General features: G+C 40.3%; 1 protein-coding gene and 1 pseudogene across 3 annotated transcripts; one reads left to right on the forward strand and one right to left on the reverse strand.

The window, feature by feature from the left end:
* Positions 1 to 29,609: 29,609 nt before the first annotated feature.
* LAMP2 (lysosomal associated membrane protein 2) lies at positions 29,610 to 89,599 on the reverse strand. Of its 3 annotated transcripts, XM_071213010.1 has the most exons (11): positions 89,364 to 89,471; positions 70,988 to 71,249; positions 56,381 to 56,499; positions 55,458 to 55,671; positions 51,302 to 51,460; positions 50,165 to 50,352; positions 49,262 to 49,384; positions 45,145 to 45,208; positions 44,570 to 44,734; positions 33,018 to 34,962; positions 29,610 to 32,191 (listed from the first exon to the last, which is right to left on the reverse strand). In XM_071213010.1, exons 2-10 carry the CDS (start codon positions 71,055 to 71,057, stop codon positions 34,823 to 34,825), a joined length of 1,242 nt encoding a protein of 413 aa, XP_071069111.1. In that variant the 5' UTR covers positions 71,058 to 71,249; positions 89,364 to 89,471; the 3' UTR covers positions 29,610 to 32,191; positions 33,018 to 34,822. The 3 variants fall into 3 exon arrangements, with proteins under 3 accessions (XP_071069111.1, XP_058147991.1, XP_058147992.1); XM_058292008.2 differs by lacking the exon at positions 33,018 to 34,962 and having other exon boundaries at positions 89,364 to 89,599; XM_058292009.2 differs by lacking the exons at positions 29,610 to 32,191; positions 33,018 to 34,962 and adding an exon at positions 39,741 to 42,203 and having other exon boundaries at positions 89,364 to 89,479.
* Positions 89,600 to 106,691: 17,092 nt separating this feature from the next.
* On the forward strand, positions 106,692 to 107,183 carry LOC101415272 (UPF0561 protein C2orf68 homolog; annotated as a pseudogene).
* The last annotated feature ends 32,905 nt before the right edge of the window (positions 107,184 to 140,088 follow it).

Here is a 140,088-nt window from a genome sequence, read left to right on the forward strand (position 1 = left end):
GAGAACGTTTGTGTTTTCAAATTAATCTGTTCTTGTGGGTGTGATACACTTTGATTGCATTAAATTCAGTTGGGGGCCTTTGAGTAGATTATTTATTAAGATCTCTTTAGGGGTTTGGGTTGGGCTATGCCAATAAAGCATGAGCAAGCTGGGTCTTCACCCACTGGCTAGGTCTGATATAAATGGAGACACAGAGAGAAACAGGAAATGGAAGCCACCATTTTTAATCCTGCCATGTGAGAGGTGACTAGAGAATCACTTAAGCACAAAGTCCCCAAGAGGCTGGGCCCAAAGAGCAGCTCAATTGGAGACAGCGAACCCAGAGGGGAAGGCTGAGACCTTGGCAGAGATCAGTGGCCATCTTGCTTTGCCACGTGCCTGGAGAACAGACTCAACAGTAGCTTGCTTTGGTGAGAAAGCACCTCTTACAGTGCCTCAGTTTGGACTTTTCATGGCCTTGGAAATTTTACCCCAAATAAATCCCCCTTGTAAAACCCAACCCATTTCTTGTACTTTGCATTAGCAGCCCTTTGGTAAACTAAAACACTAAGGTTTTGTTGACTTTGTTGATCTTCTCGAAGAACTAACTTTTGGTTTTGTTGATTCTCTCTATTGCTTTTTGTTCTCAGTTTCATTTATTTCTGGTCTGATCTTTATTATTTCTTTCCTTTGGCTTGATTTGGGATAAGTTTACTGTTCTTTTTCTGGATCCTTTTGGGTCCTGTTTTTATGATCTATTAGGTGAATCCAGAGCAGTATTCAGTCTTGGTTTGTTTTAGTTTCCTAAGCAGCTCAAGCAAATACCATGACATGGACTGTTAGACCAATGGGAATTTACTCACTCATAGTTGTGAGGCTAAAAGAAAGTCCAAATCAAGGTATCATCAAGGTGATGCTTTGGGAACTATTGCATGAAGAGCATTATAATTTATGGCATTTTGGTGAATGAACTATTTCCCTATTTCTATTTGTTGGTACTACTATATAGAAAGTCTATTTTCTATGTTTACCTCTATTCAGAAGCCTTGAATAATTCTTTCCTTAATTTAATTAGTGTTTATTAGTGTCTCTTGGATTTTCTGGGTATACACTCACACCAGAAATAGTTTTAACTTTTCCCCCAATATTTAATATGCTATATCATTTTCTTCCTTTACTGCATTCATTGGAATCTCTAAAAATATATTGAATATTAATTGTAATAGCATTCCTGTGTAATTCCTAATATCTTGGAAATGCTTTTAGTGTTTCACTCTTTAGAATGATATTTGCTGTTAGCTTTTGGTGAGTAGTCTTTAAGTAGGTGTTTTCTACTCCTCTTCTACCTTGTGCTTTTATTAGGAATAGTTGCTGGATATCATGAAAATCTTTTAACAGTATTATTAATATGAGCCCATCATATTCTCCTTTAATTCATTTTGTTATGAATTATGTTGATACATTTATTTACATTGAGCCTTCCTTGTATTCCCTGAATATGTCAGACATTGTAGTAGTTGATTATACTTTTGACATGGTATCAGTTCAAAATATTTTTGGCTGCAAGTAACAGGCAGTGTAGCTAAAAATATCCTCAACCATGAAGACATTGAATTATTCAGCATCACTAAAAGTCTGGATCAGGTGGTTCCAAGGTCATTTTAGGGTTGAAAAACATCATCAAGGACCAACGCTCTCTCTATTTCCCACACTGCCTTCAGAGGCATATTGAAATTAAGAGTCTGACTCCATTTTTCAGTGTTTGCTGACAACTTTTAAGCCTTACCTCTTCATTTTTCCCCTTGTGCCCCCACATCTGGGAAAGCTGGTAAGAAAGCCTGCATGCTCCTTCCTTTGGCGGTGGCCAGAGATTCAAAGCACACAGGCCATATCCCACGCACAGTAACCCTCAACCCAGCCCACTCATAACCACCAGAAAAACCCTAAGCCAGCCTCATTTCCTTGCTCCTTCAAGCCATATTCTGAGCAGGTTGGGAGGCCTGCCCTGCTCTCTCCAGAAAGTCTAATTATGTAATAATAAACCTTTTCACATGCTCTTGGTGTGAGTGTGGCATCCAAGCTAAATTTTGTGTTAGGGTCAATTCTGTTTCTGGAGGGTGTCAACATCAATTGGCACTGTGAGCAGAATGTTTAGGCATTGACCAACACTACCAGGGTCTTTCTTCTCTAACTTTTTTGTCTGTTGCTTGATGGCAAGCATGGACTTTGAGGTGCTGCCTGCTGGTTAGCTTGCACTTTCTGTGCTGCTTTGTGCTACATTTGCTGATTTCTACTGTTTCTCTCTTATAGATTTAACTGACCTAAGCTAGAACTTTTGAGAGTTAACTGGTATTTTTTTAAGGAGGTACTGGGGATTAACCCAGAACCTCGTACATGGGAAGCAGGAGCTCAGCCACTGAGCTACATCTGCTCCCCAATGAAAGTTGGTTTTTTCGTTTGTTTGGTTGGTTGTTTTGTTTGTTTTTAGGAGGTACCTGGGACCTCGTACACAGGAAGCAGGTGTTCAACCACTTGAACTGGCAGTTAACCGACATTTATGATCAAGAGTATGGGTTTTCAGATCCTCCTTAAAGTGGTCCTGGTTCATGTGTCTTGACCCAGACCTACTTGTATCTTAAAATGAATTATTGGTCTTGATTTCAGCATAAGCTGTGACCGGCCATAGGCTTGGGGGAAGACTCTTATCCTGAGACTGTTTGGTTGTGTCTCAAATAGGCATTGGCCTCTGTTCTATAGAGAGCTCATGGGAAACACTATTCCCTGTGCCATATACAGGCCCATTGAGTGGTCACTTGTGTGGAGGAAGAGCACTTGCTATTTGATGAGCAGTTACTATTTAAAGATTTTAATTATTGAATACACACTTCTAAAGGCAGATGGCTCACTAGGACCCTACAAAATACTTTTTTTAAATTATATTTTTTATTTATTTTTTAAAGATACATAGATCACACAAAATGTTACCTTAAAAATATGAGGTTCCCAAATACCCACCTCCCCACACCCCACTCCTCCCACATCAACAACTTCTTTCATTGGTGTGGCAAATTCATTGCATTTGATGAGTACATTTTGGCGTACTGGCACACGCATGGATTATAGTTTACATCCTACAATACTTTTGTTGCTGTTACTGATGCTATTGCTGCCTATGCCTCTGCCATAACAAATATCCTGAGCTTCAGGTTTATAGGGGATATTACCCATGGAATCCCTGAGGCACAGCAAAGGGGTAAATTCAAACCCAATTTAAGCCCTGGGTGCTTAAACCTTAAAAAAGCAACCATTGCCATGGTGGAGACCCTAATCTTGATGATACTGATTTGAGGCTTTATGTGTTACCGAAGATGGTGTCTAGGTTCTTGGCTTTGTTGCATAAAGGAATTTAAGGAGGACATGCCATAGATAGGCAAGGGATTAAAGAGTTTATTAAGAAACAAGATGGGGGGTATATGGGGACCTCATATTTTTTGAATGTAACATTAAAAAAATAAAGACAAAAAAAAAAAAAAGAAACAAGAAGAGAGATAGTACATGACCCGAGACATAGGTGCAGGCATGGTACAGGGTGAGATGCACAACTCCTCTCTAAGGGCTTCTGATGTTATTGGCTATCATTGAGGATTAGGGTTTATGCTGACTGGAGTATTTAGAACAAAGTGGGGGAACTTTATTGGGTAGTTTGATTTTTTAGGGGTTGGTGTCCAGTAGTGATTGGCTCCTGGCTATTGCTCTTGAGCCCTTCTGGAACTTGCTGCATGCGGGGCTTATGAAAATAAGTGGGTAGTGTGGGAACATGCTGTTTTTCTCCTTCTTTCTGCTAGGTGGTCATTGCAAGCTGCATTCCCATGACTTCTATGTGCAGTCAGCGGGCACACGCTGCCGGTATTGTTTCCACAGCTGATGGGTGAATGGTAAAAACTGCACTCCCATCATGTCAGCAGGCACAAGGTGCCTTCTCATAACTTATTTATGCACATTAGTAGGCACCAGCTACCTTCTGATAACCTGCCTACATGTGTCCAGCAGGATGCTGTTCCAGGTTTTTCTACTGCATGGTTTGTCTGGAAATTTATTAGGCTTTCTACCTCTCCTCCTTAGTTCCCTATTCTATCCTGCCCCATATGGAGGAAGAAATGTATAAATATGAGCAGAATAGAGAGGGCCTCCCCACAATATATCCAGTAACTACCACAAAAGAGAAAGGAAAGACAGATGAAGAAGGGAGGGAGGGAAGAAAGAGAAGCCTAAATACTGGGAAAGAAACAAAAATTTGAAATAGAGATCTACAATTTGACAAAATTAGAAATCTAAAGTTTATTGGAAGAATTTATACAACAAAAAGATAAAAGTGTGCTGATTAACTTTTGCGCCTCTACAACATAGGTTCTGAATTAACTTTAAAGTCAGCTGAAATGCACCAATTGGCGAATCTTCATGACCTTAATCAATACTGGAGCAAATTACAGTAATACCTGGGAATCCTATGGAATTTGAACAAGACACCTTTTATAATCTTAGGGGACCTACTGAACATAAAAATAGAGAACAAACATTTTTGTCTCACCTTAACCATGAAAACAATTGTCTTGCTTAAATTCCTCATGATGGTAACGCCTATTGCCCTAAAATATCCCACAGTGGACATGGAGACTCTGACCCATAATTTTAATAAATTAAAATTAAATTAAGTCTTGGCATTTACAAATTGGCTTAAAATTGGGACGGCATGGACCTTTTCCCCCAGATAAAATAGTTAATACGGCTCAATATAAATTAAAACAGGGCTCACAAGGGTTGAAACCCGCTATACAAGACCTTTTTGGAGAATAAGTGATTATTACCACGGCTTCTCCATTTAAAAGCCCAATGTGGTCTGTTCTTTGAATTGGAAAAAAAATATCACATCTCACAATGGATTACCGCAGCCTCAGAACTGTGGTTTTAACCATTAAGGCTCCCATACCCAATATTATTTGGAATTACTGGCCCCATCCAATCAGTAACTGTTAAAACATTTTGTTACTATAGATTTGGCTAACATAGTCTGTTTAGTGCCTATCTGAACAGCCTCTCAAACATTTTACCTTTACATCCTAAGGGAGATGACACAGTCTTTACAGGAAACATCATAACTATATCCAACTTTCTTCAGGAGCACAGATATGACATGACATTGATGATATCCCCCTCTAAACGTATTCATTTGACACATTCTTTGGGACATGAAAGCACAAAAGAGCTCACAAAAACAGGATGGGCCATATCCTCATACAAAGTGCAAGGCCCTGCCACCTCTGTTCAATTCCTGAAAATTATGTGATAAACGGAGGACCAATTCCTCACAATGTTGATAAACAACTTTTGACCCTCTAGGCACCTACGGGGTTAAAATAAGCCCAAAATCTTTTAGGTCTTTATTGGTCCTGGAGGCAGTATAGTCCTCATTTACAAATTTTACTTAAGCCTATTTATGCTGTTACCTGAAAATTGGTTCAGGAGCAACAAAAGGTGCTCGATTCTGTCCAAATTACAATACAACAGGCATCTGCCCTCCCCCAGAGACTCAACTGCTGGCAGAGGCTTCTGTAACCTCTTCTCATGCTTCCTGGAGTCTCTAGACTACCCATAATGGCCAAAAGTTGCCTATGGGCATTTGATACAAAAAATCTGCCATCCTCAGCCCCAGACTCTATGCCATTAGAGCAGCAATTGCTGGCTACATGTGGGGCTCTCCTGGAAATAGAGGCCCCCACAGGCCTTGAGCCCGAGGCCCTCTATACCCAGCAACTCATTATGCCTTGGGTCATGGAAGCAGTACCCCTACATGCTTGACACAGCTACTGAGGCTTCCTTGCTACAGGATAGAGCCAAACCTGGGTCCTCTGGTGTATCCCATCTATAGGAGGGGCTGGCTTCCCCTGTCCTCCATCTCTTTCTAGAGGCCATAGTTTTGAAGGAGGTCATCCCTCTCTCAGACCCCTTGACTATGTGGGGAGCCCCGTGGGATCAAATGAGTTGACATCTGTGAGTGTTCATATACTTTACAGATGAATCACCATCATCACATGTTATGGAGCTCACTGGAGAGCTACTACTTTTCATCCTTTAACCAGGATATATCCCTGATAAAGGACGGGACCCAATGGTAATGTCTGAAGTATGGCAAGGAGCTGTGTAAAATGACAGCTTCCTGCCAAACCGAGGGAGATACATCAGACCAAATAAAGACTCAGACAAGTCCAGCTCAGCGAGTAATGAGCATGTATTTAGGGGTCTTACAGGGGATCCTCATCCTCAGCAGCGGGAGGAGAGACAGCATTTTCCTAGCTCCATTGTCCATGCTAGCTGCAAAATGAGAGGGGTCTTTTACAATGCAGCAAGACTTCTAAGGAATGCATTGTTACCAGAGTTGCTGATCAGTTATCAGTTCACAACCAGTTTCCAAGGCTTGTCTTTTAACTATTTAAACGTTGCTGCAACTGGAAGGGGAATGAACTGGAAGGGCTGGGGGAGAAAGTGAAAAGTCATATATGCCACAGGTAAGCATAATTGGTCAAACTTCAGTTCGGCATCTTAGCACTCTTCTCCCTGGCCAACAGTTAGCCCCATCTGGACATTTTACAGAACCCTAGGCTCTTGCCAATGGCCTGGTTATCTGGTTGACCAATGGCAGCAACAATAATTCTTTGTCCAAAGTTGCCCCCTTAGAAATAAAGAACTCTGGTAATCTCTTACTTCATAAATATCCAGAATATTAATCAAGGTCACACATGCCTTTACATATATTAAAACCATAATATAGGGTCTCTGCAGGATACTCCTCACCCCCTTCAAAGTTTCAGACATTACTGATTGTGACCAAGGCACTCACTTTACTTCTCAGAATACACAATGCTGGTATCTTGAACAAGGTGTTCAATTGAACTGTCACCTTCCTTACAGGCTTCAGACTGCAGGCTTCATGGAGTGCATAATAGCTTATTTAAACTTGTTCAAATTTAATTAAATAAAACATGGTACAACTTTGTCATCAGTCAAACATCAAGGGTGAATTATAATGAAAAGTCTGACTCTGTTTTTTTGATATTTGACATTCGAGAGCTTTTCAGTCTCACTGCTCCCTGTCCCCTAGTGACCCATGTGGAGAAAAATGGCACTCACTGGGACATGGAGACTGATATGACTACAGGCAGAAAATTTATTGAGAAGCTCTCCCAATGGAGGGGATCTGAAGAATAGACTTAGGTCCACTTCTGGAAAGGGAGGATTTGCATTTATACAGTACATTCCTAGGCAGGGAAATGATAGAGTGGGAGGGGGTTGAGGGTCCGAGTGAGGTGCAGGGGCCAATAGGAAGCCCTAGAGGTGAAAATTTTCCCTTGTATGGCTACAGGGTAGTAGGTTATGGAGTTATGTTTTCTTGGAATGCTGGAGGAGCTGGAGTTCCTTTGACCTGCTGTGAGTGAAGGTCTCTATCTCCCTTTACTCCCGTTTCCACATGGTTTCTTTGTTCAACTTTTGGGGACACGTAGGCTTATGTGGGGGCTTGTCTTTCCTCAATGCATGTCAGGGGAAACTGAGTCACACCTTGTTAATTATTGCAAACCTAGAGAGAGGGAAGCTCTAACACCCCACATCTGGGCAAGCTGATAAGAAAGCCTAGGTGCTCTTCTTTTGGCAGCAGCAGGAGTTTCAAACCATACAAGCTCCTGCCCATGCACAGGAAACTTCACCCTGGACCAAACTTCTAACCACAATAAAAACGCAAGGCAGTCTCCTTTCCTTACTCTCTCAAGCCATTTTCAGACCAGCTTGGGATGTCTGCCATGCTCTCCCAGAAAGCCCTTTTATTTAAGTAATAAATGTTTTCATACTCTCTTGGTGTCATCAGTCTTGATATCTGAACCAAATTTTGGGTTGGAGTTCACTCTGTTTTTGCAGAATGATTAACATATGTCTTGTCTTTCCTTATGATCTCAAGGTAACTATTGCAGCTCCAAACAACACATCTTCGTTCCAGTGTATCAAACATAAAAGGCGGGGGCTAGAGGTGATAGGCTTTCTCTTCATTGGCCCTCTGTCTGATCATGGGGGAAAATCTTTCCATTAACCGCTAGCAGATTTCCTGATATGGCTCATTGACTAGCAGAGGATTACGTGCCCACCCCAAACCAATCATTGACAAAAGATTAGCTGAGACAAATCATGAGACACTTCCCAGGGCTTGACATATCACTATTTGAGCAATCTAGACATTCTGTTAGCAAGGAAAAGAATGTGCTTTGCTGGAGGATATTAACCAACAATATCTACCACAGGAATGTAGATACAGTCCCTTTTCAGGTAGTTATTGTAGAATGCTTGCAGATGGGTCAGTGTTGTTGCACTATGTTATTTATACAATATTTTTCTGGTTCAGAATTAAAATTTTGTTGGCTTTACAAGATGAACTTGAGAGCTGTCCATCTTTTTCAATGCTCTGGGAAGTGTATCTTTAACTTACATTATACATCTTTGACTTATAATATACCTTCAAAAGTTATTGTAATATTTCATGTATAATGGAAGACTCTTACAGCAAGAAATTGCTTTGGGGTAGTAATCAATTGTATCTAACAAAGAAATTTTGTTACAATCTATTTGTAGCTATATTCATAAATGAGATGGATCAATAGCATTATTTTTGGTAATGTATTTTTATCATTGGGTATTATATCATAGTGGCTTCAAAAAGTGATCTGGGAAGCTTTTCATGTTTTTCTATGGCTGAAACAGCATGCATCATGTCAATTATCTCGTTTTTTAAAAAGATTTATTTTATTTATCCCCCCCCCCTTGTTGTTTGCACTCACTCTCTGCTCTCTGTGTCCATTTGCTGTGTGCTCTCTGTCTCTGCTTGTCTTCTCCTTAGGAGACACCAGGAACTGAATCTGGGACCTCCCATGTGGGAGAAAGGTGCTCATTTGCTTGAGTCACCTCAGGTCCCTGCTTTGTTGTGTCTCTCATTTTCTTTCCTCTTGGTGTCTCCTTGTTACATCCTCTTGTTGCATCAGCTCACTGTGCCTGCCCATCGCACCAGTTCACTGTCTTGCTCGTCTTCTGCAGGAGGCACTAGGAACCAAAATGGGACCTCCCGTGTGGTAGGCAGGAGCTCAATTGCTTGAGCCACATCGGCTTCCCTAATTATCTGATTTTAATGGTTAAATAGAACTTAGCATGCAATGTCTTTGTGTCTTTAATGACTGACTATATTCTAACTCTGTTTCTAAATCCTGGAGTGCCCCAGGATTCAGTTTTCTACTTATCTCTATATAACCTTCTCTCCCTAGGAGATCTCATTCAGGACCATGGCTGTTAAATACCATCAATTTGCTGCTGATTTCCAAATTTATAGTTCCAGTCCAATTTATCCCCTGTGTGATAGACCTGTCTATCCCAGAAGGCCTAACTGATACCTCCACCTGGTCTCTAACAGATCACAAATCACATCTCCATAACAGTACTCTTGCTTTGTCCGTTATTTCCCCAGTCAGTCTTCTCTATCTCAAAAGTGGCACTGCCATCCACCCTTTTGCGCAAGCCTAAAAACTAGGGGTCATCCTTGTCTCCTTTCTTTCCTTCAATCTTTACTACCCCCACCATTCAAACCATAGGTAATGCCTGCCAATTTTACTTCCCAAATATATTCTCAATCTCTCTCCTTGCATCGATCTCCACTAACACCACTTAGACTAAGCCAAATAACACTCATTTCTTGCTAGATCAACTGCAGCAACTTCTGTGGTAGTTTGAGAGACATGTTCTTAAACCTGGTCCATTCCTGTGGATGTGAACGTATTGTGGGTGGGATCTTTTGATTAAGTCACTTCACTTAAGGGCATTTTGATTAGGTTACTTCAATTAAGGTGTGGCCCAGCATTGGTCTTAATACTCTTACTGCAGTCCTTTATAACCAGGATGAATACGGAGAGAGACAGAGAAAAAATCACGGAACCAAAAAGTTGAAAGCAACAAAACCCAGGAGAGGAGGGAAAGACCAGTGGACACCACCACGTACCTTGTCATGTGACAGAGGAGACCAGGATCGCCGGCAGCTGGTCTTCAGGCAGAAAGCATCACCTGAAGATGCTTTGATATGGACATTTTCATGGCCTCATAACTGTAAGCTTGTAAACTAATAAATTCCCACTGTAAAAGCCAGCTCATTTCTGGTATATTGCATTTCAGCAGCCCAGCAGACTAAAACAACTTTCAAACCTATTTATACTATTTACTCCCTATAATCTCTATTCTGTGCAACAACAGAGTAAAACTTTTCAGATCTGATGATACTACCAGGAGAAACTCTCCCTTTCATGGGTAGAATACAATTCAATCTTCTTAATATTGCTTTCAATGGTGTACAAGATGATAACTTTGCCTATGTCTCCAACTTCATCTCATTCCACACTCTCCATAACTCACATGCTCCAGTAACACTGGGATCTTGTCTGCTCCCCAAAGATTGTAAGCTTTTTCTACATCAAGACCTTTGCAACTGGAGTTCCAGGTTTCAGTTCAAATGTCACCCTCTCAAAGAAATCTTCCCTGACTTTCTTATGTAAAGGGATATTCTCAAACCTCTGTTGAGTCCCTGTCTCTCACATCAACTTGTATGTTAACTTGATAGCACACATACAAAATATAATTACCTTCCTTATCTATTTGCTTTTTACATTTATTATTCCCCCAATAGGATATAAGCTATATGATGGCCAAAAACTTTTTTATATTTTTCACCACTTTGTGTCAAGTGAACATACCAGGAGCTCAATAACTGTCTGTCAAAGGAAGAAAAAATATGGAGAAGATTAAGTTGGAAATGCAGTGTTGGGAGAGAGGCAGCATTTAAAACTAAGGGAGTACAACCAGAAAGATGGCAGCAGAGTAAGGAGCTCCTAGAGTCAGCTCGTGTTACAGGGCAGACAGTAATCACCTAGAGTTATGTTTGGGGGCACCTGTTTGGGGGCCAGAAGTGCATCCTGCAACATTCTTGGAAGAATGGAAGGAGACTGCCCATCTGCAGAAAAGATTCATAAATAGAGCTCTACACGCCACAGACGCCAGTGCACATCCACAACTGGCAGCACAAGCCGCCTCAGGAGCTATTCTGTGGCTGGAGTTAGAAGCTCCATTTCCCAAAAACAGGGGAGGAAGAGAGGGTTGGGCAACTTCAGCTACTGATTAGTAAATTTGGTGGACTAAAGTATAATCCTAAGAACAGCTAAAGTTTAAACCTGTCCAAGTCAGAAAGAGGCCGGTAGCCACCATTTTAACTCCTCCCCTGGCATGAGAGAAGGTGGACAGTCTGAAAATCACAGTGCTCATAGGGACAGGCTTCTTTCCACACAGATCAGGTTGCAGCTCTAGCCTAAGCCCCAGCCCCACCTCCAGCAGGGAGGGAACTGGCGGGACTTGCACCAGCCCCTCCAGGAAACTGCAGGCCACACCTTGGAGGCTGGTGATCATCCTACCCTGGAGCTACTTGGTGGCTGGAGTTGGAAGCGCCATTTCCCAAAGACAGGGGACGAAGAGATGGCTGGCCACTGACATCAGCTACTGATCAGTAAATTTGGCTGGCTAAAGTATAACCCTAAGAATAGCCATTTTCACTCCACCCTGGGCATGAGGGCAAGTGGGGCTGATTGAAAATCACAGTGATGGTAGGAACCAGCTTCTTTCACCCAGATCAGACAGCAGACTTAGCCAAGGTTTCAGCTCCACCTCTGAAACAGAGGAAGCTGGTGTGCCCTGCACCAGCCTCTCTGGGTAACTTCAGGTACATTTGGCTAGCACAGACTGAATAGTCAGAAGTCTACCAGAGTAACTGTGGTCATTTTGGACCCACACAGCATAGATTGCTGTCCACACCTACAGCTCCATCCCTGCCCCAGGCAGAGGAGGAAAGGCCTGAAGTTTCATCAGTCTTACTGGGCAACTACTGTTTAGGCCTGCACAACTTAGATTATTACACAGGGCTGTCACTCTGTTCCTACCCCTGGCAATGGAAAAAGATGGGAGAAGCTTCATTGGTCCTGGGGGCAAAGTGGGAAGCTTCACCTCAACAGCTTATAGCACCAACTACATCCTTGGCTCCTACTATACAACCATCAAGGGCAAGAAAGTCCTAAACTAAAGAGATACACTGCACCCAGAATAAATACATCTAGCAAGCTAGATGCCAAGACACCAACAAAAAATTACAATCCATACCAAGAAACAGAAAGATATCACCCAGTTAAAGGAACACAATAAGCCTCAGGATGATATAAGGAGTTGAGACAACATCATAGACGTTCAAAAAATCTCAATAAATTCAGTGAGATGGCTAAAGAGATTAAGATGAAGACATTGGATGAGTACAAAGAAGAATTTGAAAGCATACATAGAAAAATAGCAGATCTTATGGGAATGAAAGGCACAATAAAGGTAAAACTACACAGGAGTCATATATTGTTTTTGTTTTTTTTTCCTTTTAATTTTTTTCTTTTATTCTCTTTTTTTAAAAAGGATACATAGATCACACAAAACATTACATTAAAAAATATGAGGTTCCTACATATCCCACTCCCCACACCCCGCATTCCTCCCACATCGACAACTTCCTTCATTAGTGCGGTACATTCATTGCATTTGATGAGTACATTTTGGACCACTGCTACACAGCATGGATTATAGTTTATGTTGTAGTTTACAGTCTCTCCCAGTCCATTCAGTGGGTTATGGCAGGATAGAGTGTTCTGCATCCGTCCCTGTGATATCACTGAGGACATCTCCAAGTCCTGAAAGTGCCCCATTTTCAGGACTTGGAGCTGTCCTCGATGGTATCCCAGTTCACTGTTTCTAAAACTATGGTGCTGGCTTAACAATACTGTGCACAGGAGTCATATAACAGCAGATTTGAGCAGGCAGAAGAAAGACTTGGTGAGCTTGAAGAAATGGCCTTCAAAAGCTAACATACAAAAGAACAGATGAAGAATGGATAAACTTGATCAAGGTCTCAGGGAACTAAACGATAGCAAGAGATGTGCAAAGTTATGTGTCATGGGTGTCCCAGAAGGAGAAGAGAAGGGAAAAGGGGCAGAAGGAATATCTGAAGAAATAATGGTAGAAAATTTCCAAACTCTATTGAAGGACATAGATATCCATGTCTGAAAAGCACAAAGTACTCCCATCCAAACAAACCTGAATAGACCAACTCTGAGATACATACTAATCAAAATGTCAAATGCCAAAGACAAAGGGAGAATTCTGAGAGCAGCAAGAGAAAAGCAATGCCTAACATATAAGGGATACCCAATAAGATTAAGTGCCAATTTCTCATCAGAAACCATGGAGACAAGAAGAGAGTGGTATGATATATTTAAGATACTGCAAGAGAAAAAAATTCCACCCAAAAATCTTATATTTGGCAAGAGTCTTTCAAAAATGAGTGTGAGTTTAGAATGTTCTCAGATAAACAGAAACTGAGAGAGTTTATAACAAAGAGACCAGTCTTGTAGGGAATACTAAAGGGTGTGCTAGAGTCTGAAAAGAAAAGACAAGAGAGAGAGGCTTGGAAGAGAGTCTAGAAATGGGAGGGGTGGCGTGGGTGGGGTAGGGGTATATGGGGACCTTATATTTTTTTAATGTAACATTTAAAAGAAAATAAAGAAGAAAAAAATGGGTAAAAAAGTTTAAAAAGTAAAAAAAAAAGTATCTAAAAGTCTCAAAAGGGTGGTGAAAATAAAATATGACAGGTAAAACCTAAGGTCAAAGTGGGTGAAATAAGAACTGCCTTTAGAGGAATAACCTCAAATGTTAATGGATTAAACTCCCCAATCAAAAGGCAGACAACAGAAGCAGACAAAGAAGTTGCAGCAAATAGACACAGAGAACAGACAACCGAGGTGGGAGGGGAAAAGGGAAATAAATAAATAAATCTTTCTTTAAAAATTGGGGAACACCAACATGGGGATCTTGGACAGAAGAAAAAGAAGTTCAAAGAAACTGAGAAAGAGAAGTCAGAGGAATACAAAGAACATCAGTAGAATTTTATGTCAAGGAAACCAAAAAAGGAAGGAAGGTCAAGGAGGGAATGGTAAAGAGTTTCAAACCCTACTGAAAGAATACATAAAAATTAACAAAGCTTCCTCTAGCTTTTGTATGAGGTAGGATCTGTTGGTGACTTTGGAGAAATTCTAATATAATTTGGGGTCAAAAACCAAAGAGCATCAGATTGATTGGTGAGGGAGTAAAGTTGTTTTAGTTTGCTAAAGCAGCCAATTCAATATATGAGAAATGAGTTGGGGGAAACGGATTTGGCTCAACAGATAGAGCATCCGCCTACCACATGGAAGGTCCAGGGTTCAAACCCAGGGCCTCCTGAGCTGTGTGGTGAGTTGGCCCACATGCAGTGCTCATTTGCACAAGGGGTGCCCCACGCTCAAGGAGAGCCACCTGGAATGAAAAAAGCGCAGCCAGCCCAGGAGTCGCACCACACACGTGGAGAGCTGGCGCAGCAAGGTGATGCAACAAAAAGAGATGCAGATTCTGGGTGCCGCTGACAAGAATGCAAACAGACACAGAAGAACACACAGCAAATGGACACAGAGAGCAGACAATGGCGGAGGGAAGGGGAGAGAAATAAATAAAAAATAAATCTTAAAAAAAAAAAAGAAATGAGTTCGCTTTTATAAAGGGTATTTGTTTCGGGTAAAATTTTATGGTTCCAAGGCTCTGAAAATGTGTAAGTCATGGCACCATCAGAGATGCTGTCTCATGCACCATGTGGCAAGGCAAAATGGAAGCCAATCTCTACCCACCCTGACCCCCCAGATTAGAAATTCATCAACGGAGCTGAGTGTCTTCCCTTAGAAGTTCTTGAAAACACATAGACCTCTGTGGCTCACTGCAGTCCTGAGAGCAGCCACCCAGCCTGCATGCCCAGTAGGGGGTGCTTGCTAAGGAAGGTAACACCCAGGCGGAGCCCAGCATAGACACCTGTCACGCCCACGCTTAAGGTGGCGCTCTGCCGAGAGAGGTGGGTCCCAGCATGTCTTGCGCACCACCCAGAGCCCGCCTCTGTGACGCTCCGGGCAGTCGCCATGCTTACGTTGGTGTGGTGAGGGGCTCAGTTTCAGCCTTTGTGAGAACGAGAGGACTTAGTAGGAGGCCAGGACTGGGCGAGAACTGAGCTAGGACTGAGTGAAGAGCCAAGGGGCCTACTGGTTGGAGGCCACCACCTACAACTGCAGCGGAGGCAGCGTCTCTTGAGACGGTCGGGCGGCTAAGCCTCCGCAGCCATGGCCGTGAACTTCGGAGACCCCAGAAGCGGATTCCGTCACAGGGAGGTGGTGGTGTTCATCAATGAAGAGGTCCACAGTAACGGCGGCGGCCCGGACTTCTACTTGGCCTTCCGCTCTCGGCCCTGGCCCGAAGTGGAGGACCGGCTGCGGGCCATCGTGGCCGACCCGCAGGTGCCGCGCGCCATCAAGAGGGCCTGTGCCTGGAGCGCGCTGGCCCTCAGCGTGCGCGTGGCTGTGCGGCAGAGGGAGCAGCAGGGGCACCGGGTTCGGCGGCTGCAGGAGCAGTTGGAGGAGCGCGAGGCGGCCGCCTGGGCCTTGGCCTCGGAGCTGCAGCGACTGCGCAAGGAGCGCGAGGAGGTGGTCTCGCAGTTGCGCTGCGCACAAGACGACCTGCGGCAGGTGCTGAATGAGCGCGATGTGCTGCGTGGGCAACTGCTCCAGGTCGAGAGATCGTCCCAGGCAGACCCGCCGTCCCAGAAGGTCGATCCCGTGTCTCCAGCCGAGCAGCGTGGGTCTGCAGCCCCCCTGGACGGGGGCGAGTATGGCAAGGCGGTGGCCGCGGGGACACAGGGCAACCCGAATGTGGAGTACCAGAGGGAGGAACCCCAGGTAGCAGTCCCGGCGGGCGTGCTTTACATGCCTAGACCCCCAATTTCCTGGGCCCAGGTCTTTCCAGCCCCTCTGCCGGGGCCTCACTCACATCCATTTGCATTCCCTGTGCCACACCCAGTGCCATTCCAATACTCGGCACCTTTCCCCCCCACAGTAGTTACTGAAGCAGCAGCAGCAGTCCCACCCCAGATGCCCGCTGGGGTGTTCTACCCACCTGATCCGTGGGCTGTGGTGGGGTGCCCTGAGGTGGAGACTCCGCAGGGACCAGATGAAGAGGAAGGTCCTGTGACACCCCAGGGGACAGTTGCCCTGGTTGACAGCAGCAGCCAAGGCCAGGAGGAAGGTCCAGTGAGGGGAGAACCAAGGATGCAAGAGCCTGAAGAGGAACTGGCCAAGCACCCAAAAGGTGAGAAACCTACATCCAATATCTAGATACTCCCTTGGATTGACGGTTTCAATCCAAAATAAACTCCTCATTGAACTCAGGAAGCTAGGGAAAGAACTGAAACACATCCCAAAGAGAAAAATCAATTCCACAAGGACCCAATCTGATGAAAAATCTACCTCATATACTTATATCATCAAAAATTTGAAAATCTATCAAGGAAAAATGTATCATCCGTTATTCCAAAATCAAGCAATAACAATTCTTTTAAAAATTTATTTTAGTAAAATATATACAACCTAAAATTTCCCTTTAATTAACCACATTTACATAGATAATTCAGTAGTGTTAATGACAGTCATATTGTGGTGCTACCACCACCGCCATCCATGACCAAAACATTTCCATCACCCCAAACAAGTCCTGTACCAATGGAGCATTAACTCCCCCTTCCCTACAACCTCCCCAGCCACTGATAACCAGTATTCTAGCTTCTGAGTTTGCTTCTAATTGTTTCATTCAGTGAGATCATACACTATTTGTTGTTTTGTGTCAGGCTTATTTCACTCAACGTGATGTGTTCGAGGCCCAGAACTTCATTCCTTTTCATGACTGAATAATATTCCACGGTGTTACGTACACATTTTGCTTATACATTCGTCTGTTGATGGACACTTGGGTTGTTTCCTTCTTTGGCACTTGTGAATAATGCTGCTGTAGACATGGGTGTATGCAAATAATCTGTCTGAGCATCTGCTTTTCAATATACCAGAAGTGGAATTGCAGGGACATGTAAAAATTCCGTACTTAAATTTTTGAGGAACAGTGAAACTGTTTTCCACGGTGGCTGCATCATTTTACATTTCCAATAACAATGAGTGAGTATTCCTATTTCTCCACATTCTCTCCAACATGTTATTTTTCATTTTAAAAGTAACAGTAGGCATTCCAGTGAGTGGGTATTTCATTGTGGTTTAAGCAATAATTTTTACACACCTATATATATATATTTCCACATATAGATCAGTTTCCCCAGTTTCATACTGTACATGTATATGCGTGTATATAATCTTAATGTTTTAAAGAAAGCTGGTATTCTACTGAACATCCTAATTTTTTGATGGAAAATTCTCCAGTTGCATTTAAGCTCGCAAATGGCATGCTCTGGACAGATGCCATGCCAGGTTGAAAGCCCGGAGAGGCTGAAGTTCTGAAGCTTTGCTTTGTTCTTCAGTCTTCTCCTTAACCGTCTCTCTCTGTGTTTCCAGGTCTTTGGCTGGCAACAGCCACACTTTTAAAGGGCAGAAGATACATTATATTCTAGGAACACTGCTTTTCCTTCAGAATGCTATTATTAAACTGTAAACTGCGGCAGTGCTCACATTTTGATTCTTGATTTGTTTTTAAAACATAGGTGAAGGCTTGTTGTTTTTTTTCTCTAAGGTGCAGAAACTTTGTTTGATGCTGAAGAAGCTCTGGCTGCCAGTGTGTAAATCCTCACGAAAGACAGGCACACTACAATTCAGTGAGAGAGACCTCGACGGGCTGAAGCTGTGTGCTGGCACACATTTTGGAACTAGAGAACAGATTTTGTTAGAACTTTAATCCCTCCGCTGGGGAAAAGGGACTGACATAGCAGAGTTCCAAGGTGGGTGGGAAGGGTAGTGTTAAATTGTAGAGGTTATAGCGAGTTTGTTGGATTCATTCATTAATTCATTGAACAAGTAGTTGATGATTGCCTAGGGTGCGTTAGGAGCTGCAATTAAATGTTATGATCTGGTGCACATGTTATTACCTGATTTGGCAAGTTTGGTTAGATGGGAGGAAAGAACCTAATTTCCGGCAGAAAATAGATCAGGGGTGTCATCTTTTCCTTGCATGCAGCATGATTTTCAGATAAACCCAATTGAAATAACATCCAGATCCAGTTCTGTAGTTCTGGGGACAATGCCAAAGAGACTTTTGTGAAAGGACTGAATTGCTCCTCTCATTGGTCCCAGGTGAGACTAATGACCAGTGGCTAAGATCAGGAACGTGGCCTCACAGAAGTGCAGGCAGGACTTTTCTGATTCTCTTCTGAGTTCCTCCTTTGAGAAGGACAGCTTTTCACCTCAGTTGCCCACTGGCCTGGCTGTAAGACCACTGGGTTGCCTTGAGGGAGGAGAGTGGTTGGGGGGTGCTGGCTATGCACTCCAGCCCTCAGCCTTGGGCTGCCCAACCCCCCCTTTCCAGTCACCAGTGGATGAAGAATAAAATGGACCTTCCAATTCCAGCCACAGAATAGCTCCTGGGGCGGCTTGTGCCACCAGAGTTATGAGAGTCCTGTATGATGTTTCATGTTTGTTTTGTAAGTTCACAACTCTTACTATACACTTATTGTTTAGGTATGTTTATGTATACTTCAATATACTTCAATAAATTCATTTTTTAAAAAAAGAATAAAATGGATTCCAAGGGCAAAAAGCAAGGCCCCCTTGCTATGAGATGGTGCTAATAATCAATGATCAGATTACAAACAGAACAGGGTCGGGGTGAGCACTCGAGAATGCACCTGGACCCCTTCTCTTCCACTTGGTGCTTTCTCTGCTGGCTCTCTGATCCCCTCCCCCCCAGGCAGCTGCTGCAAGACAAAGAGGGAACTGGGGTCTGTCTCAGTCAGGACAAAAGGAGTCCTTGAGTTCCCCCATGAGATCCCCTTAGCTCACCAGGATGAACTTTTGTCAGGGGTTTGGGCCAAAGCCCTAATAATACAGAGTGTGCACTTACCTGCTGTGTCTTCTGTGTAGTGTGTATCTCAGGGCAGGTTTGCTCAGAGGTGACAGCTTATACCTATAGCTCCCGTTCGCCCCACTGATGTGAAAGTTCAATCTCATTCACTATTGGGGGCCCCTCCTCTACCCACTAGTTAGCCAAGAATCGGGGGGCGGGAGTCTTCTGTGGGGACTTGAGGCCATCATGTTTGCCACTCCTACCCTCACTGTCCAAGTGCGCATGGTCCCTGGAACGTGGGCATCTCTGCTGCTCTAGCGCCAGTGGAGCATGGGATTGGAGGTGGGTCTCTGTCCAGGCTGGGAGCCCTAATGCTTGTCTTCCAGCATCCCTACATACACTGAGAAGCCATTTGCCTGAGGCCCTCTCTCCGTGAGGTCTCCTGAGTTCCCATGATTAGAACTTTCCCTCCTTTCCTGCCCTCCAAGGCACTCACCCCTCTCTCCTATGCATAATCCCACGAAGGCACTCCGGATTCCGGAAATAGCCAGGCTGTAGACCTGTCAGCTGACAAAACCAATGTGTTGTGAGGCAAAGGGGGATGGAGGCTGGCTACCTGCTTGTTATAGCAATAGGGATGGGACAGAGAACAAAAGTGATCCTTTCCCACCAGCATTCTTTAGTGTATCAGTTATCGCGAGGACCTTGGTTACATGGTAGGAGAACTCCGGAGGGGAAGAGGACCGCCAGGGACATGAAATCCAAAGCTCAGTTTTCTGTCTTGGGAGAAAGTTCTGTGATACTCGTGGGTGCTGATAGACCCCTGGCATTTTGGAAAGATGGGGCACAGGTGAGACTTGGGACTGTTATATTGCATTTTAATCTGGTGGTTCTCAGTGTGCTTCCTGGGCCTGCAGCATCAGGATTGCCCGGGGAGCAACTTGTTAGCATGCAAATTCCCACATCCCATCTCAGACCTCCTCAATCACAAGTTCTGGGGCTGGGAGCCAGCAGGTGTTTCTGATGCTTGCTGAGGCTTGAGATCCTGTGGTAATGCATAACGTGACGTGAACAAAGCAACCCAGGTCCCACCACGGTTGGTTCAGTTAGTACTTCACATACACCCTCCTGTCCGTTGGAATGTCTGTATAGCTGCACAAATGTAGGCACACACCTGTGCGTAGCTTCTTTCTCACTGAGTGGGATTTCCCACCATTTCAGGGCTGACTTTTCACAGCAGTCTGCACGAATTCCTGAGGCCTGAATTACTGAGGTGGGCGGTCAATTCTCCCTTCGTTGTGGGCTGGGTACATGCAAGTAAAGGCAGTGAGCTGTTTGTGGGAAGAGCTTGGGCTTTGGAGACTGAGGGCCCTGGGTTCGAATGCCTGCTCTGCCATTCACAGGCTGTGTGACTTCCAACAAGTTATTGACTTTCTCTGGTTCCCAGCAAGTATTGGTTCCTTTCCCCCACTGTCAGGGTTAGCTCAGTGATGATGGGTGTAAGGGATTTTAATGATAAGAGCTGCTATTGAGTGCCTACTATGTGCTTTACACTTTAGGTCATTATGCCCTTTGATGTCTTTGGCAGTCTGATATTATTTATGAATTCCAAAAATACATATGGATTATGTTTGCAAACTGGTCTGTTCCTCTGGGCGTGAGACCCTTTGATTTCATTAGATTCAGCTGAGATGCCTTAGATCAAATTACGTTAAGATTAGGGATTTGGGGAGGCAGACTTGGCCCAGTGGTTAGGGTGTCCGTCTACCACATGGGAGGTCCGCGGTTCAAACCCCAGGCCTCCTTGACCCCACGCGCAAGGAGTGCACCCCGTAAGGAAAGCCGCCCAGTGCGAAAGAAGCGAAAGAAAGTGCAGCCTGCCTAGGAATGGCACTGCACACACGGAGAGCTGACACAAGATGATGCAACAAAAAGAAACACAGATTCCCGTGCCACTGACAAAAACAGAAGCAGACAAAGAAGAACACGCAGCAAATGGACAAAGAGAACAGACAACTGGGGCGAGGGGGGGAGAGAAATAAATCTTAAAAAAAAAAAAGATTCGGTTTTTCATTCGACTACATCATTAGGGCAACTCAGTTCAAGTTCCTGCCCCTTTTGTGGGCTATATAAACAGACAATCAAGACGACACATAAGCAGATATGCGAGAAAAGGGAGAAAGCTCCGCATATAGGGAAGAAGTCTTTGATCCTGCGGCCCAGGGAGGGAGGAGCCAGTCTCCTGACAGTTTGCAGCTGAAGAGACCAGGGTCCTGAGCAGCTGAGCAGGCTGGGGAAGAAACAAGCCCTCTAGCCTACAGCTGAGATCTGAAGAAGCTGGGCCCATGGAGCCTTTTTAAAAAAATTTTTTACATTTATGTTTAATTGTTTATAATAAAGGTAGTTAATACAAATACATAGTTTTCAGAATCAACGAATTGTAAAAGCCTTCTGAGGAAAAACAAATGATATTCATTTTTTCCTTAGAATACAGTTTATTTTTTGAGTGGATGTTTGAGACAAGAACTATACCAAGTACTTCATATCCTTAACAGGAAACTGGCTCAGAATTACCGAAGTGATCTTTTTTAAAAAATTATATTGTCTTTTTAATAAGGTACATAGATCACAAAAAACGTTACATTAAAAAATATAAGAGGTTCCCACATAGCCCACACCCCACCCCTCCCAATCCTCCCACATCAAGGAGCCTGAAGAGGAAAGCGGAAGGCTGGATCCTTGCAGATGTCACCTGCCATCTTGCCTCAACACGTGACAAAAGACTTGGGTAAGGAACTAACCTTGAATTGAGCTCTTTGGGGCCTTGTCATTGTAAGCTTTTACCCCAACAAATACCCTTTATAAAAGCCAACAGATTTGTGGTACTTTGCATTGGCACCTCCTTGGCTGACTCAGTGTCCATGCCAGCTCTGTAAGGTGTAGGTATAACAGATGCCCCTCTTAATCGTTATTCAAGGAGGGTCTTTTTACCCTCCCATTTTACAGATGCGGCAAATCAACAGCTTATCCAAAGTCATTCATTTAGAAGTTGAGGAAGCCTGGCCTCACTCCCCAGTCTGCCTAGTGCCAGACTTCAAGCCCTTTCTGCTGTATCACACTGCCTTTCCCTTTACCCTTGCCAATTAGAAGCAGTTCGCATGGACTGTCACGGAACTGGGTATAATGGAAGGACTTTGAGTTATAGAGACAGTCTGGTCGAGAGGGAAGAGGGTGGAGGTGGCACAAGAGGCAGGAGTGGTCGCTGTGGATAGTGCTGAGGCTGGAAAGGAAGGTGGTGGAAGGAGAGCAATGTGGACGGGGCTCCTAGGTGGAACCTGTGGAGACAGAGACGCTGGGTGCGGCGCAGCATGTGCTGGAGCCATACCCCCACCCCATTCCCACAGATCGCCTCGCCACCTGAACTCCCGCTCCTGCTTATCTTACTCCACTGCAGTAAAAGTGGCTCTACTGCAATTTTCTCAGGTGACAACCTCTGCAGGCAGCATATGGGAAAACATAGGGATCAGGAGCAGCCTTAGATGGCTGTGGAGAAGATACAGATACTGGGAGAGATTTGTGCACCTTATGGGAAAAATGGTATATATTGCTTTGCAACATTCATCTTTAGTTAACAGTGACATATGCATAGTCTCACACTGTTATTCTTTGAGAATGAATTTTAAATGGCTCTATAGCATTCCATCATGTCCATGTTTCACAATTTAAGTAGTCCTATTTTTATTGGGCAGTTAGCTTGTTTCCAATTTTCATGTTCACTCCCAGCATTCTTAGTATACTCAGTTCTCTGTACTGTGGTCAGAAGTGGTTACTATCATAAAATACAGTATAGCAGTTTGATATATGAATTCCAAAAATCAATATCGGATTATATTTTTAATTTGGTCTGTACCTTGGTGTGATTAAGTTATGATTAAGGCTTTAATTGGACCACATGATTAGGGCGTTGAGTCCCCACTCCTTGGTGGGTGGGGACTCAGAGATAAAAGACATGGCAAAGAAAAAAGTTGGAGGGTTTTTGATGTTTGAGTTTTGATGCTGGTGTTTGATGCTGAAGCCTTAAGCAGGAGCCCTGGGAAATATGCTCACAGTGGAAAGAGAAGCCAGCCCCAGGAAGAGAGGAAACCTGAGCCCAGGAAGAAGTAAACCCTGGGAAGAAAGGAAACTTGAACCCAGAGAGAAGCAAGAACCTGGAAGGGAGGAACCCAGGAAGCCTGAACCCTCATAGCCATCAGCAGCCATCTTGCTTCAACACGTGAAAACAGACTTTGGTGAGGGAAGTAACTTATGCTTCATGGCCTGGTAACTGTAAGCTCCTATCCCAAATAAATACCCTTTATAAAAACCAAAGAATTTCTGGTATTTTGCATCAGAACCCCTTTGGCTGACTAATATAGAAGCTGGTACCAAGGAGTGGGGAAGTGGTTTTGCAATTACTGAAATGCTGGCATGGTTTTATAAATGGGTAAGGAGTATTATTTGAAAGAATTGTGAGATGCTTGCTGGAAAAGGCCTAAATTGCTTTGAAGAGCCTGTTGATAGTAATATGGATGCTAAAGAGTCTTTTTATGATGCCTTAGAAGTAAATGATGAAACTATTATTGGAAACTGGAGGAAAGGTGATCCATGTTTTAAAGTTGCAGAGAACTTAGCAAGATTAACTCCTGGTGTTTCATGGAAGGCAGAATCTGAAAATGCAAAGTCTGGGTATTTAGCTGAAGAAATTTCCAAAGTAAACCTGGAGAATGTAGCTTGGCTTCTGCTTGCAGCTTATAACAAAATGCTAGATGAGATTGCTGAGGACTGAACTGTTGGGCACAAAGAAACCAAAAACTGATTCTGGAAATTCTAAACCTCTGAAAATCAAGCTCCCAGATGAATGTGCCCCACTGGAGGACTTAACTAAACCTGGAACTTGTAAATTAGGATTGAAGATGCAGCTATCTACGAAAGACTTGTGGGAAGTCTTACTGTCTCATGGCTTCGACCTCTGCTTCTTGCATGCTAAACCAACAAGGTTTCTGAGAGAGCTGTATGAACAAAACCACTGTCAGCTTGGAATAAAAGGGACGTGGAAAGGAGAAATTGAAGGGGAAACAACTTCAAGACGAAAACCATGGAAGCTGAGATCTGGAATTAGGACATCACCTTAGGCCAAGAGAGGAACCCCACCCATGTGTACAGCGAGGGTGAGTTTGCCCCAGCAGTTGAAGAGGGTGCATGTTCCTGTCTGATGTTCTGGGAGAGTTTTGCTGCCCCGGGGTACACAGAGGGTGGGGCACACTCCCCAAGGATTAGGGCAGTTAAGGTCAGCACCCCACAGGTCTGAGGTGGACCTGTCCCCCAAAGGTTACGGAAGGCCAGGTGGTGAACTCGTTGCTCTGAGAGGGTTGAGCCTGCATGCCAAAGGTTAGAGGGAATGTTTTCTTCACATCACTGTACTGGGGGGGGGGGGGTTTAAGACTCTAACTCAAAGATGAGGTAAAGTATGGCAACCTCTTCCTCTTGGGGGGAGAGGTCTGGAGCTTGGTCGACAACCCAAATGCTTGATGAGGGTGGAACCAAGAAAATGGCTATTAGGCAACCCTGTGGAAAAGGTGAGTTCCCATAAAGCACCAAGGAGAAGAAAGCATCATTTTAAGAATGACTCTGAGACTGAAATCAAATGGAGGATGCCCTACAGGTTTACTGAACTGTAGAGAACGTGTGACTCATGTTTCCCTCCCAATTTCTCCTTATTGTAATGAAAATGTTCATCCTTTGTCTATTTGTGTAGTGGAACAGATAAATTGTTTTGTAAGTTTCAGAGGTGTATAGCAGACAGGACTTTGCCCCAAGACAAACTGTATTTCTTTAAATTGATTGTGATATGATTTAGTACTTACATTGTTACTGATTTAAGGTTTTGGTTTTTTAAAAACTTTGTAATGTCTATTTGGAATTCAGAGGGTGGAGTACAGCAGTTTGATATGGTTATGAGTTCCAAAAATAGATATTGGATTATGTTTGTAATCTGGTCTGTACTTCAGTGTGATTATGATTAGGGGTTTGATTGGGCTAGTCATTAGAGTGTTGAGTCCCCACCCCTTGGTGGGTAGGGACTCCCAGATAAAAGGCATGGCAAAGGACAGGGTTGGGGGTTTGTGATGCTGGAGTTCTACGCTGGTATCTTAAGCTGGAGCCCACGGAAGTAAGCTCACAGAGGAAAGCGAAGCCAGCCCCGGTAAGGGAAGAACCCAGGAAACCTGAACCCTTACAGCCATCGGCAGCCATCGGCAGCCATCTTGCTCCAACACGTGAAAATTGACTTTGCTGAGGGAAGTAACTAATGCCTTATGGCCTGGTATCTGTAAGCTCCTACCCCAAATAAATACCCTTTATAAAAACCAACCAATTTCTGGTATTTTGCATCAGCACCCCTTTGGCTGACTAATACACAGACCTTAGACAGTTTGAAAGGTATCTTGCTCTAATTTGTATTTGTTTACTAGAAAGATGGAACATTTTTTTCAAATTCTTTTGTATTTGTCATGACTTAGGTATTCATGTCCTTATCCAGCTTACTCATAGAATGTTCATCTTATGCTGTTTTTGTGAGCATTTATTTGATTGTAGATAGCAGCCTAACTCTTTGTCACATAGGTTATGACAGTCTGCAGTCTGTCATACAGATTGCAGTTTAAATTTTTTTTGTAGTGGCATTTTGTCAGAAACAGTATTTTTATATATTGGAATCTTTTATTTTCCATTATAATTTCCTTTATTCTTAGGAAAGCCTTCTTTATTTTGAGATAAGATATAGTCATGTATAGTTAAATCTAGATCTTCTATAGTTTTTTTTCATTTAACTCCTTAATCTACCTTGAATTTATATTGGTATTTGTTGTAAGGTAGTGTCTAAGTATATTTTTCCCAAAAATAATTGACCTAAGTATATCTCCATTCTAGTCTTTCCCCCTCTGATTTGAAAGCATCTTTATCCAATACGAAATATGTGTGTATATGTGTCCCTTTCTGGACTGTATGTATCTTGTTCCACTGAGCTACTGGTCTATTCTTATACTCATATAACATTTTGATTGTAGCTTTATAACACATTTTAATAAATACAGTGCAAATTATCACTCATTCACCTTTTCCCAAACTTTCTTGGTAGTTTACGCATTTATTCTTACAGTTGAAGCTTTATAATATTAATACTCTATTCCTTTAAGTCCCAGATATACTTCCTTCAACTGGATTCTGTGAGACTTACACTGTAACTTCAAAATTCATTTGTTTTAAGAGCTTGCTGGAGTGTTTTGCTCCTTTAGGTTTTATCTCAGCCCTATTCTCTCTCTTTACTTCCTCCTTCCCTAATCTTATCTAAACCTCTGATATCTAACACCTTTAGGAAGATGTTAAAGATCAATATCATAAAACATTTATTGTTTATTACACATTTGGTGGCATTATATTATTTCTCTATAATACCCTACAGGATAAGTAGTAGTATCATCTCCATTTTACAGGTGAGAAAACCTAGGCTTAGAGAGGTGAAATGCATGGTAGAGCCAGGATTCAAGTTCTGGCCTGACATACCTGCCATGCTATACTATATATATAGCATTTAGAAGAAAGAAAAATGAACAGTGAATATCAAACTGCTTTAAAATGTAAAAGTAGAGAAAACATGAATATTAGTTCTGTTTTTGGAATTGAATGTAATGGCTATGATGGTGCTTAAAGTGCTTAAAGGCATTGGCTCATACTGCTTGGGTTTGAAAACTGGCTTACTGGCTGTGGAACCTGGTTTAGACTATTATATGACATAGATGATATATTGACTTATATAATAACTGGTCATTAAATTTTTAGGCAGTACCAGAGATTGAACCCAGGACCTCATAAACGGGAAGCAGGCCCTCAACCAAGCTATATCTGCTCCCCAATGAGAGTTGGATTTTTCATTTGTCTGTCTTTAGGAGGTACCGGGTTAGAACCATGGACCTCATATATGGGAAGCAGGCACTCAACCACTTGAGCTACATCCACTCCCCAACTATTATTAGATGACAATCACATACAGCACTCTCCACAGTACCTGGCACATACCTAAGATGTGTATTTTTTCTTATTTTTTCATCTCTGAAACGAGGTCTCATAACCACAGTGTAATTGGCAGTATTTATCTTTCAATTAATGGCATCTTAGATGTGATGAAATATGGTATTAAGTACTTAATATGTTTAACTATTAGGCAAGATGACCACTTGTTCATTTAGCAAACATTTATTTAATATGAACTATGTGCCAGGCACTGTTCTAGGTATGGGGGACACAGCAGTAAACAAATCCCTGTTCTCATGGAGTTTACCTAATGGGATACATAAAACACAGATAAACAAGTAAAATCTATGGTACCATGATCAGTAATATGTGAAAGAGAAAGGGGAATGGAAATGGCAGGGGGTGAGTGCTATTTTAAATAGGATGGTAAAGAAAGGCTTCATTCACAAGGTGACATTTTCCCAGAGAACTGAATGGGGTGAGAGGATGAGCCTTGAGGATATCTGGGGGAAGATCTTTCCAGGTTGAAGCCAGAACAAAACAAATGCAAAGGCCCTGAGGAGAGAACACCCTTAAGGTCTTTAAAGAACAGCAGAGGGCAAATATGGCTGGAGGACAATGGAGTACAGGAGAGGTGCTTTAAATATGTGAGTAAGGACTTCCTGAAATCCTTTCAAAAAGCTCGAGATCTCGGAGTAGGAAATGCATATCTGGCTCAGAATCACTTAGCAATGGCTGCTGAGTGTCACGGCCACAGTGCACTTAAAGCTGGAGGAGGGCTGGGGGGAAGAATGGCATTAATTTAGGGAAAGTGAGGAGAGCAACCGTTCTATTTAGTCTCTTAAACACACTAATGCACAGTCAAAATGATTCATGGTGCAGAACAGTTTGAGGGAAGAATGATAATGATATGTGATCAGAATAACTAGATGAGGCTACTCTGAAAATGATATTCAAGGCTTAACATTACTGATGAGGTATGGCTCAAACTGGTCTTGGTTGGAATCTTTCAAGAGGATGCTGCCACAACATCCTTCATCAAGTGGGCTGGACATACCTCGAGTTTAAAAATATTAAAGAACATTTATAAGGTAACTGTCTACATACAAGATAGAAGAGTACAGAAGCCAACTTTTGGTAACCATTTAATATATGGCCTAAGTTTTGTGTTTTTTCCCCCAAAATCAATTGTTTTGTAGAGGGACTGGATGTGTAGGGTTTAAGAGTATGGTCTTTGTGGGCAGACAGAGCTATGTTCAAATGTCAGCTTTGCCATTTACTTTGGGTAAGTAACTCAAGCTCAGTTATCTGATCTGTAACTTGGGAATGATGACACTCAACATCAAGAGTTGTTGCAACTATGGGAAACGGACTTTGGCCAGTGGTTAGGGCGTCCGTCTACCACATGGGAGGTCCACGGTTCAAGCCTCGGGCCTCCTTGACCCGTGTGGAGCTGGCCCATGCGCAGTGCTGATGCGCGCAAGGAGTGCCCTGCTACACAGGGGTGTCCCCCGCGTAGGGGAGCCCCACGCGCAAGGAGTGCACCCATAAGGAGAGCCGCCCAGCGCAAAGGAGGGAGCAGCCTGCCCAGGAATGGCGCCGCCCACGCTTCCCCTGCCGCTGACAACAGAAGCGGACAAAGAAACAAGACGCAGCAAAAAGACACAGAAAACAGACAACCGAGGGAGGGAAGGGGAATTAAATAAATAAAAATAAATCTTTAAAAAAAAAAAAAGTTGTTGCAACTAAATGAAATAAGGTGACATGCACAGCACTTAAGTGTTCATTAAAACTCTAGCTGCTTTTTCCTACCAAAAGTGCACTGCACACCAAGATTTCTCCTGTTCATTATGCAGACCTCTGAAGCAAAGGGACCCAAATTTACACTTCTGTATAAACAGAGACAGGCAGACACAGGAGAGACAGGAGAGACAGAAAGAAGAAAACATTTCCATAGGGTTTTGAAAGCAGCCTTGAACAAAAAAGGTGAACTCCCGAGTTGACGTTTTAGCTACACACTCAGGCTCACAGCAATTTAGAACCACTCTTCTTGCAAACAGTAGCCATGGAATGCTGCTTTCTGAGGTCCTATGTGGTGCAGAATAGTGAATGAAGTGTATTCCGTGAAGGAGGTGACACAAAAAAGACAGGTTCTGTTGAAACTCACCTCCAATCCCAGCCACCAATGTAAAGTGAGGCCATTAAAAGCCATTAAATATCTGACAATCAGAAAACGGAAGCACTATTATTCAGGAACTATAGACAGATCCAATGTTTAATTCCTTCTCCCACCAAAAATACCTCTTACATAAAAAGGATGCTTTATGTAGGTATTATTTAATCCAATCATATAACATTTGAACATCAGAATGGCTTTTGAGGGATATAAAGGAATTTTCAAAAATTGATAGCTCTTCCCATGGCCCTGCTGTATCCCCAAAGTGTATCTTGATCAGAATGGAATGAACTTCAACAATGAGGACAGTTCATCAATGAAGAGAGGCATATATGTTGAAAGTACATTTATTAAGAAGCTCCTACAGCTGTTATATTTTCATATTTTGTTTTTCATGTGTTCTTGGTATTTTCACAACACAGACCCCCACATTTGAAGTGCCTGTACTTACAAGTCCTAACACCTTCCTAAAAATGGCATTTTGTTATATGGTTCCAGCAGACAATTCAAGAGACCAGAATTTAGGAAACTTAGATTATATAAATCAATCTAAGCGACATGGAATGTATGATCTTTATTATTTTTAATCCACTGATCTAAAATCACACATATCAGATCAAGCAAGAGTACCATAGTATGCTTTTATTTTGTAGGTATTAATTAGTCCTCTACATTGATATATCCAAAACTTTAGGTAGCAGCAAGCATCAGGTTTTCCAGAGATGCTTAGGTAAAAGACAATTCTTTACATTCATGAGTTCAAAGTTCTACTGTCTGATCCATTGTTGTACTGGCATAAAAACGAACCCAGTGAAGAAAGTTGTTTGAACCATTTGGTTCATAGATTTTGGGTTTCCTGTTCCTTATTAGAGTTGCAGATTTTGTTTTAATTCTCCGCTAACACTAACATTTTGTATTTTAATAATAATCCTCTAAGAAGAATTAAACATACGTTTGGATTATCTAAGGTAAAGCCATGATACCTAATGAAGAATTTGTGGTATTAGTCTCCTACCCAAAAAGGTAGAAAACTTTTAAATGAACCCCACAATTTTGAATGCATCAGAATTTCCAATTCATATACTTAGCAAAGTCACAAGCTGATTTAATTAATCTGGCTTCTAGACAATCACTTCAGAAATATTAACTGAAATAAAGCCACTGTTCTGCATAGTGCCATCATTTTGCTTTTTACCAAATGATAAATAGGCATTTTTCTCAAAGAACATTTTAAAAGATCTAGAGTTCTAGAGGAGATGTAATTATGCAATCTGACTTTCTAACCCAGTCTGGAATATATGCTTTTGAGATGTACAGATAGGTAAGGTAGTAAAGAAAGATGCTGATGAATTTTCTTTCTTTTCAACAATTTTTTTGTAATTCCAGTTTTTGGCAAAAGGGTAATAGCAGAATACAATGGTAAGCAACTGCATTGTGCTGAGAGGTAGATTGGGACTTAATCCTTGGATTTGGTAACAAACTAACTTTATATAAAGTTTAGGTTTTTGATTCAAGGGAAATTTCAGAAGTGGAGGCAGATCTTTGGGTACTTTTGTTTTTAGTTAGATAAAGATAAAATAGCTTGATAAAGTAAACATCTGCTTTATGCTAATGACAGGTATGCAAAGCAGCCATCTGGGCTCTAGAGAACACTGCTTCCAAATAAACCGGCAATTCAACAGCCTAATCAATCAAGCAGACACTGGGATGAGTGGTCTCTAGTATGTTACTCCAGAAGCCAAAATCATCAGGAGTCGCTTCAGGGATATAAGTCTATGTTAAGATAGACAAATTTACAGAATAATTCCAGTCCAACTTTGGCTGAGCAGCCATCTGACTGATGACAGATACTTCAGGACCCACTAGCCTCTAGAGTTAGGACTTGCCGTTTTGAGTGGAAAAAGTCAGTATATTAAACATATTCATTAGACTTTATTCATACAGGGAATGGGAGAGTGCAGGAGACATACCAAGTATAGAAGTTTTTTTTTAGGGGAGGATGAATTAACTCTGATTGAGCTAAGGCTCTGAAAAAAAGGCATAGCCCATTCTAAACCAATACCTTTAAAAAAGAAACAACTGTTGGTCATACTTCATCTTTCAGCATAAATGTCAAGTCTGAGATAATCAATTACAAATTCCAGAAAGCAAAAAAGACATTCTTGTTAAATATACTAACCACTAGCAGAAAGAAAGAAAACAGCTAGGCTTTTGCTGTTAAACAAAATTATTGTGGAACTATTTTCTTTTTTTTTCAATTAATGGGAAAAAAATACTGATCTAAATAATTGATTGGGAGGTGGGGGGAAAAGTCTTACTCTGAAATAAATTTTATGTTTTCACCAGTGAAAATGAATTCATTATGTTCTTGAATTTATTTCCTAAAGGTAAATTCACTAGCAGCTTTGATTTTGCAAATAATGTTAAAGTGGCAAAATACAAATAACTGCAACATATAAAATTATACTTCAGTAGAAATACTTTCATAATTGGATTCAGAGATGTAAAATCATGACTTACTAAGAAAAATCATATTCTAAGCCACAATTTTTCATTCAATAATATTTTAACACAAAGGGAAAGTAGGAAAAAAAGAGAAATTTGTTCTAATATGTTTTTTCTTAAGTGCTACTCATGCCCAAGTTGGCTAGCAACTCATTGAGGTTAGTCTGTATTATCTTAAACAATCTATTGCACAGCAAATCCTGGCTTTCAGCCAATGGAAAAAACTTCTGATTGCAAAAAAACACAAAACACTGGCTTGAATTGATTATACAGATTGATAGCCAGTACGACTTTTCCTTCTTCCAATCATGTAAGAGATAAAAACAACAATTATAAGGAAGCCCAAGGCCACACCCACAGCGACAGGAATAAGAAAGTTGAGGTCAGAGTCAGCAGAACATTCTTCAGCTATTAGAAAAGAACAGACAGAAAGCAGGAAAGGAAATTAGTAAAGAATGCAATGAAGTAGAAACAAGCAAATAAGAAAAACAAGCATTTTGAAAGTATACATAGTCTTTCATAACCTTATTCCTATTTTCTTATTTCCGCTATATCCACTCAAATATTTCTAAGCAACTGATCATCCTGCATCTCTCATTACCACCTCAGGTAACATCACACTGAATTCCTCAGTACCAAAGCAGATGTAAAGGGAAGAGGAAGGGGCCCAAAATACAGAATTGTACTTGCCTAACATGGGAAGATATTAGGTTTGTCTAATGGCACTGAGGAAAAGAGCTATCCTCTGTGCTTAAAACCGCTGCCTATATATTATATAGTTTCCCACCCCCTTTCTCCCTTGCCACAACTACCATTAAAATATAAAGAAGAACTCTATATAAGGGATGAAATTTAAGTTAAAAAGGAGTTAGGGTCAAGAAAATTCAGCAAAAAATTTTTTTTGCACAGGAATTAGATGGTTATCAAGTCATATATAGTTATTTTTAGCTGAGTAATGCCTGGAGGAATGATTGCAGAATCCAATATTGCAGTCCATTCTAGTGGACCACCAGCAAGACAGTGTGTACAATGCATGTTTGAGCTCTGGATTCAGACAGAACTGAGTTTGAATTGTTTTTCAATACTAGCTGAAGGTATTTTTCATAATGTAATTTTTAAAAAAATAATAAATAATTAAAAATAATTACTAGCTGAAGGACCTTGGTCGAGTTATTTAAACTAGGCTATCTTGTATGGTATTTGAGGATTAAATATAATTATATTTCTAAAGTACCTGACACATATAAGGTGGTCAACAAGTGTTCATTCCTTTCTCTATTCCTCCCAAGCTTGTGATCTCATCCAAGGAAGTTTAGGTTTTGAAGTAGCAAACAGATATCAAAAAAGGTGTGTTTCAATACATTATTGAATAAGGGCAATATTCAGTGCTTAAAAAAGTACTAAAGCAAACAAAGTCAGTATTGTTTATTAGTTATTGAAAGTAATACAGGAGCTCCAAGTGTCCAATTCTGATCTCAGCAGTTGTTTTACTACTGAGTGACTAGATTTCTTACCAAAATGCTAATAATGGTTTTGGTGACCACTAGATATGCAATCTCAGTAAAGTGATTCCCCTTGCTGTAAAATTATGGGGTCAGAGTAGATAATCTTGAAAGTCCTTTCTAGTGTAAGTCTAGTGCAATTAACACAATGTGATATTTGATGTGACCTACGATTGAGCAGTATCTTACGTTTTTCCTCTAACTTTTCCTCCTCTTACACTTTTGGCATTCATAAAAAAGAGTAGTTGTTAAGGTTTTGAGTATATAACATGAATTTTAAGTAATCATGTTTGCCTTTGTTGAAAGGATTTACTATATTTTACTGAAAGCCCACAAACAGAAACCAGCAGCTGAGTAGAAGCCAATATATACATAATACGAATTAATAATCACTTCAGTGTGAAAGTCTTCTCAAGTCTATTGATTAAGCCTCCTTCATATTTGTCTATGCAGTCAATACCTGTGCTGCACTTACAACATGGAATGTGTTTCAAGAGGGGCTGATTATCTAGCTCATTTTAATGCCAACAGCTTCTCTCTACACCCCCAGGAACGCTCGGCCTCACAGGGGCCGTCTTGAAAGCAGCAAGCGCCTGTTTGTTATGTTTCACTGCCTCCCTTCTGAGATTGCTGTTAGCTTACATTTCATAAGTACCAGTCTGATGACAACACTAAATAGATTTTAATGCTCTAGAGATCAACAAGATGAGGTAGAGAAACACAACACAATCTGTCCTAATTAGTTCATAGAATATTTCTATCTTTCAATGCTAATCAGGCATCCAAGCAAGAGTAAAAAAACACAATGAAAAAGGGCAAGTGGTTAAATATGCTTCAGTCTATATCACTGAAAAAGAAAAAAAGAAAACAAAAAACAAAAAAAATCTCTAATTCTGAAGCCAGTTTAAGGTCTGTTGTAGCCTCTTGGGTCTGTTATTTACCTAGGAGAAAACCACAAGCCCGAAACTGACTTCATCCTTAACACCAACTCAAAGAAATCAGCAAAAGTCACACAATCTAAAAACTGCTGATGGTCCTGAGAACATTCTCAATTCATTCCACTGAAAACAAGGTTTCAACATATCTGATGGGCATTTATGCCACATCAGTTATTATTTGATGAACTCCATGCAAAGGCATAGTGATGAGTTTTAATCAGGGTAGTTTTTATACACTGAAACAGAATGCCAGCAGTGAAACATTATTTATTAATTCCATGAAAGATAACTACATATTTTATTCTTATAAAGGTCATGTTAATAAGTTTAAGGCATCTTAGGTTAGGATCAAAATTTGACCAAGGCTTAAGAACTTAAAACATTTCATACTGATGTTCTTTTTAACAAGTGTGTCTCCAGCATCAGTAAATATACTTTTTATTTTAAGCTGATCAAAGATAGCCTTTTTTTGCTGGGACTTGCTTAAGAATAGAAGTTTTAACGTGTTAATTTTAAGGTGCAAAGTGTTTCTTTCAAAACTGAGAGGCAAGGAAACCTTACGTGTATATATTTTTATATAATCAATCAGATTACAAGTTCTAAAACTGCTCATATCCAGTTTGATGGCGCTTGAGACCAATAAAATAAGCCAGTAACACTAGAATAAGAACTCCTGCCAAGGCTGCTCCCACCGCTATGGGCACAAGGAAGTTGTCATCATCTGCACTGCAGTCTTGAGCTAGATGTGAAGAGAGGACAATTGAGAACGGACACAATGACAAACATTTCAATTCCATAAATTATTTTAAGTTAAAATGACACCACTTCCCAGCAAACATACTTGTTTTTTTTACAAGGTAACAATCATTGGCATTCATCAGCAGCAAAGGAGATGCTCCATAGAAGAAATTTCCCAAATAACCAAATCATACACTTTTCAGCACCAGAAAAATTACAGTCAATTTGAGTAAAAGATATAAAATGATCCCATACTTCCCAGATTTCTTCACCAAAAAAATAATGGATAAATATAATTAGCCTTTCTTTGATGGTCAGGCTGTGAGCTTTCAGAGGCAAATTTATGATGTTGAAGAAGCACAGCGCCTGGAATACTGCAGACTATGAATATCAACTGACCAAATAAACAACTATACAAAGCAGATGTGAGAACTCAATGCTGAACAATCTGGGGTCATTTAGCAGTGGGGCAAATGGATATAAACTGGTGCCAATGGCATAACTGCTTACCCCTCAAGATGTTTAGTCTAGCGTGGGAGTCAGACAAGAAAATTATTAGTTATAATTTCACACTGTGCTGTGGTAGGAGTAACCACATGAAGTGTTTCAGAGGCACACAACTCAGCCTTCTTTCACAAGACATACTTTGAAAGGACTAACACTTGAGCTGAGTTATTGAGGATGAGTAGGAATGAACCATGCAGATAATGGGGAAAAGGCATTCCAGGTATAGGAAACAGCACAGACCAAATTATGGAGAACAGGAAGACATGGCACTCCAGGGGAAATGCATAGCTGGAAGAATGGATCAAGCAGTACTTTGGGCTGGACAGAAAAGAGGCAGGCAGAAAAAGGGTACTAGGATCTGCTCATGAAGGTATTAAATGCTCTAAGTAGTTTGACCTTGCCCTGATGGCAAAAGAAAAGCACAGTAGTATTTTAAGCAGGGTATGTGTTACAAAAGTGAAAGCCAATGGACGGCTGGAGAGGTAGAAGTTTAGGAGAGGCCTCTCTTGCCAGAGTCCAGGTGGACAATGTTGTGGTCATGAACTGTTAGTTAAGTGCAGATGCAGAATTGACCAAGAGGATGTAGGGGGTATGGTAGGAGGAGATAACAGAGTGATTTCCATATTCTACGCTTGGGTGATTAGGTAATGATGGTGCCATTCATTATACGGAATACAGTAGGAAGACTATACGCGTTTCAATTTGATTTTGTTTGTAGTTAATTCTGGTGGGGTTGGTGTGGTGTGGAGAGAATATGTGGCAGAGGGAGACATTCAAGTCTGGATATGCTGAGTTTAAGATGCCTGTAGTTGATGAATCTAAGTGGTACTTAAACCTTATTTCTCAGTGAGAACAAGTAAAAAAAGGCTCAAGGACAAAATCCTTGGGAACACCAATATTCAAGGAACAGACAAAGGAGAAAGAGCAGGAAAATTAAGTAGAAAAGGCAGGTAGAAAATGGTACCACAGAAGCCAATTTCAGTGCCACCCCGTTTAAATTACAGTGGGGAGAATACTGCAAGATAGTAGAGAAGCCTGAGAAATGACCACTGGATATATCAATATGGAAGGAGAGAGGGTTTAAGTAAAACTGCTGCAAGTTCAAGAGTGAAAAGGAAATAACCAGTTAAGAGGTCAAGAACTTGGAATGGGGAACACACAAAACTCATTTCAAGAGGATTAGAATGATAAAAGAAGAAAATACAATAAGGAAGTAGTTTGATGGGGGATAGAATGACAAGAAAGGATAGCTTCAGGGTGGAAGAGATCTAAAAATGTTTTTGTGGTTTTTTTAGGTTAAAGAAAAGAGCCAATAACACGTTAACAGGTTGAAGGTGCTGAATGGTGCAGGGTCTCCTTCCAGATTTGAGGAAGGGAAAAATGTCCTCCTCTGAGACTGGAGAGGAGGAAGGAATGCTTCAGATGCAGATACCTTTGCAGAGAGGGAAGAGGGCTAGGATATTGAAAAGCCGCTTCTCACTATTTTCTCTTCCTTGCCTCTTATTGTCCTACTTACCTTCCTAAGTAGCTGCTTGTAATCTACCAAGGACTGATAAATTAGATAATTAAGGTGATTAGAACTGTGTCTAAAATAAGAATGAATAGGCTGAAAGGCATTTCTGATTGCATTCAAGAAATGTGCTAGGCTTTCACTAGCCTCTGAGACAGTAACTGGCAACAAGATGGAAACCCCGACTTTATGACATCCACTTTGGCTGCCAGCTCAATGATCTTTTTACTTGCTTCTTGGGTCTGTTAAAAATCCAGATAGCTGAGGCTGCCAGATGCAATCTCTGAATATATGGTATTAAGAGTACCAGTTATCTCCTCTCCTTCGATTCCCAAATTACCACCCAGCATATAAACTATTAGGGGACATGTATTGGTCATATATCATAAAGTATTATATCTTGGATTTAATAACTTGTTTTTTTAAAAAATTTCATTAGTAGATTAATTTCTTATTCTGGCAACCGAGTCATAGTTCTCTCTTTCCTAAATTGAGTATTTGACCTAGTACTGAAACGACTTTCATAAATACTGCCAATAAGGCTTTAATGGAAGACAAATATTCCCAGAGCAGATCAAAAGGCAATTCTGCTTATTCAAAGATCTTTTTAGATGCTGTCGCTTACTTAAAATGCTCTCAATTAGTGGGTAAAATATTAATTTATAATTATTATTGATTTTTTTTTAATCCAACCTTTAAAAATTCTTTAGGTAATGGAATGAAACTTTGGTAAAACTAATTTTAATAGGACCACATTCTGAAGAAAAGAAAATCTCATTCTATAAGTCATCTTGATCCGTAATGAAAGTATTTCAGGAGGAAAGAAAAGTGTATTTGTAGAAGAGTTTAATAATCACAGAAGCAGTAAAGATTTCCGAAGATGAAAAAAGTTTCATAGCCACTGATATTGCAATTAGAAGTTTCATGTAAATTTAAAAAATGTAAAAATCGTTACATTTCTGTTAATTTTATAAGTTTTCAAATTTACTTTTCAGTGAGAAAGTTGGAAAGCTGAGACATACATTTACAACAAAATATTAAACAAATACTCCTCTTAAAAAGCATTTGTAGGGAAGCGGATGTGGCTCAAGCAACTGAGCTCCCACCTACCACATGGGAGGTCCAGGTTAGTTCCTGGTGCCTCCTAACGACAAGCAAGACAGCAAGCTGATACGATGGACTGGCACGGCAAGCTGACACAACAAGATGACACAGCAAGAGACATGGAAAAAAACATAATGAGACACAACAAAGGAGGGAGCAGAGGTGACTCCAGCAATTAGGCACCTCCGTGCCACATGGGAGGTCCTAGGTTCGGTTCTGGGTGCCTCCTAAAACACACACACATGCAAATGCAAACAATGAGGGGGTGGGGAGAAATAAAATGAATGAAAAATAAATCTTTAAAAAAGAAAAAGCAATTGTAGGAGAACACATGTAACTCAGTGGTTGAATGTCTGTTTCCCACGCGCAAGGTCCTGGGTTCAATCTCCTGTACATCCTTTTTTTAAATAAAAGCAACTGCATCAAAAATTCTCTTTGGAAGAATCAGTGTTAAGGATCGCATTCTCACGTGCCATCTTATTTCCACCTTTTAGACCTGTATGCAAACTAGATTAAGTATATCACACGAATCTGAAAAGTTACTAGAAGCTACTCAGTATCACACCATGCATGTTTCAAAGACAAAATATGGTAATTATTGATGCATAAAGATGGTTCCCAGGGGAAAGTAAAAGGGAATGGGTGGGAGAAAAACAAGACCAAGACAATCTAATGTTATCTACCTAAATAAACAGAGATGAAATGCTATAATCTTAAAAATTGCTAAGTATTATAAGTATTCCTCCAAAAAGAAAGCAGGAGACCTAAGATGGTGTTTTACACTGTGTGTAAAGCATGTTCTTGAAACCTAACAAGTTGCTACTTCTCAGATTCCTTCTAAAAATGCTCAAATGTATACTTACCTTCGTTGCAATGAAAAGATTACACAAGGAAATAAAAGTAACAGGATTTTTAAAGTCCCCAATTCCCTGATGGTGAAACTAAGACCCATAAGTTAAGTAACTTGACCAAGGTCACACAGTAGTAAGTAGCAGAGTTGGGAGCCATGCCAATTAGCTGCAAGTCACAATGGCTTTCTTCTGAAGTTTCTGGTTAGACTACCAAGTTTTATGTGTGTGACATACTTAAATGACTGAGAAGCTTTCTGGAAATTATAAGGTTCAAGTATTTTAGGATGATCTAAGAAGAAACAGACTACACAAAATCCTACTTTGTTACAGATCAATAGCTCGATTTGTATGGGTGCAATGTAAATCAGCTATCTATAGATATTAAATATCAGCATCAACTTACAAGTTGAGAAAAGTATACAAAGAGATAGTCTGAAGCTTTTACTATAAAATAAATATTCTATATCACTGGTTCTCTGATTATGCATTAGATTCAACTGGATAGCTTATACACACACACACACCATACAGGCCCCAACCCAGACTTATATTAAATTCTCTTAAGCATGGAGCCTGGAGTCTATATTTTTGTAACAAGCTTCCTAGGTAATTCTTATTCTGCAGCTAGCCCGACATTAGTCAAGACCTATGTATGGGACAGCTCTTCCAGTAGTAATACACAGAACACTTTAGAAATAACCTAGTTTTACTTCAAAGAGCTTCTAACACTCTTCCTTTTTAAACAGACTGCTATTAAGTAGCATACAAAATCTTAACTTTAACCAATGGGGAAAAAATGTGAGCAAATTTCCTTAGGAAATAAAAGAAACTTTATTGTATTTGAAGCAATATGTTGAGCTTACGGACAGGCAAATATCTAAAGAGAAATATTACACAGCAACTAGTGGTTTAAACATTTGAGAAAAACACATGAAAAGTACTTACATGGACCAATTTCTTTAAACAAATGCCAATACATATTTTTTTTAAAAGCCAAATACAGTGTTACTGTTGAGGTATAAACCTAGCAGAACAAATAAAACCTCAAAAGGTACAAAGAACATGTGGTTATAGGAAATAATAGTGTAATTAGCAGTATATAACCTGGCCCAAGTAAAATACAAAAATATTCACTGAAGTCAGACTTTCTAGAAAACAGTGGTATTAGAGGTATTTTAATATGAATCAGGTATATAATCTAAATGTAGAAACTTTTAGCAACATTAAGAGCTTTAAACCAGTGCTACCTACTTGTGCTTCCAATTTTTATTTTTTTGTAAAAAGCTGCAAAGCTGCTTTGTTTTGACTCATGAGAAAGAGCTAAGGCCCAAGTTCTTATAAGCATTATTCATTCTTATACAGGTGACAATTTTACACTAAAACACTATTTAAATTTAAAACAATTTTTGAAAATCAGATTTATATTTATTCTTTAAAGATGTTTTAACCTGGCAATGCAGCTCAATGTAGCCCTAAAAGGGGAGCTAGCAGGGAATCTGATTCTGTGCCAGTAAGGTTTTCAGGCTAATCTAAATAGGCAAATTTAAGCAGAAGAATATATATATCACTCCATATAACTTGAAAGACAGTTACAGATATATATACATTTATAGCTGGTCTACCAAATTCATTCAACAAATCTTAGAACCCAGGTGGCTCCTCATTTTCTAGTAACTGGGGGGAGGGCACGTATTCCCCCCAAACACACACACACACACACACACACACACACACACACACAAAGAACCTTCCATATATGACTGCATATTAGCAGTTTTTTTACTATTGCTCAGCCATCCCAATATAATAATATATATTTTTTAAAGTTCCTAGAAACAGCAAGAAATACTCAATGGATGTGTTAACTACCAAAGTAAAATGTTTTGCTTTCTCATATAAACATGAAGCAGTACACAGTAAATGGACAATTGGTACATCTCCCCAGGTCACAAAACTGAACACGAAGGATATGAATTAATAATGATTCTACCATAATCAACAGTAACCAATGCAAGTTTTGATTAGCATGGAGCCATTTAAATGTGAAATTCAAATTAGTAAATGTCATAGCAATCAATGCAAGCTGCAAACAAAAAATGTTTTAATGCACACTCTTAAAAGAAAACTAAGACCTTTGGGTAAGGTGCAAATTACTTAATAAGGAAGGGTAAAGTATACTTCTTTATATAGGCTCTAGGATACATTGGCATTTTTTCTTTAAGAGAAAAAAAGAAAGAAAAAACCATGCCACCACCAACAAGAATAATGGAAGGCTAAAGAGAAATCTGCATTAATTTTAGTACTGCATGTAGAGGCCAATTTATGGGTACAAAGGACTAATGCCTTAAATTGGCACTGCCTAGCAATTATTGCTAAAGCATCTAGAAACTGGATTGAAATGCCCAGTTGGAATAGTCGAGTCTTGCACTTTAAAAGATTGAAATATCCTTTTAAAAAAAAGGATTAAACAATAAGATTAACACCTATTCTAAAAATTTTAAAAGCTTCTGTATCTTTTATCATTAGTCATATTAAATACAAATGCATTCAAAATTCAAAAAGCATTAGAAAAGTATTTATCGCTAAGAAAGAATGATACTAGGCCCTGTTAAAATCTACTGGCATATCTCTCATAGGTCAAGTATGTGGCAATGCCAAAGCAACTAAGTTAACCTGCAAACAAAATCACAAGAAATGCAAAAGGAGCAAGTACAAATTCAGGGTTGTATGTGTTGGCCCAAGAACATGCAAGGAAAAAAATCTCTCTTTAAAATTTTTTTCCTAAATTATATATTTTTAGTTAGACTACCTAAAGTGAAAACACTGAAATGCTAATTTAAGACCATCAAGTAGAACCTATAATCCAGGTAATTTTGCACATACCTTTTGCTATAGTAGTAACAGTTTTAAATTCCTTGGTTGGGCAAACCAAAATCACATGACTAAACTGCAGTTTACAGTTTGGGGTTTTTTGTTTTTCTGTTTTTTTTTAATTTAAGTTTGACATCCCCCAGATCACCCATCCCAGTACAAATACTACAACTAGATATACCTTAAATTGAATAGTAGTTTCTATTGGAACTTGTACTTGCTTTATTATTTTCTAACAGGGAGCACATATGGATTAGTGTTACAGAGTCTGATATCCAGCATAACTTTTTCTTCTGCCAATTAGGTAAGCAATTACTATAACGATAATCAAGCCTGAAAGACCAGCACCAACTATAATTGGTATTAGAATGGTGTCATCATCCAGCGAACACTCCTGGGCTGTAGATGAGAAAAAGTGTGTAACAAATAATGAGTATAAGCAAAAACAAAAGCAAAAAGTCGAAAAGTAAAAGATGTTGATTAAAAAATCAGAATTTTCTTACAAGATCAACTTTAAGTAATAATTAAAACAAGTACTGTTTACAATAAAGCTATAGAAAATTAGGGATTGTTCTAGAATTAAAATCCTAAAACTTGTCTTTTCCTTTGTATGTGTATATATGCATGTATATGTATGTTTAAATAGTCATATATATGAATATACATAATTCATATATGTATCTATATATACATTGTTTATATTATATACTACACATACATATAGGCATGTGTGTCTGCATGTTTATCTTCCAAATCTTTTCCAAAATAGGAGTGTTAACTTTATTAGAAATAAATGGAGCTAGTGTAGCCCACTTTGTACAGCCATATTAACCTCTCCATGGTAGAATGAATGTCTCTTGGGAGACTGGGAACATATCAGGAAGGCAGCATGGGATTAGAACAAACAGGCTGGCCATGAAATTCCTTTAGAGCAGGGACCAGCGATCTATAACCCATGGGCCAAGTGTGGCCCAAGAGCTAAAATGATTTTTGCATTTTTAAATGACTTTAAAAAATTAAAAAGAATATTTCATGACACACTAATTATATGAAATTTGTATTTCAGTACTCACAAAGTTTTACTGGAACACAGCCACACTCATTTGTTTATGTGTTGTCTATGGCTATTTCCAGGCTACAATGGCAGAGTTCAGTAGTCATGACAGAAACCGGATGTCCTAAACATTTTACTGTCTAAACCTTTATGGAAAAAGTTTGCAGATCCCTAACTTAAGAGCATATGATCTTATGGGGCTGCAAAAGTCAAGAAACTGGAGCCTTTTGCCTTTACTATATATTTTAATCAATCTGGTCAGGGCTGGCAGCCTGCAGGGGCTATTTTTTCTAATTCTAGAGAGTACACTGACCCAGTGAATCCAATCAACACCCTTTTACCTTACTACAATTCTATCCCCCCTCCCAATCTAGTATTACCTGTGTGTTGTATTTATAGGTACCCGCAGCCAAGAACCTAGTTCTACAAATACATTATGCATTCATTATCAATATTACACCTTATATACCCCTTTGGGTGGTATTTTTTTATCTTATATACATGCAAACCAAAGTTTCAAATTAGAGAAAGAATATTCATCTCTAATATAGCTGACGAGGTAAACAGGCTTGAACTGAGATTAACACGCAAATGATTTTAAATTCTAAAAACAAATCTAAACCTAAAATTAGGTTAATAACACATAGGGGAGCTAGATAATGACTCCAACACTAAGCTTTTAAAATCACTGAAGTACATAAGCAAAACCGACAAAAGGGAAAATGAATTCTTGAAAGTATTTTTAAAGTGTGATTAACTTCTCTCATCACAAGAATGATAAGAGTGAAGAGTCCAATTTATTTTAACCTAACCAAGTTAAGACTAGGTATTCGGAACTACTGCAAAAGCAGTCTGAATGACTCATAGCATATTTACATTAAACACAGCTTCAAAATGTCCTTCTAAACCATAGTTAATTGTTAGAAAGTATGTGGATGACTGGAATAGTTCTACTCAAAGAGCTGTGAGCCACAAACCCCAAATTTTAAGTAACTGGTTTAAAAGGACATGTCAATTAAGGAATTTTTATGTACTTTTATTTCTTCATGTAAATTCTAATTCTGAAATGCCAAATACATCTGTCATATTCATATAAAAACATTATAATGAGCCCTTCAATAAGGGTTTCATTTAAAAAATCTGATAAATACTACCATTAGTCCTGACTAGATCTTGAAAAGGCTTCATATTGGCACATGCCTTTTAAAACTCTCCAGATCATTTTGGCTGGCAAAAACATAGTTCACAAAATTTAAGGCTTTGCTATCAGTACTTTTGGTCTTAACCAAATAAGACCAAACTGTTTTCAATCAGTTCTCAAAATGTTTCCAGTGAGAAAATGGCACCAGCAAGGCAGATGCAAGATGCTCAAAGCTGCTGCTCATATGCCATATTTACCACAAACTAAAACCTAGAGGGAGCATAGGTAAAGCTCACTTAAAGTGAACATCAGGTTTTAGCCTTAAGAATTCTGTTGCAAATGGTTTTCAGATCATAAAAAAAAATCTATTCGGAGTAAACTGATGACCAAATTTAAGTAATATCTGTTGTTATCAAAGAATAGCATTACACAACTTGCCCAAGGCTATGAGAACTCTACAACAGTAGAGTTGAGAGGTGAATTCATATTTCTCTATTTCAGTATTTAAATTTCCATGACTCAAATGAACACAAGAACAGAAATTATTAATAAAGTGTGCATGATTCTTACCTGTAGAATACTTTCCTTCCACCACATTAAAAGGCTGAACCCTTAGACCAAAGGTATTTATCTGAAATGTTCCAGATACTGAAACAGTCTGCTCTTTGTTGCACATATAAGAACTTCCCAGGGGGGCATCCCAGTAGCTAAGATTGTTGTTTGTGATGTTGAAAACTTTAAAGAAAGAAAGAAACAAGTTGGTAACTTTCTCTGAACACCAAAAATGGGACAGTCCTCAGGATTACTGAGTGAAGTATGAGAGCTTAGGGTCTACCCACAAAAAGCAATTCATTAGGTACCTTTACATTAGGTACCTTTATCTTTTTATAGATGTTTCTGTAGTCCAAAATCAGTCATATCCTTAACAATTATCCACCATACTTTGAAAAGATGGGATACTGGAAAAAATAGAACACTACAGTCTTAAGGTACTGATTTTAAATTGTAATCAAGGTATAACTTTTACATCTGTTCCATATATAAGGCACTACTTGATAACAAGAAAATTACAGTTTCTATTCTTTCAGTTTAGCCCATACTCATTCTGTGACACCCCCCCCACACCCAGCTAGTGCTTTGCTTACCAGAGCCATTTCCCAAATTCAAGCTGACATTCACTTCCTTCAGATAAAACCGGTTTTCATTTTTCTGTTTGAAAAAGAGCTTCCAGTTAATCAACATATCACAACTGTCTACAAGTACGATTAACATCTATAGAAGAAAAGCAATCTAATGCTATTACACAGAATATGAAGCCATGACCTGAGCCAGTAGAATAAAACCACAACTAAGTTAAGGATAAACCCAACCTGTGACAGAAACCCGTTTCCGCTGCATTTAGTTTCCAATTTTCAGACCACAGCTTTAGTCCCGTGGTTCTTGGACATGCTAATTCATCCCCTCAATTTTATTCCTCCTGTTACTTGCTGAGCCCTCATCACCCGTAACCTGGATCATAATAGCTTCTTAACTGGTCTTCCTGCCTTTCTGACTCTCCAGCTCTAATCTTTCCTTCTCACTTTCTGAAGAACGCATCTGATCAGCCAGTCATTCTAATTAACTGAATGCTTACTATGTACAAGGTAACATATCTACGTACTCTAGAGAGCCACCAAGATGAATCAGATTTGGATCTTGCTCTCACCACATTAGCAATCTTCCAGGAAAGATAAAGTACATAAACACGGCTATTTAAAAAGAAGAAAGTGGTAAGATACAAAAATTCATAGAAGAGAAATTACTTCCAATTAGGGGAGGAGCAAAAGTAATGTAAGCTTCAACACTTTTACTACACTAAAAGCCATTGATTATATACTTTGGATAGATCATATGGCATGTGAATATGTCTCAGTAAAACTGCTTAATAAATAAATAATTGTGCAAGAATAGCCAGAAATATGGCGATGTACAGTAGGGGATACACAGATTGAGAAGTGAAGAATTTTCTTGTTTGTCTGTTTTTTGTTTATTATAATTACTGAAATAATGAAAATGGTCTAGTAATGAATGAAGTAATGAATGCACAACTATGTGATTATACCAAATACCACTGATTGTTGTACACTTTGGATGAATTGCATGTTTTATTAATATATACCAATAAAATTCATTTGTTTAAAAATTTAAAAATATGTATCAATAAATTGACTTGTTAAAAATTTGATTTGTTTTTAAAAAACACAACATAGAATGAAGTAGTAAGGAATACAGGTAGTATATAAGAGCATTTGTAATGGTTAAACATGCAAAAAATCCTATTTTTTTTTTGTATTTAAAAGCATAAACAAATGCATAGGAATAAAATAAATACCAAGTTAAAAAAAAAAGTAATGCAAGTTTAAGGATGGGACATTCAACATTAAGTGGGATTCATTTAGGAAACAAGTAGAAAATGAACATTCCAGAAGGCAACATGAGCAAAGGCAGTCCGAAAATAAGCATAATCACAAGGATGCTAGCAGTTATTGAGAACTTACTAAGCACCAAGCACTGTTTTTAAAGTTTTATACATGAGGCTTCATTGAATAACTACAATACCCCTATGCCAAAGTACTGAGAGATGCTTCTCCCAAAGCTATAGGCCATGGGCTGGGATATGAACCCAGGAAATCTGGCTGCAGAGCATACATACTGGTTACCACTAGGTTCTCTTGTCTTACAGGATGTGCAGAGTGGACAGTGTGAGGGAAGCATAAGATGCATATTATGAAGATAAAGAAGAAGCAAACCCACAACCTGCTTAGATGGTGCTTGCAACCTAGTCAACTGGAGTTGTTCTTAGCTATGATTCTTACTAGAAAGTGCTACAGTGAGGCTGTGTTTATTTATTATGCCTTGTCCAGCATGTATTAATGATAACAATAACTACTGCTTATTAAGAGCTTATTGTGAGGGAGCTTTCCATGCTTTAATACATTTAAACCTCATAGTGACTCTGTGGGAACAGAACTATTATTGTTCCCATTGTATTGATAAAGAACCTGAGGCTTATGGAGATCAAATAACTTATTAGTAAGAAGCAGATGTCTGGTGTGCCTAACCAGTGTGCTAAAATGTAAGGATAATCATAAATATTCTTCTATTCTATTTTTGTACAAATGGGAACAACAGTACCTGCCAGATAAAATTGTTATAACATAAAGCATATGTATTTTTTCCAACAAAAAAAAATGTTAAACCACCCTCCCCTTAACTACCCCCCAAAAATTCATGAAGACCAAAGAAGGCTAAAAATGTAGGCTATGTTGCATGGTGGTGGTGGTGGTGGTGGTGGGTGTAGGGCTTGATATACCCTGCTATGGGGTTTAGATGTTATTTTATGGGCAACACAGAGTCACTAGAGTTTTTGAGGAAGAATGATGCTTTAGAATATTAAGTTGATGCACAAGAAGGTTGGGGGAGAGACGGGAGAGGAGGGACTCCTTAGGAGGGTGGTTGAATAATCCAGACAAGAGGTAATACAAGCTAAAACCAGGGCAGAGGCAGGGAGGAATGAAAATGAAGGTACAAACTCGCGAGAAATTTTATGAGGCTGCATAAAGGAGGATTTGACAATCTCATCATGCCTCTCCTCTGCTTAGGCTATGTCTCTGCTCAGTATTCCAGGCCCTCCACAATTTGTTCCAACTACTTTTCCATACTAATCTTTTACGAAGCATGCCATATGCCTCATTCTCCCAGCTATAGGAGATTGCACTCCTTTATCCAAGCATAATCTGGTCTTTTCTACTAACTCCTCAACAGTCCAGCTCAAATGCCATTCTTCCATTAAACCTTTCTGATTCTTCTCCAGCCAGAATTAACGTCTCCCTCCTTTATTCTCCCTCAGCATTTTGTGTTTACCACTGGTCTAGCACTTACCTCACTACGTGGGCATCTTTTACTGCTCACAGAATCAAGCTCAAAAGCCTTAAGGTGGCATTCAAGGTCTGCCATAAAAATGGTAATCAGGTGTATATTTCTATCTTTTCAAAATTTTTATTTTTAAAGAAGCTTTAGACTACATAAATGTTACATCAAAGATATAGAGGATTCTCATACTGTATTTCTATCTTGACCACTAAACTGTGGGCACCTTAAGAACACCACAGGGCCTCTTCTTTGTATACAACCATAGCATCCTTATTATGGCATTGAAATTCTATGAATTTGCCCTACAAGCATCTATCACACCAAGGCTGATATAGGCTCCACTGAACTCTGGTGCCATTGCAGATGTTTCCTGATTTTTCAAAGTGCCTGGAGCATGGTTAAAATATCCCTATTTTGGATCACATTTTAAAACAGACTGCCATGCTAACTAAATATTGCAATTATTAGATATTAAATATTTCCCCACGAGAGTCAAAAGTATGCCATAGCAGGATCCTACTACAGCTAGAAATATCAAACTCAATTACTCAAAAAGGAATGAACCTAAAATATCACTTTCCTCATTTTTATTGAATATAATCCCCATGAGGTAACTTTAAAAGAGAATAAGTCTAGATTGGGTAGACCTGCTCTAACTACAATGAAGAGGACAAGCTTAACTACATGTTTTTAATAGTAATTTGCTGGCCATATTTGTACTATAATAGAGGAATGAACTGAATGCTGACAAAGGAAGATATTTATAAATCTTTCTCAAAAATAATTGCCTAATATAATCAATTATTCAGCATTCACTCTATAGAGAAAAAAAGTTTTTAGACTCAAGATACCTAGTTCAGATATGAAAACATACCTACTTTTTATATATCAGATGTCGAGATTATTTCCCCATCCCTAGATATAGTAATCCAGTCTAAAAGCAAAACTGTTCTTTACCCACTTATTCAATAATGCCTAGTTTGAGAAACTGTGATTTCCATTGGTGGTTCTCAACATCTTCCCCCACCTATAGCTGAAGAGCCAACCTCTGAGACACTACTTATTCCCCCTATCCCCATCTGCCATCACATGTACATACACCTTCCCCTCAGAAAAAATTAAAGGGATAATAATTGCTTCTGCGGAAGGGGCAATGAAGGTCCCCAATTATTAATTTATGCTAACAAAAAGGGTAACAGGAAGGTTTAACCTGCAACTTTCATTTTAGGGTTCAGCCCTTGGTATAAGAATGAACAACAAATACCTGAAGGCTGCCATTATAAACTCAACTATTTATAGGCTTTCAGATGTGTCTCTAAGAGAATGAACCAAACTTAGTCTGTTACTCACCACAGCAAAAACAAAGTCAAGGTTTTTAATGTTGCTGCTATTCAACCTAAGTAGAGCAGTTTGAGGATGGCAGCTGCCAGTGAAGTCAGTCGTATTGGGGTTGATGTTAATAACCCAAGCAACCTTCAAGGGAAGAAGATGGGGAGGGGAAAGGTACAGGATAATTATAAAAACCTACAGCAAATTCTATTCTAATAAGACCAACTTTAGTGTTGAACAAAAAATCCCTTTGGATACTCAAGTTTATGGTGTCTTGCTTTCAAACAAATTGGCACAGGTCCTCAAGCTATGACTCAAAATACTGTACAAACAAACAAAGCACGCAAGAGGGAAGCCCCCTCAGCAATGAGCCAAATGAAAACACACATTTTTATGGAGCACGAGAGCCATCTGTCTAGCTCCTTGAAGTCACAGAACCCTGGAAATGGGATTTGTTCATTAACACTCCCTCTGCAGCCTCAGTGGAACACTGCAGCTGAAAGTGCCATTATGAACTGGGGCATATCTGTCCGATTCAAGTCATCATATCGCTGGAGAAAGAGAGTTACAGTGTTCCCTTATATCAACCTATAGTGCATTTCAGAGAAAAGTTTGAGGGAGTTATCTTTTAAACTGACTGAGTATGTGTATTCTGATCTACTGATGATAAATAGAATCTAAATCCCAAGGAGTTCTTTAAACTGCTAGGTTTCCTGCAGACCGAGACACTACCTTTAAAGGTACATTACCTTTTTGTGGTTACAGTAACTCCAAATGGATCAAATCTCAACAATTCAACATCAAATATCCATTTAAAAATTGAATCCTTCTAGTAACACTACTCTTGGGCTAAAGGTAGGATATCCTATATTTGACAGGAAATACAAAATAACTACATATCAATAAAAACAGATAACTACACACCTTATTGTGAGTGAAGTTCAGCTGTAGTCCCATGGTAGCCAGGAGACAAGTGCCATTGCCATTATTAACTGAATAGGTTCCCACCTCCGGTTTGTCCTTTGGAGTGGGTGCTGTAGTAGGAGATGGCACAGTGGTGGATATGATGGGAGCCAATGTTGTTGAAGATTTATCTTTGTCACACAGAAACTCTAAAACAACAAACAAACAAGAACAAAATAAACTAAAGGGGACTTTACCTTAATTCGCACAACCAGGGAAGAACAAAATATTTTTCACAGTAGAAGTCTAAGAGGGTTACATTAGTGGAAGGGAGTACTTTGTTAGTATATTTTAAACTAAATGAGGCAGGGGTTCTCTAACTGCTGCTTCATATGCAGTCATGACATAGCAGATAAACTCAGGACACACAGAAATGCTTCTTCTTACTCACACATGGCCGCACACTCATTTTTTCAGACCCTTAAATCCCTTATTCTCAAAGAACTTCACCTGCCTCTGACAAGAAATTCAAAAATTTAAGTTTGAAAGCATTTTGCCCCTCCCCAGCCTGCCCTCTTCTTTCCCATATATAAGCATTATAAACAGGGATACTGTTTACCAGAAAAAAAGTTTTTGAGTTTTTAACAACTTAAATACAAATGAGCCTTTTTAGATGTATCACCCCAACAGCAAATCACAGGCATTTCAATCTCTTCTTAGGAAGTATTGCTAGCTTTCATGAACTGGTGAATTATTACAGCTGCATAAAGTTATATAAAAGTGACAAAATCAATTCACAAAATTCAAGATTAGAACACAGAAATCTAATTTCTAAACTTTGGCCTTGGAATTGCTAGAGAGCCAATGATCAAGCTATTTGAGGAGCTGTTCAAAAATTAGGTTTTATCAGCTGAAAACATTATAGGTAGAACATTTTAAAAGACCTCAACATGTACATCAGAAACTTAGAATTGCAAGTTCTACAACAATAAAAATTGCTATTATATATATTTTTAAACTTTAGTGCTTTAGTGTTTTCCTGCTACAAATGAGCCTTAACATATACTTTCAAATAATAATTTTAATTAATGCTACATGGTATACTCTATAATCCTAAATTAGGACCCAAGTATAGAAATTCATATTTTAAGTACTAACCTTTTGTGCTCACTGTGCCATTTGGGACAAAAGCTTGTACAAGAACATCCCAATAGTGCTGAACAACATCATTCTTTTCTAAAGTTGATAAACTATTGCATCTAAAGATGTCATTCAACGGAATTCGGATTGTCACAGGGTCATAAACAGTAATGATGCCTATGAAACAAGATTGACAACAGTTGTTTCCAAGCAGGTAGAAAATAATAATATATTTATATAGGCTTTTTTCTTCTCTGCCTGCCCTAAACCATTTCTGAAGTGACAAAGGGTGTGACATATTTCAGGAGTGACAAATTCACTGTATCTGGAACATGGGAAGTAAGGGGGAGAAAGTGTAGGGGGGTTGAGAAGGAAAGAGAGGCTACAGGTGGCCACTCTTTGAAGCATCTTCTATGATCTAAAGAGACTTTGGGCTTTATTTTGTTAGCAAAGGAGGGCTAACTACACTTTTTAAAACAGGTAATAATATATATTTTAAGGAAGATAGTAAAATAGTAGGGGATAGGCAGGGAAGAAAGAGAGAAACCAGTTAGAAAGCCGCTGACCTGCTTAAGATGAAAGGAGAGGCAGGGGGTGCCTAAGTTAAGATGGTGAGAGACGGTAGACAGACACCAAAGAAATCAAATTGAAGACCCATATGGGCGGTAGAATCACACAGGACTTGGTGACCACACAAGGAAGAGAGCTGGATTAATCAAGGATTTTATAGTAAATCTTTACTTTTGTGCTACCTTCCCGAATTAAGTTATAATAACCATAATAGGCTTATAGAACCTCTTCCTGGATAGAATTTAAACATTATTCTACTTTAGCAAATCTTATTTAACAATAAGTTAAAGCCATTCTGTAGAGATTCAGAATTTTTATTATATTGCCTACAGTTGAACTTGTAAATATACATGCATATACACACAATCACTCACACAGGTATCTCAAACAACCATGATCACACTTATGCACCCAAATAGCTTAGTCTCTTTTGGAGAAGTAGCAAGGAAGGAAGGTATTTAACTTAAGAGCCTTAGTATAAGCTGCCTTCTGCATTTCTCCATCATGTAGCAAGGCAGCCAATTAATGCTGCCTTGACCCTCCCCCCCCACAATTGCCAAGGAAATTTTTACAAAACCAATGAACCAGAACATTTTTCCTAAAACTGTTTTCACATTTCACATAAAATGAACTGCCTTCACATAGTTAGATCCCAAATAAAAGTAAAAACCCAAGTTGTAGACATATTGGAGTTATACTACAAAGCTATATAAGTTTTGTAAACTATGTATTATTTATGGATATGTACACATCGTAAAATAGAAACACATGGACAGGAAGGATACACACCAAATGGTGACAGTGGTTGCCTCCGGGGAAAGAGGAAGAAAAATGGAACTGGGGAGTGGGTACAAAGGAAACATCAGATGTGTCCATAAGGTTATTTCTTCAAATAAATAAAAAGAAATGAAAAATGGCATTTATTAATTCTGGGTAAGAGATACATGTGGGTGTTACATAGTTTTATTTTTCTCTATTTTGATCATGAAAAAGCCTTAAAAAAGAAAACAGCCATTTCAATTATCAGATACATAAAAATAAAATACTGGGAAGTAGATCTGGCTCAACTGATAAGAGTGTCTGCCTACCATATGGGAAGTCCAGAGTTCAAACCCAGAGCCTCCTGACTCGTGTGATGAGCTGGTCCACGTACAGTACTGATGTGCACAAGGAGTGCCATGCCACACAGGGGTGTCACCCGCGAAGGGGAGCCCCATGTGCAAGGAGTGCGCCCCTTAAGAAGAGCCACCCCATGTGAAAAAGCAGCAGCCTGCCCAAGGAGTGGGGGCACACACATGGAGAGCTGATGCAGCAAGATGACACAACAAAAAGAGAGACAGATTCCCGGTGCCGCTGACAAGAATAAAAGCGGACACAGAACATACAGCAAATGGACACAGAGAGCAGACAACTGGGGTGGGCGGGGGGTGGGGGTGGCAGGGAAGGGGAGATAAATCAATTAAAAATAAATAAATAAATCTTAAAAAAACAAAAAATAATATATAAAATAAAATACTGCTATTTTAGTACTAGGGTCTATGTAATAACATTTTAAACCATTTGGAATTTAAAATGGCTTCTCCTAAATAGACTGTTGACCATTGTTTTTGAAATACAAGTAATCAGTATTTTATTAAGCATCTGATAATTGCTTAAAAGTGAGGAGGGAAAGGTGTTAATATTTTAAGGGTCTGTCACTTTTTCTATCCAAGTTATGTCAGATTCAATCCTTCCATTATGCACCCTTGGTCCAGGCACTTATTACATCTTCCCTTGATTACTCTAACAGCCTCTTGAGCTACCAACCCTGCCTGTAGTCTCATTTCCAAATCATTCCTAAAGAATATTCTTTATAAACTACTGCCTCTGCATTTGTTATATCGTTTTCCTGCTTAAAAACCTAAAATGGTTCCTGAGTGCCTACCCCATCAAGCTAAATGCCTTCCCTTGGCTTTCAAGGCCCTCTATCATTTAGGCCCACTGTACCCTACCAACTTTATTTTCTTTCTCCTACACACACATATTTTAATCAGGCAGCTCTCCAATTACTGCTGCACAAACCATGCTTCCCCCTACTGGAAATATCCTGCTTAAAATTCTCTGCTTATTGAAATTTTACCATGCACTGAATTTCAGTTCAGGTCCTACTTCTCTTCAAACTTTTTCACTCCTCCAACACATACTGACCTCTCCTTTCTCTCTGCTCCTTATCCAAACCACTTGTTAGAACATTCATAAATCAGGCACTCTAAACCAGATGGGCTCAGGGACCATGTACTATAGTGTTTACTATGAATATTTTTGTTTTATCGAGAGAGAGGACGTATAGCTGTCCTTAGATTGTCATAAAATATTCATGGACCCTCTACCTGCCCCACAACAAAATTATAAACCACAATGGCAAAACACATGGACCTCAATGTTTCCCAATTTTTCCATATACCTTGGGAAAACAATTTAGCTTTATCTCCCCAGCTAGTTTTTAAACTCCCTTAATGTGAGGGGCAAATCTTTTTCTTATACTTCTAAATGACAATGCAGGGCACAAAGCTAAATACAGAAGATATCCAATAACCACTTGCTTTAGTTACTCTCTCAAATTAAGTGATCAATAAAAAGAAAACTAGGTTTTGATTTCCAAGTCTCAGGCTGAGATACCTCCCAAGTTTTACACAAGCTCATTCACTTATGGGTCTTTAGAATGTGATCCTTTGACATCCGTTAAGTCCAAATAAGCTACTCATTCCCAGATATAAGCAACTGAAATCTATCTACCTGTGTTTCTGGAGTCAGAGTGAAATACTGTCTATGAGAAGAGCTAAGCAATTACAAATACTATGTTAACACAATCACGATGGAGTATTATATTACTAGCAAATTTTAAATCTCCACAATCCATGCCTTCAAAATATTTTAATACACATTTCAGTTCTGGAAATTACAAGAATAATCTAATTGCTAATGTCTTCCCAAGGTCATTTTAACCTGAAGTTGTCTCAAAATAGCAGCAAATGTTGGCTTCAGTCATTTTTTCCTTAATTAATCACCACTTACTTTTCACTCAAAATTCTATCTAAATGGTAAAAGATTTGAAAATTAAGCATTTCTGCTGGTTTCAGGTTACTGAACTTGTACACATTTAAAATAGGTATTAGTAAAAAATTTTCTTATTCATTCAACATGTATTGAGTACCCACTAGTGAATGAAATAAATAACAATGGTAAGGGCATGAACTCTATAGCTCAGCAGACTTTGGCTCAAATACCAGCTCACCCACTTTGGGAAAGTAATTTCATCTCATCAAGCCCTAGTTCCTTTAACCAAAAAACTAATAATATCTGCTTCCCACAGCTGCTGTTAAGGATTATGTGAAAGGCTGCAGGTAACACACTTAGGGTAATACCTGGTACAGAGTAAAGCACTCAAGCAATGACAACAAATATTATTACTAGGTCAAACACTGTGCTCTGCATGGTAGAGGTTTACAATGGCATGGAGTTTCCAGTCTAGTTAGGAAGCAGATATCTTTAATGAAGACTTTATTAATATTTTGTATTCTTAATAAAGGCAAAAGAACATAACCCCAATCCATTTCAAGGTTACCTTTATCTTTAGCATCAGGAAATGTTGTGTTATCACTAGTGTCGTAGGAAAACGAGATGCTGTCAATTGAATAAGTAGACATTTCCTTTGTAAAATTCACTATCCAGGAAAAACTAGATCCAAACTGCACCGAGATTCTGGGACCATTCTTGTCATCCCCACAAATGCTTCCATTATATGTTGACGTGCCAAGGTCTGAGATAGTTACAGTTGTCTAAAAGAAAAGAAGTTTGGGAGTAGGATACAAAAAGACAGTAATGAGCACCAAGCATTTATGGAGGACATCCCCAATGGCCAGAGTTGCCCTTTGCTGTGTAAACCAGTCTCAGATTCTTCAGCTACACAATGATTCTCTGAACAAATTCATGTCTATCTAAATGACATCAAAGAAGATAAACTGTTTCCAAAAATTAGGCTGTAAGTAGGCAGGACCTTAACTAAAAGAAAATAAGGCAAAAGGACTGACAGGTGACCCCCAAGAAAGGGGAGATTTTAACAACAAACTACTTTTAAAAGGGCAAACTTTGATGTTAATTTTTAAAAACATTACATGAGCCCTGGCTTCCCACATACAAGGTCCCAGGTTCAATCCCTGGCCCTGGTAACTCAAATAAAAACACATGCCAAAAAAAAAAATTACAGAAGTAGTAAGACCTGAACACAGTAGTCTTCAGGTCATATGCCTTTAACCACATGGTTAAACTCCAAGAAAAACTCCAAGAACCAATGAATTAGAAAACATTCCTTCCAAAACTAACCAGAATATCTTTAAATGTGTATGTTAAACAAAAACCACAGGTTTTAAGTATTAAGTCAGTCAACATATGAAATCTTATTTGTATAAATGTGTGTAGAGGATTAAAAAAGAATCAGAATTAAATTATTATTTATAAAACCTGAAAAAGCATTAAGACATTACTTACATCATTTCTGCTTGTAGTTTCATAACGTACTGTGAAATTCATCTGCCATTTTGCATAAAGGCAAGTCACTTTCTCTGAATTGGTCAAATTGAGTTCTAATGCATAAGACTGCACAGCTCCTGGATTTAAAAATATAAGATTTTAAAACTGTACAAAAATATATATAAAACAAAAATAAGCTCTATCCACCACTGAAGTTCAAGCAGCTCTAAAATGAAACAAAGTATTTTTAACATGTGGGGCCATCCAGATGACTATTTTTCTTTGTATTTTCAAGGGAATCCTATTGACAAAATAAGCATTATCTTTTCCCAAAAGAACAGTTATAGACCTAGGATGCTTAGGCAAGGATGGCACAGATTGATGGCATTTGTCTTTTGTCCCCTTAATAATCATTTTCACATTCATCTGTGCTTGCTAGTTTTGTTTCAGTCCATTATAGTCCCGTTAGGGGTTTTGTTTTTTAAGTTAAAAATGGGGTAAGGGGAACCCAGAAAAGGTATTAAACACCTGCTTCTATCAAACCAGCTAATGGAACTTCCTCTACAAAAGAAAAAATAATAATAATAAAGATCTAATGTTTTATGGTCTTTTTGCTTTAAATCCTGTGACAAGCTACATGACCTATGACACAAGTATGTCCTTCCAAACTACTTTTTATTGTGGTAATATAGAACTCCCCATTCCCCACCCTCAGCCCCACTCCTGGTACCCTTTCATCTACTTTCTGTCTCTGTAAATTTGCTTTCTGGATATTTTGTATAAATGGAATCATACAATATTTGTCTTTTTGTGTCTGGCTTACTTCACTTAAGATTTCAAGTTTCATCCATGTTGTCACATGTATGAGAAATGTCATTCCTTTTTACAGCCAAGTAATATTCCAATACACACATTTTTTTAAAAAATCTATTTATCTACTGATGGACACTTGGATTGCTTCCATCTTTTGGCTACTGTGAATAATGCTGCTATGAATATTGGTATGCAAATATCTGTTTGAATCACTGCTTTCAATTCTTCTAGGTATATTCCTAGAAGTGGGATTGCTGGATCACACGGTAATTCTATACTTAACTTTCCAAGCTGTTTCCCACAGCTACTGCACCATTTTACATTCCCACCAACAATGCACAAGTGTTCCTATTTCTCTACATCCTCACCAGCACCTGTTATTTTATGTTTTTTTGTTTTGTTTTGTTTTAACAGCCATTTTAGTGGGTGTGAAGTGGCATCACATTGAGGTTTTGCTTTGCATTTACTTAATGGCTAATGACACTAAGCATCTTTTCATGTGCTTATTGGCCATTTGTCTATCTTCTTTGGTGAAATGCCTATTCAACTCCTTGGCCCATTTTTAAATTGGGTGTTTTATCTTTTTTGCTGACTCCCAAACTATTTTATTCTGATGTGATCAGATGTGGGATAGCTCTTTCTAAGCATATGTATCATATGACAAAAGAAGCAGAGTTGCAGAAGGTTGTTAGATCCATAAGCAAAAGGTTAACTTTTATAAAGGCAAAGTTCATCACTTTAATCCACTTTAAAATGGTTATTTTAAAGATGACTAGAAGGACGGATGAATATTTTTATATGGGCTCAAAGTCACTTCCTACATTCTCAACCTGCTACCTCAATAGACAGAGAAACTTTACAGAGACAGAAAAGCCTTGGGACTTTTCAGCCAACTTGACTCTGATCTTCTCTACCAGGGTAAACATAGAGATATTACCTATTAAACTGAAGAGCTCAAGGACTCAAAATACTAATTCATATGTGAAAAAAATAAATATGCCAGCAAACACATACCAGTCACATAAATAATGAGCAACAATCTAAGGATTCTCTTCAGTATCGTACACTACCCAAGGGGTGATCTGTTTCCTATTAAGATAGCTACGTATCCTTTAATGGTATCTGAGCAATCCGGTGTCATCTACAGGTAGGAACATGCTATAGACTACACAGAATAAAGCCCTATGAGGAATACCAAGAAGGCGTGCCTCAGCAACAGTTTTCACACTGTACACACACACAAAGGCTTATCGTTATGCTCTGGAGATGTGGCTGTCTTTCCAAACTCAAATATTAAACTAAGGCTTGTGGTTACTGATTGTGACTAAATGTACTGGCTGAGGCTTGAAAAGACCTTGTGACGCCTAAGTAGGTTTTACAAGGATTCTTTTCCAAGTAAAATATGGAAAGGAGCTGTCATCACTGATTATAGGCCACTCTTTAGTGGTTCTGAGAACTCTAGTTTATAATTTTTCTAGTCAACTGGAGGTCTACTTTTTATATGTTGGCTCTGGGTCCTGTTAATACCTCTGGCTTTAACATATTCTTCACTTTATATTTCTTTTTTTTTTCTTTATTTTCTTTTAAATGTTACATTCAAAAAATGTGAGGCCCCCATATAACCCCCAACCCACCCACACCACCCCTCCCACATCAACAAACTCTTCCATCATTGTGGCACATCCACTGTACCCGTATTTTATATTCTAAGCATTCAAAACTATTAGAAATAACCAAGAAAAACATCACATGCATAAATAATTTTCTTTCCAAAGGTAGTAAAACAACAGGAAAAAAGGAGTTAAAATAGTTAAGTATCAATGTGCCCTGAGGAGGGAGAACTGAAGCTTTATGAAGCAGTAAGCACAGTTCATGGTTCAAAATTATCACTAAACTAATATCACCCAGTTAAATGAAAGATAACCTACCTGCTGCAGACCTATAAGTGAAAACTGAGGAATGCCCTGAGAACTCTGGCACATTCTGTTCTATTACCTTCACAGCCTCTCTCCCCGAGTGCTAGAGCTTACTTCATGTCCCAGTCTACAACTCCAACTGCAAAGGGACCAGTTTTACTCAAATGCCTATAACCTCAAACACAACAATTTCAAAACTAAAACTCAATTCTTCTACCTCCTCCAATCTGGTCCTCTTCTCAAGTCTCTTTGGCTCTAAATGAAAGGGAGGACTACACACAGTTACATTGGCTTAAATGTTTTAGAATTAGCTTTCTCTTCGTGAAGTCCTATTGCTTTTTTCCTTTGAAATTCTCTCGTAAATCAAACCTTTCCCTTTTATTTCTGCTTCCCAGCTACAATCCCACCATAAATTACTACAGTTACCAAATAACTGCCTCGAAAAGTCCTATCAGATTAGTTGTCCTGAAATACCATGTCCTCTCAGGACACTTTCTTGTTCAAAAACTTCTGACTGGCTTCAAAATAACCATATTAAACTTAAATTCCTCTGCTGGATTTTCAAAGTAATTCTCAACCTTCTCCTGCCTTCTTCCTTCAACTTCTCTCAAATCATTTCCCCAGAACACATCCTTTAATCTGGTTAAATGTGTTTCTACTTGACCCAAATGACACACGTTATTTAACCACTACGCCTTCGCTTTTACTGTTCCTAACACTTGTAATCTACTTTCTTCTACTGATCTAAACGTTCACCCGAGAAGATTTCCCTCCTTTTTTGAATGCCCCAAATCCAAATCACTCTCCCTTCATAATAATTTCTGGCAGATACTACTACCCGCTATAAAAGCTGAAAATGTTGGTTCTGCCAAACAAACGCATACACCCCAGACTTTGAACAGGAAGGCTTGGACTCAAACAAGCCAGGAACAGAGCCAGGAATAGAACAGGTGCCCTCAGATGGAGGTAGCTGCAGCAAGATAAAGCTCTAAGCAACAAGGCCCTCAGAGCTGGTGGCAGTGGCCAGTGGTGCAAGTGGCAGTTTAATGCTTAGTGGTAGCAGTGTAGTTCAGTGGCATGATATGGGGTATTGAATCAGGCTTGTGAATAAACAACCAGAAGCTCCAGTGATTCTATTACCCAATACACAACTTTTAGAAACTGAACATTTTATGGATATATAACATACAGACAGAAAAGTAGACAGCATAACATACATAGGGAAAAATGCACATAAGATCAAGTACACAGCTCAAAGAATTTCCACAAACTGAACCCCCCTGTGTAATCTGTACTCACATCAATAAGCAGAAATTTACAGGTACTCCCAAAACTTCCCTCATACCCCCTTTTCAGTTACTATTTCCCTCCCAAGGGTAACCATTATCCTGATTTCTAAGAGCATAGATTAGTTTGCCTGTTTTTCAACTTGACATAATTGGAAGCATTTGCTACACGCTCTTTTGGGTCTGGCTTCTTTCACTAAATATTATGTTGTGAGATTTATCCATGTTGCTGTGTGCAATTGTAGTTTGTGCAATCTCACTGCTTTTATTGGGTGAATGCACCACTACTTATCTATATTACTGTTGTTGGGCATCTGGATAGTTTCCAGTTTGGTTCTATCACAAATAATGCTGCAGTAAACACCCCTTGCACATGCTGGTGAACACATGTGTATGTGTGTCTGCTGGGTATATATTTAGGAAGAAAACTGTGGGGTCAAAGGGCTTGCATATTATCTTTTTAATAAATTCCTTTTCTGCTTAAAATCAGATTGCATTTCTGTTGCTTTGCTTAAAATCAAGTTGTATTTCTGTTGCTTGCAATTAAGAACCTGCACTGATACACAACCCATGTTTCAGGAGCTATTTTCTCTACAACGCTTTCCTCAGCTATTAAAATCCGCAAAGGGCAGTGATATGCATATCCCTACATTGCAGTGTATTTCATACTAGCCTGAATTATTCAAGGATATCTTATGCCTGTAAATCCTGTCTTGCTTACTATTGATATAACCTTCAAAACAGATGTTTTAACTGTGACTTCACAAAAACTGGTGTGCCATGGTAAATTACAGTGTATGGCAAGAAGTCTGTTACTAATAAAAAAGTGTGAAGCCTGTGAAGCAGTGATATACTTGGACAGATTCAAGAGTACCTTTTCGTAACATCTCCCCCCATTCATTTGAATTTCAATATGCTCTCTTAAGCAGCTAATCTTATCTATGCCAAAGCCCCTAAGAGTGTGTCTTTTATATGAATAGCATCCATCATGGATGTCATAGTGGAAGAGACCACATCTATTACTAAAAAGGCTTTATGACATTAAAAATTCCATAGCTGAATATATCCACATGTGTTATAAAGCTAAGAGTTTATTTTCCAAAGAAAAGGAAAGGCATGCCTCAAAATGAACATTCTCATATTCAAATGTCTGCTCAATCCTGTTTCCAAAAGTCATTTACAAGTTCTTCCATCTTTTTTCATTTAAAAAAAAAATTTAAGAAAGGACTGGGGATTGAACTTGGTACCTTGGACGTGGGAAACAGACAATCAACCAGTGAGTTACACCAGCTCCCTACAGGTTCTTTTAGAACTCAAAACTTACTTCCTTGAGGATGAGATACTGCAAAAAGTGGCTAGGCTTTTACAAGTCTATCTGACCTAAAATGTACCTGAAAAATATATCTTTTCAAACAAAATGGGGGAGGGGTCAGAACATATTACTAGTGATAGAACAAACCCAGAGAGAGATAGTAGATTAGAGATTACCAGGTGAAGGGGGAGGTTAGTTATGGGGAGTATTGCTTAATGGGTACAGAATTTCTATTTGGAGTGATAAAAAAGTAATGGGAGGATTGTGGGAAGATGGTGATGAACTAACAGAGTTGAATGCTCTCACAAAAACATGGAGAAAGAGCAAAAAGCTGACTGAGGGTCCTGCTTTGGGCGTCATCAGACCAGGACAGTGCTACACAACTCCCCGGAGGGCGAGGGACAGAGAGACAAAGAAGCTGAAAAGACAAACATGAGCTATCACGCCCTCATGGTCTCCCCTCCCCACCCCCAAGATATTAAGCTGGGGTAAAACCTCTGGCTCACTGCAGCCAACTGAGGGGAACAGACATCTTCTTCCCTGTCAGCTGTTTCAAGGGAAAAGGGAGGGGGGGTTCAGGCTGCTTTACTTCAGTGAATGTGGCCAGCAGAGCCCACTTTGAATCTCTGCTCTGGAGATTGAACACAGGAAAACAAGGCCAGAAACACGTCCATGGAAAGGCGCACCGACAAGCGCCATCTTCTGGCTGGTCTTGAAACTGCATGGACAAAAACTGCTCTCTCTATATCCAAACCCTGGGAGAAAATCTGCACCCCACTAGGTGAGTCTCTGGCCCGATTTTGAAAGCTAAAGCTGGGCAATTTTAAAGAGTGAGAGTATGTTGAACCAAATGTGAAAGAAGAGCTATGGGGGAAAAAACAATGGGCAAGAGAGAGAAATTAGCCATCAGAGTAAATACACCAACATATTCAGATGCCTATAGACATCAACAAAAAATTACAAGTCATACTAGGAAACAGAAAGAGATGGCCCAACCAAAAGAACAAACCAAATACCCTGAATAGAAACAGGATTTAACAGAACTAATCAGTGATAATCACATAATTCTCCTAAATAACTTCATAGAATTTAAAGAAAATATGACCAAAGAAATAAAGGATATTAAGACACTGGGAGAGAATAAAGAACAATTTGAAAGCCTTCAAAGAAAAGTAATATACCTTATGGGAATGAAGACACAACGGACAAGATTAAAAATACATTAGAGGCACATAAGAGCAGAGCTGAATTGCTTCAAGACAGAATTAGTGATTTCAAATACAGAACATCTGAACTGAAAAAGACAGAACAGAAAGAGAATGAAAAAACGGAACTGAGTCTCAAGGAATTAAATAACAACGCAAAACACACAAACATTCACATTGTTGGTATCCCAGAAGGGGAAGAAAATGGAAAAGGAGCAGAAAGAGTATCTGAAGAAATAATGACTGAGAACTTCCCAACCCTTAAGAAAGACATAAATATCAATATCCAAGAAGGACAATGCACCCCAAACCATAAATCCAAACAGACCTACCCGAGGCACCTACTCTTCAGAATGACAAGTACCATAGATAAAGGATTCTGAAAGCAGCAAGTGAAAAGCAAACCATCGCATACAAGGGAAACTCGGTAAGATTAAGTGCCAACCTCTCATTAGAAACCATGGAGGAGAGAAGAAAGTGGTATGATGTATTTAAGGCACTGAAAGAGAAAAACTGCCAACCAAGAATTCTGTATCCCACAAAGCTGTCCTTCAAAAATGAGGGTGAGTTCAAAGTCTTCACAGACAAACAAAAACTGATAGAATATGTTACCAAAAGACCAGATTTGCAAGAGAAACCTAAAGGAGGTGCTGCAGCCTGAAAGGAAAAAAGAAGGGCGAGAGATTTGTAGGAGAGTTTAGAAATGAAGATTATTAGGAAGGGTAAACTAAAGGATAAGAAGATAGACAATAGAACAATATGACAAAAGAGAGCCAAACAACAAAATGGATAAAATATGGCAAGAAGACCTTTCTTGGGCAAGAATTGTCCACAGAGGATTAAAAAGACTGAATCACTAGTCATTGTCCTGCACTTGGAGGATTGTTGCTGTTCCATTAGAGAATGTGGCAGAGGTCCCCAGGATGGGAATTCAATATTCTTTCAGTTATTGTGTGAATTTCCACCCATTGTGACAATGCCCCCATGAACATTTGAACACATTCATGTACCTTATATGTATGCCCAGGTGAACTTCCTCCCATGTATTCCCCATCACTGACACCATACACCAATGATCCTCCCCCGCTTCAGTTTTAACCCTTCTGTGGTCCAAAATTTCTTCAAAATTGAAGCCAAGAAAATTGCCAAATACAATTAATAGGAAAATGAAATAATGATAGGTTTAAATATAAGAAATAAAACACATAATTTAGAAAAACTAAAACTAAATTAAATTTAAAAATTGGAATATTAAAAAAATGAGTTTTAAAATTTTTTTAACGTTTTGCCTTTCATCACTGTAATATCAGTTGTCCTGTATGTACATTTTCTTCCATTTCTTCCCCAGTGTCTTACTTTTTTCATTTTGTCTTCAAAGAAGTTTTAGGTCACAGTAAAGTCACATACAGAACACAGGGGACTCCCGCATATCCAACATCCTCCCCCTTTTCTCCCTTTCCCATATCAATAACCTTTGACATAGCAACGACAGATACAGGCCATTATATATCCTGCCATAACCTACAGAACTGAGTGGGAGTGTAAACTACAATGTAAACTATAATCCATGCTGTGTAGAACCGTTCCAAATGGGTTCATCAATTGCAATGAATGTACCATACTAAAAAGTTGTTAATGTGGGGAAAGGTAGGAGATGTGGGGAGTAGAGCATATGGGAATCCCTTATATTTTTTTGTGTAACATTTTGTGTAATCTAAGTATCTTTTAAAAAAATAAAAAATATTTTTTTAAAAAAAAGACTGAATCATCAGAAGTTAACAGGTTTCTCACCAAAGTCAATTCTTGACTATGACTTTGAAAGTGATGAGATTGTTGCTGTTTGTGCAACTACTGCTGAGAAACAGAAGACGGCTTCAACAAATAGAACAATGGTTTTTGTGTCTGCTTCTGGGATTGTGAGACTGTAACTGAGAAGGAAGATGGTGCTCCAACTCCAGATGGCTCTGTTTTTATCAAAGCCCAATGATGGAAAATGCATAAGATGAATTATTTTGAATCTTTTTTGATTATCATATAAAGTTTTAGACATAGGGATACTTATTCTGGAGAAACTCCTCTTTGTAAGATGTTTTTCAGAAGAAGCATATAAATATAAACGATAGCATTATTATAGAGTGTTTGGACTATGCTTTGATAAATTATGGTTTATACTTAAGATTAGAATTCTGAGAAAAATGTTTTCAATGTATACATTTTATTTAATCCAAATATATGGATGGATACATTTTAAAGCCACAACTTGAAAAACAAATTCTTGAATAGTAAATAACTTGGTCAGTGTTATTAAAATGTTGACTCATTGACTTTTGTTTTAAAAGAAATAAGTGATTGCTTTCTTTCCTAGAAATATACTGCTGTTACTATTCACTCTGTTTTCCTTGCTCTGTAGAGAATAGGTTGGTCACAAGGCTTAAATGTTTTTAATATTCATTTTGATTCGAAGTTGTGGTTTTGTTATATGTGGAATCTCTGAAAGTTCACCCAAAAACATTCTAAAGTTTCTCTTAATTCTAATTTGTGCTTTAAAGAAATTACAACAGTGGTAGTTGTCTCCTTCCATATTCGTTAGATGTGTGAAGTACTGATAAATGTCACAATGATAGTTTTATTATTTAGATTACTACTGAAGGTAGGTTAGTCCTTACCACAAGTGGGTCATTTTTTTAAAAAGTACATTTTTTAATAAGTGAAATTTTACAGATACATAATAAATTGTACTGCTACATTTTAAAAAAATAGGGGACAATGTGGCAGAAGGAGGGGGATACATAGGAATCCCTCATTCTTTCGATGTAACTTTTCTGTAAGGTACAACCTCTTTAAAAATAAAGTTTATTATATTAAAAAAAAAAGTAATGGATGGTGGTGATGGTAGCACAACACTGTAATGTAATCAATGCCCTGAACTATACACATAAAAATGGTTAAAATGGCAAATTTTATGTGTCTTTTATATGTTACAATTTTTAAAAGACTAAAAGGCAGTGATCTAGGAGGCAATATGATGAGGTGATTAAGAGCTCCATCCCTGGAATAGAAGAGCTAGAATTCAAACCAGGCAGTCCAACTTACCAGCTGTGAGACTTTGGGAAAGTTAATCTTGCTAAGAACTGCAGTGTGCATTTGTCTAAGAGAGGTTCTTCAAAATAATGCAAACCCTTCGGATTTAAAGAACCCTGTCAGGCAAGTTAAGAGATTCCAGCTCATAAGACTATTCCAGCAAATACTGAACCTAGAGGAATCCTCTCCAACTTTTAGGTAGATCACAGTAAGTTATGGACTCTTGCCCTGGGCATATAATACTATTTACTCTTTATTTTCTATTCTGTGTGATGATTTTCCCAAAGGTTTGTCAAGCCAGATTACACCATCGATCCTCATTTACAATTCCTAATATAGGTACAATCACTGTATTCAGCTACTTATGCCCTTGCTTTTGGTAAATCTCTTAAAGGAATATGATTTTAAGCTACAATTTTTTTAAGGTTAGAAAGTGAAAAAGGAAATAACATTCAACACTACTCAACTAATGGAAAGTACTTATTGCTGAGCAGTGTTTGGCAGACCTCCAGAATTTTTTTGCAATGCACAGCAGGATACCAACAAGTACTTATAAAGTTCACTTTTGGATCTGAAGGGATCTCTGGTCACTGGAATAATCCTTGATTAGACAAAATGCACTCAAGGAGCTGGGAGAAGAAAGCTGTACTCATGGGAAATATTGGAATATCTATAATCCCAGCAGGTGGGAGAACCAATGACTAACAGGCTAATGATAAACCCATCCTTTCAAGTATCTCTATTATGGGTAGAATAATTTTGGTAGAAACTTAAAATCAAAGTTATGATTTTAACAAAATGTAGTAAGGCTACAGAAAAATCTTAACCCTTACTTTCTCTTTTTTAATTCACCTCCAAAGGGGAGAGATTGTTTCTTTGTGAGTTCTTCTTAACAAGGACTTCCTAGTTCTTCAGGTTAACCCTTTGCTACTATATAGGTATATCTGAAGGGGTGCAGCTACGATGCTAGCACTATAATATGGGATTATGCTATAGTGAATTAGTAAATAATCTCTACTGCTTAGCAATGACCCTGAAGTTCTCAATTCAGAGAATCAGAAGAAGTTCTGGCAAAACATAATTTAAAGGTTCTAAGAAGAAAAAGGAGACCAAATTGGTCTAGTTTGCCATCATATGCCCAGTGCCCACCAGTGAATGCCCTCAAACCATGTACCAGGCCCTGTGTTACACAGGCAATAGCAGTACATAAAAAATAGTCTCTGCTTTCAAAGATTAACATCATCAAAGAGACCTGACTAGTAACAGAAGAAAAAGGGAAAAAGAGAGGAGAAAATAGGCTAGTTGGGGAAAGAAAACCTTTAGTCCTTTCCCCGCAGATGGCCACATGGCCGGCCTCCTTTGAACTCTTAGGTTTCTGTTCACATGTCACCCAACAAAGGAAGGCCCCTCTGACCACATACCTTGTCACCTCCCCCTACCTTCTGGTCATTCTCCTTTCTCATTACCTGTATCATTTTCTTTACAGTGAAATTTTATCATTTTATATTAACAATATATACTTTATTTATATACTTTATTTATAATACAAAGGATAATTTATTTTTATTACTATTACTATAATTTTACCTTTTGGACTGTTTTTCCCCACTAAAATGAGCAGGAACCTCTTCTGTCTTGTCCATCACTCTATCTTTATCACCTAGTATAGTAGCTGGTACATAAGAAGCATTCAATAAACCTTTGTGGGAAGGAGGGGCTTCTACCAGTGAAGAACACTCAAAAGATATTTATACGAGGTGTGTGTGTGTGTGTTTATAAGAAGGTACCAGGTATTGAACCCAGGACCTTATATATGTGAGGCAGGCAACCAACCACTGAGCTATACCTGCCCCACTATACAAGGTTTTTACCACCCAGAAGTCTCGATCCTTAAAAAGACCTCAAGTCAAACTAGTTTTAAGAACTCTGAAAGCAATGATGTCGCAAAGGGAACATAATTAGGCAATGATGTTAGGAAGGATTTTCACCCACTGCCCTCTTTATAATGCCTCTAAATCATATAGTTTTTCTTCAGAAAGTTCACTGGTCAGTTATAATTCATTCAAATAAATGCACCAAAATAATCTAATCTTTGTGAAAAAGGCCAGTACTCAGACCTAAGAATTCTTTTCTACACTTACTCTAAGGTAGCTATTTTTAAAAAGCTACCAGTGGAGCTGGGATCAAGTTCCAAAATTCCAAGGCAAAAACTGGCACAGCTAGAGCACAAGCTGCTAATGAGACTATAAATTCAGGACAGAACCACTTCGTTGGTACCCTCTACATTACCCAGGCACAGTACTAGGTACAGAAAGTACTTTACAAATATTCAGTGAGTTTTCGAAAACTTATTCTTATCTATTTTGGCGTATTAAAGTAACATGCAGGGAGCAGATGAGGCTCAAGTGGTTGAGCTCCTGCCTCCCACATGGGAGGTCCTGGTTCGGTTTCCTGTGCCTCTTGAAAAACAAAACAAAAACAAAAACCAACAGTAAGCAAAACAAATGAAAAGGCAAACTCAGGGAAGCCAATGTGGCTCAGTGGCTGAGTGCCAACTTTCCACATATGAGGTCCCAGGTTTACTCCCTGGTCCCAGGTACCTCAAAAAAAAAAGTAACATGCAAAACTCACCAAGCAACAGAAGACCTACTAAATTCTTAAGAGAAAAACTCACATGGGAGGACTTTGAGTTCCAGTAAACCAGCATCTGTCGGAAAAAGCAGCCCTATGGTCTCTACTTCATTCTAAAATCCAATCTGGATACATTATGAACTTTTACTCCTCCAAATCCTGTTCTGCACTTGAGGGTAGAGGCAATCAATCTTGGAAATCTTCCAAGAGGATGACTCTAGTTAGTCCCAATCAATAAATGGCAAGCTAGATGAGCTGATGGTTTCTTTTGTGGGTTTGTTTTTGCCTTTTCCTGCAATGTGCCTACAAAGCTTTTGTAAAAACAAAACAAAACGAAAAGATTTCATTTAAAAACAAAACAAACTTAATGACATGAAAGCCAAGTGGGACAACTATTAATATTTTTCTCTTTTACTTTCTCTAAACAATAACATTGTTTGTGCAGACACAATTGGCACTGAAACTACTAACAAATGCCTTTGTCAGATGTGTTCTAGTCACTGATAAGATACTTTCCATTGTAGTCTTCTCTTAGGGTCACTCAGGCCTCAGTAAGTGCTTCACGTTAGAGTTAAGGTTTCAATTTACGTGTTCAAGTAAAGCCTCAAAGACCCCTTTCAGTAGTTTTGTGCACTGTGTGGACCGCTGGACTATATACCAGAAAAGTTTTGGTGTCAGTATTCCTTTACACGTTCATGCACTGGGGACCTCAAAGAGCTGTAGCTTATGTGAGTTTATAGCTACTGGTAATTATCATATTAGAAATTAAAACTGAGAGATTTATAAAGCACATGAACATCAGAACCATCCAGTGGTGAGGTCATCACACATTATGCAGTCTCTGGAAAACTCCAATGTACACTAGTGAGAGGATGAGGGTAAAAAAGACAAATAGATAACTTCTTAGTATTATTCTGAAAATTGTTTCGATCTCACAGACCCCCTAAAAAGGTCTTTGAGAATCACTGTATTAGATAATGAAGAACCCTTTCAATGCTATGGCTCTAGGGCAGGGTTTCTCAACTTGGCACTAGTGTAATTTTGAGCCAGATAATTCTTTTTTGTGGGGGCCTGTCCTGTGCACTGTAGGATGCTTAGCAGTATCCCTAGCCTCTACTCTCTAGATGACAGAAGCAAACCCAGTTATGACAACTAAAAATGTCTCCAGTTATTGCCAAATGTCGCCTGGCTGAGAACTACTGTTCTAGGGTGTTGATGTGATTCTAATGAAATGTGAATTACAAAATGTATCCCTGTAACTTCCCTCTCAGGCCTCTAATATGTCTATTTCATTTCCTCCCCACCCCTATCCCGGTCAGTTCCTTCTGTTCTTTTATCGGGTCACAAAGAGCAAGAGCCAGTGGACAGCATAATACAGGATAAATCAGGTCACGAAGAGACCTTCAGGTCAAACTTCACCTTTCAGGCATTAAAGCTGTTAGAAACCCAATGCTAACTTGGAGCACATCACAGTCAGAAAACGGGTTAACAGGCCAGCTGTGTGATCTGGGAGAAGAAAAAAAGACTCTGAAGGCTAGGAGGTATCTACCTCCTGGGAGGCCCTCCCAACTGAAGCATCTGGGGATTTCTTTGTCAGGGTCTGACTGAGAGGAAGTAGAAAAATTGGTAGAAACACGGTATTCTCAACACCTCCAAGTGAGATATTCACTCTCATGGGAGTTCCCGCTCATTCCTTTTAGTCTCCAGAGGTGGGCGTCCAAGTTTTCTCGTCTGGAAATTGTCCTGACCACCTTAGGTCCCTTTACCCTCAAAACTCGAATCCAACATCACTCTTCATTTCCTTAATCACCCTTCCTCCAGAGGCTCAAATTCCTACCGACAAACACCACCCAACCCCGTCGCTGCTCCTCAGCCTCAACCGTCACTCAACCCACACTCTTCCCCCAAGTTGCTCCACCCAGGCAGTCTCATCCCTCCCCAATCTTCTCCCGCACGCCAGAGTTCTTCCACCATCTTCGAAACTCTTCCCTGCCCCCGGGAGACCAGGACTCTCCTCCCCTAAAGAGCCTGTCGCCCGTGAATCTGCACGGACCGCCCGCCCGCGCGAGCTCTCTAGTGTCTTCCCCCAAGTTACTCTTCCGATCCCGTCCTCCCCGCCTCAGTCTTTCTTCCCTCACTGCTCCCTCGGCGGTCGTGCCCCCATTCCTTGCCCCTTCTTCCTCTCATGGGTCCCTCTTCCCCGCCAGCCCTCGGTCAGGCCTTCTATAGGTCACTGCCCGCCTCCCAGACCAACAGCCGCCGCCCAGCAGCAGCCGTTCAGCCTCTCGATCCGTCGCCCGGACCAGTCTTTCAGGTCGTGGCCCTTGAACTTGCGCCCGGGCCCAGGCTCCGAGACGAAGCCGGCGGGCCCGACAACTCACCCAGTAGGAATCCGAGGAGAACGAGTTCCCAGCCTGGAACAGAGAAGAGGCGAAGGTCTCGGCATACCATGATCCCGCAAGGCAGGGGGGTGGTGGAGGCAGCGGCAGCGGCAAGAGCGGGAACACCACGGCAAAGGTTCGGCGGGGCTGCGCGGAGCCGGCGACCACTGACCACAGCGCAGCGAGAACCGGGAATCGACGCTCGAGCGAGAGTCACAAGACTAGGGGCGGGGCTCTGTCCTTTCTTCAGCCAGTCCCCGCGCTGCAAAGCGGCAAGAGGGGTGTGATGCAGGGGCTGGAGGGCGGGCCACCCACGGTCTGGCTTTTTGGTTCACAACCATTCTTACCCTTCTAATAGGTGCGGTCGGCCTTTTCTAGGCTGAGAGCGAGGGTGAACATTTGCAGGGTGGAGGTGGGATAGATATATAGACAGTTTATTTCAGCTCTGGCTCCTTAAAGAAGAAGATACTAATTCTGCTGGAGTAAAAACTGTTGCTAGGCATTTCTGCATAATATGTACAAAAAAATACATGATTATTCTGCACACACTATTACTACCTATGCAGTTTATGCTATTCATGGACAAGGAAGCTAGGGGGTAGCCTGGAATCACTGACTACTGGAGCAGGACGCGGCCTGCACAGTTCACCTAGTTACAACACCCTGTTTTTCATAAGGGGAAATTACACCCAGAAAGAGGAAGGGTGTTTTATAACTACAGAGAGTAAGAAAATGCAAAAGGAAATTAAGAAATAATGATGCTATCAGAGTTGGCAAATGATAGACAAATGAAATGCGGGGGTTGGGGGAAGGAAAGGAACTTAAAAGTAGGAAGGTTTAGAATGGGAAAATGATAAATGCTTATTGAATACAGGAATGCGTGTCCCTAAGGTACTCGTGTCCTCTACTCGCCACCATGGGACCTTTTTATTTTTTTATTTGCATTCTTTCTCTACTCCCATCTTTCCTTTCCCTCCCCATCCTCCTTTTAGTTTCTCCTACACTTCCTCTTTTTCCTGTCTCTCGGTAACACTTTCGCTCTTTCCAGGATAATGCCTCTAAAGAGGGACAGTATTCATTGCTCAACCCCACAGAGGTCACAGAAGGCTCAGGAAACTCCCAACCTTGGAGCTTGAGCGCTCTGGGTGAACGGAGACAGGCCATTTTGAATTGGTAATTTTTCCCCAGGGGGGTTGTTCTCAACCTCCTCCCAAAACACTGACTCTTCTGCGAAAACGAAATGCTTCTCAAACTTGAACGTGCATCTCAATCCCCTGGAGGGTTTATGGAAAGGCAGATTGCTGGACCCCACCAGGGATTTTGACTGGTAAGTCTGGGGTGGGGCATGAGAATCTGCGTTTCTAACAACATCTCAGACCAAACTTTGAATATGGAGGTTCCAAACCATTACAGGTGGGGAATAGATTAAAAAGTGTGTGTGTGGGGGGGCGGGGGGAGGTGGACTTTTATTAACTTCTGCGACACTTAATTTTTTTTAATAAGATAGCCATCTTTTTTTTTTTTAAAGATTTATTTATTTCTCTCCCTTCCCTCACCCCACCCCACCCCACCCCACCCCACCCCGGTTGTCTGTTCTCTGTGTCTATTTTGCTGCGTCTTCTTCGTCCCCTTCTGTGGTCAGCAGCACGGGAATCTGTCTCTGTTGCGTCATTTTGCTGAGTTAGCTCTCCGAGTGCGGCGCCATTCCTGGGCAGGCTGCACTTTCTTTCGCGCTGGGCGGCTCTCCCTACCGGGCGCACTCCTTGCGCGTGGGGCTCCCCTACGCGGGGGACACCCCTGTGTGACACGGCACTCCTTGCGCGCATCAGCACTGCGCATGGGCCAACTCCACACGGGTCAAGGAGGCCCGGGGCTTGAACCGCGGACCTCCCATGTGGCAGACGGACGCCCTATCCACTGGGCCAAGTCCGCCGCTAGACACTTAAATTTTTACAAGTGGATTGCTTTTGTAATAATGACTTTTATATTAATTAATGCAAATCATAAAAAACAAATAATTTTCAAAAGGTATAAAATCAAAGGAAACATCCTCTCCCCTCCCCTGGACCCCAGTCTGGTTCCCCAAAGTAACCACTGTTAACAGTCTCAATTTTTTTAATCTTTTTAACAGTCTCATTTTTATATCCCAGGAAAAATTATGCCTGTACCAGCATATATATATATATATATATACATACACACACATATATATACACATATATACATATATATGAAAAGGCTATATATATCTTTTTTTAAAAATTAGACAAATGGGAGTATGCTCTACATATTGTTTAGTGATGAGCTTTTCTCGATTAGTGACATAGCTTGAAGATGTTTCTTCAAGTCATATAGCTTTACCTCATTCTTTTAAATGGCTTTGTAACTTTTCATTGTGTAGCTCTATCATAATTTATAAAAATAAAAATGTTCTTAAGTCCCCTCTCCCCAAACAAATCCCTAAATCTGTCTGCAGCATTGCCATGTGGCTAATACAGGAATTGCATCACAGAACAACCATTAGTACAGAGGAATTTGAATAAACCACTAAGACTTATGTCACTGTCTCAAAAATTGGAAACTTGCCACAAGATAAGCATTGCTGGCGTGGCCAGAGAAAAGCAGGGTCCAGCATTGTAACCCTGAACTGGATCTTCGGAACCCATTCAGTCATCAGATTGTCACGGGACCTCAGAGAAGTCACTTCATTCCCTTTGTGCACCTCATCTCCCTCTCCCCACACAAATTAAGACTCTCCTCCCATCCTCTAAATTTGCAGGAGACAGGGACATGGTCAGCAGATGGCTAAAAGTTGCTTCTTAGAAGAGGGTCAAGTTAAAATGCTAGTTGGGGAAGCTGAGGTGGCTCAGCTGATACAGCATCCCCCTACCATATGGGAGGGTCCAGGTTTCGATCCCCAGGCCCTCCTGACCTGTGTGGTGAGCTGGCCCACGCGCAGAGCTGTCGCGTGTAAGGAGGGTGCCCTTCAAGGAGAGCCACCCCGCGTGAAAAAAGTGCAGCCTGCCCAGGAGTGGCACTGCACACTTGGAGAGGTGATGCAGCAAGATGATGTAACAAAAAAGAGACGCAGTTTCCCAGTGCCACCGAGGGTGCAAGTGGGCACAGAGAGCAGATGATGGGGGGGTGGGGTAGGGACAGAAATAAATGAAAATAAATCTTTAAAAAAATAAAATAAAATTCTAGTTGGTACCTTGTGTGCATTGCTTTTATCATTTAAAGAGGGGCGGTAAAAAAGGAAGGAGAGAAGGGGGGAGAGAGAAAGAGAGAGAAGACAGAAAGAAAGAGAGAGAGAGAGGGAAGGAGGGAGGGAGGAGGGGGGAGAGAGAGAGAAAGAAAGAAGGGCGGTAGAGTGTAGTAGCTAAGAGCCAGGGCTCTGATGTTGGATTGCCTTGATTTCATTGCTGCTTCTACTACTTACCAGCTGTGTGACCAAATTCACTTAACTCTCTGTGCCTCCTTTACCTCATCCTTAGAATGGAAATGTCACATAGGATTTTTGTAAGGATTAAATGAGGCATATGGGAAGTGCTGGCATTAGTCAACCCACAACAGATATGATTTAGTGCTGTTCATAGTAATAGTGATTGCAGGATTGCCTTCTCTCCCTGGCAGCACAGTATATCACAGACCTGAGGGAGTTATCATTGGTGCTTACTGATCAAGAGAGCCAGTTGACCCCAGGGCCATTGCTATCCTTCATATTTTATATTCTTTTTATATAAATGCAATACATGTTCAATGAGAAACATTTATAAGACACTGCTGAGCACTAAGAAGAAAATTTAAATAACCTGTCATCCTACTTCTGCCTGGAGGACTCCTTCTCCTTCCTCACCTGTTCCTCACCAGACTGGTTCCTGCTCCTCCTTCTGGTGATATGACTTGCTTCAAAGAAACCTTCCCTAACCAGCCAAAGCTAAACTAGGGGCTTGTCTTGCCTATGTACTTCCTGAACACCCTGGGCTTCCTTCATCATGACATTCATCACAATGTAGTTGCTCAGTGGCCCAGACCCTATAGTAGACTGTGAGCTTCCTTAGTGCAGGGAACATGGCCAGCTTTTTCACCATTCTAATCTCATAATAAATTCGCAGTAAATGTTTATTGCATTAATGAATGAATGGAGGATACAAGAATAGGTTCTGGTTTTTGGAGACCATATGACCTAAGCATTGAGCAGGTAGCATGGTCTCCCCAGCTCAGTATTTCCCAGATTTTTCCCATCCAAGTCTCATCAGGAAAAGTGGCAGCATAAATACCCTTTCTCCCACTAGACTAGCCTGCTGACTGTCTACAAACCTCTGACTTCCACCTCTACCACTTTTTCCTTGTCTATATGTCTCTCTTTATTACTGTCTCTTTCTGTCTGTCTTTGTTTCTGTCTCTCTCTCTCCCACACATGCACACGTGCATATGTCAGCCTTACTTTACTTCTCCACTGTGATCTCCACCCTCTCTTCCAACTCAGTAGATTATGAAAAATAATTATCCCAGGACATTATGACCTACCAAACTCTGAGATGATGGATTGCTTAGGAAATAATGTCCTATTGTTCTCTTTCCTTGCAGTAAGGGTTTGGAGGAGAGGGCGTGGCCTAGATATAGAAATTTGTACTACCCTTTATGATGCTATTTTTTTTTTAGTTCTTTGAAAAGATTTTTTTTCTTTTTTTTCTTTTTTATATTATTCATTTTTTAAAAATATTACATTGAAAATATGAGGTCCCATTCAACCCCACCGCCCCCACCCAATCACTCCCCCCACAGCAATACTCTCTCCCATCATCATGACACCTCCATTGCATTTGGTAAGTACATCTCTGGGCATCGCTGCACCTCATGGTCAATGGTCCACATCGTAGCCCATACTCTCCCACGTTCCATCCAGTGGACCCTGGGAGGATCTACAATGTCCGGTAATTATCCCTGAAGCACCACCCAGGACAACTCCAAGTCCCGAAAACGCCTCCACATCTCATCTCTTCCTCCCATTCCCCGCACCCAGCAGCCACCATGGCCACTTTTCCCACACCCATGCCACCTTTTTTATGATGCTATTGATGATGACAATAACCTGACTCTGCAAATGGGGCTGAAAAGACTGCAGTCAGCTCTTTGGCATAAGATGGCAGTCACTTAGTGCAGACTCTTGATATGGACTAATAGGCACTTTAAAACCAGAAGGGCACTTGTCTGCTTCAGTCCCCTCATTTTGTTCAGGTAGGTCAAGTTACTTGCCCAAGTAGGGAGCAGAGCTAGGAATAAGATCTCTTATCACTGTATTCCCTGTCTAGTGTTCTGTTCTCAGTTGGCTCAAACCCTGTGTTCTAAAAGGCGCTCCCCCCCCCCCATTAAAGTTTGATGTTGGTGACAAACACCAGGGAAACACTGAGGGCCCTGTTCAGTTCTGGTGCAGAATTTATTCAGTGGAGACCTTAGCACTTTTAGGAATTGAAATGTGTTAGTTTCCTAGCAAATTCACTCCTCCAGATGTTATTTATTCCCTTTCTCAGTGGACTGTTCATGGAAGTATTTGCTGGCTTTACAGTGGGTTTTAAAGAAGAAGGTCTATTCAGCCAAGTCATTCATTAGGGATTTATAATAAGTGCAGCTCGCTTGATTCCATCCCTTTCCAGAACATATTTCCCTATCATTTCTTCCCAAACACAGCAATTTCTGAAAGCCAGGGTGGCTTCCAGGAGCAAAAACACTGACTTAAAGACGTGTAAACCAGGATGGAGAAACCAACCATCCAATAGAAACCTAAATGATGGGTCTCACAGGGTCCTGCTAAGTCTTTGCCATAATGCCACATCTAGTGCTACGCTCGCACCTCACAGTCTCTCACTCTCCTCACTCAGCCTAGAAATCAGAAGAGCTGGTTTCTAATCCCAATTTGGCCAAAACTCTCTCTGTGGCCTGTTTGGGCCGCTTAACATTTTAGGAGCAGTTTCCTCTATTGTCTAAAGGTTTGGACTACATTGGTTATTCTCAAAGTGTGCTCCATGGAGTCTTTGGGTTCAAGGAAAGTATCTCAGAGTGGATGAGAAAGAGATCAGGTGGCAGGTCATCCTGCCTTTCATTCCCCATCAACCAGAACAGCTCCAGTATTCTGTTTTATATCATGGGTTTTTGTGTGAAATTCCATTTGAACAAAGGGATCTGTGGGGGGAAAAAGCTACAAGAAACATTGGACTAGAAAAATCCTTATGGTCACTTTCAGTGTAATAGTCAAATATCCTAGGTTCTTTCCAGATGTCCAAGATGGGCCTGTTTTATAATGAAAGATTCTGGTGTAGTTTGCGCTAACAGTAGCAGCTGAAATGAGAACACTTGAAGAGCACATTCATTGGCAGACCTCCCGCACCACCTCTAAACTAGTGACACCCAAAAAAGTAATAACAGCCAGCATTTTCTATGTGTTAGGCACAGTTCTAGTCTTTTGCATGTATTACCTCATTTAATCCTCTCAATAACTCTGTGAGGTAGGTGCTATTGTCTCTGTTTTAGAGATGAGGAAGCTGAAGTACAGAATAGTTAAATAACTTGTTCATGGTCACATGTTTAGTAAGTGGTAGATCTAAACTCCAAACCCTGGCAGTCTAGTTCCAACGCCCATGTTCCTAACCGCTATACTATTGTGCAGTCTCTAATACCAGGTGCTATTTCTAATCTCTGAAAATGCATCTGCCTATTGAACATATCCACTCAACTCCCTTGCTATTTCTTCAAACAATGTATTTTAAACCAAACTCAAGGTTTAGTTCTCTAATCCAGGTGTCCCTCCCAATTTCCTCTGTCCCTTCCATTTTCCCAGTCACCCAGACTAGAAATTTTGATATTATCTTTAATCCAGTTCCTCCATCTCACAAACTAGCCACTCACTGCCTTTTATTGATTTTTCTGTTACTCTTTCTCTTGAATCCATCCTTAGCACTCTAGTCCTACCCTAGACTGGGCTCTCATCATCTACCTGATCTCCTTGATTCCAGTCCAGCCTACACACCAATGCCACATTGATCTTCCTTTTTACTATATCACCCTACTCAAAACCCTTCAATAACTTTCTCTTTCCTACTCTATTAAGGCTAGATTCTTCTGCCTGGTTTCTCAGGCCTTGGAAATCTGGTTCTTTACAAAGCCAACCTTATTTTCCCATTATACACTCCCTGTTCTAATGTGGTGGGTCTCTTTATTGCTACATAAATTTTCATTCACATTACATCTGTGGCAGACATGGTTGGTTGCCTACCAACAAGTCATCCCCCCTACTTCCTTAGTAAGAGAACCTTGATCATGTACAGGTGACAGTGTGATCAGCTGCAGTAGATGAATCACAGCTGCTTTAAGCCAGTCATCAAAATCTTTGCTGGTGATGGGTGTAAGGATGATAATGTGACTAGTTCTGGCTAATGAGCCAGGAGGAACACTCTGAGGGAGCTTCTGGGAGAGATTTTCCTTGCTGAAAAAGAGATGAACATGAAAAAGTCCTTCTCCAACCTTTTGCTTAAGATACTAGAGTGAGGATGTGATGTTTGGTGTTGTGGCATCCATCATGGAACCATGAGGGAAGCATCACTGTTATACTGAAGATGCCAGAGCGAAAATACAAAGATTCTGAGTCCTCAATGTTATCATTGAGTGGCTGCACAAATCCTGGGAATGCCTGCATCCCAACTTCTTAAGTGGGATAACAAATGTCTGTATAATGTTAATGGGTGAATTTTGTTACTTGCATTTGAAATTGTCTGAACTAATAGAATACCCCTCGTTCAGAAAGCTGCCCATTTAGCCCACCCTCAGTTCAAATCCTGAAATGGCTCCAAGATACAGCTCAAACTCTATCTGCTGGCAAATCTTTCCCTGACCAATGCAGATCTCACTGATCTTCTCTGGGGAACTTCTGAATGAGCACTTAACATATGCCCTACAGTTTAGTATTTCATTTTGTACAATTTGTCACTCTGGCTTCTCCCATGCTTATTTTTGAAGCTCGAAGTACTCTAAGTTTCTTGAGGACCTTAACTTATTTATTCCGAGTGCTGCCAGCAGTATTTAACACTGTGCTGTATGAATAGTAGTCCCTCTACCCTCCTTGCATGAACAATAATGATAGCAGCTACTGAGGAACTTTTAGTGCTGAGCAAAAGGCATGTCATGTCTTCTGTCACAGTGATAAATTATAAATTAGTTTTTACTCTTGGACAAGTGACTCAAAAGCCCAAGGTGAACAGGTGACATTTTATGAGCTCAAATGGTTTTATGAGACTCGACAAGTTGTTGAATATCTTTTTTCCTTTAACCTTATCAGAAGGAACTAGAGATATCATTTTTTATTATTATATATGTTCCTTCTCCTCCATACTGGAAACATCATATTGCTCAAGTGAATGCTAATTTTGTTAGGTTCAGATTTACTCATATTTATTTTTCTTTTAAGTGGTTCTGCCTGGTTTGTAAATATACTCTGTTATTTGAATATTTATTTTGGACATTATGTCAGAATTAACTTATTACCAACATGTTATTTAACCCTCAAATCTGTATTAAAGACCATATAAATCAGTGTTTCTCAAGACTGGTGGCACATTAGAATCATCTGGGGAACTTTTTAAAATGTACTGATTTCAGGGTCCCCCTCCCCCAAAGATTCTGACTTAATATGAGGTATAGTCTGGGCATTGGGGTTTCTTAAGAGGTCTCCAGGGGAGTCTGTGTATAGCCAGGGTTGAGATCCACTGCTATAGACGACTGTATTGAAATCCTAAAGCAGGATTCTAAAACTCTAGTGTCCACGAAAATAAACTGTAGTTCTTCTTAAAGTGATTACTGAGTCCCAGACCAGAGAATCTAAAGGGCTGGGTTGGGCCCAGGAATCTTTATTTTTAGAAAACAACTATATAATTCAGATGTATGTGGTCTGCTGGCCATACTTTGTGAAAATCTGTTCTAAATGAATTTATATCTAGAAAATTCTGTTGTCTATTTTTTTACATGCTTAAAACTACACTTTTTTTTCAGAAAATTAATCTGCAGCTATTATAGTCAGATATAGGAAAAGCAACTATGGTTCTCTGCTTAAAGAAAGGAGAGAACAAGATTTTTCTCACTGTCAAGCAGACAGTTTAAGAGGAAGGACAATGCTAATTTACAATGTGTTAGAAATGAGTATAAGTACAGAAAAGAGACACAAAATTATTATTTCAATGCCAGGAAAATTTTCCTAAAAATTAAATGAGCATCTTTACAAATGATCCAAGTCTAGGAGGGTGAGCTACTGTGATAATTTGGATTCAAATGCATCAAGATTTCCAATTATATGGACATAATGGAAGAGTGAGTCCAAATCAATGAGATTAAACTGAATAGAGATAAACATAAAGTGTAGTTACAGTTTTTTAAAAAATTGATTTCACAAGTACAAGATGGGAGAACCCACACTTGACAAAACTTCATGTGAAAAAGATCGACAGGTCTTCATCACTGACAAACTCAGTATGAGACAACACTGTGACTCCTTTAAAAAGAGAAAGTGCAAAGTGCAAGCTTTGATCTCTTAGGTAGAGAGCTCAAGTCAAAGGAGGTGATATCCCAGTGGACTTTGCCATGGAGTCATATTTCTGGGTACCACAGTTTCAGAAGGACATTAACAGAATAGAAAGTCTCCAGGAAAGTGAGAACAGAATGGGGAGGGTCTGGAAAATCTTCCCATGAGACATGTTTAGGCTAGAGAGCAGAAGTCTTAGTGGGGTAGTGGTCTTCAAATATCTAAAGAGGTATCACATGGAAGTGAGAAGAAGACATTCTGTAGAACTCTGGAGAGAAAAGTAGGAAGATGAGTTTGAAGCTATGAGGAACCAGGGTTCAAATGAGTAGGACGGAAATGTTTGCAACAATGAGACCTTGAAAAGTAGTAACTCTTTGTGACTTGTTCCAAGTCAGTGTAAATGTTTGAAGAGAAGCCATACGAGCAGTTGTCCAGGAAAAATGTAGTATGAGTTTCAGCATCAGAAATAAAGTTAGATAAAAGGAACTTGAAGCCTCTACCAACTTGGATCCCAGAACTTTCTGAAAATTCTTTGTGCCTCAGTAGTTGTTAGAAGAGGGAATTTACAATGAATGAAAATACAAAGGGCATTCAACAGTGGTAATATAAAAGGAAAGGCACATTCAGTGACATCAAAAACATTTGACAAGGAAGCAGACTTGACTCAACTGATAGTCTGCCTATCACATAGGAGGTCCAGGGTTCAAACCCAGGGTCTCCTGGCCCGTGTGGGGAGCTGGCCCATGTGCAGTGCTGATGTGTGCAAGGAGTGTCGTTTCATGCAGGCATGTCCCCCGCTGTAAGGGAGCCCCATGCAGAAGGAGTGCGCCCCTCAAGGAGAGCCAGCCCACGTGAAAAAACCGCAGCCTGCTCAGGAGTGGCGCCGCACACACAGGGAGCTGACGCAGCAAGATGATGCCAACAAAAAGAGACACATTCCTGGTGCCACTGACAAGAATGCAGGCAGACACAGAAGAATACCCAGTGAATGGACACAGAGAGCAGACAGTGGGGGGTGGGGAGAGGGGAGAGAAATAAGTGAAAAAAATTTTTTTTAATTTGACAAGTATTTCAGCCTCTGAACTTTTAATTACAAGAAACTAGTCGAGATGGACTCCTGCCCCCTACTCAGAAGTTACTTCTGGTTTGGTAGTCAGAATAATGGTCCCCAACATGTCCACATCCTAATCCACAGACCAAAGTCTCAAATAGAATTCAGGTTGCTAATCAGCCGACTATAAAATAGGGAGATTATACAAGGTTATCTGGGTGGGCCCAATCTAATAAGGGTCCTTAAGTGAAAGAGGGAGGCTTAAAGGTCAAAGAGGATGTGACAATGGAAACAGAGGTCAGAGTTATTCTAAGTGAGAAAGAATTGACCAGCTGTTGTTGGCCTTTGAAGATGGAAGAAGGGGTCATGAGCCAAGCAATGTGGGAAACCTATGGAAACTAGAAAAGCCACTGAACATATTCTTCCCCAGAGCCTCCAGAAAGGAATGCAGTCCTGTTGACACCTTGATTTTTTGCCCTGCAAAACCTGGACTTCTGATCTACAGAACAGTGAGATAATAAATATCTGTTGTTTAAAGCCACCAAGTTTGTGATAATTTGCTAAAGCACCAATAGAAAAGTAATATACCCCTATGTGAAAGACTGGCAGGTTTTAGGGGAGAAAGTCCCAGAATAAGAGCACATGCTGGTTTTCAATGGTCTTCTAGACTTAGGTTTTTCTTCTAATCCTCCAGAAACCCATAATTCTGGATAATGTCTTGTGGGGCTGTTTGAGGCCCTGGCTCCATTTTATATTCCCTCTCCACGCTCTGAACCCCCTTCTACCACTCGAGTTTCAGGAACCTTGCCTAGAACTATCTTCATCTGATGACTTCTTTCCAACTCAGCAGCTACTCAAGCACTCATACCTTTAATTCGCAGTATGGATGGGTGGGTTTTTTTTCATATTTGTTAATGTCTTACTTTGTAATTACCCAGCTAGCTATCCATTCATCTAGGCAATTAGCTTTGCTCCTCTCCATCCACATTAGCCTCCTTGCTATTCTTCAAGTACACTCCCACCCTGGGGCCTTAACCCTGGTTGTTTTCTCTATCTGGAACATTCTTCCCTCAGATATCCACATGGCTAACTACCTCAGTTCCAAGTCTTTGCTTGACTGTCACTTTCTCAATGAGGCCTGTTGTGGGAAACTGGCTTGCCTGTTTCTTATTGTAAATGTTACACCTGGTCTATTGTAGATGTTGCAGTTGTTCCCTATTATTATAAATGATGTTGCAATTCTAATAGCAAACAACTGCTTGGTAGTTTCCAATAAATATGAGGTGTAAACTAGGGTCCAGCCTCTCAGTTCCAGAAGTTGAGTCTTCTGGTCCCGTCTTTATCTCTTCTCTTGTGTCTCTTTCTGTCCCTTTATTTTGTAAAGTTCTGCATTGCCTTCCCTTGGAGCCAAACTACTGTGAGCTGATTGCAGCAAGTGGCGCCCACCGTGGGGCTCAAGGGGAAGAAGAATCGCTTCTTGGGAAACTAAAGGTGTGCTTACGGTGCAGATCCCCAAGTGGTTTGGAAGGCCTTACAAGTCCTCGGTGAGTAAGGACACTCTCAGGTATTTTAGCAGGGTTATGATGGGAAATGGAGACAGTTCAACAAAAAGTCGCCCATATGTCTGTCTCCTAAAAGAGCTCCTTAAAGCAGGAGGAGTGAAGGGCAGTGAGCCTCGTATTTTAGAACTCTTACAGATTATTGAAACCACTTTGACTATTGTTAAATCTGTTTTAGAACCCTTATAAACAGAAGATGAGGAAGAGAAAAATGAAAATAGAGAATGTGAGGAAGTTTCTCCTACTGAATTTTTTGATGATACTAAATCTGAAGTTGTTTTGCCTTCAGCTCCTTCATTAACTGACTTTAGAAAGTCATTTTCCTCCCCATCGACACCTCCTCTGCCTCCTATACCCAGAGACGCTCAGCCAAAGTTGTCAGCTTTACAAGAGGGCGTTTTACAGGCTAGAAGGGAGGGTGACTTGGAGGCGCTTCAAATGGCCTTTCTGGTTACCATACAAGAAAGAGTAGCTCCCAGAGTTGATCCTCAAAACCCGAATGAAGTTTACGAGTTCACTCATGAACCTTCCCATTTAAAATTTGAAAGAGTTAAAAGCAGCAGTGCAACAATATGGTCCAAATTATCCTTTTATCTGTGGTGTGGTGCAAGATCTTACTGAAGGCTCTAGGCTGATCCCGGCTGACTGGTCTGCATTGGCACGCATCACCCTAGGGTCTGGAGAGTTTTTACAATTCAAAACCTGGTGGACAGATCATGCAGAGACTCCGGCTGCTCATAATAGAGCCCATAATATCCCCATTTCCTTGGCTCATTAGTGGGAGTGGGGAATTGGGTGGGAGTAGAAGAGCAATTTACAATGGATGATCAAGCCATCGCACAGGTTCAGTGCTGTTGCTTAAGAGCCTGGGAAAAAAACTGAGGCTAAAGGCCAGCCTCTGGTGTCATTTCAAAAAATATTTCAAGGACCTAAAGAAACTTACCCTGACTCGATTGCTCGGTTACAAGAGGCTATCAAAAAACAGGTCAATAATTTAGAAGCTGCTGATACTACTTTGCAGCTAATGGTTTATGAAAATGCCAATCAGGATTGTCAGAAAGCTATTGGGATTATGAAAGGTAAAGTGGATTTGACTGGATATATTAAATTGTGCCAGAATGTAGGTATGGAGGGTCACCGTGCTACAATGATGGCTCAGGCTATGGCAGGGATGAAAATCAATAAGAGGTTCTCTGAAAAATGTTTTAATTGTGGAAAAATTGGTCACATGAGAAAAGACTGTCAGAAACAGTCTGAGGGAAAAACAATGCTACTTGGACAGAATATTTCTGCTCTGAAACGACCTGAGCTGTGTCTGCTGTGTGGTAAAGAAAATCACCCGGTAGCCTTAGTTGGTCTAATTATCATAAGAATGGCACCCCCTTGTTGGGAAACTTCCAACCGGCCTGCTCCCAGCCCACTCAAAAAGGGGGCTTTCCTGGTTCAGCAGAGCAATCCCAGCACTCCCCGATTCTCCGCAGTGCCCTGGACTTATCCCCCGCCACAGCAAGAAGCACAGCTGTAGGTATCCCTATGGCAGAACCTGTTATTCTGCTTCCAAGAGACTCCCCCATCCATGTAAAAATGGGAATAAAGCAGTCTTACCTCACAGGGAATAAGAGTGCATACAGACGTAACTGATTATGACTATCAAGGAGAGATTGTTTTGTTTTCATACTAATTCTGATAGGGCCTATTTAGCCAAGTTAATAAAATTAGTACAAAACTTTTATCAAGGTGTTAAAAAGAATCTTCGGTTTTGAATCAATAGCTTACTCCTGAACTTCAAGTCTCAGTGTAGTCTTAAAGAGTAGTAGTGCAAAAAATGTTTGACTGTCTGTCTAAACTGCTAAATAAGAGCGTAAATGCATTTATGCTGCTCAGGTTAACCTAACTGGTTGCTGATTACTAATAAGTGTTTCCAAGAACAAGCTTGCGTGTTACAGGCAACATGATCCCAGAAGAAATCCAAAAGCAATAAAACCTAAGATGTGAAATGATGGAGAGGTTTAAAAAACAGCTATACCAGACAAGTAAGAATTATGAGTCAAATTGTAAACTTTGTTTCTGTTGTGGTGTTATAATTATTTTTGTCTGTTTGTTCAATGTCAATGTATATTTTAATACCTCTGGGTGGTATAAATAAAAACTTCTGAAAGAGCTCTATTCAAATGGCCAAAAAATTAAATAAGTGCTTATATTATTACCTAAGTTTGAAATGTTAATGAGATCACTACTTGTAAGTCTTGATTAATAGAATTACTATAAGTCTCTTAAAAAAATAGTTCTTGCTTAAAGTGAAATGAATAATTTATTTTTCTTCATAGGATAAAATGAAAGATGTAAAAGTTAAGCAAATACTGAAAAAGGTAGAAAGTTTGTGGGAATACTAACTGAAATTTAATAAGGTGTATTTTGTCCTAAAATAAAATGGTTCGTTTTATAAAATCAGAAAATGGAGATATGCGGAATAGAACTAGTAGGCATATAGCAAGTTGTAAAAAGTATTGTGGTAGCATTCAGTGAGATAACATTTTTGTAAAAGTAAAACAAACCTGAATGAATACAAAAAGTGCAAAAGCTGAAAAGGACAACAGTGCACTTTTGCCGTTCTTTAAGGCTTTCTGCTCTGGCCTGACAGCAATGAATCCTGCTGAATAGAAGAAACCTGTGGCAGTGACCCTAAGAAACATCAGAGACAATGGTATCTTAAGGGCCTGGAATAGGCCAACAATTGGGACAACCTGTAAGGTCCCTGCTACTCTATCAAATTCTTAAATGTTGTTTGGTTGGGTAAGGCAAAACTATACTCCCTGCTGTAATTGATAAAGTACAATGTTTTCTCCTGTTTAAAAGAATTTGTAATATTGTCAGAATAATAATCTCTTATCCCTCACTGAGATGTGTTAATTGGGAAGGGTCCTTCATGGGAGTAGGAGGACCTCCAGCAGGCTGCTTTAAAAAATTAAAAAAGGGGTGGGGGGTGGGGAGAAGGTGGATATTGACCTAGCCTGTGAATTGGATGTGGCCAGCACCAATATTGGCTTTGGGTGGAATTATGGCAAAGGCAACATTCTACTTGAGTACCCCTCGGGTTTTAGCCACAATTGTGGGAAGGGGCTATAAGTACAATATAAAGTAATTGTGTGCAGCATAGGAAGCCCTGCTGAAAGTGAAAGACTTGGCCCAATAGTGTCTGGTTACACTGAAGACTGCTATACCGATCCAGGGGTGGATTGCAAATACTCAAGTAAGACAAAAACGATGGACTGTTATGGATCACTCTATGGGGGAGAGATCTGTGGAAGAACATCTGGGACACCTGCCAGCAGTGACAGGCAACTGTCTGTCATGGCCCTGCCCACTCCTCTAACATCCCTCTAAGGACTGTTGAGGCAGATGCCTCATGAAGATTCAGAGCTATGACACTGGGACCTGAGAGGAAGCAGAGTGGCTCCACCGGAAAAGTGTAACGTCGTGAGTACCAGACCTTGGAGTGCCTACAGCAGCAGTTTCTGCTGCCTGCTATTCACCAACAGCTTGTGGCCTTAATGCTCATGTTAATGACTGTGACATCAGCACCCTCCTGTTCCTGGAAGGGGCAAAATATGGTTTCACTGCTACAGACCCTGCATTGGGATTCTTAGAACAAGCCAGCTATTGTTTTCTGCCTGAAAAATGAGTCCTCACAATGATGAACTAAGTTTAAATTCAACACTGGATTGTGTCCCCAGGTCCAGTGAAGAGGCTAAAAGCAGGACCAAGGAAGGCATTGAAATTATGTGATAAACTTCCAGCTGCCCCACAGCCCAAAATGGGGAAGAATTTGTCATTGCCTATGCCTCAAACTATGCAAATTGGGGAAAATGAGATCTTTTTTTATCAAGTACTGGCCGATATAGCCTTGCTGGTAGGAAGTCTTAAGCCTATAAGAAATGAAAGTTTATTCATTAAATGCCTGCTAGTTGGAAATCTTATTGTATTTACAGTAGTTATGGATTATATATAAAATGCTTGAATACTAATCAGAACTTTACTAATGAAACATATTGTGTACGTGAGTGATTTAGTGAACTGTAAGTGATATATAAATGTACCTTAATGTAAATCTCTTGTTTTAAGTTTGAACAATCCTGGAACTGAATATATTGAGAAAAGAGTATTGTTCAAACTTAAAAGTGAAAACATCATGCAGGAATGTGTGTTAATCAGTGAAACATCATTTGTGTAGACTTTGCAAAAACAAAAGGGGAAATTTTGTGGGAAACTGGCTTACGGTTTCTTATTGTAAATGTTACACCTAGTCTATTGTAGATGTTGCAGTTGTTCCCTATTGTAAATGCTGTTGCAATAGCAAACAACTGCTTGGTAGTTTCCAATAAATACGAGGTGGAAACTAGGGTCCAGGCTCTCAGTTCCAGAAGCTGTGAGTCCCCTGGTCCCATCTTTATCTTCTCTCGTGTGTCTCTCTCCCTTTATTTCGTAAAGTTCTGCGTTGCCTTCCCTTCAAGCCAACCTACTGTGAGCTGAATGTAGCAGAGGCCTACCCTGAATACCTTACTTTTACTGAAATCCACCCCCTACTCCCACACACATACTTCCAAACTCCCTTTCCCTGCTCAATTTTTTTCATAGCACTTATCTCCTAACATAAAATGTAATTTATTGTTTATTGTCTTCCCGCCTTAAAATGTTAATGCCACAAAGTACAGGGATTTTTGTCTTATGTTCACTGATCTATTCCAAGTACCAAGAACAGTGCCTGGTACGTAGTACACACTGAAGAATTATCCTCAAATGAATGTTTCTTTTCCCTGTGCAAATACTAGGCCAGATCCTGGGGGAGAGTAATAAAAGAATAAGGCTCTGTGTGACTTTGAATCTGCCTGTCCAAATGTTGCATGCATGTTTGACTTGGTTTGATCTGACTAAACTGTAAATATTTGGGTGGCAGGAATATTATCTCCTATTTCTCTCTATTTTGGTGATATTTGTCCCTTTATTCACCTGGTCCTCAACCGTAATTGCTGGTCTAATGGTGGCCAGTTCTCCCCAAGTCTCTCTCCTCTATTCAGGGGAAAGAATGAGAGGGCAGGGAGTAAAATTACTCCTTTAACTGAATCTAGGTATCTATGGCGTGGAAGCGCTATGGAAAAAAACACTAAAGATGCTTAAAGCAGTAGGTGGGGTTTTGTTGCTTTAACATGCACGCAGTTTGTAGGAAAACCTCTCCTCCCAGACTTTAAAAAGCCCAGGCATGTCTTGCCTTGAGCAAATGCAATAAATAAGAACTCAAACTTATCATAAACATAGATTGGGCCTGGGAGTGGCTAGCTATTCCCATTTCAAAGGATACCCTGCTTCATAGAATTTACCACGGGGTTAATTTAGTTTGCTCAGTTTTTAAAAAATTGAACCCATCCGTCCCCAAATGGAGAAAGGATTAAATGATGCATATTGCATTCATATGATAGCATTTTTCCATTTTATTAAGAACATAGTCTAACATTGTAATGAGGGAAAAGAAGTTGGAAACAAAATTGTATTACAATTGTTCTTAAAAATTCATCACAAAAAGACTGGAAGACACCAAATTATTAACAGGGATTGTTTCCAAGTGTTGAGATTGTAAATTTGTCTTTCAAATTGTCCAATTATCCACACTTTCTGCAATGAATTTTGTTTTATAACGATTAAAATAAACTTATTTTTAAACACTGAATTTGCACAAAACTTCAGAATTACAATTATTGGGGTGTATTTGTGGAAGAGGGGAGAAAGAAACTTCAGGACAACCATTTATATCTTTTATTTAAGAGTCTCCTATTAACTTCAACAGGTCTCTAAAAACCTGGAACGAAGGTAGGGAAGAAAACCCGATGATCCTTTTAAGAAAACGTGTGACAGTTGCCTCAGTACAGAATGAGGGAAGAGGCTGTGTCAAGTGGTTACCTAAAACCCGTTTCAGGATTTTGCGGGTTTGAAGTGAATTGACTAAATGAACTTAACAGGTGACTTACTGGTTCCTTGCATCAAATGGGAGAACTGCGTTCAAATGGTCAAAACTGTTAAGTAGGACTGTCAAGAAAAGGTGAAGGCGGTGATGACAAACCAATACACTAAAGGAGGATGCTTGGAGAAATTGCTGAGTCATGAGTTGGGCAATCACGTGAAGAATTTAATAAAAACGAAACTTACCCAGATGTGGTTGGCCTTCCCTCTCCTCTCCACCCCTTCTCGGAATTGTTAAAAATTGAGATCTCTGAGGAGCGTTGGTTTTACTCTAGCCTTTGGTGTTTCGAGAGGGCGGAATTGTAGGCGGGCCAGAGGGAAAGGGGGTGGCGAGAGGGAGGGGGAACTGGGCGGCCGCCGGACTTCCAGGGGCGTGGCATCCTCGGTCCCGGCTGCCGCTGGCGGCCAGACCGCGCGCCTCTGACCTGTGCGTCCGAGTTGCGGGAACAGAAACACATCGGTCTGGGCTAAACATTGGTCCTTTGTGTCTCCTGCGTTTGGCACCTTTGGAGGGCCGGTCGCAGCTGTGGGAGGCCGCGCTCGCTGCCAGCGGCGGGCCTTGGCGGTCAAGGCGACCTTGCTTAGCAAAGCGACTATTGTACTTTGTGGTAATGACTCCGGAGGCTCTGCCGCTTTCTAGGCATTCCTCCAGGAGCTTTCTCCCCCTAGAGGCCTAGTCTTTAAAGGCAGTTTGTTTTTGCAGTGTGATGAGGCTTTAACTTTTACTTTGGCGCCAAGGGTAGCATGCCACCCTTACCGGTTAATTGTGCCCTCTTTGACAAAGGAACAATAAAGTGCTACCCTTTATGTCTAAAGTTGTTCCTCCTTACTTTACTGGCAGTAGTTGCTTTGAAGTCTTTCTCCAGCCGTTCTGGTATCCTTGATGCGTGCATGAACTGGCACCAAAGCCTAGACCTTCTGGTCACTAACCACTGGGTTGCCGGGTCTGTGTGCTACAAGTGCTGTTATGGCTGTAGCTGACTCGTACCTAACGAGACACCACAGTTGTTTCATACATAGACACATGTCCAAGCTTATCAAAGTTTTGCACTTTAAACCTGTACACTTTTTCGAATGTCAGCTATACCTCAATAAAGCTGTTTAGAAAAACTGGATTAAGTCATAAATGATAACCAAGATTAATGAAAAAATACAAAAATATCTTTTATTTACATCACTGAGTAGTGAAAAAAATCACATCTATTGCCCTTGTTTTGAGTTAACTTATTTATTTTTATTTTAAAATCTTTTCACTAACTGTTTATTTTAAAGCCTTACATTTCTGTGAGTAAGTGTAAGGTACTGGGGTTTTCTTTTTCTAATATTAGAGCATTTTCATTACTCCAAAACAAAACAAACGGTACCAGGTTTGTTTTTTTCTGTTTTGTTTTGTAAAATTGCTTTCCTAAATGAGGATATTTCATTAATACTTAAATTGCTGTGATACCTAAGAAAGAAAAACACAAAGACATCATGCACCAAAAAAGAAAACAGAAAAGAAACCCTGAACCCCAAACGCACCTACTTCCTAGGTCTGTAATACTACCACTTTAATTCAAATTTTGAACTAAAAATTCCAACTTGTTTCCTTTAAGGATTAAAGAGTCAGTTCTGCAAACCTTGGTTAAAGTCTACTTTGGGACGCTATTTGATCATATTCAGTCAATAATTACCATAATAAATTACATGAAAAAGAAAAACCACAGCTGGGCAGCAAGTCTTTCCCTGAAGGGGGATCAGGATGGTGTATTATCTGTGTCCCCCACACACTGGAAAACCAACAATGCAGATAAATCAAAATGTTGATTGTTCAGAACCGTGAATTCCAGCCATATCTCAACATGTTAAGAGGATTGTCAGCCGTCTCTTGATAAAGGATTCTAGGACAAGTGCAATGAAATGTCTGTGCACCAGATGACTGTACATGTGCAGTAAGAATAGCTGCCACTGAGAAAAGTTTGCTTTGCCGAAGAGGGAAGGAGACCAGTCTATTACTAAAATGATCATGTGCCATTGTTAGAGGTTTACATCACATGGGAGCAGGGAGAAGTTAGTTGAGCAGAGACTTGTTAGTGACACACGTGAAGAGGCAAGGGCCAGAAACAGGGCATGTCTTATCCCTGTTCTGTCCCTGTAATCTATATGGCTTTGTCAGCAGTGTTCCTCTTCACTTAGGGTGCTTGTTTAAAAATGCTTGTTAATTCCTAGACTCATCTCCCCCACCAATCTATTGAATCAGAGCCTCTGGAGTTAGATCCAGGAATTAGCATGTTTAACAGGCAACCCAGTTTGCTGCTTCTGCAAGCTGCAGTTTGAGAACCCCGTAATGGATCCATCAGCACCGTGGAGTGAGTAACATCCCATGAGGTTATATACAGCATGGTCACTGTTGCAGGCTCTGTAGGAAGAGATGATGCAGTCAGCACCCTCAATCAGGAGGCTCTAATGGCAGAGGTAGCAAATCCATTGGGAAAAGAGCCAATAGCACAGGACATGAGGGCATATGTAAGAGTATTATTAACTGTGCAACCAATTACCATCACATAGAGTGAATCATCCATGTGTGTTGAGGAGATGCACTGAAGGGAAATCTGAGCGGCTTCCTGGGTAACAGAATACACAGTGTAGCATCTCTTGAGTCAGTGTCCTGACCTCCCTTGCCCCAAGGTAGGAATCCTTAACCCAGGGTCCAAAGACAGAATTCAGGGGGCCTCTGAATTGACATGGGGAAAATTTAGCATCTTTATTTGAACCATCATCTTACTGAAATTTAGTATTTCCTTAAATCATGGATAGGGAACAAACCACATTAGAATGAGCAATACCTATGACTTAGACACCACTAGAAACCGTGGATATGTTTTCTTTCTTGTCTTTCTGTCTCTCTTTCCGTCTTTCTTTTTTGAAAGTACCAGGGATAGAACTCAGGACCTCATAAATGGGAAGCAGGCTCTCAATCACAGAGCTACATCCACTTCAACTCTTTTCTATCACATTATTATTATTGTGGCTATCTTGAAATATAGTTCATGCTTATCAGAACATCAAAATTAAGTTGCTTTTTAGAGCTCTAAATCTTGATATTTAATGTATTGGTAGAACAGCGTATGTTTTATTGTAACACACACTTCTTTTTTTTTTTATTAATTTTTTTATTTTTTATTGACTTTGTAATAATATTACATTAAAAATATATATGTGAGGTCCCATTCAACCCCACCCCCCCACCCCCCCTCTCCGCCCCCCCAACAACACTCGTTCCCATCATCATGACACATCCATTGGATTTGGTAAGTACATCTTTGGGCACCTCTGCACCTCATATACATTGGTTCACATCATGGCCCATACTCTCCTCTATTCCATCATGTAGGCCCTGTGAGGATTTACAATGTCCGGTGATTACCTCTGAAGCACCATCCAGGGCAGCTCCATGTCCCAAAGACGCCTCCACCTCTCATCTCTTCCTGCCTTTCCCCATACCCTTTGTCCATTATGTCCACTTTTCCCAATCCAATGCCACCTCTTCTATGTGGACACTGTCTTTTTTTAAGAGCAATTTTATTGATATTCATATACCATACAACCCAGCAAAAGAAAGCACATTTCTTATTAAATATTTTCATAACTGTATTTTAATAAAATTGATTTCCTTTTATGCATTTATTTTAAAGTATTCAAATTCAGAGTTCATAGGCTCCATCGAACTCTCAAAGGGGTCCATGGCGCAAAACATTTTAAAACCCCTGGCTTAGGGAAGTCTCCATAGCTAGGGGTCACCTACATTGGTTCCTTTATACCCCAACAACCCCCCCCCCCAACACACACCATTTCTCCCAGTTATTTCATGGATAAGACACCTTAGGAATCAGGGGGACAGAAAATTTTGCTTCAGAACCTTTAAGACCACACATTTCATTCGTTCAATCAATCAAATATTTATTGAACACCTATCATGGCCAGGCATTATGTTGGGTGCTGAAGATACTGTGATGAATAAGATACATTGTCTTCATCCTCGAAGAGTTTACATTCTAATGTTGTCAATGGACATATCAAATAATTTCCAACTTTATTTATGAAAAATAAAACAACCGATAAAGATAGCACTTAGCTCATTTTTATTGAGTGGAATGCTTAATATGTGCCAGACAATTATATTGACTAAAACTCTAAGGTTTTATTTTTTGGGGGGTCAGTATTTAATATACCCATTTTAGAGATATGGAAATTAAAGCATAGAGAAGTAAGTCTTCAATGCTACACAGTTAGTTGCTGAGGGCATGGAGAGGGAAGAAGAGATGTGATGTGGGGGCATTTTCGGAACTTGGAGTTGTCCTAAATGATATTGCAGGGACTGATGCCAGACATTATATATCCTGCCATATCCCACTGAATGTACTGGGGAAGAGTGTAAACTACAATGTGAACTATAATCCATGCAGTGTAGTAGTGCTCCAAAATGTATTCACTAAATGCAATGAATGTGCCACAATGATGAAAGAGGTTGTTGATGTGGGAGGAGTGCGGGGCTAGGGTATGTGGGAACCTTTTATATATATATTTTTTAAGATTTATTTATACTTCCCCCCTTGCCACTTGCTTGCTGTCTGCTCTCTGTGTCCATTCCTGTGCGTTCTTCTGTGTCTGCTTGTCTCCCTTTGTTGCATCATCTTGCTGTGTCAGCTCTCCACAGGCGTGGGCCATCAGCTCTCTGCGGGCGCCGGCCAGCTTGCCTTCACAAGGAGGCCCCGGGAAGTGAACCCAGGGCCTCCCATATGGTAGACGGGAGCCCAGTCGATTCAGCCACATCTGCTTTCCACCTTTTATGTTTTTTAATGTAACATTTTTCATGATCTATGTATCTTCAAAAAAAATACCAAAAAAAGTCAGAATTCAAACCCTGGTAATAGTTCCTTTTTAGACACATTTTCAGATGTCTTTAAAATATCGTGAGTAGATATTTTGAATGGGCAAGTGGGAATATGAGTCCGAGGTGCAAAGAAGAGATTCAGGCTACAAATGTAGATTCAGAAACCATCAGCATGTAGGTAGTTTTTTAAGCTACGAGACTGTATGAGATTTCTTTAGGGAAAAACGCAGTGAGAGAAGAGAGGCAAGCCCTGGACCAAGCCCTGAAGTGCTCTAGCATTTAGAGCATGGGTAGAGGAGGAGGAAAACCAGAGGTAGGATGGAAAAACCTCAGAAGCCATTTTAAGGAGGACAGCACAATCAACTGTGTCAACGTTTTGATGTTATTATTCTAGGACATAGCTCAAGACTGTGGAGTTTTTAAAGGGGGCCTAGTTTAAGAAATAATCCAGTAAGAAGAGGTACAACCAGGATGACCATACATTCCTGGTTAGCCTGAGAACAGTCTCAGTTTATGCCCATTGTCCCACATCTCATTCAATTTATCATTTGTCCCAGATTTTTTATTTTTAAACTATTACTGTTCATAGTTATATTAAAATAACTTGGTTTGGGTTTGATAGATCTCTGCTTTGAACTTCCAGTTCCTGCAGAGCTCTCACTTTGGTTCTCATGATGAAATTGTAAAGACGACCAGCGATAGCCCATCTCTTTCCTTAACCCTTTCCAGGGGTAATGCAATTAACCTCTCTGATAAAAGGAAAGGTACTCAGAAACCAGCAATGAGGGACAACTAACAACCCCAAGTCCTGGGTGGTGGTGGAGGAAGTATTTGACAACTGTCCAGCTGCCTGCCACTTGGCATACTGACCAGTTGTTCCTTGGCCTGCAAGTTCCAGGTGTGAACTGCAGAAGGTGTCAGGTCACCAGTTAGCATGGTCAAAGGGAAATGTGGAAAATTAGAGGTTATGTGTACATGAAATATTTGTAGGAAATAGAGGCTAAGCAGTCCTGCCAGAGTGTATAGAGAGCAGTCTGAACATTCTTACAACAGTGGTTTTGTAACTTATTGCATAGTGTAAATCTATAACGATAATCCTTTCTTTCTTAATTTTGCAATAAACCCTTAAAGCTGTGATGAGCTCAAATAAATGGAAGTATGTGCTTACTGAACAATTTGGTACTGAATTTAATGATTTACATGCAACTCATACAGTGTTTGTTGACAGATTCCATTTGTGGGGGCCACAGCGTTATCACTGACCACACATAAACCAAAAGACGTATCTTCTGAAGAAGTTACAGCATCTACCTCAGGTTGTCAGTAATTATTCTACGAAGACTGTGCCCAAGGATCACATGTGTAGATGCAGAAGATTTACATATAACTTTGTGAAGCATGGCTTTTTATGTAAATCAAATCATTGCTTTTCTAAATTCATTTTGCTCATTTTTTATTCCAAATTTCCCTGTGCATGTACAAAAAGACATTAGCCAAACAAATGGTTCAATAATGCCAATTTTATATCTGTGTCTTCAGATGATTTAAACAGAAAAGAAGTTAAATTAATAATAGTTCAATTTTCTCATCCAATAAATGAAATTTTTAAAAAAGCTATTTTGGAAGTTTATTTTAATGAAGGTAAAACATTGGACATCATTGTAAATGCTATTGTAAGTTCAAAAACAAAGCTTACTGTCAAAGATTATCTGTTTTTCCAGTGATAATTATGCAATCAAAAAAGAAGCTGTAATGTCAAAATTTACTAATATTTTTCCTGTAAACATAGGATGTTTGAACTACATTTTTTATGGAACAAGTTAATGTTGAATACCAAAACAGACAAACAAAAATTCAGCATGACAGTATGTGCATTCTGTCTTTGCTGCCTATCATTAATCAGATTTTAGAAATGTTTGAGCTTTTGAAGTACTACTTTGTTACTTTACTTACATGCCCTACAATGGTTCCGAATTTTTTGTAAGGAGTTCTCTAAATTTTGGTATATATTGTTCAACATCAGTTGGAAATATTTAATCAGAATTCAAAACTGTTATTCAACAAATGGAATGCTAAAAAATCTTCAGCTTTTGAAGCTTTTAGCAAATTGTAGTTATTGAAAATGAAGCATGACAACAGGAAGGCACTGAAATGTATCCCTACAAAAGGACTGGAACAATTTTTTTGTCTTTATTTTTTTTAATGTAACATTAAAAAAATACAAGGTCCCCATATACCCCCCCACTCCCCCTCACCCCACTCCTCTCATACCAATAACCTCCTCCATCATCATGGGACATTCATTGTACTTGGTGCATACATCTCTGAGCACTGCTGCACCACATGGTCAATGGTCCACATGATAGTTTACACTCTCCCCCAGTCCACCCAGTGGACCATGGGAGGACATACAGTGTCCAGTAACTGTCCCTGCATTACCACCCAGGACAACTCCAAGTCCTGAAAATGCCCCCACATCACATCTCTTCTTCCCACTTCCCACCCTCAGCAGCTACCGTGGCCACTTTCTCCATCTCAAATTAAATGACAGCTTTTATGGTGAGCAGGGTTTCTTTTTTCAAAACTTTTTATTTTGAAATATTTTCAACCTTACAGGATAGTTGCAAAAATAATACAAAGCTCATACAGAGAATTCCAACATACCACCGCTAGATACCCAAATCCACCAATTTTAACATTTTGCCAAATTTACTATATCATTATATATCTATCTATCTGTCTATATTCTGAAATAGACATTTGAGAGCAGGTTTCACACATCATACTCCTTGAATATGTCATACTTCCAAGGACATTTCTTATGCACAAGGATATTCACTTCTGTCATCTTAAGTGCAGTTATCAAGTTCAAGAAATTTAACAGTGATATAAAGCTTACATTCTATATTCCAATTTTTTTCATATGTCCCAATAATGTCCTTTTGGGCTTTTCTCCTCCATTCTTGTGATCACATTCTGGATCATATATTACATACAACGTCTCAGTTTCTCTTTCTTTTTTCTTTAGTTGTGGAAACATATATACAACATGAATCTTATCTCAATCACTCCCAAGCATAGCATTAGGTGGGACAAATCCCAATCTCAATGTTGTAATACCCTCATTACCATCCATTACTAGAACTTTCCCTTCCAGACAGAAACCCTATACCTGTTTTGCATTAGCTCCCCGTTGCCCCTGCTCCCCACCCCTGGTAACCTGTGCTCTACTTTTTATCTCTATGAGTTTGCACATTCTGTGATTTCCTTGTGGTTAACATGGGATTGGAATTTAACATCTTAAATCTATAACATTCTTGTTTGGTTTGATACCAACCTAGCTTCAATAGCATATACACACTATATTCCTATACCCCTCTACCCACCCATCTTTATTTATTTTGTTGTTGTTGTGGAACATTCATTGCATTTTTTCCCCAAATTCTACTCAATTTATTCATTTTTTAAAAAAATATTACATTAAAAAAATATGAGGTCCCCATTCACCCCCACCGCCCCCACCCCACCACTCCCCCCACAGTAACACTCTCCCCCATCATCATGTCACATCCATTGCGTCTGGTGAGTACATCTCCAGGCATCACTGCACCCCATGTCCCGTGTTCCACACCATAGCCCACACTCTCCCACGTTCCATCCAGTGGGCCATGGGAGGACATACAACATCCGGCAATTGTCCCTGGAGCACCACTCAGGACCGCTCCAAGTCCCGAAAATGCCTCCACATCTCATCTCTTCCTCCCATTCCCCGCACCCAGCAGCCACCATGGCCACTTTTTCCACACCAATGCCACATTTTCTCGATTATTAACCACAATAGTTCATGAATAAGATATCATTAAGTCCACTCTAATCCATACTCTATTCCTCCTTCCTGTGGACCTTGGCTTGGTTGTGTCCATTCCACATCTATGTCAAGAGGGGTTTTAGATTCCACATGGATATTGGTACCCACCCATCTTTATATAATTCTTGTCACAAATTGCATATTAATATGCATCCAAAACCACTGGTTTATCGTTACATTTTATGTATTTGTCTTTCAGATTTGTGAGGAAGGTAAAAAGTAGAATTATAAACCAAAAGTACAATAATACTGGAATTTACATAGAAGAGGTGGCATTGGATTGGGAAAAGTGGACATGGTGGCTGATGGGTATGGGGAAAGGCAGGAAGAGATGAGAGGTGGAGGCGTCTTTGGGACATGGAGCTGCCCTGGATGGTGCTTCAGGGGCAATCACCGGACATTGTAAATCCTCACAGGGCCCACTGGATGAAATGGGGGAGAGTGTGGGCCATGATGTGGACCATTGACCATGAGGTACAGAGGTGCCCAAAGATGTACTTACCAAATGCAATGGATGTGTCATGATGATGGGAACGAGTGTTGCTGGGGGGGGGGGGGGGGGGGGAGAGGTGGGGTGGGGGGGAGGGGTTGAATGGGACCTCATATATATATTTTTAATGTAATATTATTACAAAGTCAATAAAAAAATACTGGAATTTATATTTACCCATGTCATTATCTTTATTGGAGAGTTTTATTTCTTCATGAGGTTTTTGTCAATTGTCTAGTGTCCTTTCCATTCAACCTGCAGGACATCCCTTGGTATTTCTTGTAGGGTACAATGACAAAAATTTAATTGTGAAATTCTATAATTGTTTATAGAGTTATGAGATACTGCACACATATTGGTTGGCATACCAGTTTTTAAAAGAAATAGTATCTTATTCCCACAAACCATATGATCTGCTTTTTTTTCTTAAATTAATAAACATCTACCCATGCCAAGAAATGAGAGAATATTTTAGAGGTAAAAATATGGACAAGTGCTGTAAAAATTACCTGTAAAGGTTATATTTATGCTTTCTTTCATAAGTCACACAACTTGCCATTGCTAGGTGTTTTGGTACAGGTGGTAGTGAATATTTTATTTGCTGCTTCAAAAATATGTTTTAAACTACTGACAATACATTTTTTAAAGTAAAAGCTGGGGCCTTGTACCTTATCTCAAGCTACAAAACAGCTTAAAGGTATTTTAAACCTTAAATAGTAAGTCTTTATGCATCATTCCATTTGGGGTCCAGCTGAAACTAAAGACTGATGGTCATAGGGGGTTGTAAGGAACACGATATTTTGCGTAGAGGTAGCCAGCATAATTGAACATGTTAAATATGAACTTGAAATATGTGACTAGTCATCAAATTTTATTTTCTTATTTTACATGTATATGGAGTTTCTAGTTTCATTAAATAAACTATCTGTATTTTTACATATAAAAAAACACAAAAATAATTGTGAAATTCTACAATTGAGCTTTGAGATACCTCAACTTGTAAAAAGACACTTTTGATAGAGCTTCTATTTTTAAATTGGACAAATTTATGTTCTATACCTGAATGGAATGAAATTGAGAAGGTCTATGATTTTAGCATCCAAATGTGGTGAAATTTTCAAAAGAAAGAGACTACTTTTTAAAATCAATTTTATTGATACATATTCATAAAGCATACAATCCATCCAAAGTGTACAATCACTGGTGTTTGGTATAATCGCAAAGTTGTGCACTGATCACTTCAATCAATATTGTATTTTCCTCATTACTCTAATAATAATAACAAAAAAGACAAAAAAATGCTACGTGTTAATTATCACCTCTCAATCTCTCTATTCTTCTTCTGCCCTACATAGCTGATATTCTGTTTCTGTGTCTCTCATTTATTTGTATTTATATTTTGTTTAAGTGGAGTAAAACCACATGTATTGCCTTTTGTCTAGTTTCTTTTGTGTCTGGCTTGTTTCACTCAACATAATATCCTCCAGATTCGTCCATGTTGTCATATGCTTCATGACTTCATTTCCTCTTATAGCTGAATAACATTGCATCATATGTATACACCACAATTTGTTTATCCATTCGTCAGTTGATGGACACCTGGGTTGTTTCCATCTTTTGGCAATTGTGAATAACGCTGCTACAAACATCAGTGTGCAGATGTCTGCTTGTGTTATTGCTCTCAGTTCTTCTGGGTATACACCTAGTAGTGGTATTGCCAGGTTATGCGGCAAATCCATATTCAGCTTCCTTAGGAACTGCCAAACGGTCCTGCACAGTGGCTGTACCATTCAACATTACCACCAACAGTGAATAAGCATTCTTATCTCTCCACATTCTCTCCAACACTTGTAGTTTTCTGTCTTTTTAATAGTGGCCTTTCTAATAGGTGTGAAATGATATCTCATTGTAACTTTGATTTACATTTTCCCAATCACTAGTGATGTTGAACACTTTTTCATGTGTTTTTTTCACCATTTGCATGTCTTTTTTGGACAAATGTCTATTCAAGTCTTTTCCCATTTTTTAATCAGGTCTTTTTCTATTGTTGAATTGTAGAATCTCTTTATATATCATGGATATTAAACCCTTATCAGATATGTGATTTACAAATATTTTTTCCCACTGAATCAACTGCCTTTTCACCCTTTTGACAAAGTCCTCTGAGGTGCAAAAGGGTTTAATTTTGAGGAGGTCAGATTTATCTATTTTTTCTTTCATTGCTCAAGCCTTCGGTGTTAGATTTAACAGACCCCCCACACACCTACCACCAGAACTTGAAGATGTTTCCCTACATTATCTTCTAGGAGTTTTATGGTCTTGGATTTTATATTGGGTCTTTGATCCATATTGCATTGATTCTTGTATAGGGAGTGAGATACTGGTCCTCTAATGAAATGTTCTCCTAGCACCATTTGTTGAAGAGAATATTTTGTCCTAGTAACATGAACTTGGTACGTTTTTCAAAAGCCAGTTAGCCTTAGAAGTGAGGGTCTATTTCTGGATTCTCAATTCTATTCCACTGATTGATGTGTCTATCTTTATGCCAGTACTATGCTGCTTTGAATACTGTAGCCTTGTAATATGTTTCAAGGCCAGGCAGTGAAATTCTTCCCAAGTTGCTCTTCTTTTTTAGAATGCTTTTGGCAATTTGGGTGCACTTTCCCTTCCAGATGAATTTGGTAATTGCCTTTTCTAATCCTGTAAAGTAAGTTGTTGGAATTTTTATTAGTATTGCATTGAATCTATAAATCAGTTTGGGTAAGATTGACATCTTCATGATATTTAGTCTTCCAATCCATGAATGCAAAATATGTAGGTCTTCTTTGATTTCTTTTTGGCACCATTTTGCAGTTTTCTGAATACAGGTCATTTACATCTTTGGTTAAATTGAGTCCTAGGTATTTGAGTCTTTTTGTTAGTATCGTAAATGGATTTTCCCCCCTGGTTTCCTCCTCAGATTGTTCAATGTCAGTGTACAAAACATTACTGATTTTTGTTTGCCACTTTGCTGAACTCATTTATTAGCTCAAGCAGCTTCATCATAGATATTTTAGAATTTTCTAAATATATGATCATGTCATCTGTGAACACTGAGAGTTTTACTTCTTTTTTTCCTGCTTAGATGCCTTTTTGTTTCTTTTTCTTGCCTAGATTCTCTAGCTAGAACTTCTAGCACAATGTTGAATAACAGTGGGGATGGTGGGCATCCTTGTCTTGTTCCTGATATTAGAGGGAAAGCTTTCAAACTCTCCCCATTGAATACAATGTTGGCTGTGGGATTTTCATATATGCCATTTATTATGTTGAGGAACTTTCCTTCTATACCTATCTTTTTTTTTTTTAGATTTATTTATTTTGTATTTATTTCTCTCCCTCCCCCCCCCCCCCAGTTGTCCGCTCTCTGTGTCCATTTGCTGTGTGTTCTGTGTCCACTTCTATTCTTGTCAGCGGCACTGGAATCTGTGTCTCTTTTTGTTGCATCATCTTCCTGCACCAGCTCTCCATGTGTGCAGTGCCACTCCTGGGCAGGCTGGACTTTCTTTCGCGCTGGGCGGCTCTCCTTACGGGATGCATTCCTTGTGTGTGGAGCTCTTCTATGTGGGGGACACCCTGGGGTGGCATGGCACTCCTTGTGTGTATCAACACTGTGTGTGGGTCAGCTCCACAAGGGTCAAGGAGGTCCTGGGTTTGAACCGTGGACTCTCATGTGGTAGGCAGATGCTCTATCCATTGAGCCAAGTCCATTTCCCTATACCTATCTTTTGAACTGTTTTTTTCTTTTTTATCAAGAAAGGATGCTGGATTTTGTCAAATGCCTTTTCTGCATCTATTGAGATGATCATGTGGTTTTATTCCATCATTTTTTAACGTGGTATATTACTTAAATTGATTTTCTCATGTTGAACTACTCCTGCATACCAGAAATATAACTCACTTGATCATGGTGTATAATTATTTTAATATGCTACTGGATTCAATCTGCAAGTATTTTTTGAGAATTTTTGCATCTATGTTCATTAGAGAGATGGGTCTATAATTTTCCTATAGTAACTTTATCTGGCTTTGGTATTAGGGTGATGTTGGCTTCATGGAATGTGTTGGGTAATTTTCTCCCTTTTCAGTGTTTTGGAAGAGTTTAAACAGGATTGATATTAATTTTTCTTGAAAAGGTTGGTAGAATTCACCTGTGACAGTCTGTTCTTGGACTTTTGTTTGTTGGAAGATTTTTGATGACAGATTCAATTTCTTTGCTTGTGATTGGTTTGTTGAGTTCCTGTAATTCTTGCACAGTCTATGCAAGTTACTTGTGCATTTCTAGGAATTTGTCCATTTCATTTAGGTTGTTCAATTTTTTGGCATATAGTTTCTCATAATATCCTCTTATAGTCTTTTTATTTCTGTGGGGTTAGTTGTAAAGTCACCCATTTCATTCCTGATTTTATTTATTTGCATCTTCTCTGTTTTTTTCCTGTGTTAGTCTAGCTAGGAGTTTGTCCATTTGTTTTTTAAAGATTTATTTATTTCTATCCCCTTCTCCCCCACCCTGGTTGCCTGTTCTCTGCGTCTGTTTGTTGCCGTCTTCTTTGTCAGCTTCTGTTGTCGTCAGCGGCACGGGAATCTGTGTCTCTTTTCATTGCGTCATCTTGTTGTGTCAGCTCTCCATGTGTGCGGCACCATTCCTGGGCAGACTGCACTTTGCTTCGCGCTGGGCGGTTCTCCTTACAGGGCGCACTCCTTGCGCATGGGGCTCCCCTATGCAGGGCACACCCCTGCGTGGCAGGGCACTTCTTGTGCACATCAGTACTGCGCATGGGCCAGCTCCACACGGGTCAAGGAGGCCCGGGGTTTGAACTGCAGTCCTCCCATGTGGTAGACAGGCGCCCTAACCACTGGGCCAAGTCTGCCGCCCAGTTTGTCCATTTTGTTGATCATCACAGAGAACTAAATTTTGGTTATGTTGATTTTCTCTATTGTTTTTTGTTCACAATTTCATTTATTTCTGCTAAAATCTTTGTTATTTCTTTTGGTTTGATTTGCTGTTCTTTTTCTAGTTTTTCCAGGTGTTCAGTTAGGTCTTTGAATTTAGATCTTTCTTTTTTATTATAGGTATTTAGAGCTATAAATTTCCCTCTCAGCACTACCTTTGCAAAAAGCAAAACTAACATAAGTTTTGATAAGTTGGGTTCTCTTTTTCATTCGTCTTGAGATATCTACCAATTTCTCTTGCAATTTCTTCTTTGACCCATTGATTATTTTGGAGTAAGTTGTTTAACCTCCATATATTTTCAAATTTTCCCCTTTCCCACCTATTATTGATTTCCAGCTTCATTCCACTCTAATCAGAGAAGGTTCTTTATATAATTTCAATCTTAAATTTATTAAGAGCTGTTTTGTGGCCCAATATGTGGTCTATCCTGAAGAAATATCCATGAGCACTTGAGAAGAAAATATAACCTTCCAATCTGTGGTGCAATGTTCTGTATGTCTGTCAGGTCCAGCTCGTTTATCATATTGCTCAAGTTCTCTGTTTCTTTGTTGATCTTCTGTCTAGACATTCTACCTATTGATGTGAGTGGCATATTGAAGTCTCCATCTATTATCGTAGAGACATCTATTCTTTCAGTTTTGGCAGTTTGCCTCATGTCTTTTCGGATGCCCTGGTTAGGTACATAGATATTTATGAATGCAACTTCTTCCTGGTGGATTGTCCCTTTTATTAATATATAATGTCTTTCTGCATCTCTTATCACCTTTTTGCATTTAAAGACTGTTTTGTCGACACCAACATAGCTATCCTTGCTCTATTTGGTTACTATTTGCATGAAATATCTTTTTTCAATCTTTCACTTTCAATCTGTTTGTGTTGGTGGATCTAAGGTGAGTCTCCTAAAGATAATATATGAATGTCTCATTTTCTTATCCATTCTGTCAGCCTTTGTCTTTTGATTGGGGAATTTAATCTATTAACATTCAATATTAAACTGTAAAGGCATAACTTCAGCCATTTTATCTTTTGTCTTTCAAGTCATATCTTATTTTTGTATGTCTTTTTACCCTTTTGGTCACCCTTTCTATTAGTCTTCACTTCTACACTCTCCTCTAAGCCTCTCTCTCTTGTGTTTTCTTTTCTAGCTGCAGAACTTCCTTTAGTGTTTCCTGCAGAGCTGGATTTATGTTTAAAAACTGTCTTAGTTTCTGTTTATCTGTGCATATTTTAAACTCACTGTCATATCTGAAAGACAAGTTTGCCAGATAAATAATTCTTAGTGGCAGTTTTTCTCTTTCAGTACCTTAATTATATCATAGCACTGCCTTCTGGCCTCCATGATTTCTTTTTTTAAATTATTATTGTTTTATTTAAAAATTTTTTTTGCTTCCATGGTTTCTGAAGAGAAATTCACACTAAGTCTTATTGGACATCCCTTGTATGTGATGTTTTGCTTCTCCCTTGCTATTTTCCAAATTTTCTCTTTATCTTTGGCATTTGGCATTCTGAATATTATGTGTCTTGGGGTAGGTATATTTGAATTTATTCTAATTGGAGTATACTGTGCTTCCTGGACACACATATTCATGTCTTTCATGAGGGTTGGGCAATTTCTGGCCATATACTCTTTCTGCCTCCTTTCCCTTCTTTTTTCTGGAACTCCCATAACGCATATATTGGTGTGTTATCATTCAGCTCCCTGAGCTCCTGCTCAATTTTTTCCATTCTTTTCTCTCTCTGTTCTCTTTTCTGTTGTTCTGTCTTCAACATCACTCATTCTTTCTTCTATGATTTCCAAGTCTGCTGTTGCATGCCTCCACTGCATTATTAATCTCACCTGTTGTGTCTTTCATTCCTATAAGTTCTGTTATTTTTCTATTCATGTTTTCAAATTCTTCTTTGTGCTTGCCCAGTGTCTTCTTGATGTCACTTATCTCTTTAGCTATATTGTCCATCAACTTATTGATTTGATTTTAGAAATGTGTATGAATCTTGTTGCTTAGTTATCTCAAATCCTATGTCTCATCTGGGGCTTTGATATATTCCTTTGCTTAAGCCATATCTTCCTTTTTCTTAGTATGGTTTGTAATTTTTTTGCTGATGTCTAGGCATCTGATTGTGATGGTGAGTTTACTCTAATGCTCAATTTTTCTCTCTTGTATCAGGATTTATTGGTGGGACGCTGTGTGTTACTGCTCTTCTTTGATTCTTGATTCAATCTTTTCTAGCTCTTTAGGATTTTCCCTTTTTAGTTACTCAAATCTGGGCCATAGATCCAGTAATGAGATGCAGACCCATTTTCAAGGGCCTTGAGGAGGGAGGCTATAAAGGCCCACAAAATCTTTTATTTTCCTTTTATGTACTTCTTTGATCTGCCAGCATATGGTGCTCTTTGACAGATCTCTCGGCTCAAACCCTGGTTGAAATGTATTCACTCTAACCCTGACTGAATCTGTGATAGAGGATCCTGCCTCAGGGCTATTCAGAGGCTCACAAATCAAACTTTCCCAGAATCTGTTTTCCCTTTACCAGCAGCTCCCTCCAATTTCCTGGATAGGGAATAATTCCACTCCTCTCTGTGTCCTCTACAACCAGTCCTAGTCAGTAGGGAGGGTGTTTGAAAGGGTTGGATCTCTTTAGTTCCCTGCAAGCAAACAGGGCAAACGATGGCATGGCCTGGAAGGACTTGTGGGACACAACAGACCAAATTTGTTGGCCAAAAGCTGAATCAGCTTTATAGTGCTTCCTTTTCTCTCCCCTTTCCTGGGGAAGTGGACCACCACTGTAGCCTCTCTGTCCTTAGCTGCCAGCCAGAGGCAGGAGGACTCAAAGCTGTCCACTCTGAGGGTGGGGTGATGGGTTCCTGTAGCTGCAGCTTTTACTTACAGACTTTTCCTCTTGAGGTTCTTTTTCTTTTTCTTGCCCCTCTCTATTCTAGGTAGTGTCCAGTCTTCCCTTGGTGTCTTAAGTCCTAGAATATTTTATCCATGTCATTTCTGCCTGTCCTTGAGCTATTTTTCTGGAAGAGAAGTGAGTCCAGTGTCTAATTATCTATCATCCCACAATGACTATTTTTTAAATGAGTTTTGTGACATTTTTTAAATTGTTTTTTGTGACAATATTTATTGAAGAAGGATACTTTGAATAGATGGTTTCTGTGGTAACATTAGGGATTAAATATTTACACATTTCAATATTTTTAAAACTGTAATTATGAATATGGGTGGGGTTGGTAGGGGAAGGTGGCTGTTGGGGTTTTTGAGGAAGCTGTGGGTCCACACACCAGGCTCGAGATGGAGGCAGTGCCAGACTCCAGGCTGGAACTCTGCTGCAAGCCTGGAAGGTGGCTAGACATGAGTCTTGGCTTTGTGCACTATATCTGATAGAACCAGCTTGCTTGGGGTGACTATGACAAGAAGTTGAAACAAGCAGCCAAGGAGAAGGCAAGTAGGTGGCACATGCCTATGCCCATGTCACCCCATGAGCCCCACCTGCAGGTGTACCTGCAATGATGCCAAGATGACTCTACCCACCCAAGAAACCTAGAGTATAAGGAATCTGGTGAAAGCAGTAGTAGAGGCAGCTCTGAGCTGGAGCCTTCTGGGCATCAGATCTTCTGCTTAGAATATGAGGTGAACAGCAGAGAGGTCACTTCAGTTATTGTGTATCAGGATAATGAAAGGGCGAGTGAGATGTCAGCACACATGCCTCTGGATCCTGCCATGCAAGAGGCCCTCAAGTTGCACATCCAGAAGGAGACTGCAATGCACCAGAGTCGACACTGACCATGTTGAACACCTTCTTTCCAAGCTGGAATCACTGCAACACTTGAAAGAATCCTGCCCTGGAAGCTCACCCCTAGTTTGGGCATGCCAGAACCCATCTGTGCTGACCATGAGACCCACCACCCCACCCCACTCGCAGGGCTGCCGCATCCACAGAAGAAGGATTTTACAGGACTACATCTAGCCATCTTCTTTGCAGTCATTCTTTCCTGTCTGTTGATTCATTGACAAGCCTAATATTCTGGGATTTTTTGAGAACACTCTTTGGCTAGTTTGGTGTTCTGGAAGCAGAGAAGTGAAGGCATCTGAGACGGAGAAGGATTTTGAGGGGTCCTGACTCTGTCCAGAGCTTCACTTGAGCTTCAACACTGCCCAAATTCTTACTCTGTATTCATCTAACCTACATCTTCCAAAGAGACTAGCTGGTCAGAGGCAGGCAGGATCTGGGTAGATAAACCAAAATGAAGGAAAGGGGGATTGACCTAAATATCAGGGGCAGGAGGATCATCCATCTGTCCATTATTGGCCTGTAGGTCTTGTGATCTAGAACCCTGCAGATGAGTCTTCTGGTGTTGCCTGAAACGGTCAGATCACATGAATTGTCAGACACACTAATCACATTTATGTGGTTGATATCTGTTTGTATCCGCATATATTGTCCAAGCTCATTGGAATGGGAGAAAGCCCAGTTATAGCCTTCCCACTTGCATTTATATGGTCTTTCCCCTGTGTGTTTGTGTTCTGTTGTGTTGTGAGTCACAAGGTGAGAACGCTTGGTATAAGCTTTTCCAAAGTTCTCATATTGGCAGTCGTATGACCTTGAAACTGGGGATCTCCTTCTTCGTGCCCCTTCTCAGGTCCTGGAATTCTGTTCTGCTTTCTGTGGAGCAGGTATGGACTGCTAAGGTAGGAAGGGATCTTCCCAGGAGTCTGGCTGTCTCACAAGTAGTCTGGGATTCTAAAGCCAGCAATGATGGGGACCCAGGTAGGGGCATCCTAAGGTTGTGGGAATCTTTAAGGGGCAACATCTGAGCAAAAGAGGGAAGCATTGCCTAGGCTTCAGGGGAAGGCATAGTTGGGACCAATAACATTTTAGGAGTTAAGGAGGCTCTGTTAGAAGGTGTTGACAGGGGTTCTGAATAAAACATTGTTGGGGAAGTCATTGGGATTCCATTGGGAGCTGAGACTGATTGCCCATTGGGAGACATCCTTATATTCCCACTGAAGGTCAGGGCCACCCCTGGAATACTAGGCTCTACTGAGGGCATGATCTGGGGCCCCTTGAAAGTCATACTTCCTGGCTGAGTGGGCATTCCTTGACAGTAAATCATTTGTGAAGGTTTAAGAGTTGCTTGGGGGCAATAGCTCGCTCACACCATGCTCAGGCAGTGACTCATTGAACTGTGACCCCACTTCACACACATTCTCTCTGGGTGCCCCAGCAGACAGTAAGGGGGTCCTTGCCAGCTCTGTGCCCTGTGAAAAATATTGAATGTCTCTTGGGTCATGGTTCCAAGAGGCATGAACTCCACTGCTTCCAGGAGATGGAGACATGTCCAGGGTGGATGCTGACTTCTCAGTATCTATGGTGGGCTGTAACTGGGCCACCTCCTGCCACTGGCTCAACTCCATGGCTTCCTGTTACATCTCAGCCTTGGATAGACTGCACATTGGGACAGTGCAGACCCACTTCAGACCAGAGCTGAGGCTGGCCACCATGGCATCACAGCTCTGGTCTCCAGGCACCACCACCACACCACAATCACTTGTGTTCAGCTTCTACCTAGCTCTTTTGTTTTTTAGCTCTACTTCTCCATTCTTGCCTTCCTCCTATAGTTCTGCCTCAGGTAGAATCCTCCCACCCTCATGTGGCTGCCTTCCGGTTGCCAGTCATACAAGAGACTTATCAAAGTTGTATCTACAGCTTCTCAGAGCTTTGCAAGTGGGGAGTTCTGAGAATCTCCTTTCCTCACAAACTCTCCAGGTAACTGATGCCAATAAAGTGGGAGACCGTTTGCTATTGAGGTCTACTTACAAGTATGTCTCCTCCCCTTCCATTGCTCTTGCAAGTTTCTCACATACTCCACTGCCTTGCACTGTCTAGAGAGGAGACTGATGGATAAGATGCCAGAGCTAAACTGCGAGGATTTCTTGTAGGGAAAATTTTCTAAGTTAGGGTGCTGAAATTCTAGCTTTTGACCTCATTCCTAGCTGGGAACAGACTATCCTATGCTCAGAGTAAGGGGAATTAGCAAAATAAACTTGAAACTGACTCTCCAAATGTGACTTAACAGTCTTGAATATACATAAAAAAGGAGATTAGACATTGGCAATAATTGCCTGTTTTGAGTTCTAATTGCAAAAAAATGCCCAAAAGGAAGTGAAATGAGCCTCTCTCATCTGTCCCATCCCCTGCTCCATGCTCTCTCATTTCCTACCTCCTAATTGCTGCCATCATCCATGTGGAATCTAAGCCCCCTCTTGATATAGAGGTGGAGTGAACATAACCATCCCAGGGTCCACAGGATGGAGGAATAGAGTATGGATTAAAGTGGACTTACTGATATTCTACTACAGAACTATTGTGATTAGGAATGGAAGAAATGGTAGCACTGATATGGAGAAAGTGGCCACGATAGCTGCTGAGGGTAGGGAGAGGAAAGAAGAGATATAATGTGGGGGCATTTTCAGGCCTTGGAGTTGTCCTGGGTGGTACTGCAGGGACAGATGCTGGACATTGTATGTCCTGCCATGGCCGACTGGATGGACTGAGGGAGAGTGTAAAGTACAATGTAAACCATTATCCATGTGGTACAGCAGTGCTCCAAAATGTATTCACAAATGTAATGAATGTCCCATGATGATGAAAGAGGTTGTTGATGTGGGAGGAGTGGGGTGAGGGGTATATGGGGACCTCATATTTTTTTAATGTAACATTTTTTTAAAAAGTATATAGACTGAGATCATTGGAATAAAGATCCCCAGGAATATAACTGCTTTCACTTAGTGAACATTTTCCCTAAAGCTAAGGTCTGAGAAGCCACAAGACATCTTGAGCATGGAGGTTCAGAGTCAATTCAGTTTCCCAGCAAAGCAGCCTAACATCAGTGACTTGAAAGGTGACAGTTACATGAGACTGCAAGCATGTTGTGACTTCCCAAAACCAAAGCCCAATGCCCCAGGAGTACTCCACATCAGAGTCTCTAGATCAGTCAGGCTGTTCCATCTCTCTCAGCAGCTTTTCTCTTGAAGGATCCCTGAGGGTGACGTTGGTTTGTGCTGTACATCTCTGAAAATCTACCACTTCAGAAACGGGGCAAGGCAGCTACTTAAACTACATCATTAAAATGCAAAAAAAAAAAAAAAAAAGAAAAAGATAGGATGTAGAATTTTTCCAAGTCAACATGTATTCTATATCTAACCTTTAAACCCATCGCTCTATGCCATTTTACTAGCAAGGGATCCTTACATTATATTGGGCTTCAATTTTCAGGAAGTTTTGGATCAGAGTGGTTCAACAATGACAGCGGAGGAATACTGGTATAGGATACTATTGACAGGTGATATATGGCTGACAGGGAGCTATACAGGGCATATGTCCAGGGTGCATGGTAATGTTTGGATATACTCATAGTGGCAACAATTAAAAACTACAGCTGTGGGGGGTACTGGGTTCCTGGCTGGGGGTGCTCTGTCGTGGTCACTAGGGGAGCAGCGGCAGTCCCCCAGGTGCAACGGTTAGGACCAGGAAGGAATGAGGGTCCAACAGTGAGAGCATGATACTAATGACTATGCTTGTGAGCCTATATGCCTGAAATAAGAACAAGGCCTAGAGCAGCACTGTGCCTGGGAATTCCCTCCTGACAGCCTTTATGTTACTCAAATGTGGCCAGTCTAGAAGCCAAACTCAGCATGTAAATGCAATGCCTTCCCCCCAGCGTGGGACATGACACCCGGGGATGAGCCTCCCTGGCACCGAGGGATCACTATCAAGTACCAACTGATGATGCAACTGGAAAATGACCTTGAATTGAAGGTTCAATGCGGATCTACCAGAATATCCCTGTCTACATATAATAACATGACTTTAAAATGCTGTTTGACCTAATGTAAGGGGGAAATGGAAAGGAGAAATGAGTTTATATGGCTTCGAGTCTCTAAAAAAGAGTCTGGAGGCTGTCAGAAGGATTGCCCTTATGCACAACTGAGCAGAATCTAAGATAAAGTAGATACAACCCCAGGTATTGGTTCCTTTGAGGGCTAAAGAGACCCACGGGCTCTATGGTCATGGTAGATGGGGTTCACTGCCATGTCAGATGGCCCTTCTTTGGAGCTGGTGTTTCTGTGTGATGAAACTGGACTCAGATGGAATCTCTTTTCATAAGATTTTCACGCTACTTTACTGGAATTGTAGTTGGTGTTGGGGTTTAAGATATATTTAGGGGATTTGAATCTCTGGACTGACAATATGATAGACAGGCCCTGAGCCTCAACAGACTTCAGCTCCTACAATCTGATTTATTGGACTCACCTCACTCAGCTAAGATGGAGTTGAAGAAGGACAACCACCACACCATGGAGCCTAGAGTGCCTACAACTGAAAGCAGGAGGATTGCATCCAGTATCCATGTGGAATCTGAGCCTCCTCTTGACATAGAGATGCCACGGACATAACCAATCCAAGGTCCACAGAGAAAAGGTGGCATTGGAGTGGAGTGGGAAAAGTGGACATGGTGGCTGATATGGGTATGGGGAATGGCAGGAAGAGATGAGATGTGGAGGCGCCTTTGGGACTTAGAGTTGCCCTGGATGGTGCTGCAGGGGCAATCACCGGACATTGTAAATCCTTCCAGGGCCCACTGGATGGAATGTGGGAGAGTATGGGCCATGATGTGGACCATTGACCATGAGGTGCAGAGATGCCCAGAGATGTACTTACCAAATGCAATGGATGTATCATGATGATGGGAGTGAGTGTTGGTGGGGGGGGGGGAGTGGTGGGGTGGGGGTGGTGGGGTTGAATGGGACCTCATATTGTTTTTTTAATGTAATATTTTTACAAAATCAATTAAAAAAATACAAAAAAAAAAATGCAGCAAGCTACAGCTTGCCATGCCAGAAGAATGCTGGGAAGGTAAGGGAGGTGGATAAGTTAGAAAGATCTGGTGGTAAAGTTGGCCAGGGACTGGAGTGCCCCTAATCCAGGGGTCTGACCCATTGTTAAATCCTTAAATTTTCCAGTCCTGGGCTCTGTTCTCCTTTCAAAGGAGAATCTTTGCCTGCTTATTCAGCTGGCCTATAAGTGCCAGGTGACTTAACAATGTTAACTACCCTCCAAAGCCTCCTAGTCAAGGAAGCTGCCAAACCCCACCCCCTATTCTTCCTACAGGTCAGAAGACCATTTATTTTAATCTCCCAGCACTTCAGCCAACTTAAGACTTGGAACATAAGATTTCATTGAAACTCTTAGGTGTCCTAGTCTGGAAATGCTTTTTCAGTCTGACTGGCTCACATCTGGATCTCCTATTTCTTGGTTTTATTGTAGAACTTACAAACAAGATCCAAAGAGGAGTTTGGAGGCATGGCACCTGAAATTTTAGCCTCCTTTCCTGTTTCATGAGAAGGGAAGAAGGCAGCATTTAGTGTGTACTTATCTTGTCCTTTTATGTGTTTGTCCTATTATCCTCACAAAGACCCTCTCAGTAGGAGACTGATGGGGACACCTTGTTTTAAACTTTTTTCTTGAGGCATTTTGCTTATGGAGTACATATATTTTCCACAAAAGAAAACATTCTAATTCTTAGCTAATTTATGTAGTGTTTATACGTAGCACCAAGGCTGGTACTTAAGTGAGAGTTAACATCAGAGCTGGTCCATTGGAAGTTTAGACACACATTTGTCTAAATTACCATTGTTCCAGACAGGCCTTTCAGAGCCAGCTTATAGCCTTGTGTAGTTCAGTCTCATTGATTCTTACCACCACTCATCTGGGGTCGAAGAAAGTACTATCCAGTTTATTCACCAAACTTGCTTCCATTATTCATCTTTTGGCAGTTTTGGAAAATTGGTGCTTTTCCCTCGAAGAGTATGTTCCAGAGTGTTTCACACAGGCTCTGGAGATGTCCCAAAGAGGATCATCCCTCTCTGTGTAGCACAGTGGCAACAGCATCAGACTAAGTGGAGCTCTCCTGTAGGTTGCTTCAGAATCGGCACTATTTGACTAGATCCCTGTTAGTTGTCAAAAAAAAAAAAAGTCTGGTAGCCTGGTAGACACATCTCAAGCTCATTCAAAATGGAGTGTTCTTACTGAGAGTAAGCCTTGAATTTTAAGGCTTTGTGTTCCCGGACCACAGTGGATAATGTTACAAATTGAAGGAAATTGGGGTTTAAAGGAGCGTTGGGGCTATGTAAGAGTAAACACTGAAGCTCAAGTTCTAGCCAGTTGGCAAGCATGGAAGTCTTTGAAGAGCTTAATGCAAGAAAGGAAAGGAAGAATGCAAAGATTTTTGTATTGAGTAGGAGCCTCTGGATCCCATCCAGCCAGTAGAACCAACGTGGGCAATAACAAATGTTTCCCCCCATGGAAGAACCTCTCTGTAAGCGACATTCCATCTCCACGGTCCACTCTGAGGGTCATTGCCAACTAGAGATTAGGCCATGCAGGAAGAAGCCCTTTGTGGTGATAAGTATCCAACCTGCTATGTATTTGGCAGGGTCCGTGGGTGAAAGCCTAGCTAATCCCTACCTAGTTCATAAATCTAAATGAGACCTTTATGTGGAGAAGAAAGAGGAGACATTACTTTCCTACCTCTGAGCCTTCTCTTTGCAGAGTCACCCCAGACTAGCAAGTATTTGAAACATTTTGAGCTCCCTTACTGAATTCTTGTCACTAAACACCCAGAATGCCATAAGCACACATCCCAAATTTTCCCAGGAGTTGGAGTAACACTAGAGGTGAAAACCTTCTGAGTCAATGGCTCCTTTGCTTTCTTAGAACCAATATAATGAGGGACTGGTGGCACTAGTTACATTGTGGCATTAAATGTATAAAAAACCATGCAGGGGAGCGGATGTATCTCAGTGGTTGAGCACTTGCTTCCCATGTATGAGGTCCTGTATTCAATCCCTGGTACCTAACTCCTAAAAAAAAGCCATACAGGGAGGCGGACTTGGCCCAGTGGTTAGGGCATCCGTCTACCATATGGGAGGTCCGCGGTTCAAACCCTGGGCCTCCTTGACCCATATGGAGCTGGCTCATACGCAGCGCTGATGCACACAAGGAGTGCCGTGCCATGCAAGGGTGTCCCCCACGTAGGGGAGCCCCATGCGCAAGGAGTGCGCCCCATAAGGAGAGCTGCCCAGCGCGAAAGAAAGTGCAGCCTGCCCAGGAATGGCACCGCAATCACGGAGAGATGACACAACAAAAAGAGACACAGATTCCCGTGCCGCTGACAACAACAGAAGTGGACAAAGAAGAACACGCTGCAAAAAGACACAGAGAACAGACAACCGGGGTGGGGGAGAAGGGAAGGAGAGAGAAATAAATAAATCTTAAAAAAAAAAAAGCCATGCATTCTCCTGTTTTGTCACTTTTGATGTTTCTGCTATGTGTACGAATAAAATGAAGTACGCAAATTATTTGAATATCCTGGGAGGAAGAAAATTTTCAAATACAGTTGTGTTTTTTTTTAACCAATAAATTTACTATTTTTACAGCAAAAAAAAATGTAATTGTGAATATCCTCCATTTAGTAGAATTTTCTGGGTTTCAGGGAATCTCAACACCTATAGACATAGTTTTCTTCTCAATTAAAAATAGTGTGGATTATAGAGAAGAACCAATTGAAGATATGAACAATTTCAAATTTCTTAACCACAAAATAAAACTTTGAAAAAGATTGCAGGCTATATTATTTTTTAAAAAAATAATGAAGCCATATAGAAAAATAATTCTTCAAAAAAATGCCCATTGGAGAGGATTGTGGGAAGATTGTGGAGTACAGACCTCCAGGACTCAGTCCTTTTACCGAAACAACTATTAAACAGAAAGGAACTGCCTGAAACAACTTTTGTAAAACTCTGGAGGCCAGAAGAACAGTGGATAGCACCGAGGGAAGAGTGGGAGAAAGAAGCTGATAAATTATGGTAAAAAACAGCAAATTGCTCTCTCCACATGTCTGCTACTGGCACCCATTCCTCCACTCTTAGAGCAGGCAGCTGTGGGTTCCTGTCCTTGGTTGTATCACTGGTGACAGAAAGGGACATAAAAACCTGCTTCCTCAAGAACAGGGGTGGGCATGGCCAATCACTGATCACAGCTTTTGATTTGCAGATTTGGATCATGGGGGTCCCAGCTCTGAGGGCAACCATTGTTCCAAACTGCCTGGGACAGTTAATTGAAGGGCTGCATTTGCTGAGCAGGCCAGGAAAGCTCAGCTTTAGGGAGCTACTAGAGAAGCTCTGGTGCCCTTTCTGATCCACTCCCGAGGACACTTTGGAGCCAATCTACACCCCTTTCCTGGGTCCCTGGCCCTGTTTTTCCTGGGAAAGATTGACTTGGGAAAGTCTTCTGCAGTGTAAACTGCCTCCTAGAATTTTCCTTCCTGGCAAAAGCAGCTTGAGACAATGAAAGGAGTGTAAAAACTATGGAGGCGGACAGTCTGGGACAAAGTCCTGCTGCCTTAAAACACCTGGGAGAGGGAGGTTTGTCCCCTTGTAAGCAGGGAACTCCAAAACAACTAACAAATAAAAGCCCAGGACAAGACAGAAAACCCTACACACTAGATCCGCCTGGAACAGACCTACCAAACACAAGGGTTGAAGCTTAAAAAATTTACAGTCTTATAACCAGCTGATTTCAAAACCAAGAAATAGACTTCTCAGGAAATAAATCTCCAAGTTAACACTTTAAAATATTAAAATGTACAGTGTACAACAAAAGAATAAAAGACAAAAAAAAGAAACAGGAAATGATGGTCCATCCAAAGGAAGAGGACAAAATAGAGAAGACACCAATGAAGAAGAGGAGAATGTAGACATAACAAACAAAGCCTTTTTAAAAATCGTCTTAAAAATGTTCAAGGAGATGAAGGAAAACACAGAGAAAGAACTAAAGGATGTCTGGGAAACAATGAATGAGCATTATATGAGAGTCTTAGTAAAGAGATAGAAATTTTAAAAAGGAACCAAACAGAACTACTGGAGTTGAAGATGACAATAACTGCAATGAAAAATGCCCAGGAGGGTTTCAAGAGAAGATTAGAGCTGGCAGAATAAAGAATCAGAGAACTCAAAGACAAGAAACTTGAGATGAGTCAGGCTGAGCAGCAGAAAGAAAAAAGAATTATTAAAAGCAAAAATAGCCTAAGACACTTCTGGAACACAATCAAGTACGCCAATATACACATTATGGTAGTCCCAGAAGAAGAAGAAAGAGAGGAGAGGCAGAAGGACTAGTTAAAGAAATAATGACAGGGATGCAGATGTGGCTCAAGTGATTGGGCTCCCGTCTACCATATGGGAGGTCAATGGTTCAATTCCTGGGGCCTCCTGGTAAATGCAAGCTGGCCCATGTGGCAAGCCGGCCCAAGTGTAGAGCTGGAAGAGCAAGATGATGCAACAAAAAGAGACACAGAGGAGAGACAATAAGAGACACAGCAGAACAGGAAGCTATGGTGGTGCAAGAGATTGAGCACCTTTCTTCCACTCCAGAAGGTCCCAGGATCAGTTCCTGGTGCTGCCTAAAGGGAAGACAAGCAGACACAGAAGAATACACAGTGAATGGACACAGAGAACAGACAACAAGACAGAACAATGAGGGGGGAGGAAATAAATAAATAAATCTTAAAGGAAAAAATATTGACAGAAAACTTCTAAAACTTAGAAAAAGCCATGAATATGCACATCCAAGAAGCTCAGAGAAAGCCAAATAGGACAAACATGAAGAGAAATACACCCCATCATATATGACCACACTATCAAATATGAAGATCAAAGATAGAGAGTTCTGAAAGTTGAAAGGGAAAACTGTCTTGATATGTACCAGAGAGTCCCAATTAGATTGAGTGCTTATTTTTCATCAGAAATCATGGAGGCAAGAAGGCAGTGAGTTTAAATACTTAAAGTGCTGAAAGAAAACAACCATCAGCTAAGAATTTTATATCTGTTAAGATTTTTTTTTTCAAACATGAGGAAGAGCTTAAGACATCCTAATATAAGCAAAAGCTGAGGAAGTTCATCACCACCAGACCTGCTCTACAAGGAAGGCGAAAGGTAATTCTTCAGTCTAAAAAGAAAGGACAATAGACGGTGGTTCAAAGCAGCATAAAGAAATAAAGACCGGTACCATTTGGGTAATTATAAATGCCTGTATTATCATGTTGTAATGTTTGGTATGTATCACCACTTCTTATTTCCTATGGTGCCAAAATACAATTACATTAAAAAGTAATGATAGGCGGCGGACTTGGCACAGTGGTTAGGACGTCCATCTACCACATGGGAAGTCCGCGGTTCAAACCCCGGGCCTCCTTGACCTGTGTGGAGCTGGCCCATGCGCAGTGCTGATGCGTGCAAGGAGTGCCATGCCACGCAGGGGTGTCCCTCGCATAGGGGAGCCCCACGCACAAGGAGTGCGCCCAGCAAGGAGAGCTGCCCAGTGTGAAAGTGCAGCCTGCCCAGGAATGGTGCCGCACACACAGAGAGCTGACACAACAAGATGACACAACAAAAAGAGACACAGATTCCCATGCCACTGACAACAACAGAAGCAGACAAAGAAGACACAGCAAATAGACACAGAGAACAGACAACTGGGGTGGGGAGGGGAGAGAAATAAATCTTTTTTAAAAAGTAATGATAAATCATGGTTTTGGACATATAATATACAAAGATATAAGTGGTAACAAGTACACAAAAAAGGTGGAGGAAAGCAGATTTGTCTCAAGTGATTGGCTCCCATTTACCATATGGGAGGTCCTGGGTTTGATTCCTGGAGCTTCCTGGTGAAGGCAAGCTGGTCCACACTGCAGAAAGCTGATGGCCCATGCCACAGAGAGCTGGCACAGCAAGATGACTCAACAAAAGGGAGATGCAGAAGAGAGACAGTGAGAGATGCAGCAGACCAGGGAGCTGAGATGGTTTAAGTAATTGAGTACCTTTTTCCCATGTCAGAGGTCCCAGGATCAGTTCCCAATGCCTCCTAAAGAGAAGATGAGAAGAGAAGACAAGCAGACACAGAAGAGCACACAGTGAATGGACACAGAGAGCAGAGATCAAGCAAAGATGGCAAGGGGGGTGGATAAATAAAATAAAAATAAATCTTAAAAAAAAGGTGGAGAGACAGATGGGTATAGGAAAAGCATATGTGCATACTATTGAAGCTAATTTTATATCAAACCATATGTGATTATTACATATTTAAGATATTTTATTAGAGTTCTCCAGGGAAATAGAACTGACAGGATACATCTGTAAATATTATGAGATTTAAAAGCAGAATTGTCTCACACAACTGTGGGGATGTACAAACACCGTGCTCGATAAATTCCCTGGGAGAAGCTGGCTGGTTGAAGTAGAGATGGAAATTCTTATTTCTGACTACTGAAATCATCACTTCTCCTTTTAAAGCCTTGAACTGATTGGGCAAGTCATCTCTCATTGTTGAAGGAAATCTCCTCAGCTGATTGTTGATGTAATCAGCTATAAGTACCATCAACTTACTGATTACTTAAGTCCATGAAATGTTCTCACAGAAGCAAACAGGCCATTGCTTGCTTAACCAAAAACCTGGACACCTTCACTTGGCCAAATTGACATGTGACACTAACCATCAGACAAAATATAAAAGATATTTATATTGATATCTAAGCATTAAAATATAGAGTAAGCAGAGTGTTATTGGTATATTCTCACATGGTTTGATCAGTTTCTTAGCCCTGTCTCTTAATAATGCATCAAGTGTTTTTTTTTTCCTTTAGTAGAGAAGTTACGGGTTTACAGAACAATCATGCACAAAAAACAGATTCCTATACCCCATCCCACCACCAACACCTTTCATTGGTGTAGAACATTTGTTACAATTGATTATAGCACATTGTAATTATTGTAATATTAATTAAAGTTCGTGGTTTAACTTACAGTTCATGGTTTGCATAGTGTAGTTACATGGATTATTTTAAAATTTGTATTCTGTTACCATATATACAATCTAGTATTTCCCTTTTTAATCATATTCATATATATTTCAGTGCAGTTAATTGCATTCACAATGTTGTTCCACCATTGTCACCATTCATTACCAAAACATTTCCATCATTCCAAATAGGAACCCTGTACATTGTAAGCCTTAACTTCCCATTCCCTATCCACACCCCATCTCCTGGTAACCTATATTCTAGATTCTGACTCTATGCATTTGCTTTTTCTAATTGTTTCAAATCAGTGAGATCAAACAATATTTCTCCTCTTAAGTCACATGTATCAGGACTTCATTCCTTTTTTTTTTTTTTTTTGGAGGTAAGGGCGGGGGGGGGGGGTTGGGGATTGAACCTGGGAACTCATATGTGGAAAGTCAGCACTCAACCACTGAACCACATTAACTTCACTGGGCTGGTTTTTTTCATTTGTTTTGCTTATTGTTTGTTTTGGTTTTGTTTTTTTCCAGTAGGCACTGGGAACTAAATCCAGGACCTACATGTGAGAGGTGGGCACTCAAACACTTGAGCCACGTCCACTTACCCCCTTTTTTCTATTAGAGATGTTGTGAGCTTATAAAACAATCATGCATAATGTGCAGAATTCCCATGTATCACCCCTCCACTAACACCATACATTGTTGTGGAACATTTGTTACAGATTATGAAAGAGCACAATTCAACTATTACCATTAACTATGGTCCATAGTGTACACTTAGTATATTTTTCCATACATCTCCCTATTATTAACACCATGTATTAGTACTGTACATTTGTTATAGTTTATGAGAGAATACTCTCATATTTGTACTGTTAACCACAGTCAATCTTTGACCACATGGTTCACTGTGTTATACAGTCCCATGCCTTGTACATTCTATCCAAAATGTACACTCAGTGGCTCTCACTTTCATCAGAGTTGTGCAGGCATCACCTCAGTAAAAGGACTTCATTCCTTTTTACAGTTGTATAATACTCCATTATTTGTATATACCACATTTTATTTATCCATTCATCTGTTGATGGACATTTGGGCTGCTTCTGTATTTTGGCAATGTGAATAATGCCACTATGAACATGACTGTTCAAATATCTGTTCAAGTCCCTAGTTTTAATTCATTCTGTATATTCATATATACCTAGTAGTGGGATTTCCAGATCATATGGTAGTTCCATTCAGCTTTGTGAGGAAATGCCAAACTGTCTTCCACAGTGGCAGTACCAGTTATTTTCCGTTTTATTAATGTAGCAGTTTGACACTGTTTATGAATTCCAAAAATGGACATTGGGTTATGCTTGTGAACTGGTCTTTTCCTCTAGACAGATTATTTATTGGATTCAGAGATTTCACTTTTACTTGATTAAATAATGATTAAGTTTTGATTGGGTGACGTCAGTAGGAAGGTGAGTCCCCACCCCCTTGATGGACAGGAACTCACAGAAAAATGGCACCGCAAAGAAGGGAGGTTGGAGTTTTTGAGCTAGTGCACCAGGAAGTATACACTCAGAAGAAGAACATAGAGGGACAGAGACAGCTTCATAGAAATGGCAGAGGCCCTGGGAAGAGAGAGCCTGATCCTCTATACCTTGTGAAGAGAACAGGGAAGATGAGCCCAGAGAGAAACAAGCCTGGGAGAGAGATAAAACTTATTCCAGCCTATGGCTGAGATTGGAAGAAGCTGGAACCACGGAGCCTTAAGAAGAAGAGGAAGGCTCAATCCTTGCAGACCTCACCAGTCATCTTGCTCCAACACGTGGCAAGAGACATTGGTGAGGGAAGTAATTTATACTTTATGACCTGGTAACTGTAAGCTTCTACCCCGAATAATACCCTTTATAAATGCCAACATGTTTCTGGTACTTTTCATCAGCACCCCTTTGGCTGACTAATACAATTAATATAAATTCCATTTGGTGTGAAATGGTATTTCATTGTGGTTTTTTGTTTGTTTGTTTGTTTGTTTTTTGAAGTACCAGAGCTAGGGACTGAACTGTAGACCTCACATGTGGGAATCTGGTGCTCAACCACTGGGCCACATCAGCTCCCTCACTGTGGTTTTGACTTTCATTTCTCTAATGGCTAATGATGTTGTGCATCTTTTCATGTGCTTATTGACCATTTATATTTCTTCTTTGGAAAAGTATCTAGATCATTTTCACATTTTTAATTGGGTTGTCATTTTGTAGTTAGTTAAGTTGAAGGATTTCTTTATATATTCTGGATATTAAATCGTTATCGGATATGTGGTTTCCAAATATTTTTTCCCATTGTGTAGGTTGTCATTTTACTTTCATGATAGTCTTTTGCAGTGCAAAGTTTTTAATTTTGATGATGTTGCATTTATCTATTGTTTTTCTTTGTTCCTTGTGCTTTGGGTGGAAAGTCTAAGAAAACACTGATGAACACAAGGTCCTGAAGATGCTCCCCTATATTTGAGGAGAATGGAGCTGAGAACATGGCTGCTGGGCAAGCACTTGGAAAGTGTGAGGCTGGTCCCTTAGGCCCTGGGAACGGGAAACCATGGTTCCACAGATGACTCTTAGACCTTGAAATCTAATGGAGTATGGCTGCAGGATTTTGAAACTGTTTGTGTCCCATGACCCGTTTTCCTTCCAATTTCTACTTCTGGCAATGGGAACATGTATCCTATGATTTCTGCTCCATTGTATATTAGAAGCAGATAACTTGTAAGTTTCACAGGTCCACAGTCTGAAGGGAATTTTCCCTCAGAGCAGACCACACCTATAACTGATTTTTATGAGACTTTGTGCTTAATATTGTTAGTAAAATGATATAAGGCTCTTTTGAAATATTGTGATAGAATGAATTTATTTTGCATATGGAAAGAACATGTATTTTGGGGGTCCAATGGGTAGAGTGTGATGGATTGATGCAGGATGGACCCCCAGAAAATCATGCCCTTACAGCTAATCCATTTCTATGGGTACAAACCTATTTTAGGTGGGACTTCTTGATTATATTGTTTCAGTAGGGTATGACCCAGAGTGGGTCCTAATACTCTTACTGGAGTCCTACATAAATGGGATGAATACAAAGAGAGAGACACAGAGAGACAGCCACAGGAGCAGAGAGAAAGCTATGAACCCAAGCTGTAAGCAATAATACCTGGGAGAGAAGGGAAAGAACAGAGGCCACCATGTGCCTTGCCATGCGACAGAGGAATCCAGGATCGCTGGCAACCAGAAAAAACACTGCCTAATGAAACCTTGATTTGGACATTTTCATGGCTTCCAGAACTGTAAGTTTATAAGTTAATAAACCTTCATTGAAAAAAGCCAACTAATATCAGATATATTATTTTTGACAGCTTTTAGCAAACTAAAACAGGTAGTATTGACATCTTTTCTTTTTAAATAAAATGAACTATATCATTCATACATTAATATACATAAATGTCTCCGTCTCCTTCCCGCCCAGTATTGGCAGCCGGCGCTGCCCCTCCTTCTCTCCTTCTCCGTCTTCCGCCTAGCCGTTATCTAGACAGCCCACACTTTCCCCTTCCCCTCCCTTGCTCCTAACCCCTTAGCCAGCTTACTGTCCAGTAACCGCCTACTGTCCAGTAACCGCCTACTGTCCAGTAACCGTCTACGCAAGCAACAGCACCCGCCGGCACCAATCAAGTCCCTTTACGTATCCCTAGACCCTATAAAACCATGTCCCCTTCTACAATAAAGCAGACTTGTGCCCAGACCTCGTCTCCGTGGTGTTTTTGCTTGCACCGCGCGTCCCCCGTGCCTGAGCGGAGAGAGCGAGGGCCCAACGGCTTCGTGCCGACCCCCCTCCTCTCTTTTGACCGTGGGGCAGCCCCCGTCCGGAGAGCTCACCCGGCCATCCACGTTGACCCTCCCGGAGGCCCGCAGCTGCCCACACATAAACAATAAGTGTATACTAAAATTTGTGAATTTATAAAACAAACATGCATATCATCATTCAGGTCTCCCATATATCTTCGCACCACCAACACCTTGCATTGTTTTGAAATATTTAGTACAGACCATGAAAGCACATTGTCAAAATATTACTAACTATAGCCCATATCTTATATTTGGTGTATTTTTCCCCCAACCCTCCTAATTATTGACAACCTATATTAGTATGATATATTTATTTATTATCATTCAATAGAAAATGTTCTCATATTTGTCCTGTTAACCACAGTCATCATCTGCTACTGGCTTCCCTGTGTAATACAGTTTCATGCTCTTTACAATCCATTGATTGTCATCTCCTCAGTCAATTTTGGAACATTTCATCACTCCAAAAGGAAAAATCTCATACCCCTTTTACCTCCCCATTGTTGTCCGTTAGTATTGAAGAAATATCTTGTCATTGCTGCGAAGTATTACAATATTACTGTTAACTATTGCTCTTAAGTTATATTAGTTGTAATTTTCCCATGTATCACCATATTCTTAGCACTTTGTAAAAGAAAAGTATTCTTATATTTATACTAGTAACCACTATCTTCATCCACCACTGAAATCACTGTTATACATTCCCTAGATTATTCTCTAGTTTCCTTTCAATTGACATTTATTTATAGACTACCCCCTTTCAACCACAATCATATTTATAAATCAGCAGTGTTACTTATACTCATTATAATGTGTTATTATCAACTCTATTCATTTCCGGTTTTTACAATAAACCTTATTAATGTGACATACATTAAGCATCATCTCCCATTCTCAATCCAATTTCTATTTCCTAGTAACCTATACTCTAGAGTTTAGCTCGGAGTTTATTCATTGTACTTAGTTCATTTAAGTGAGACCATACAATATTTGTCCTTTTGCAGCTTATTCCGCTCAACATAATATCCTCAAGGTTCATCCGTGTTGTCATATGCATCCTAATTTCATTTCTTCTTGTAGCTGAATAGTATTCCATTGAATGTATATACCACATTTTGTTAGGCCATTCATCAGTCAATGGACATTTGATCTGGTTCCATATTTTAGCAATAGTGAAAAATGCTGCTATGAACATTGATGTGCAAATGTCAGTTCGCATTCTTGCTTTCAGCTCTTCTGAATATATTCCTAGCAACAGGATAGCTGGATCATACAGCAGTTCTATATTCAGCTTCTTGAAGTACTGTCAAAATGTCTTTCACAGTTGGCGGACTTGGCCCAGTGGTTAGAGCATCTGCCTACCACATGGGAGGTCCGCAGTTCAAACCCCGGGCCTCCTTGACCCATGTGGAGCTGGCCCATGAGCAGTGCTGATGCACGCAGGGGTGTCCCCCGCGTAGGGGAGCCCCACGGGCAAGGAGTGTGCCCCATAAGGAGAGCTGCCCAGTGCGAAAGAAAGTGCAGCCTACCCAGGAATGGTGCCGCACACACGGAGAACTGACACAACAAAATGATGCAACAAAAAGAAACACAGATTCCCATGCTGCTGACAACAACAGAAGGGGACAAAGAAGAAGACGCAGCAAATAGACACAGAGAACAGACAACGGGGGGGGGGGGGAGGGGAAGGGGAAGGAGAAATAAATCTTTTTAAAAAAATGTCTTCCACAGAGGCTGCACCATTCTACATTCCCACCAACAGTGAAGGAGTGTTCCTGTTTCTCCAAATCTTTTTCAGCACTTGTAGTTTTCTGTCTTTTTAAAATAATGGCTGTTCGATAAGGTGTGAAATGGTATCACATTGCAGTTTTGATCTGCATTTTCCTAATAGTTAGTGATGATGAACATTTTTTCATGTACATTTTGGCCATTCATATTTCATCTTTGCAGAAATGTCTATTCAAGTCTTTTGCCCAATTTCTTTAATGGGTTGCTTGCATTTTTATCATTGAGTTATATGATTTCTTTATATAACATGAATGTCAAACCCTTATCAGATATGTGGTTTCTAAATATTTTCTCCTACTGAGTAAGCCCTCTTTTTACTTGATTGAACCTGAGATCCCATATGTGGGAAGCTAGTATTCAGCTGCTGAGCCACATCGATTCCCCTGAGTTGGTTTTTTCATTTATTTTGCTTGTTGTTTGTTTTTGTTATTGTTTAGGAGGCACAAGGAACTGAATCCAGGACCTCCCATGTGGGAAGCACTTGAGCCATATCCACTCCCCATCTTTTGGCTTTCTTGATAAAGTCTTTCGAAGAACAAAAGTGTTTAAGTTTGAAGAAGTCCCATTTATTTTCCTTTAAAAAATTTTATTTTTAAAAGATACTTAGATTACACAAAATGTTATATTAAAAAAATAAGAGATTCCCATATGCCTCACTCTCCACATTTGCCACTCTTCCCCAAATTAACAACTTCTTTCATTAGTGTGGTACATTCATTGCAAATGATGAACACATTTGGAGCATTGTCACTAAGCATGGATTATAGTTTACAATGCAGTTTACACTCTCCCCTACTCAATTCTGTATGTCATGGCAGGATATATAATAGCCTGTATCAGTCATTGCAATGTCATTCAGGACAATTCAAAGTCCCAAAAATGCCCCCATATTACACCTCTTTTTCCCTCTCCCTGCTTTCAGCACTTCCAGTGGCCAATGTCCCCACATCAATGATATAATTTCTTCCATTGCTAGAATACCAATAAGTTTATACTAGAATATCAGTAAGTTCACTCTAGTCCATATTTTATTCACAATCCTGAGGATTCTGGGATGGTGATGCCCATTCCATCACTAATTGAGAGGGGCCTCAATCACATATGGCTGGTGGATGGGACTCTCTTGCTTGCAGTTGTAGACTCTCTCAGTTTCTTGGTATGGTCAGTTGTCCATCCTCATCTCACTGTTATTTGTCCTGGGTGAGTCCAATGAACTGGAGAGTAGGTGTTGCAACTCTGCTGAGGCTCAGGGCCCAGCTGGCACATGAACAGCCCAAAGATTCAAGTCTCTTGGATGTACACCTACTAAATTCAACACCAACTATAGGTTCAAATAGAAGGCATAAAAGAAGGACATGGAGAGAAGTCACATCTGAGTCCAACTCTGTCACACTCGGGAGCACAAACTCCAAAGTAGGGCCCACTGGTGATGCACCAAACTCCAGAGCTATCTACAATGACCGTAGGACCTGGGTGTCTCCAGAACCCTCAGGAGCCCCACTATTTGAGGTAGTACCTACTTGGGCAGTCTATGAGATCCTGTTGAGACGTGCATAAGCGTTACCTCTGGGATGACCTCCCGGCTCACTTTGAAGTCTCTTAGCCATATAAACTCATTTGTCTTTACCTTTTCCCCATTTTATTCAAGGTCTTTTTCCAGTTGCATTGCTGGTTGGTGCTTGGTAGTAATAATCCCTTGGTGCCAGGGAGGCTCATCCCCAGGAGTCATGTCCCACACTGGGGGGAAAGTAATGCACTTATATGCTGCATTTGGCTTCGAGAGAGGCCACATTTGAGAAACATGGAGGCTCTCAGAAGGTAACTCAGGCACCTGACAGCACTAGGCTAAGTTGCAATTTCAAGAGCAAAGGCTCATAAGCATAATCATCAATATCAAGGGCCCATCAGTGGACCACCCTTCTTCACTAGTCATTACCTTGCACTTGAGGAATTGTTGCTGTTCCATTAGAGAATGCGGCAGAGCTCCCCAACATGTGAATTCAATATTTTTTCGGTTATTGTATGAATCTCCACCCACTGTGACAATGACCCATGAATATTTGAACACATTTCTGTACTTTATTTGTATGTTCAGGTGAACTTACTCCCATGCATCCCCCATCACTGACATCCCACACCAATGATCCTCCCCTGACACAGTTGTAACACTTCTGTGATCCAAAAGTTCTTCAAAAATGAAGCCAAGAGTATTGCCAAATACAATTAATAGGAAAATGAAATAATAATTATAGGTTTAAACATAAGAAATAAAATGCATAATAATTTAGAAAATAAAATTTTAAAATTGGGATATTAAAAAAATGAAAAATTTTAAAAATTTCTGACGTTTTGCCTTTCATCACTGTAATATCTGTAGTCCTGTATGTACAGCTATATTTTCTTCCATTTCTTCTCCAGTATCTTACTGTTTTTTCATTTTGTCTTCAAAGAAGTTTTTGGTCACAGTAAAGTCACATACAGAACACAGGGTATTCCCATATACCCAACATCCTTTTCCATTTCCACCTTCTCATATCAATAAATTTTTTATATGTGGATGGTACATTTGTTACAACTGATGTACAAATATCAAAACACAGCTACTAACCATGATCAGTGGTTTACATTATGGTCTACACTGTAGACCATATACTTTTATAAATTTTTTATGAAATTCAACATGGCCTGTATCCATCATTGCAAGATCATGCAGAACATTTCCACTGCCCCCTAAATACTCCCTCTTGCATCTACTCTATTCCCCCCCTCCCTCCCCTTGGGGCCCATGGCAACCACCAGGCTTCACTCTTTGAAGGACAAGATTCATAATTACTTGCAACAACACTGAGGGCTTGACACACTGGTCTGTCCTCCCTATGCCCAAGCCCATGCTCTCAAAAGACACCCACCCCTCTGTCTGAGAACTTATATGGCCTCCCCAAGATGGGGGTACAACTCCTTCCCACTCATTATGTGGGTCTCCACCCACTGATACAACACATTATGACAAAATGATAAACAGTCTAGGAGACTGCCCCAGGTGTGCCCTGTCCCAAATGCCCCCCATCCAACACCCTAAACCAGTAACCCTTCCTTGTTATATTGCCAAAAGAGCTTTCCCAACATTGTTGTTTTAACCACATACCAGCCAATCCTCAAGGTTTACCAGCTCCCTCCCCCAACCCTACCAAAGTTCCATGGACTGTCCAACTCACTCTCCCCATCCTAGCCCCCTGTCAAACTTGCACCACCCAACTCAGTAGTATCACTATACCCCTTTCCTATCCCTTGACTGCACAACTACTCACTTCCACCTTATCATAGATTTTGCCTGTATGGGCAGTGGCTCACAAACTTCTCCCTTTCTATTTCCTGCAAACCTATCTTCCAGACTCTAGCTCTGTGTGTCTGCTCAATTTGCTTAATTCATATCAGAGAGGTCATGTAATATTTATCTTTCAATGCCTGACTTGCTTCACTCAACATAAGGTCCTCAAGATTTATCCATGTTATCCCATGTGTTAGAACTGTATTCCTTCTTCCAGCTGAGTAATATTCCATTGTATGTATATACCACATTTTGCTTAACCATTCCTCTGTTGATGGGCATTTGGGTTGATTCCAACTTGTGACAAAAGTGAATACTGCCACAATGAACATTGGTGTGCATATATATGTTCATGTCCTTGCTTTCAATTCTTCTGGGAATATACCCAGCAGTGGAATTGCTGGCTCATATGGCAGATCTATAGTTACTTTATTACTAAACCTATAGTCAGTGTTATTACTTTCAAAGAATTACTTCCATTAACCATATTTTCTTTGGGTTTATGTATATCATAGTTGTTTTTATTTCTCTTTTAAAAATGTTTTTTTTTAAAGATTTATTTTTTTATTTATTTAATTCCCCTCCCATCCCCCGTTGTCTGTTTTCTGTGTCTTTTTGCTATGTCTTGTTTCTTTGTCCGCTTCTGTTGTCGTCAGCGGCACGGGAAGTGTGGGCGGCGCCATTCCTCAGCAGGCTGCTCCCTCCTTCGCGCTGGGCGGCTTCTCCTTATGGGTGCACTCCTTGCGCGTGGGGCTCCCCTACACGGGGGACACCCCTGTGTGGCATGGCTCTCCTTGCGCGCATCAGCACTGCGCATGGACCAGCTCCACACGGGTCAAGGAGGCCTGGGGCTTGAACCGTGGACCTCCCATGTGGTAGACAGACGCCCTAACCACTGGGCCAAAGTCCGTTTCCCTAAAAATGTTTTCTTACACTCTCCTCCAACTCTTTTTTCTCCCTTTCAACCTGCAGCACTCCCTTTAGTATTTCTTGAGGGGCAGGTTTCTTATTGACATACTCTCTTAATTTCTGTTTATCTGTGAATATTTTGAACTCTCCCTCATTTTTTTTAGGTTTTGATTCCTTTATTTATTTATTTATTTTAATTTATTTTTTAAAATATTACATTCAAAAAATATGAGGTCCCCACCCCCCTCACCCCACTACTCTCCCCATAGCAACATTCTCCTCCATCATCGTGTCTCCCTCATTTTTGAATGCCTGCTTTGCTGGATACAGAAGTGTTGGCTGACAGTTTTTTCTTTTTGTGCCTTAACCATGTCATACCCCTGTCTTCTTGCCTCCATGGTTTCAGATGAGAAAACAGCACTTAATCTTATTGAGCATCCCTTGTATGTAATGGATCTCTTTCCTCTTGCTGCTTTCAGTGTTTTCTCTTTGTCTTTAGCACTGGAGAATTTGAATAAGTATATGTCTTGGGGTAGGCCTGTTGGGATTTATACTGTTTGGGGTATGCTGTGCTTCCTGGACATGTACATCCATGTTCCTTAAAAGATTTAGGAAATTTTTAGCCATTATTTCCTCCAACACTCCCTCTGCCCCCTTTCCCTTCTCTATTCGCCAGGTGCAGTGGATGTGCCACAATGGTGGAAGAAGTTGTTGACGTGAGACAGTTGGGGGGGGTGGGGTGGTGGATATATGGGGACCTCATATTTTTTAATGTAATACTTAAAAGAAAATAAAGAAGAAAAAATAGAATGAATTAAAAGGCTGAAAAGATGAGATGAGAAGAAAAAAGAGAGAGAAAAAAAGAAAAAAATGAAGACCAAATAACCAAACAAGGAAAGATAGAATGAAAGAAACACAGTAGAAGACGGAATAATGAAGGAAAGAAAAGAAATAGGGAAACGGACTTGGCCCAGTGGTTAGGGCGTCCGTCTACCACATGGGAGGTCCACGGTTCAAACCCCGGGCCTCCTTGACCCGTGTGGAGCTGGCCCATGCGCAGTGCTGATGCGCGGAAGGAGTGCCGCCCCACGCAGGGGTGTCCCCCGCGTAGGGGAGCCCCACATGCAAGGAGTGCACCCGTAAGGAGAGCCGCCCAGCGTGAAAGAAAGTGCAGCCTGCCCAGGAATGGTGCCGCCCACACTTCCGGTGCTGCTGACGACAACAGAAGCGGACAAAGAAACAAGACGCAGCAAATAGACACAAAGAACAGACAACTGGGGGGGGGGGCGGGGGGAGTTAAATAAATAAATAAATCTTTAAAAAAAAAAGAAAAGAGAGTCAGTAGAAAAAATAAATAAAAGAAAAAAGGAAACAAAGAAAAGGAGAAGACAGGAAAGGGAAAAGACAACAAACAAGAAATGAAAAAGACAAGAAAAAACAATCTAGGAAAAACAGGTTTTTCCTCTTAGTCCTTAGGAAGCTTCTCAGGCTGCCAGTGCTTGTCAATCAATCACCCTGCAGCCTGCCCTCCGCAAGTGAGGTACTCAGTTTTAGCGAACAAAATAAAGAATAATTTTTTAAAATGATAGAGTTTGCATGGAGATGACAATGCACTTACAGGCAGAACTGAATGCTCTCAGATTAATAGAGAAAGTGCCAAAACCTGTCCCAGGCACTTGCTTTGGGGGTTAGCAGATTAGGGCAGTGCTACACAACTCCCAGGAAGGTGAGCAACAGAGAGAAAGGAGTTGAAACAGCAAACATGAGTTACCAAGCACCTGTGGTACCAGGAAGGACTCCTCTCCCCACCCCCAGGATACTAAGTTGGGGTAAACCACCTGGCTCACTGCAGCCAACTGGGAGGGGAGTAGACATCTTCCTCCCTGTCAGCTGTTTCAGAGGAAAAGGGAGGGACAGTCCGGGTGTTTTCTTCTGTGAATTTGGCCAGCAGAGCCCAATTTGAATCTCTCATCTGGAGATTCAACAGAGGAAGACAGGAAAGCTGAGAATGAAACACCTCCATGGAAAAGTGAGTAGACTAGCACCATCTTCTGGTTGGTCTGGAAATTGCGTGGGTAGAAACTGTCCATGCTCTCTGTACCCAACTGCTGGGAGAAAATCTGCACCCCACTAGTAAGTCCCTGGCTCAATTTTGAAAACTTAAGCTGGGCAATTTTAAAGACTGAGAATAAGTTGAACCAAATATCAAAGAAGACTTGTGAAAAAAATAGGTATGAGAGAGAAATTATCCATCAGAGTAAATACACCAACATATTCAGATGCCTAGACATCAGCAAAACATTACAAGTCATACTAGGAAATAGGAAGAGATGGCCTAGCCAAAAGAACAAACCAAATATCCTGAATAGATCCAGGATTTAATACAATTAATCAGTGGTAATCACACAACTCTCCTAAATCACTTCAAAGAATTTAAAGAAAATATGACTAAAGAAATAAAGGATATTAAGAGGACAATGGGAGAGCATAAAGAACAATTTTTTTTAAAGATTTATTTATTTATTTAATTCCGCCCCCCTCCCCCAGTTGTCTGTTCTCTGTGTCTATTTGCTGCGTCTTGTTTCTTTGTCTGCTTCTGTTGTCGTCAGCGGCACGGGAAGTGTGGGCAGCGCCATTCCTGGGCAGGCTGCACTTTCTTTCGCGCTGGGCGGCTTCTCCTGACGGGGCGCACTCCTTGCGCATGGGGCTCCCCTACGCAGGGGACACCCCTGCGTGGCAGGGAACTCTTTGTGCGCATCAGCACTGCACATGGGCCAGCTCCACACAGGTCAAGGAGGCCCGGGGTTTGAACCACGGCCCTCCCATGTGGTAGATGGATACCCTAACCACTGGGCCAAGTCCGTTTCTCAAGAACAATTTGAAAGACTGCAAAGAAATGTAACAGACCTTATTGGTGACATAATGGATGAGATTAAAAATACATTAGAAGCATATAGGAGCAGATTTGAATTGATTGAAGACAGAACCAGTGTTTTCAAAGACAGAATATGTGAACTGGGAAAGACAGGAGAATAGAAAGAGAATGGGAAAAAGTTGAACAGAGTCTCAGGGAATTGAATGACAACACTAAATGCAATAACGTTCACATTATTGGTGTCCCAGGAGAAAAGTGGCAGAGAGTATACTTGAGGAAATAATGACTGAAAACTTCCCAACCCTTATGAAGGAGATAAATATCAATATCCAAGAAGGACAACGCACCCCAAACAGAATAAATCTGAATAGGCCTACCCAAAGACACCTACTATTCAGAATGACACATATCATAGATAAATAGAGGATTCTGAAAGCAGCAAGTGAAAAGCAAACCATCATATACAAGGGAAACTCGGTAAGATTAAGTGCCAAACTCTCATCAGAAACCATGAAGGAGAGAAGAAAGTGGTATGATGTATTTAAGGTACTGAAAGAGAAAAACTGCCAACCAAGAATTCTGTATCTGGTAAAGCTGTCCTTCATAAATGAGGGTGACCTCTTGATGTAGAGGGGGACTGGACATTACCATCCCAGGGTCCACAGGATGGAGGAATAGAGTATGGATTAGAGTGACTTACTGTAGTTCTGCTGGGGAACTACTGTAATTAGTAATGGAAGAAATTGTAGTATTGATGTGAAGAAAGTGGCCACAGTAGCTGCTGATGGTAGGGAGAGGGAAGAAGAAATATGATGTGGGGGCATTTTCAGGATTTGAAGTTGTCCTGGGTGGTGCTGCAGGGACAGATGCTGGACATTGCGTGTCCTGCCATGGCCCACTGGGTGGGCTGGGGGAGAGTGTAGACTACAACGTAGACCACTGTGCATGTGGTGCAGCAGTGCTCCAAAATGTATTTGCCAGGTGCAGTGAATGTCCCATGATGATGGAAGAGGTTGTCAATGTGGGAGGAGTGGGGTGAGGGGGTGGAGGGTATATGGGGACCTCATATTTTTTGAATGTAAGTAATATTTAAAAGAAAATAAAGAAGAAAAGTAAATAAAATGGAAAAATAAATACAATAAACAATAAAAAAATTGTGTATGTAATCAAGAAAAAAAATGAGGATGAGTTCACTGTCTTCACAGGCAAATGAAAACTGATAGAATATGTTATCAAAAGACCAGCTTCACAAGAGATACAAAAGGCAGCACTGCAGCCTGAAAGAAAACAACAAGGGTGAGAGATTTGGAGAAGAATTTAGAAATGAAGATTATTAGGAAGTGTAAACTAATGGATAAGAAGACAGACAATAGAATGATATGACAGAGAGCTGAAGGACAAAATGGATGAAGTAAGTAATGCCTTTACAGTAATAACACTGTATGTTAATGGATTGAAATCTAAGACATAAACTGATAGAATGGATAAAAATATATGAGCTATCTATATGTTGTCTATAAGATACCCACCTCAGAGAAGTGGCTGTGGCTCAATCAGTTGGGCTCCCATCTACTATATGGGAGGCCCTGGGTTTGCATCCCAGGGCCTCCTTGTGAAAGCAAGCTGGCCTGTGTGCTGGAGAGAGTTGACGGCCCATGCGCCATGGAGAGCTGGTGCAGCAAGATGACTCAACAATGGGAGACAAGCAGATATAGAAAAAACATGTAGCAAATGGACACAGAGAAGAGACAGCAAAGAAAGGAAGAAGCTGTAAGTGGGGGGGAGGGAAATAAATAAATAAATGAATCTTTTAAAAAAAGATACCCACCTCAGACATAAGGACACAACCAGGTTAAAAGTGAAAGGTTGGAAAAAGCTATTCCATGCAAGTAGTGACCAAAAAAGAGCTGGAATAGACCAGATAATATAAAATAAACAAATTATAGTGTATGAACAATAATTACTCAGTGCAACTGGCAAATTTTTCCTGTGATAAGTATTCTGCAATTGTTTTCATACAAAATAAATACTTGCTTTTATTGAGGAGGGTTGGAGAAGAGATATATTTTTGGATTCTTTATTTTTCCTTAACTCTTTTTTTATTAATACTCCTTAATTAAAATAATCTATCTGGATCATAATTCAGCATGACTACTGTTGAACAAGATTTTGAGCTCATTAGTTTGATTATGAACATTTGTGTGTATCTTGTTAATTATTTGTCTCAAATCCTGCATCTCTTCTGATGCTTTGATTTATTACTTTTCCTGGGCCACGTCTTCCATTTTCTTAGTATGACTCACAATTTTTTGCTGATGTCTAGGCATCTGATTAGGGTGATGAGTTTACTCAGATGTTCAAATTGTCTCTTTCATAGGGATTTAGTGGCAGGAGACTGTGTGTTTCTGCTGTTCTTTATTCTTGGGTTTAACCTGGGTCATTAGGATTGTTCTTGTTAGTTGCTTAAAACTGGGTTCTGAACCCAGTAATGGGTTGCAGACCCGCTTCCTAGCACCTTGAGGAGAGAGGCTATAAAGTCTGGAAAAAGCCTTTTTTGCTTATTTACTTCTAATTTCCCCACATGCACTTCTTTGACTGCCAGTAGATAGTGCTCTTTGACAGCCTTCTCAGTTCAATGCCTGGTGTGCGTGTTTGTTGCAACATGGACTGCACTTTACTGCTCTGGCAGTTGCAAGGTATTGTTCTTTGTAGCTGAGAGGTCCTAGATATAAGTTTTGTGAATAGCTTCGATATATGTCCCTTTTGATGGATGATCTAACACAGAACTGTCAGAAGTAAACTTGGGGGAAACGGACTTTGGCCCAGTGGTTAGGGCGTCCGTCTACCACATGGGAGGCCCGCGGTTCAAGCCCCGGGCCTCCTTGACCCGTGTGGAGCTGGCCCATGCGCAGTGCTTATGCGCACAAGGAGTGCCGTGCCACACAGGGGTGTCCCCCGCATAGGGGAGCCCCACGCACAAGGAGTGCACCCGTAAGGAGAGCCGCCCAGCACGAAGGAGGGAGCAGCCTGCCCAGGAATGGCGCCGCCCACACTTCCCGTGCCGCTGACGACAACAGAAGCAGACAAAGAAACAAGACGCAGCAAAAGACACAGAAAACAGACAACCGGGGGAGGGGAGGGGAATTAAATAAATAAAAATAAATCTTTAAAAAAAGAAAAAGAAGTAAACTTGGAACTTTTCGCCTTTTCCACAATGAAATCAGACAAAATATGCTACTGGCACCCAAAGCTTCCTCAGTTTGGGCGCAATGCCTCAGCTTACCGCCGCTTCCGCTTCAGGAGCCCCAGGGACTGCAGCAACTGTAACTTGCCCCAGCTGAACTCCACCTACTATAGCCACAAGGCTCATGGTAAGGCTTCATGATCAAGCCAATGTTGGAGCAAAAACAGAAGCCTCACTAAGAAAGAAGAAGGTGGAGATGTTATTATTAAGAAGCCAGTTTCATGATTGTTGTCAGATTTTCTTTGTCACTGATTCTGTGTCCTAACATTAGCAGACTGGTTACTTATCCTTATCTTTATCTAGCAAAAGAATGCAGTGATCAGGAAGATTCCTTGGTAAAATTAAATTATGGAATAGACTAGTATTTTCAAGATGCTCTTCAGCAAAAATTTCTGTGGTCTACTGATGATGGGAAGGTACATCCCCATCTTGTATAATATTCATAATATTTGCAATACGAAATTTCTGGGAAATCCTGCAGTAAAGAAATGTTTTATTTTGTTTAACTCTTTTCAAAACTTATTTGAAAATGTAACCTCTCCTCTCTCTTTTCTACATGTGATGCCTCAAAACTAATAGAGTATTCTACAAAAGATTTTGCGAAACATGGATGTAATCTAACTCTTTCATTTTTAAAATGGGAGAAGGACCTCCCCAAGGCTTCACAGTTAATAGTGGGTACCTAGGCCTAGATTCCAGGTCTCCTATGTCCTATCTGCTAGGAAAGTCTCTTTGTACTTAATAATCTTTGTTAACAGATATATAAACATGGTCTGTATATTAATAAGTTTCTGTGTGATACATTTGAAAGTTAAAGGACAAGTACATTTTATAATAGACAGAGTTTTTTTTAATTTTGAAACACGCAACTTTAACAGCTTCCAAGCTCTCTGGGGAAAAGAGTTTCTGCTCATAAGCAATAGTAAGGGTCCATAGACCACAGTAATAGGACACGATCTCCTGAATTTGTGTGAGAGACCACCAGAGGGCGCACTTTCCTAAGCATCTCGATTTAGATTTAAGGGAGCAGGTGGTGCAGAGGAACAAGTTTCAATGAAACTGGGAAAGGCAGAAGACACTGTCAATGTAAAGGCATGGAAATGTTAAGATATTAAAGGCATGAACATGGCCCACTGGATGGAACGTGGGAGAGTATGGGCTATGATATGGACCATTGACCATGAGGTGCAGCGATGCCCAGAGATGTACTCACCAAATGCAATGGATGTGTCATGATGATGGGGGAGAGTGTTGCTGTGGGGGGAGTGGTGGGGTGGGGGCGGTGGGGGTGAATGGGGACCTCATATTTTTTTAATGTAATATTTTTTAAAAAATGAATTAAAAAAGGCCTGGACAACAAATTATAAAAAGGAGGCTGAATAGGACTATATAAATATATAAAACTTCTATTTCATAATCAACAAAACTAAGATAAAAAGAAACAAAATGAAATGTGAAAATAAAAGTTTCTAATAGAAGTGATAAGTTGTTTTAGTTCCTCAGCTGCTAAAATTGGGTGTCTTAAACACTGGGAATGTATTGGCTCATGTTTTTGAGGATAGGAGAAGCCAAAATTGAGGCATCAGGAGGTGGGGCAAGATGGCGTCTGAGTGAGTGTACTTCATATTCGCTCCCACAAAGGACCAGCTGAGTAAGGTTGAAATCTTGCTGGACTAGGTGTTTCGGGGGCTTGCAAGGCAGGTGGTATTTGGACATCGATTTGAAGAGACCACGACAGAAGTAGTGCTTGCTGAAGGTAGAATTGTGGGTTTCTAGCACTGAGGTCGGAAGTTGTGGGGAGGCGGGACCCTTCCCCCTAGGGCTCAAGGCCGCAGTGTTCCCAGAACTGTCCTTAATGTGGCGGTGTTCCCAAGCCCTGTGTTCCCCAGAAGCGTGACCACAAGATCTGTGACCCCTAAGCCCCCATAGCCCATATTCCACAGACCCACATACCCCAGATTTCCCTCTCCTAAATACAGAGTGACCTGAGGTATGGGATTACCCTAGCCTTCTGGTTTTGGACTGACTCCGTGAGTCAGAGGGTTTTGGTGGGAGGTGCAGAGGGGCCAAACAAGTGCGGTTTCAATTTTCAGCTCCCCCCGCCTTTTTTTTTTTTTTTTTTTTTTGAGCTTGAAGGAGCATACCTGCTGGCTTGGGGAGAGCTGGGGAAGAAAGGAGAGGCGAATCTGCTGAGAAACTCCAATTTACCTAAATGCCCTGGGATAGGAAACTTGGTCTGGGAGAAGGTGGAGTCAGAAAATCAACTAGCCCTCCTGTAGCACACCTAAGGGAGAGGGACTGTAGGACATGCTTTCCAAGCTTCCAGTAGCATATTTGGGGTTCCTGGTGAGGTGTGGGTGCTCTCTCTCTGGAAATTAAGAGTCATTGTTTTTTGTGCTGAGCTGGTTCAACAAGGACTCACTTGAATCTCCTACTGGACCCCTCATGCAGTGTTCATGCTGTGCTGGGAGAGAGGGAAGTGAAAAAGGGAGAAAGGGGGAATGTCAGACTCTTAAGTATTTTATTTAACTGCAAAGAGGATTCCTTGCTTGAAACTTTGTCTTGTCTTTTTTGTTAGTTTGTTTTCTTGTTTTTCCTTCTCCTTTATCACCCGCATGGCCCTTTCTTCCTCTTGATTTTTTTTTCTTGCTTGCTTTCCACCCCCCCCTTTCTCTATTTTTTTTTTCTTTCTTTCTCTTCTTTTTTATATTTTTTATACTAGGTGCTGCAGGGAGTGCTTCACATTTGCTGTATTTCCTCATTCTTGATTTCCTCTTTTATGTGTGTACTGATTTTGGCTGCCAACGCTATCCCCTTTCCTCTACATCTTTCTATCCTCCATCATTTATTGTTTCTCTTACATTCCACCTCTTTCTTTAGCCTCCAATTTTTCTGACTTTTTATTTCTAATACTTTGTACTCTTTTCTGTCTTTTATTCATTCTCTATATTATTGCCCTTCCTTTTCTCTTTCCCTCTCTCCTGACCATACTGGTCTTTTAATTCATACTATATTCCTCCACATATTCAGTTTACTGTCTCATTATACATACTCCACTTTTCTTACTGTTATAACTCTGCACAGCTTACATGATTCTAATATCCATTCTCCTGGATCTAACATGGTTCTTCTGTTAACAATACTACTATTATCCTTTTTCTTTTCTTACACCTTTTGCTTCCTCTTGCCCTAATATTTTCCTTCAAGTGAACTTAGCCAACAACAAAGAAATAGAATACAAAGAACAAAGTGACAAAGAGAAGATTTAACACACAAACAAAAACAACAACTAATTAAACCCTGAGAGTAGACAAAGAAGATAATCAACTGAATAAACCCACCAAGATAAAATGATGATCAGACAGCAACAACAACAAAAAAACTACAAACAAAACCAATATTCAGGAAAACATGGCCCAATCCAATGAACAAACTAAAAACCAGAAAGAAGAGCAGAACATCGAACGAGTAATTAAAGTTATCGAAACATATATTAGGGATCAATTTAATGCAGTGAAGGAAGAGATTAGGAATATGAAGAAAACTCTTGGAGAGAATACAGGAGAAATTGCAATCATGCACAAAAACATAACGGATATGATGAGGATGAACAGCACAACCCAAGAAATCAAAAATATGCTTTCAGCAAACAACAGCAGATTTGAAGAGGCAGAGGGAAGAATTAGTGATGTGGAAGACAGTACATCTGAAATCAAACAGATAGTAGAAATGATAGGTAAAAAGGTAGAAAAAATCCACCAGGGACTTTGGGACCTGAATGACAATGCAAAAGGCACAAACATATGCATTATAGGCATCCCAGAAGGAGAAGAGAAGGGAAAGGGAACAGAAGGGGTGTTGGAGGAAATAATGACTGAAAACTTCCCAAACCTATGAGGGAGATGGATGTACATGTCCAGGAAGCACAACACACCCCAAATAGCATAAATCCCAACAGGCATACCCCAAGATGTAAACTTGTCAAATTATCCAATGCTCAAGACAAAGAGAAAATACTAAAAGCAGCAAGAGAAAAGAGAACCATCACATACAAAGGAGGCTCCATAAGATTATGTACTGATTTCTCATCTGAAACCATGGAGGCAAGAAGGCAGTGGTATGACCTACTCAAGGTACTAAAAGAAAAAAATTTCCAACCAAGAATACTCTATCCAGCTAAACTAGCATTAAAAAATAATGGAGAGTTCAAAATATTCACAGATAAACAGAAACTAAGAGAGTATGCCAACAAGAATCCTGCCCTTCAAGAAATATTAAAGAGAGTTCTACAGGAGGAAAGAAAAAAACAGGAGAGACAGAGTTGGAGGAGAGTGTAAGAGCAACTAAAAAGAAAAAATCAAACAAAATATGACAAACACAAATCCAAAGAAAATATGACTAATGTAAGTAATTCCTTGAAAGTAATAACACTGAATGTCAGTGGATTAAACTCACCTGTTAAGACACTCAGACTGGAAGATTGGGTAAGGAAATATGATCCATCTTTATGCTGTTTACAAGAAACACATCTTAGACCCAGGGATTCAAGGAGGTTGAAAGTGAATGGCTGGAAAACAATCTTATAGGCAAATAATAACCAAAAAAGGGCAGAAGTAGCTATATTACTATTAGACAAAATAAACTTTAAATGCAAAACAACTGTGAGAGACAAAGATGAACACTACATATTACTGAAAGGGATAATCCTTCAAGAAGAAAGAGCAATCATAAACACTTATGGTCCTAACAA

The sequence above is a fragment of the Dasypus novemcinctus genome, chromosome X (genome assembly GCF_030445035.2).
Source record: "Dasypus novemcinctus isolate mDasNov1 chromosome X, mDasNov1.1.hap2, whole genome shotgun sequence".
NCBI classification, from domain to species: domain Eukaryota; kingdom Metazoa; phylum Chordata; class Mammalia; order Cingulata; family Dasypodidae; genus Dasypus; species Dasypus novemcinctus.

Bases quoted from the DNA above. Each gene is read 5' to 3' on its own strand.
- LAMP2 (XM_058292008.2), bottom strand. From the start codon at position 71,057: ATGGTATGCCGAGACCTTCGCCTCTTCTCTGTTCCAGGCTGGGAACTC. The intron at 51,461-55,457 runs GTAACCTTGAAA...CTTGTTTCATAG, and splicing joins TCCTGATGCTAAAGATAAAG to GCATCATTACTGTTTATGAC. The intron at 45,209-49,261 runs GTGAGTAACAGA...TTTTTCAAACAG, and splicing joins TTGACTTTGTTTTTGCTGTG to AAAAATGAAAACCGGTTTTA.